Here is a 144,179-nt window from a genome sequence, read left to right as displayed (position 1 = left end):
ACAGAGTATCGTTATATTGAATTTCCACTGCAATAATCTTGAAGGCAAAGCCCTCGAAATTTCTGCCAGCAAAGCAATCCGGCCACAATGCCGTTTAAACCGAATTCATAGATTTGTTTAAGTCACTTGCTGCTAATCTTTTGAAATAAGCACTATGAGCAAGATAGGACATTGAATTGTTGCTTTCAGAAGTTGGTCATTGTTACTTCTATATTAGAGATTATTGCAAATCATCTCCGAAAAATTTCTTCAATGTAAACCTTGTCAAAGTTTTCAATGAGACATGCCGATAAAACAAAGCGCAAAAAGTCACGTTTTCACAACTAATCTGATGATTTTTCGCTTTCGTGCACACACACGTACTGTGGAATTGTATGTAATATTCTCCCCTCACTGCTTGGCCAGGAGGTGACCATAGACGAACTGATGGACCTCCATTGCATACAACAGCAAGAGCTTATATTGAAGGCATCTTTTTCTGAGGAAGAGAGAAATGAGAAGTCCCTCACTTTTCAAATGTGAGAGACATGTGTAAAATGTAGGAATCCGTACAAAATTCTGTAGGAATGTACCAATGAAAAAGCATAGTAAAGCAAGCAATAAATCTGTCCAACGACAATGCAGTTTCCCATCTCCGAGATATTCTGAAAAGGAGGCAAAAAGTAAGGGTCATTGGATACGTTCTTTTTAAAACACACAAAAAAAAATAAGAATGTAAACAACAGTGAGTCCGTAAATCGCCCAACAGGAGATTGTCCTCTTCTCTCTCGTTGTTTAGAGTAAGTTAATTTGTATATATTATCGTATCGCATGTTTGCTTACGGCATTATTACACTCTATGTATACTGTACATATTTCACTTGAAAGCTCTAATTCTTCACCTCACTTTCTGTGTGTGTGGCCCTCGTCAGCCCTTGTCGTGGTTTCCCTTTCCATTTGTGGCTCCTTTCTATATGTGGCCCCCTTTTTAGAGTATCCCAGGGCCATAAACGGGCCACATGACATCAGGTTGCGAACTACTGCAGTATTATATAACATGCAAAGAAAAATCATTTCACTGAAAATGTTCCTGTCCCCTATCGAATAAGACTGTTATAATTTTCCGATTGAAGTTGCTGATGGGCTGGCTTCTGAATAGCGTAATAAAAATTCCCATCATATTAATATTTTAGGAAACAATAATAAACATAAATCTACTAAATTTATTTAAAAAATTTATCAGTTGATATTTGTAGACAGTAATATATACCAGTAAATTTTGTCAAATGCTGTCGTCTTTCTCGGAGATGATAGATTCCTCTAATGAGTCAGCAAAAACGACCTAAACCAGAAGGAAGGACGGCACAACATCGCAGAAATACTGATCTTATTTTACTTTATAGAAATATCAACAGTTAAAATTTTGAAGCAAATTTGATAATTTAATAAATATTATTGTTTACAAAAATATTCTGTTTTACTATATCATTTTTTTCTGACATATAGTTCATCAATCAGAAAATCTTTTGCAAATGTTAATTGAAAAATCATATTAGTTTCATTCGATAGGTGACATCAGATATACCAGATCAATTATTTATGTTACATTGTTAGATTGCAGTTCATTGTTTAGAACATGATATATTGCGGTTCTTAATATGGTGCCATATGGCCCTCTAGCGTCTCTGGGACATTCTGGGAGGGGGCAAGCACAGGTGAAAATCAGATGAAGGGGAACCACGAAGTGCTGAAGAGAGGCCCTCAGAGAGATGTGATAGATTTCAAGTGAATTATGGCGAGAGAAAATGTTAATACTTTCTGAATCCACAGCATAGCATGGAACCGGGACCATCTAAAGCCGCGATCCTATATGGGCAGGACCCCGAGCCCTCATCTCCATTGGGGCACATGATGAGATCTGGTACTACAATTTCTGGATATAATTAATATGTAAGCTATTACTTCTCTCCAGCCAAGTACGGGTGACCCCAGAAGACTTTGTCAGTGCTGCCTAAATACGTGGTCCCACCCTGGAACGGCCCGGGGGCGTCAAGTTTGAAAGGAGTGTTCATGATAACGATATTTGGTCAAAATTTTCGAGAGCTTCAATATGTGAATAGCATACTAGACAGGCATTTCTATCCAAGTACGGGGCCTGAAAAAATTACATAAAGGCCCTTTGGTCCGGGGGTTATCTGATGCGGCCTGCCCTCGTCAAACCTAATTTTGTAAAAATTAACTAACGGCACATTTAAAGATTGCTTAAATGTCCCGTGGTACAATTCCAGAGCATTTAAGCGACGTGTGGCACATTTTCAGATCACTTAAATGACCCGGGACACAGTTCCAGAACCCTTGAGTGACATGTGACGTAGTTTTAGAACACTTAAGTGACCCCCAGTGCGGTTCTACATCACTGAAGTTACCCGCGGAACATTCCCAGATTAATTAAGTGATCCGCGGCATAATTACGAATCACTTGAGTGATACGTGGCACAGTTCCAGAGCACTTGAGCGGCCCGGACACATTTCCAGATCACTTGGATCCGCGAAACATTTAGAGATCACTGTATGACACTTGCAGTTACTTCGGGGGTGTTACTTCAAGTGCCCACAAACTATCGAAAGGGTTTTTCTTGTTTTTGGCGCACCGAGTAAGATGCCATTAAAAATATTTCATATTTTCATAAAGGGTGGTTTATGACGTAAGCATTATCTAAAAACCCCATTCCCCCCCCCCCGTCATCAAAAGTCAGCAAATCAGAACCCCCCTCCCCCCATCGATGCTGACGAAAAACTTGAATAGCCCCCATATGTATTTTAATATTATTTAGTTTTTGAAACTTCTGTGCAAACGACCTCTTTCGATAAGCGAAAGTGTGGAGGAAACTCGACTCTGGGGGATCTTCATAGTCCCCATGAATGTTCACGATTCGAATGTCACATCGCTTGTAGGTTGTGAATATGATGATTAAAGCTCACATTCTATGCACTAAAAAAGTGGCAAAACATGTTCTAAAGATATGCAAATATGCACTTGAAAATGCCAAAATATGGCGATTGAAATGTCGAAATATGCACTTAAAATGTCGAAATATGCAATTAAAATAACGAAATATGCAATTAAAATAACGAAATATGACTTAAAGTAACGAAATATGCAATTAAAATAACAAAATATGACTTAAAATTCCAAAATATGTACTTAAAAATGCTAAAATATGCACTTCAAAATGCTAAAATATACACTAAAAATCATGAAAAAGTTGAAAATTATCGAAAATGAGATAACGTGCATTTAAAAAGCAGATGTGCTTTTAAAATGAGTATTTTCTATTTTCTTAGTGCATATTCATTTACAAAAAATATCCCCGCTCATATATATCTGCATATGCAAACAACTTTTACATATTTTTTATTTAGGCATTTTTAATTTCTAGTTTGTTGTAGGTGCTCAGTAACGAAATACCAGTAACAAAAGAATTTCAGGTTCGGAAAAAAATTTAATGCTTTTGACCACATATCTCTAGAAATAACCTTAATAATAGAATACGCAAAATATTTGGAAAATACGAACATCTTACTAATTCACTGAATTCCGCCTGCGGCAGAAAAACCGATTTCATAAAAAATACAGTGAAACCCCCCTTTTAACGGCTCTTTAACTCCCCTTTTAACCCCCCTCAGATGCGCTCACCCTTCTTTTTCTTCCAAATAATATTTTCCCCCTTGTATAATAGAAGTATGCATTTCAAACCGCGCTGATTAACGGTCACCCCTCTTTTACGAACGAATTTTTTTTTGTCCCGCCGGTGACCTCAAAAGAGAGGTTTTACTGTATTATTAGCAATATTTATTTTTTATTTGAAATATTATAAAAAAAAAAAGTGATTGCACTTAAATAAACACTACTATAACAAAAGTTCACTTATTCTGAAAATTCTTCGACTTTATGCATTCATATGCATTGATGCTAAGAAAGGCAAAAATATGCAAATGCATATGCGCATATGCATTTGCATATAATCCGGGCTCTAATTGTGATCAACGAATGTACGTGCTATGTTTTTGTCGTCGCTGGAAGCACCTGACGATGATCTTTCCGAAGGATTTGAACCAAGTTTTTGTGATTTGGATTTAAAAAAATAATAATAATTCATAATTACAGGGATGTGTGGAATCAGCATCTGTATAAGCAATGGGTTTCTCGTAAATTACACGGTGGGCAAAAAGTCTGTAGAAACTTTAAAAATTCTCGAAAACCGGAAAAATAACCGAAATAAAAAACGGTTTGCGAATCCCGACACGGTCGAAGTTAAAAATTCAATTTCGCCGTACAAGCCGCACTTTCTGTCGGGATTTGCATTTCTCGCGGCGAGGGGGCGTTGGGGCGCCGATAAGAATAATTCATTTTGATCAAATGAATTTTCAAATTTTAATTTTAATTTAATTTTGAATAATAAATTTGATTGAGATTTATTATTCTTTTCGGCGTCCCAACGCCCCTCGCCGCGAGAAATGCAATTCCCGACAGAAATCACGAAGTGCGGCTTATACGGAGAAATCAAAATTTTCAATTTGACCGTGTCGGGATTTTGACCTGTCGGGATTGTGAACGGAACCGAGCGCTGACGTACACAAGTCAAAGAAAAGATACGCAAATAACGAAACAGAATGCCCTCAAATCGTTTATTACAGCAGTATGTGTTAACCCATGACCACCACCACAAGGGATAACACATTGCAGGCGAGTCACAAATCCAACAACGGCAGAGTGCAGTAGGTCCGGATGTGTACATGACAGCTCTCGGCAGATCGCTTCTTTCACTTCCAACAGATCGGATGGACCGCATCGATACACCCAGGACCGTACCGCACGTACGCCTCGTGCGCCGTACCAGCGCCGCCCTATCGGCTCTTTCTTAGAGTTTTTTTTCCCGTCTTAAAAAAATTCCCGTGACCTAGTGATGCTGACCCTACAAATCGTTTTTTATTTCGGTTATTTTTCCGGTTTTTATGAACATTTAAAGTTTCTACGGACTTTTTGCGCACCCTGTATTTTGGAATCCTTGGCGTTCATTGTTTCTAGTAGCATTTTATTTTGCATCAGATGAGTCATTGTTGAAGGTATAATATCATTCTTATTTGCACATTTACCATCAATAAATACTTCACAAATGCTTTGCCTGGGATAGTTTTCATTCTCCTCTGAATTCTCATCATAAGCACCACTCCTTCCGGGTTTATCTCACAGTCTTTGTCAACTTCTGAGAAATTTCCTCTTCGGTGAATCTGCGTCTTTTTGCCATTTCTACAACGCCCATAAGCATGTCGATATTTTTGCTTATAGAACAAACAGTTTATCCGACAAAATAACAAAAGTACTTGACAACAAAAGCTCAGGCTCCTGCTGACCGCCATGTGCAGATAAGAATAAAGGTTAAACAAAAGTCTCACTAATGGGGAATTACATGTATGGGGAATTACCGTATTACATGCGCTATCAGAAGAATTTCGACTTCACAAAATCAATTGTGACAATGTTGGCACAGGAACGTCATTTTGGGGGATCGAGGAAGCCACCCGGCTTTAAAAAATACAATACAAATGGTATATAGGCCTATATATATGCATGCATTGAGTACATGTTCTTTGCCCCCCCCCCCCCGGGAAAAAATTGAAATGAAGGCCCTGCGTTGGTAGTATTACATAGCGAATATGTTCTAAAATATATGGGAGGGTCAGTGTGACCTCCCTTCTTTCTGTCTAGGCATATACATTCTTATCTGCGTTGATAATAAAGATAATGAAAAAAGCTTTGGTGTGCACTAAGAACATGATAATTCAGGAAAAGTCGAGAAATTTTAAAGCTATTGGTTCATGTTTACTTGATATATGGGAGCAGAAAGAGGACTCAGAGTTAAAGCATAAAAGATTGAGAATCGCTGGTATGTAATCTGAATATGCCGTATAATTCACACAGCCAACGATTATAATAATTTCTAAACCACCCGGAAGCTAATATATATATGAGTATATATATATATATATATATATATATATAATATTAGCTTCAAATACAATTAACATTCTGTTTTTTCCCACATTTGCAAAACATTTTTCCTAATAAATAGAAACTGTAATAATCCACAATAGACAATATTATTTTATACAGACTTGACAGTGTGATCGAAGTGCTTGCATCGAAAAAGTTGGATCATTATGATTATAACTTAACACTAGATGGCCAGAGGTCTAGAAAGAATCTTTCTTCGCTTCACGGAACATCTTTAGTCATTTAAAAAAAAAAATAGCATCATCGACTGATATAGGAATAATTAGGGTATTATGAGTCGAGGAGAAGCCGCAGGTTTTTAACGCGATTGTGTTAATTACTAAAACATTGGCGACTTTGAATTTTCTGGAATCCTCGCAACTCGTTTTCGATGTTTCATATAAACAACTTATTATTCGTATATCACAATCTTTTGAGAAAAGGAAAAATTTCGTAACCGACTTCCGTAACACAAAAACGTAACAGATTTCCGTCACCTATTTCCGTTACATAAAATCGTCACTAATTTCGGTTGCTTAGAAACAGGCCCTTTTCGAGTTTGTGATTTTATATTATAGAGTACATGTGTGAGTGTATTCTTTAAGGAGAAGAAATGACACTTTTTGGAGAGCATGGCTAGGGTTTGGGTGGTCTTGACATAATCAATCCGCGGATCAAAAGTGGTTGGCCGGTATTTTACTTTTCTTACCGGTTCCACGGCCGCTCCACCTTGATGGGAGCGTTTCCTGGTTCCGTTTTTCTCGTGAACCAAATAAATTGGCGCTTGCTGTGGTTCAGCTGAATGGCGTTGATGCCACACCAATCTTCAATGGCCTCGAGGATTTCTTGAAGATTGAACGGCATTAACACTATTAACGTTTTTCGTGACGCTCGATTTATCAGACGTTTAGCCACCACTTGAAGTTTGCACAGTAAATGAAAGTATGTACTTAAACAGGGAGCTATAGAGGAAAACCGCAACAAAATAGAGCCTGCCACCTGTCAGTAAAAGAGAGAAATACAAGCGTCTTAATGGCCATGACTAGTGCTCTAGTGGGCAAAATATAAACTTAATTTAATTTGAGGTCATTTCTTTCATTAAGAAATCTTTCCTTTCAATAACTAAGGATTTTCATTAATGACGAAACCTTTTTTTTTTCTATGGATTTATATCGATTCTGGAACCATTTATTTCATCAACAATTGATTTCCATCTATTGTGAGACCACATCTTTCATTAACTACGTATATTTTCATCGATTGCAAAACCATTTCCTCCATTAACTATAGATTTCAGCCGATTCCGAAATCATTTCTTTCATTAACTATGGATCTCTATCGACTCTGAAACCCTTTCTTTTATTAACTATGAATTCCCGTCACTATTGATTTCCCCTGATTCCAAAATCATTCCTTTTTTGTAATTACCAATGAAGTTTAATTGATCCCGAAACCATTTCTTTCATTGCATGTGAAAATTTCATAGATCGATAATTTTTATTTTCCGAATACTTGTGAACATTTTTCTTTCACTAATTCTCAATAACAAAGTTTGATCACAATATTTTTTTTTTCATTCGGAAATTATTTATGATCATTAAAAAAAAAATTCTTATCAATTATGTCAAATATTTTTCATTTTTTTAGACGTCTTTCCACTGAAATTATTTACGAGAATCATTAAACGTGACAGACGTGCAACCCTTCCGCAAATTGCTGCAGATTTCAATGCTGGGCCATCAACAAGTGTCAGCGTGCGAACCATTCAACGAAACATCATCGATATGGGCTTTCGGAGCCGAAGGCCCACTCGTGTACCCTTGATGACTGCACGACACAGAGCCTTACGCCTCGCCTTGGCCCGACAACACCGACATTGGACTGTTGAGGACTGGAAACACGTTGCCTGGTCTGACGAGTCTCTGTTCCAATTGCTTCGAGCCGATGGACGTGTACGGGTATGGAGACAAACTCATGAATCCATGGACCCTACATGTCAACAGTGGACTGTTCAAGCTGGTGGAGGCTCTGTGATGGTATGGGGCGTGTGCAGTTGGCGTGATATGGGGCCCCTGATACGTGTAGATACGACTCTGACAGGTGACAGGTACGTAAGTCATCCTGTCTGATCACCCGCACCCATTCATGCCCATTGTGATATTCGGACGGACTTGGACAATTTCAGCAGGACAATGCGACACCCCACACGTCCAGAATTGCTACAAAGTGGCTCCAGGAACACTCTTCTGACTTTAGACACTTCCTCTGGCCACCTAAATCCCTAGACGTGAACATTATTGAACATATCTGGGATGCCTTGCAACGTGCTGTTCAGAAGAGATCTCCACCCAATCTTACTCCTACGGATTTATGGACAGCCCTGCAGGATTCATGGTGCCAATTATATCCAGCACTACTTCAGACATTAGTCGAGTCCATACCACGTCGTGTTGCGGCACTTCTGCGGGCTCGCGGGGGCCCTACACGATATTAGGCAGGTGGACCAGTTTTTTTGGCTCTTCACTGTATTAATAAATTCTGTATTATATCGCTATTTCATGTTCGTTACATATGATTTATCAGGGGGCTTTATCCCTGAACTCTTTAAGACAGAACTGCTATAGATAATGATAAGAAAAAATTAGAAAAAAATTCTTTAATTTCTATAATTAGTCGTAATTATCATGGGTCTGGTCCACCGAATTCATTACGATGGGCTTTTTAATGTATCGAATGCACAGCATTGGTATGGACTATTGGGAGAGTGTCTCTCTCATTTATGAATACCGCAGTATAGAGTTCAGTGCCCAGCGTTCTTAAAATAGTTTTTTTGTAATTTAAAGTTTTTTTCTAGATATAGTAACCATTTTCTCAAAATGGTCTGCGAGCACCGTCAAAAAAGCTCCGAGGTATTGGTCAGCGAGCCATGGGTTGAAGACTCCTGCTTCAGGTGATGAAAAACTTCTTTTGTAGTTGTTTATAAATTCGGAATTTTTTTCACCCTAATTCGTCTTTTTAATCTGTTTTAATTTTGAATTTAGCCATCTGATAACACGTGGTCGTGCTTTAGAGTTGCACTGAGATGAGTCAGAGGTGCCCCCTAGCTCATTTTGGTAATGCAGTAGCACCCGTGGTTCTATTTTGATTTTTAGACATTTTTAGAAGACAATGATTTGCATTTCGGACGGAATCATCGTGGAATTTAAAACGCGACGTCAACTGCTTGATAATTGAAAGTTTCATCTCATCCCAAGGTTGCTTCGAACGTAAAAAAAGCTTGTAAGACGTAGATCTGAATGGCAATACAGAACTGAATTTCATGCAATCGAATCTGATCGTAGAACAAAAATACGAATCATGTGACAATTCCTTCAGTGACGTTAATGGCCAAGATGAAATCTGTGTGCAAGAGAAAAATTCATTCACAACTTCCTTTCGATTGCATAAACGTATTACGCTATCGGCATGACCTCGACCAATAGAAATCAAAGCCGCTTACGCCACTGTTAGGAAAGTTGCGCCGCGGCTGCTTCTGTTTTCTTGGAAACATCATTATCGAATTGACCCTCGTTTGTCAAGAATATCGATCCATCTGCGAGAATATATATATCATCCTCAATATATACGCATAACCAGATAAATAACAATAATTCAATTGCGCTAAAGGATTTATTTACGATATTGATCACGCTTCCGTGTTGCGATCTGGCGGCGGCGCCTCGAGGCTAATCTTGATCGGATAATTGGAGGATTCGGTAAACAACCAGCGATATTCCCTCAACGCTGCAATTACTTTTTATGTGCTTATAGTCCGGAAGATGCTAAAGGATCTCGAACAAACTCTTTATGAAGCTTCAATGTCCAACCGACTGCGCAGGCAGTGGTTTGTTTTTAGGGGGGAGGGGGTTCTTAGACTTAGTTAGTTCTCTATAGCCTAGGGCGGAAAGATCAGAGGGGGTTAGTAAATTTGAGGAACGAGTGACCAAGAAAATTAGTAGAATGGGAGAAAGGCTGCAAAAGTTGGACAGCTCTGAATAATTCTGCTTGCGCCCAGACAGCTAAGTACTCGGTCAGTGAGGAACCAAAAAAGTGACCTAGAGAGTTGGCAATCACGTGAGAGAGCAAAAGAGTGAGCTAGAGCTTGAGCAAGCATCTGAATGACCAAAATAATGATCTAGAACATGTGCGAACGTGTAAATGATCTAAAGATTGTCCTATGAAAAGCAAGGAACCGTGCCAGTGAGCAACCAAAAAGAGTGATCTAGAGCGTGTGTAATTTCATATTTAAGTATGTGAGTGACCAAAACAGACTTCCAGCATCTGAGTGATGTAGGTGGGGATACACACTAAAATCTGAGGGGGCACGATGATGATTGCTGGGGGGGGGGGGAGATCATGATGATGATGTAAAGTCAATTCATATACATGCATATATATTAGATCAATCAGCAAACTTTGATGATGGGGGAGAGGCATTGCCGCCTTCGTATCTCTGCCCATGGTGAGTGAGAAAAACGGTGTGCAAGCATGTGAATGTCTAAAAGAGTGACGTATAGAGAGTATGTGAGCATGGGAGTGACCAGAAAGCATTCGTTCAATCTGAAATAATTGTAAATAATTCTGTAATTGTTTCGATAATTCCGAAAAGGAAACAAAATGTTTCCCTTCTCAATATGTCTTGAAATAATATCGTTCAATAATTATGCAATTATTTATTTATTGATTGTGAAATAATTTATATCAAAAATTACGAAATTATTTCTCCCATTTATATAAGTTATTTTTTTCTCTAATTCTGAAATTCTAAAATTATTTATTTCAGTAATGAACTTTCATCTGTTCTGGAATTATTTATTTCATTAATTCTGAGTTTTCATCAATTGGTTCCAGAACTATTTCTTTTATTTATCTAATAATCAGAATAATTTCTTTAATTACATCTATAATTAATTTGGTTTTTTTCAATATTTTCAACAATTTTACGAAAATGATCGGCGGGACATGACAAAAACGCTCCGACGGGCCAAATGTGGCCCGCGGACGATATGTTGGAGACCGCTGTTCTAGAGTATTGTTCATACTAGAATGTGCACATGGGCCTTTGCTAAAATATAACATCTGTCCTGCTTGGAAGTAACTTTATCTGCTGGTCAAAGTCATGGAAATTTGTGTGAAGGAAAAATCATATAAAGAGACACAAATGAAGAGGTATCTGTTTTGAAATGCAAAACTTTTTGCAAATCAAGTCATTTTTTGCAAAAATGAAAATCAAGAAAATCAAAGGAAAAAAACTGAAAATTCCGGTAACCTGAAAATAAGGGGGGGGGGAGAAATTTCGAAAACGTATGAAGACACTGGGAATGACATAAAAAATGAGAACGTCTGGTAACCCTACCACAGAAAATCGATTCTGAATATTCCCCTGACTAACTACTTTTTCCTTAGCACGCGATGGTTCGAAGTTAGTTTCATAAAGCAAGGTGAAAGGTGCTTAGTGAAAGGTGTATCCGAGATATTTTCTGGAAATAGCAGATTTCAAAGTCAGTTCATGTTGATTTGAGCCTTGTAGATTTTGCCTAATTTTACATCATGACTTATGACCAGTTACAACAGGGGTTCTTGACTTTTTTTTCAACTGCGATCCAAAACAAACAACGAGATCAAGTTCGCGAACCATGGGACTGTTTAATTTTCGAAACTAGTGGAACCAGTGACACCGGACTAGAAGTAGATCAGTACATTTCATCTAGAAGTCCTTGCAAGTCAAGTGTGGAGCGGAACCCATAGCTCAAAACCCTTCACTGTAAGCAGGTTTGTTTGATCATTCTGGAGAGCCCCTGTGAATCACGTTCGGGTCGCGACGCACAGCTAAAGAATTCCTGGTTGTAAGTGGATTTGTACGACCTATCTCTGAAGTCTCTGTGAATCACGTTTAGGTCGTGAGCCATGCCTCAAGAATATCGCTGTAAGTGTATTTGTTCGATTCTTCTATAGGAAATCCTGATCCCTGCGAATCAAGTTTCGGCCAGAACCCATGGCTCAAAACCTTTGACTGCAAGCGGGATTGTTTGATCCTTCTCGGAAGTCCCTGCGAATCAAGTTTGGGTCGGAACCCATAGCTCGAAACCCTTGATTCTAAGCGTGTTTATTTATTTCTTATCCGGAGCCCTTGCGCGAATCACGTTTGGGTCGTGACCCATGCCTCAAAAATCTCAGAATGTAAGTGGATTTGTTCGATTCATCTAGGAAGTCCCCCGTAAATCAAGTTTGGGTCGGAACCCATAGCTCAAAACCCTTGAATGCAAGAGGGTTTTTGATCATTCTTAGTAGCCCCTGCGAATAACGTTTGGTTCGTGACTCATAGCTGAAGATTTCCTGGCTGTAAGTGGATTTGTACGACCTATCCGGAAGTCCCGGCGAATCAAGTTCCTGTCGTGGCATATAGCTCAAAAACCCTATAAGTGAGTTGGCCCAACACCATCTACAGCAGAATGCCTCCTCGCGAAGCTCGTGACGTCACTGAAGAAGTGCATTTCACAGACGTATTTGTCGTCCAAATTCCGACCCATGCGATATTTTTACCTTTTTTTGCAGTATAACCAGTGTCTATAGGTGGAAATGGACTTCTTCAGTGACGTCACGAGCTTCGCTGGAGGCTTTCTGTTATAGATGGTGTTGGTTGGCCTGACCCAGCGCTGTATAGTAAGGTAGTAAGGTCTGTCTCATCCCTTTGAAGTTGCTCATCCCGCCTTGGCTTAGTGGGCGCCGGTGGCGGATCAGGTGCGTGCCGTCATTGCTCTAATACTTTTTAACTAAAGTGCGACCTTTGAATATCAGAGTGGTCAATGGTAGATAGCCGGTTCTGTCTGACGATGATTTCAGCTGGTACCGACTCCGGTGCGTCACGTGACAGTCCCCATCAGTGTTATCCGAAAATATTGTGCTGGAAAGAGATAAATAGATAGAACCACTCACACAACCCCGAACTTATGCAAAGCAACTTACTTCTGTTACCTCAAAAGAGGCAAGGTTGTATCGGAAAAAGTTAGTAAAGATTTATAGCCCCTTGCCCCCCAAGCTCGCAAGTATCGAATCACTGGCGGCGTTCTCCCTATGCAGACTCCCTATGCTATCAAGGCGATGTAGCGTACAAGACATTCGACTAAAAATGGATAGCTCAACCCAATGACCAGGGAGAAAAATTGCACGTGCGCCCAGTGGCACATAAGGGCTGGAGACCGCAGCTTGAAATTTAGTGCTGGGGATTAGTTTCCCTCCTCCCTAAAAATTTAAGAGGACTATTATAAGGCGAATGGATAACTATAAAAAAATTGCCTAAAATTTGAAGGAGTATTTCCCCTCCATAACGAAACTTACAGAAATGAAATTGAATTTTGATGCGTGTTGGCGAACACTGGCCCTTATATTATATGGTCACGGGTCCGACTCATATAGGAAGCCATTGCGAATTGAGGTCTTTTCGAAACCTATAGCTCAAGAGCCACTGGCTGTTAGTGAATTTGAACGACACATCTCGGAAACTACCGCGACAGAAATTTGGGTCGCGACCCATAGCTTCAGAACTTCTTGGTTCTGGTAACAGATGAATATACGTTATACAGTGGAACTTCGGTTAATGAGCGGTTCGGTTCGCGAGCAATTCACATTACGAGCAAAAAATGTTGCGCTTTGTTTATTTATTGTCACGTTTTCACAACTAAGCTGATGATTTTTCGCTTTCGTGCATACACGTACTGTGGAATTGTAGGTAATATTCTACTCTATATACAGTGTCCGGTCAGCGTGCCTCACTGGAAGAATTGAGTGCAACTATTATACGAAACTACATGTCGCATTGTAATCGCGCGTATGTGCGCGTGTGTTTTATATAAATTCTGCTTGGCCAGGAGTTGACCATAGACGAACTGATGGACCTCCATTGCATGCAACTGCAATAGCTTACATTGAAGGTATCGTTTTCTGAGCAAAAGAGAAGTCCCTCACTTTTCAAATGTGATTAGAGAGATGTATAAAAAGTGGGAATCCGTGCAAAATTCTGTAGTAAACTACCAATGAAATAGAAGCCAGCAAAGCAAGCAACAAATCTGTCCAACGACAAAGCAATTTCCTATCTCCGAGAAATCCTAGAAAGGAGTCAAATAGCAAGTGTCATTGGATACGTTCTTTTCAAAATCACACAAAAAGAATAAGAATGCAAACAACAGAGTGAGCCCGTAAATTGTCCAACACGAGATAATCCTCTTCTCTCTCGTTGTTTCGAGTAAGTTAATTTGTATACATTATCGTACCGCATATTTGTTTATGGAGTTATTACATTATGTATAATGTACTTGAAAGTAACTACCATTCATCACTTGTCGTGCCCCCCCCCCTTTTAGAGTATACCAGGGCCACAAATGGGCCACGTGGCATCAGGTTGCGAACTACTGCAGTATTATAAAGTACGTACACGCACATTCCCGCATGTACCAATTCGTTAGAGGTTCCGTAGAGGAATATTGTAAATAAGTAATTGTAGTAAATTGTCCAACACGAGATAATCCTCTTCTCTCTCGTTGTTTAGAGTAAGTGAATTTGTATACATTATCGTATCGCATGTTTGTTTATGGCATTATTACATTTTATTCATATTTCACTTGAAAGATCTAATTCTTCACCTCTCTTTCTGTGTGTGTGGCCCCCTTTCTATCTGTGTCGCCCGTTTTAGAGTATCCCAGGGCCAGAAACGTGAAACATGGCATCTGCTTGCGAACTACTGCAGTATTATATAACATGGAAAGAAAAATAATTTCACTGGAACTTTTACTGTCACCTATCGCATAAAACTGTTAAAATTTTCCGAGTGAAGTTGCTAACAAGGGCTTATAAATAGTGCAACAAAGTAATAAAAAAATATTGTATCATATTGATAAAATCTTAGGAAACAAAAATATATATTTAAATTATTGAAATTTACTGAAAAAAATTTATTAGTTGATATTTGTGTGCAGTAATATAATATGAATAAATATGGTAAGTACGATCGTCCTTCACTTTATTGAGTAATTGAGACCAAAAAGGACGTAAACAAGAACCGAACAGTGTCCTCACAAGTAAAGGATGGCCCTTTTTTTTGTCTTACTGATGTTATTTTACTTTATAGAAACAGCAACCGTTAAAATTTTTGAGCCAATTTGAGAGTTTAATAAATATTATTATTTATAAAAATATTTTATTGCACTACATTATGTTATTTTTCAATATAATTCACAATGAGAAAACATTTGACCAATGTCAATTGGAAAATTATATTAGGTTTATTCGGTAGATGGCAGCAGATTTTAAAAAGATAAATGATTTATGATATTTAACATGTTACATTGCAGTGCTTCTTAACATGATGCCATATGGCCCTGTAGCGTTTCTGGGATATTCTGGGGGGAGAACAGGTGAAAATCAGATGAAGGGAAACATGCTGAAGAGGGGCCCTCAGGGGGAGAGAGAGGCGGTAGATTTCAAGTGAAAATTATGGTCGGAGAAAATGTTAACACTGAATCTAGCACAGCAATGGGAAAAAGGGCCATCTAAATCCGCGGGTCCATATATGGGATCTCATATTCATAGGGGGCGGGCACATGATGAGATCTGGTGCTACAATTTCTGGATATAATTAATATGTAAGCTATCACTTCTCTCCAGCCAAGTACGGGTGACCCCAGAAGACTTTGTCAGTGCTGTCTTAATAAGTGGGCCCACCCTGGATCGGCCTGGGGGCCTACCGGTTGAAAGTGATGCTCATGATAACGATATTTGGTCAAAATTTTCGAGATCTTCAATATGTGAATAGTATACTAAACAGGCATTTCTATCCAAGTAAGGGCCTTAGAAAAATTACTGTATCCAAGGGGGGAAGCCTATGGGGGCTCTTAAGACGACCTTGCACTTTTCCTGAGGACCCGTGATGTTGAGACGCCCCTCCCTCCCCGCAAGAGAGAAGTTCACTGATTTTTAGCCCAAGATAGGCGCGTACTAAGATCAATATCTCTGCAAATTCATTGGCTCGTCGAATTTATGTATTTTATTGCATTATATATTATTATTATTATATTATTGATTAAATGCCGTTCTTATTAGTCATTTTTATGTAAATGAATAATTGTGGAACGGATTATCCGTGTTTCCATTATTTCTCATTGGGGAGTTTGATTCTAATAACGAACGATTCGCATAACGAGCACGGAGCGACTTAAGCTCGTTAACCGAAGTTCCACTGTATTTTAAGAGAACTTTCATCAAATGAATGATGCTGCCATCTTGACTACAATGAGTAAACTGAAGATTTGCGTGTGATGATTCAGATGGCAGCACCATCAGGGACCATTGGTAATATTTTTTTTTTTAAACGTAAAACAAAAAAAAAAAATTATGAATGAATTTGTTATGAAATTGAACTTTTGATTTTTCGAAACATTACCCTTTTAATATTTTTTTTTTTTTCAATTTCGGGCCTTCAGTCTTCAACGCATGGCTAACGGGGCAACACATTTGGCTCTCGGCAGTGCCGTCCTAACGCATGAGCCCACTCGGGCACGGCCCGGGGGGGGCCTCACAAAAATTATAGTTGAAATTTTCGAAGAGAATGCATGTAAACTTTAATAGTAGGGGCTCAGAAAAAACCTTTGGCCCGTGGACCCCCTCGGTGCTCTAAAGACGGCCCTGATACTTGGAGCTTGAAAGTCTGGAGGAAGGGCACGATGAGGATTGTTGGGGAGGGGGGGCATGATGATGATGATGGCAATTCATATACAATCATATGCATTAAACCAGTCGGCCCCGCCTTTGGCTCTGGTGCGGGGGCATTCCCTCCCCAGTATCTCCGCCCATGCCCTGTTACAAGTTCGGGTACAAATTTAATTCCGACTTAGATGGCGCTCGATTAACTAATTAGCACAAGGGGAGGAGATGGTAAGAATAATTTGTAACAATATATATATATATATATATATATATATATATATATAATCAAGAATAATTTTTAAATTATTGACCTAGACCAGTCTTCCTCCAATCGACGACCCGTAAGAATACATAGGGTAGTAACGGAAGTTCCTAGGCCACATTTTACTTTCGGACCTTTGATCATAGAGCAATAATTCTTGACCTCTTTTTTTCAGCAGCGACCCAAAGTCAACAAAAAGATCCGCTTCGCGACCAATGAAACTGTTCGTTTTTCGAAATCAGTGACTATGTAAGTGCACCTATTATCAAGAACTGTAAGTGTAGGACTCATCTGTAAGCCCCCGCGAATCAAGTTTTGGGTTGTGAGCATGCCCCCTCCTCCACATCCTGCAGCAGGGTCTTTGTTGGGCTGGGATCTTTGAGAAGCCGCAGGTCATTTGCCACTGGCTCTTCCACATTGAATTTATAGTGTGGAAAAAAACAAAATACGTAGGATCATAAATCGTTTTTGGGCTCCAGGGCCGTGAGCTCCGTCAGCTCCATAATTGTTGGGGCCACGGTCGGAATCCAAGGCTGAAAAATCCCCGGCTGTCAGTGCATTTGAACGACTCGTCCAGAAATATCACGCAAAATTTGTCCCACAAAATGACGCTACCCGAATCCTTGATATTAAATATCAAGGATTCGGGTAGCGTCATTGGAGCTCAAAGATCTCTGGCTGTCAGTGGAACTTTGCGATCCACCTCGGAAGTCCCTGAGGACAGGGCCGTCTTAAGAGCATCATGGACCCCCGGGCCAAGTGATTTTTCTGAGGCCCTACCAGGCAAATTCTCCTAAATTTCAACTAAGGATCAAGTTTGGGTTGTGACCCATAGCTCAAGAATCCTTGGCTGTAACTGGATTCGTGCGAACAATCTTCTACGCCCCTGCGACCCAATTTTGGGTCACGACTCATAGGTTAAGAACCCGTCCTAGAAGCATACTTCCAATTAGAAAAAGTATCGAATTAACGTGTAGCAGGCTTACTCAAGATACGTCATTCATGGTGCAAAGGGATGTATAGTTATTAAAATATTAAAAAAAAATCATGTTTCATGCGGACACCCTGTGTTAAAAATTCAGTTAGAAGGGGGGGGGGGGTTGCCCTGTCTCTCCTGAGCCCGAAAAAAAAAATCCAGGTTTCCAAGCGCAATATTCACCGAGATATTCAAATTCAAAAGACCGAGGAAAGTTGGGTGAAAAACAGCGAAAACTAACGGACAGCGTTCCTTTGCCCCCATTTGTCGGCTAAAGTTGGTTTTCTGTAGTTCCCAACTTCTAGACTTGAAGGCGAGTCGATCTCCCCCACTTAAATGTCCCGCCAAAGTGAGCTACAGACTTGCAACGGTGCAAATATATTCAATCATAACTCCTCACTAATTAGATTTAAAAATAAATGGCAGCACTAAAATTCACACACACAGATAAACAACCCAGAATGTTAGGTACACGTGCACACTTCTGACGAAATTCATTCGGTAGTAAATTGCCCATGGTGGCGCTAGACCGGAGCAGTGTTCGGCATGAAAGAAAGAACTGCGCTTTAAGGAGTACCCGGGGAAATCACTACTACGAGGAGCCGCCCTTAGGGGGGTGTGCGGCAGGAACGGTCTCTTCGGGCCCCACATTCTCGATGAATTATCGGAGGCTTTTTCACAAATTCTGAAATTACTTCTTGCATTAATTCATAATTTCCATCAATTCTGGAATTAACACTTCCAGTAATCCTGAATTTTTTCTGTTTTCATCAATTGTGGAGAATTATACCTTCCTTCATAAATTCTGGAATTATCACTCCCATCAGTTTCGGAATAACCACTTGAATCAATTCTGGAATTATCACTTGAATCAATTCTGGAATTATCACTTGAGTCAATTCTGGAATTACCACTTGAATCAATTCTGGAATTATCACTTGAGTCAATTCTGGAATTATCACCTAAATCAATTCTGGAATTATCACTTGAGTCAATTCTGGAATTATCACCTAAATCAATTCTGAAATATCCCTTTCATCAGTTTCAAAATTATCGCTTTCATCAGTTTCAAAATTATCGCTTTCATCAGTTTCGGAATTAGCTGTTTCATCAACTCTGGAATTATCACTTTTATCAATTCTGGAATTACCGCTTGAATCAATTCTGGAATTATCACTTTAGTCAAGTCTAGAATTATCACCTAAATCAATTCTGAAATATCACTTTCAACAGTTTCAAAATTATCGTTTTCATCAGTTTCGGAATTGGCAGTTTCATCAGTTTCGAATTAGCAGTTTCATCAACTCTGGAATTATCGCTTGAGTAAATTCTGGAATTACCACTTGAATCAATTCTGGAATTATCACTTGAGTCAATTCTGGAATTATCACCTAAATCAATTCTGAAATATCCCTTTCATCAGTTTCGGAATTAGCCGTTTCATCAATTCTGGAATTATCACTTTTATCAATTCTGGAATTAGCCGTTTCATCAACTCTGGAATTATCACTTTTATCAATTCTGGAATCATCACCTAAATCAGTTCTGGAATTATTACTTTAATCAATTCTGGAATTATTACTTTAATCAATTCTGGAATTATTACTTTCATCAATTCTGGAATTATTACTTTCATCAATTCTGGAATTATTACTTTCATCACTTCTGGAATTATCACCTAAATCAATTCTGGAATTATTACTTTCATCACTTCTGGAATTATCACCTAAATCATTTCTAGCATCATCACCTAAATTATTCTAGCATCATCACCTAAATCATTCTAATCATTTCTAGAATCATCACCTAAATCAATTCTGGAATCATCACCTAAATCAATTCTGGAATCATCACCTAAATCAATTCTGGAATCATCACCTAAATCAATTCTGGAATCATCACCTAAATCAATTCTGGAATCATCACCAAAATCATTTCTGGAATTATCACCTAAATCATTTCTGGAATTATCACTTTTTTCATCAGTTCTGAAATTATCACTTTTTTTCATCAGTTCTGAAATTATCACTTTCATCAATTCTGGAATTTTTTATTCCGCAAATTATCAATTTTTAATGCTGTTCTAATAATTTCTTTCAATTATTTTTGATCCATCGTCTAAAATTTTCATTAGTTTCGGGGTTTTTTTCCCACCATTACTTTAAAATTGCCTTCAGTGAGGAATTTTCATCAGTTTTTGTGTTAAAACACATCGATGATTCTTTTTTTTTTGTAATTTTCAAAGTGATTTTTGCATTTTTGATGCTCAAAAAAATTGCGTTACAAGCATAAATGTCAGCAAATCTTTATTTTTCGAAATTTTCAATTCTTTTGAAATTTTTCGTGTGAAATAATTCATCACATTCAATTTTTTTCCTGCCAAGGTCATGCAGATTATATTCATCTTCACATACAATTTCTTTTTACAGAATTTTATTGCGAATGATATGTTATGAATCACACTTTTCTAGGGAGCACTTTCTCCTGAAGCCATCGTAAGAACCCCCCGCCCCCTTCCCCGAGAACTTTTAGGTTCAATTTCAAGTGCTGCCATCTAATGTAAATACGAACTTTGGTGATTTTCCATATTTCTATAACTCAAAATTTGCACAATCGTTTATATCATAGTTTCCCAACCTTTTTTGTCCCATCGCCCCCCTTCTTCAGAATTTTTTTTTTCTCTCAGCTCCCCCCCCCCCATCCCCCAAACCCAATCTAACCCATAGAATCCTATGCTGTACACGTAGCTACTACCGGCCCCCAGAGGGGCGTTAACACCCACGTTGGGAATCACTGGTTTATATCAAAGCTCATTTCCCTTAGAACAAAAGGAAAAAATTGTACAGTGAGAAAAAGCGACCAACACATTTATGGCACCAGGGTCTGAAAGGGTTAAAACTGTGTATTATTCAAATGAGATTGCCATGTACATGTAAAAGACAAAAAAACAGAGAGATTTTTACATACAATATTTATTTCATATCACAACCTTATAATGGACAGAAAATATCATACAACATGATTTTGTCATAGCTGTTACTTTCTCGTCAATTTGAATTTTCTAGAAATAAATACTAACTAACAAAGAATATGACATTCATGTGAACGCTTCTGTTAGGAAAATATTTCATGTTTCGATGATGTGGACATTGGCTGATAAACGTTTTTCGCGGACGGTGCCAAGTTGTGTTTGATAATATAATAATCTTAGTGTCATCGGGTTAAGAACATTGTTGTGGACGGATAAATCATGAGAATCTTTCGGTCATGAAAAGCGCATGTGAAACATGTTCCTCAAGTGCTGTTATTACTGGATGTTCAAGGGCCTGCGAAGAGGAAAATACAGAGGTTCGTATACTAAAGGGTCTCGAAACTTTTTCGCGTGCGCGGTTCTAGAAAACCATCAATATCCATCATCAGAGAATAATGGAAAATCCAATATACAGTGTGTCCTGTAAGTGCTAATGCGTCTTTTATCAACAGTCCGTCGTAGAGGTATCATTTCAGTTTGAAAAAAAATTCTCAAAAGTCGTCCAAAAAATACCCTGCACCAGTTTTGACAGTGGAAATACAGTGTAGAAGAGTTGATCAACTTTGCCCAAGAATATTAAGAAGACACCAACGAATAAAGCAAATACACGAAAACAAAAAGTCCTAATGCATTTGAACACCAATAGGTGCCGTCTTCAGAGGAAAATTTAACCACTAGTCACGCTGACCAAGTTTCCCACTTGGGTTGGATACCAAATCAACGCTCGGTTGCTCAGAATGAAGCTGTGAACCTGGTGTCAGCTATTCCGCGAGTGTCAAATCAGGACGCTGCATTGGTATCTCACGCAGGCTCTCAGCTGCATTCTGACCACGACGTTTGAAGTGAACAGGCGTACTTCTTCCGCTGAACAACCGAGCGTTCAGATTTGGTATTCAACCCAAGTGGGAAACTCGGTCAGCGTGACTGGTGGTTAAATTTTTCTCTGAAGACGGCAGCCATTGGTGTTGAAATGCATTAGGACTTTTTATTTTCGTGTATTTGCCTTATTCGTTGGTGTCTTCTTAATAAAAAAATACAGTGTATCGCAAAATAAAATTTAAAAAAATCTAAATTTCTGCATTGTCCACTTCTCTGACTTCCAATTACAAAGTTGTTGTCCCGTGTCTCCCGAGGCCGATAGAAAAAAAATTCCATGTTTCCAAGTACAATATTCACTGAGGTATTTGAATTCAAAAATCGGAGGAAAGTTATGAAAGAACAGCAAACAAAACTAACGGACAACGCTCCTTTCCCTCATTTTTATGCTGTCCTTTAGCAACTGGTACAGGGTGATTTCTGAACACCTTTCGTGTGTGTGTGTATTTTTAAGTTGAAACTATACCTCCACTACGATCAGGTAAAGGTCGCACTAGCACTTACAGGACACCCTGTATGCTAAAACGGAACGTTTATAACCCCCTTCCCCATTCTCCCTCTAATTTAAGCCTCAGGGTGCTCCCGGCAACCAGGGATGGTGAGAGAGCGCGTACAGGCGTGCTCCATTATCCTGAGATGATCTCAAATTTTTTTTCAGAAATTCTTGACATGAAGTTCTTAAAATAACGTACAGATGGCGAACGCATATGTATTCTAGCATTTGTTAAAATCATTTCCCTCTTTTTCCTAACAGGCTTGCTTGTGGTTAGGGATGGTTGTACATCGTTTAGTATAAGGTAGAATTCCTAACCTTTTTTTGCCCGTGGCCCCCCCTTTGAAGCATATTTTTTCCTCGTGGTTCTCGTCTTACCCAGAGTTTTCGACCCTCATCTAGAAGCAAGATCCTTTACACGTTTTGAATTGATTGTTTCAGTGAATTTATACTGAACGAATATATTGCAAATACGATTGGCCTCCAGTCCACCGGCCTCGAATTTATTGAGCTCCCCGCTTGTCCGAGTTCTATTCAGGGCCGTCTCAACATCATGGGTGCCTTAGGCAAAGTGATGCTATGATAGTCCCATACGTTGCTGGAAATAAACGGCCTACGTATTTCCTACTTACTTTCAAAATTTATTGTACTATAGAAAATATCATAAGGTGGGGTCACTTATGGATATGAGACCACCCCCGGACATGACCTCTCACAAGAGCTGCTGAGTAGGGATGCTGCTCAGAGGGATTGACAGAGCTGCATCCCGGGGCCTGATATGGTTTTCATAATTTTTTTGTTTTTCACACTATAAGTTTAATATAGAGGAGGGGTCTGTGAAAAATGTAGCCGGGGGGACTGCTAGAAACCCCATGCTAGGGAACCTGCTGCATAATGTAGGTGGTGAGGCCCGGGTGTGTCCATGCCCTAAGACAGCCTTGGTTTTATGGGTGGTTTTGTTGGATTCTGTAAGTGTATAGCTAATATAAAAGCTTTATTTCTTCACACCTTAATTTTTCTTCTCAGCTCTCTGCAGCCCACCAAACCCCCTGTCATGGCCCCTTTGTCCATTTTCTTCCGTGGCCCAGTACCACTAAGAACCATGATATAACTAAGAACCATGATCTCATAATACCACTATGAGAATCACTGGTATAAGGCAGTGTTTCTTAACCTATTTCAGCTCATGGCCCCCGACGGATCACGTTTTTTTTCTCGTGGCCCCCTGTTCTATCCCCCGCCCCCCTACCTTCATCCAAGAGTGAGATACTTTCTATTTTTTATTGTGAATGAAATTTTAATAAATCGGGCCAATCTCTAGAATCCTGGCTAGGCACGGATTCAAATGATGGATTATCATCTCTCCCATGAGTCAAATTATATGATAAAAATGGGTTTGTGTAAAATACGGGACGATCCAACGAACATGCACAATAAATCGACCCTCCCAACACATCAACCGCTGCTCTGGCGGCCCTTCATACTAAGCTGGTACTAGATTTGGTACTATGATTTTCACATGTAACCTGTTCTTACATATGAAAATCATATAGTACCAGATCCCATATAGTGCAGTCCCTCTCCCTCCATTATAGCCATAAAGACCCTGATCATGTCCCCATAGACCCAAGGGTTAAGATGCCCCTGGTTCTATGGACGGATCTGATGAATTCTGAAAGTAGTATCATTTTTCAACCATATTTCACTTTTAAAGCTTTTCTCTTCGCAGCTCTCTATCACTCCCTCCACCACCTGTCGTGGATTACCTTTCTTCTGATTTCCTCCTGTGGCCCCCCACTAGAATATCCCAGGACCGCAAGGGGGCCATATGGCCCCAGGTTGAGAACCACTGTAAGGTACCCTCGTTCACTACTTCGTTGGTGATTGTGCGTTCAAACCCAGATTCTTTGTACCGCAGCTGTTTTTTAGATTATATTACACAAAGAAACCTGTACGAAACGGAACGTCAAGAGACTGAAATAACATTCCATTTTAGACAGGCAATTTTCTAACGCACACATAAAATAATTAATAAATGAAGGGACTAATTTTTTTATTCCATCGAAGACAGGTTTCCGTCTCATGAAATTTCCGTATCAGATAGGTTTCACTGCACAGGGATACCTCGGCTAACGAACGCTTTGGCTTCCGAAACTTTTCGGCTTTTCCGAACGTGTTTCCATAACAAATTACCTTCGTTAGCCGACGCATCACTGTATTTGCAACGTATAAGTTTGAGTGTCATCTATAATTCACGAAAGACCAGACTGAATTTTTTTTTTCCTCACAGCCGTTTTGGAGAGCAAGTTTTCCCGGACTATTCCCGCAGCCTAGGGATTAAGGTAAATATGGACAAGAGACGGGGATAGACAAAAATTAGAATTATACATTCATATAATGCAAAGAAATATGGGCAAAGAGAATAGGCGCGTGATCACCGCGTGCGCTCAAGCACCTCTCTCAGATTGTCTGGAACCAAAAAATCCCAAGTCTTCAACCATCTTTCATTATGTGTTAAAGTAAGGCGCTTGTGGAGAAGAGTGGACTCGTCATCCGTCTTTGAACAAGGAGCAGCTTTGCCGGTTCGAGTGATGCCTTGGAAATCTTTGAAGAAATAATGGCATATAACAGCCATTTTCTAGAGCTCATTCGAATAAAATCAGCCTGATTCATGTGGCAACTATGGGCAAAAGTGTTGTGACAGCATTACGCTATATACAATCGCTGTTAGACGAACAATTCACTCTGATTTATTGGCGCCTTAGGATTGGCTTCAGCTCGGTGAAAGTTAGTTTTCTGAGGGTTTTCAAACTTCAAGTTGTGAATGCGTACCGGTCTCCCATTTAAGAAAAATCTCTCCGTAGGGCGCAGGCACACCCCTTAACATGATACTTCTTCAACATGAAAATTGCAGCATAATGCTTCTTGAAACCCCAGGGCTGATTAATCTGCCATCTTCAAGCGAATTGTGACGTCTGTATCATCGCTGTAGACAAACGCCGTTCCGTATCCTGCTTTTTTTTTCAAGTTTGAAGTCATTTGGAGCAGCAAAATTGTCTTTGTTTTTTTTGTTTTGCTTCAAACGTGGGGAGGGGGGGGGGGTGGTTAGTCCGCATTCCTTTCTTAACGACTTAGAAGAAAGCAACTGTGTATGTGCGTCGCAACATCAGGGATCGGTACGATGAGAATGTCATTTTTGACAACGCCACTGTTCACCAATTATAGCTGTAGCCACATAAGCAAAACCATTTTTGTTCACACCGTTACAATTCCAGCGCTCTCGGAGAGAAGCTATTGAGCACTGCCCCGAGAGAGGTGTCTTTATAACCGACTTCAACTGTATTCATAATCATTAGAGCCCGGAAGTTTAGGCACTAAAAATGGTCGAAATAGGCAGGCAAAAAAAACACTAAAAATGCCTGAAAAATAGGCAATAAAAAAACATTATTTTTGGAAGGAAGAAAAAACAACTAAATAAAACGATATTAAGGGTTCAAAAACTAGCTTAGAAATTGGTACCACTTAATCACCACCATTGTTTCAATTATAGTCTATAATAACTGCATTGTTATACAAGTTAGATTTATTTCAAGCCCAAGATAAAATGTTAGTAAACCTTGAGGATTAGGTCAATTCCAGGGACTACATTACCAGAGTCGAAGCTGGTAGAGAAAATGTCTGTGGGGCTCCCTCGAGCTGGGCAATAATTATGGTTTATTTTTTGTATTATTTGAAACAATCATTATAAATTTCTATAGTTGAAACATGCGCATCTTGTTGTATTTTTGTAAAACAATTTAACTTCTTTTATATTAAAACATATGCGAGATTCCTTCAAGCGCGGGGCCCCTGTGTAGCCGCATCTGTGACACACTCCTGAGGGCGACTCTGGTCAATTTAATCGATAACTGAATATGTTTAATAAATATCTATGGCTGTTTGCAATGCATTTATGGTGCAAAAAAAAAACCAGATCAAAACAACATGGATCCCCAGAGCCCTGTCTGCTCCAATCCCCCCCTCACACAAGGAGGGGGTTGGAGCAGACAGGGCTCTGGGGGGTCATAACGCCAATTCATGACCTCTTGGGACAATCATCAGTCCACTATACACACACACATGCAATGCAGTCCAATGCTAAGCGTGCCATGTTATGTGAAGCATGTGGAGAAAAAAAAAAAAATCTAATTTTCCTCTGCTTTTCTAACTTGGGCTGCGTTCACGTGAAACAAATTCATTCATGTCCAATGTCATCCGGTCATAAGCATGCCAGCTGAATATCAATTCAGCTGGCCAAATATTCTAGTACAACGGTTCTCAACCTTCACGAGCCCGCGGCCCGGTTTCATTCATTTTTGAGAGTCGAACGCCCGGTCAAATACATGACCAACGGAAAATGAATAAGGGGAAAATGAAACGCTAATCACTCGCGGCCCGGTATGAATGAGGTCAGGGCCACTCTGTTCGGTTGAGAAACACTGTTCTAGTAAGAATATTTGGAAGATTTTGAGTGAAATTTTCTGCAGACACTAAAAAAATAAAGAAAAAAATTGAAAAATAATGAAAAATATCACGTTATGCAACAGATCACAGCTTTATCACGGAAGATAAAATTAAGTTATTATTGGTTGCTAATTAAGTTATTATTTCTTGCCAATTAAGTTATTATTGCTTGCTAATTAAGTTATTATTGCTTGCTAATTAAGTTATTATTGCTTGCTAATTAAGTTATTATTGCTTATTATTGCTTGCTAATTGCAAGCGTAAACAAACGTAAATTACAGTCAACTCGGCTACAGCGACATCGAAGATTCCCCGAAATTTTGTCGTTATAACCAAGATTGAAGTTTTCAATACTTTTTGAGTGCGAAGAATATAATCAGATGCAATCAAATATAGTGTGCATGCGGTTGTAGTTTTATCAAAATTAGGAATGACCATATTTGAGCAGAAAAAATCACGATATTACGAATTCTAGCTAAAAATTGTTGCCAATTGTCGGCCAAATCTCCAGTTATTCAATATAAACAAATCTTGGCAAGAAATGCAGTGCTACAGCAAGTCTGCAGTGATTTATATTATATTTCACGAAAAAAAAAGTTTGAACAAGCGGTAAATATGTGAGAAAAATATTGACACATACATTGTTCTTCTCATGCCAACAATATCAATGTGCAAATTTTCACTTTTGGTTTTATCAGCTGGTTGGATCTCCTTATTTTGCTATCTAAGTTTTGCCAGAAACGCGTATGTTTAAACCTTATTGAAAAGCATGTTACAAAGCATTTTAGGGAAATTACACTGGTAGAGCAACATGGGTTGTATGAACATTCAAATGTCATTTACGACGTTTTGGAAATTTGCACATTCATGCTTCTGGCAAGAGAGAGGGGGCATATAGTAATAATTGCAATAATATAATTTATAAGATATGTAAAAATTAATCAATTTTTAGTAAGGATTATGGATTAATGCATACCTCCTGAAAAGGGGTCGTTTCAAATGAAAAAGTAGTCAAGAAGAGCAAGGTTACGAAATGTTCCGTATAAGCGGCATATTATCACTCTAATTATGGTAAATGATACGGAACAATGACAAAAATACATGCTGTTATATTCGAGGTCAATGCGTTGACGTTATAAGCAAGGTTCTTTAGCTTTATTATTTATGCTAATTAATCAGAACCGCCAATTATTGACGTTATTACCGAGGTGTCTTTATAACCAACTTCAACTGTATTCATAATTATCGTTACTGTTATCGTGGGATTAAGAATCAAATCATCAACTCTCATGAGGATTTTTGTACTTTTGCATGGCTATAACGAATATCAATTCAGTGAGAACGCGTTAAATGTTCTCATGAAATTCTCTCAATTAGTTTATGGTTAGAGTTTACGCCACTGGACTTTCGTGACGCACAAATGATTATTCATCACGAGGTGATTAATGTCTGTGATTCGGTATGGAATACTCTCCATTTATTTCACCCGTTTCCGCCACTGTGACTTTTGAAAATGCCTTGCCAAGATGGAAGAGGCGGGTGAGGAATCTGTGGACTGAATTCCGACGACGAACAATGGGTCTCTGGTGCCTGATGAGGGAATGAAGGGAACCCACACATGGGACGCACGAGCGATCGGCTCGGGAAATCCGGGCACTGTACGACGGCGGTCTTCTCGTCTCCAGCTGTCGTCGTCGTCATCCTCGACGTCGACGGCGGGGACATCGACGACGACGACTTCATCGAAGCCTGCCACCGATCGGGTTCATCGCCGCAGACGGACGCCGCTGTCGACGACGCACCGGGGGACGCTCTCACCACATTCGGGTCCGTCGGATGATGCTGAGGATGGCAGTGGGTTGATGGACTGTGAGACACCATGGACTCTTCGTCGGACTTCACTCGTCCCCGATCGTGACCTTGAAAAAAAGAAAGAAATCGGAATCAGATCAAAACTGATAACGTCTAGCTATATAAGATTTTACATAGAAAATAAATATCATTTGAGGGTTCCCTGTGGTGTTACTTTTCAGTTAGCTCTCATCCAAGTACTCCTTGGTAAAATATTCAAGGTACCCAGGACCCCTTGTGCTGTTTGGTTATCCTTCCATTTTCAGTCTGCTCCGTGTCAGAACACGTATCAAGAACACCAGGGTGCCAAGAACTTGGCGTTTGCAAACTACTGATTCAGACCAGAGTATTTTAATTGGTATTTACTCGTTTTTGACTCTTGGTCGGACACTGAACGGTACCGCGTACAACTGCGCATGTTTGTCCGTCATATCATTATACTACTTCAGTGGTACTACACATAACATTTTCAGTTCCACGGATCCCTTGTACCAAAACGATGAAGGCCAAGTTTTCGGAAAAATATTCAGGGTATGAAAATAATGTAAAAAAGTATTTCGCTGGTTTTTTTTTTTTTTGCCCATGGATTCCATCACGGATCGTATGGAATGTTTCCAAGGACCACTGGTAAAGAACCCTGTTCTAATTTTTGCCTTTTTTTCCCGAAATACATTCAGGAGACCCCCCTGGATTGTTTTTGGAGCACCTTCTAGAAATCATTTCCCTTAATAATGGATATTAACTTATTATCTTAAGAGATTCACAATAGAAAACGGATATTTTCCGGACGATTGTTCAGATCAAGGATCACCTTACTTTTTTTCCAAGGTGATTTTTAGGTGATAGATATCACACTGTGTATCTCTATAATAACTTATACACAGGATGGCTCCATAATTCCCCTGGCGCATTTTACTGGTGAACCGTTGATCCTAGAGACCGACATACTTCCGATTGGATAAAGGGTCCAAATAGCGTTTTGACCTCAGACACACGCCACTCATGTTGCAAGGGTTTGTATAATTATAGCAATATAAAAAATAATTTTTTGCCCTATCTCGCTTGAGGCCAATAAAAATTCCATGTTTCGAAGTGCGACGTTTACTGCGATATTTGAATTCAAAAATCGCAGGCAAGTTGGGACGAATCGGTATAACCAAGGGAAAAATAACCGGTATCGAATAGAATCGGTATAACCAAATCTACAATGTTAGACCGATCGTTGCCAAATTTTGCATATATACCAAACAGGACCTGGAGATTGAACCGTAGGCTACTTTTAAAGTTCATCAGAGCTGGCCAAGTGCCCGAAATGGCCGAAAAACCGTCGGGCAACAATGGTTTCTGTGCCCCAACAGTCACTTCCGGAATGTTTACTTTGGTTACCGTGGTTCCCTAACAATGCGTTTCAGACATGCACATGCCTTTACAATGGTTTGTCCCTTTTTCAATCCTCCTAGCAATTGAAGAAAACCCGAGCATTGCCGGGCATTACGGCTAGTTTTCTAATAAATTTCAAGAGCTAACCAAAACAACGAAAATCCTCTCAAAAGTCCACAATGGCAAAAATTTTGAGCAATACTGATGCATCAAAAATGCAAAAAATGACCTCGGAAATGCGAAAAGAAACACTGATGAGAAGGAAGGGACATTGAGATGAATCTCATAAACATATTTTTGAAAAACACACACATTTCCCTTCTATCTGTAAAATTCAATGCAGGTAAAACATATTTTTCGAAACCAGCCTACCATAAAGACTTATCTAAACATTCAAGAAAGTTACTTGAACGGAACGCTGGACACAATGAGCCATGGCTATAGTATAACATCGCACCTCGTTACAATCAACCGGCTTCGAGTAGGAGTAGTCCAGTGACGCATAAACAACGTTTTGGGTGACATGTTACGCAGCCAGCTTTCGTGTGGGTTCAACGCGAATTTTCATGAATTTTGCATGAGCATAACTTCTCATTCAGAAGATGTAATTAAAATATATATTTTACGTGATTCTACGCGAAATATAATTAGTTTTTTTACGCTCTCATTGACCTAATATTCATGTAGGAATTAAGACTTTTACGACAACGTGATGAAGAGATCGTTGAGGGTCAATGAGTCGTGGTCCAGTGGAATTGGTACTTCCAGTTCCGTCTTCAGTGGTGGTTGCATCGATCGAATTTGGTGTGTCCATGCGCGCGGATCCAGCTCGGGAGATGCGATGGGAGCGATCACCCGTCTCACCAGCCAAAAAATGAGGGGGAAATAATTCCCTTCCCCCCCCCCTAATTTTTTGATATTATTATCAGACAGATTATTATTAGGACATAATTATTATCTGTCCTGTAAATAAGGGACGATTCAATGAATCTAATAGTGCCTTCTTTCACTGCATTCGCAGATGATGGTGTCTGCCTCGGCTTCATTCACAGCTGATGGTGTCAGCTTCCACTCAATTTGAAGCTGAATATGTCCACCTCAGCTCCATTCAGAGCTGGGGATATCTGCGTCTTCTCCATTCGAAGCTGAAGATATCTGCCTTTATTTCATTCGCAACTGATATTGTCTGTTTGACTTCATTTGCAGCTCAAGATATCTGCCTCGGCTACATTCGCAGCTGGATATGTCTTCCTCGACTACATCCGAAACTGAAGAGATAACTGCCTATACTTCAATCTAGGCTGAAGATGACTTCCTTTTACTCCATTCACCGCTAGAGATGTCCGCCTCTGTTTCATTTCCTGTTGGAAATATCGCCTAATTATTCACAGCTGAAGTTGTCTGGCTCGGCTTGTGCCCAGACTCGTGGTTGATAGCCGGGATCGATTGTCTTTATCGAGAAGTTCAGCTGTTTTTTTTTGTTTTTTTTTTGACATCAGCTCCGTTTACATGGGAAATGGAAAAAGCGGGCTTTAAACCCCACTTCAAGAATTTTCACCAATTAGTGTTCTCCATTTCTTTCCTTACGAGGGGAAGAAGTCATCAAGCGGGTGCTAGTACTCCCAAAGCTGCCGCAATATTCATGTAATGAGTGACCTAGTCAGTAAGTGATACAATGAGCTACCTAGGAGTTAGTGACAGAGAGACTGACCCAGTGAGTGAGTGATAGGATGAACTACCTAGTGATTGACTGAGTGACTCAGCGATAGCGAGCTAGCTTTAGTGACATTCCGGTTTCGGCCATTCATTCCCTCACGCTCTCATTCATTGACGCACTCGTTCACTTGCTCACTTGATCTTTCGTTCACTCGTTCACTTGCTAACTAGTTCATGAACTCACTCAATCACTGATTCACTCACTTATGCACTCACTCATTCATTTGCTAACGCGATCATTCACATTCACTCATTCCTTTGCTAACTCGAACATTCATTCACTCATGTCGAACTGAGGTCGGTGAATTTGCCCAGCGATGAATTTTCCATTCGGTGAATTTTCCGGACACGATCCGTTTGAGACGTGAAGTGGGGTGTGTCCGGTCTTTCAATAACTGAACCGAGGATATATTTTTGTTTGAATTGGTGATTTTTTGTCTGTACCGAGAAGTTCGGCTGTTTACAGAAGTTGTCTAAATGGAAGAGCCCAGTTTTCGAATTAAGGAGTTCTTGTTGTCTGAACCGGGGAGATCAGTTATCTGCGGAAGTTGCCTGTGAATTATGGACCTCACTATTTCAAGACAGCCCGAGATCACAGTGTGATTTAGTTTCAGCTTATTAAAGTCACGTCTCTGGGGGCGCTTCCGTAGTTCAAACTCCACTCCAACACGGCTCTTTAGTTAGAAATCACCATTTAATGAGTGTGCTTGGTTGATTATTTGCGCCCGGACGGTTGCCTAAAATGTACCTACCCGAAGTCGAAGCCGCATCAAGTATCGAATCGGAAGGCACCATGTTGCTGCTGGCTTTGGTCGTGTTCTTTGGTTTCCTCTTCCTGGTCTGTATCGCGCTCTTTCTCATCGCCAGTGGACGATTCATCTAAACAAAAATGGAATATATTTCAGTGATAAATTCACATTATGGTGATAAATGGAACCACATGTATTATGGATATGATTGAAAAGAAAAAGCGCGCATGCACTTATTGCTTACGTTGTGCAGTTTGTAGTATAGACCACAGGCGTTGCACACAGGTTCGCCGTGCTTATTTCGTCTCCAGAGCGTAGTGGTCGTCGTGCCACAGTTTGAGCACGACAGGCCTACCCTTCTCGTCGCCGGCTGTGAAAATAAAAACTACGTTCCGTTTAAATGCAACCACATGAGGGAACATTAATTGAAAGAAATTAGTGATAAAACATACGAGTTGATTTGTGTGATAATTAACCATGATAAATGACTGCCTGAGATAAATGCATTATATCAGGGTGGTACTGGGCTTATCAGTCTCTAAAACTGAAAGAAACTCTCCGAAACGGAAAGAAACGGCTCGTACGAGCTGGATGAGTTATCCGCGATGATTTTCCAAAACACACTATTCAAATTATCGTTATCCTAGTGCATAGACATTCGCATAGTGCGTATGATATTTTTAGATCATGGCTCAGCTTTGGACCATCGTTATGCAAGGGGTTTTCAACCTTCTGTGTTGCATTAACATTTTGCGAAAATGAAATGAAGGACTCACTGAGCAAATAAAATGAAGGGTACGGACCTCAAAATAGTACTCGGCATATAAAAATGTAAACAATGAGTTGTTTACACAAGATTCATTGAAATACTGGTTATTTGTGGAGATGAAATGAATCTTACATTAACAAGTGAAGAGAACATTTCTATGTGCATGTGCATCTGGTGGCCTATATCATTCACGAGCTATTAGTCGATTTCTGCCGCCGTCCATGTACAGAGCCTTTCAGCATATATACGCTCCAAGGTTGAAACGTTTTGTTTCCATAGCTTAGGTTGTAGAGCACTCGTCCGGCAAGTGAGAGACCGGGGTTCGAGTCCCCGTAGGGGGCAGTGATAAATTGTCTTCCTTGTAATCTTCATATTCACAAATAACCAGTCTTTTAACGAATCTTCAATTAACACGTGGAGAGAACATTTCTATATGCAATGAGTTGTTTTCTCATCAGAGCTCACGGACCCCCTCAAATCGGACCACTCGTAAAGACCTACTGCTCTATAGCAGTGGTTCCAAAACTGTTTGAAGCGTGACCCACCCCCCCCCCCCTTTTGACAGAAAATATTATCGGTGACCCTCCCTCCAGATATCCCGATTTCCGGGACATTCCTGATTTTTTTTTTTAATAAATGTGCATTAATTGTCGTAATCAATAACAAATATATATATAAAATTTTTTTTTTTGTTAGCAGAACTGTTTTATTGCGAGGTTTCAAAGTACCCACGTGTTTCTTAGCTTTGAATCCTGCGGACGGTGGCATCGAGCATTGCCGCAAGTTAGCACGGAATGCATATCTCTAGCATTGTAATAGTGCTCGTAATTTGATCATTTTTATCGCACCGCGGTCATTTTCTGGACATGAGGTCTAATTAGACCGGAACCTACAATTCACTGTCGATTCCGAACGGTGCGCAGCCTCTTTTTATATACTCACCGAGATATTGGTGCGCTAACCCCTCGGTGTGGGATGCCCTGCGGTAGCAATATTTTCATATGGGTCATGTCGCCGTTTCTGTTGCACCCGTGTCAGGAAGAAGTTTTTGACAAGGATAAACCGGAATCGCGACACCTCTAAATATCCTCTGGTACTTTAGGCGAGTATCTTATCGATCTACACGCATTATCGCAGAATAGATGACTTGGCCACCAAACTCAGGGTAACCATTACCGAACGCAGGGCTCGGTGTGGGAAATATTCTTAGGTGCATTCACCGTATAAATAATTTTAGTTGATTTGTAATGTTATTTTGAATGTTCATAACATTTTCATGGTTGTTACACACACCATTGCTTCATATTATAAGAGTATTATTTTTCAATTACAGTAGTACACTGCATTACAGCGAGTGCCCGGTGCACTCCCACAATATTTTCACTCCCCCCCCCCCTTCTTTCTTCCCAATATTTTCAGTAACTTTACCAAAAGAGCTTCATAAATGACACACTAACGTTATTAATTGTTCATAATCTAAAATGTAGGCATTTTCCCTATATATTATTCACATAATTTCTCATCAGTCTGTGTTTTCAATTCTTAAAAATATTCGTATGAAAATATTTCAAAATCGGATAATTCCCCCAATAAAAAATTTGATCTATTGACAATTGTGCAGGTAGAATTTGACAAAATTGACAATTCTGCTGGTAGAATTTGACAAAAATTGAGAATTGTGCAGGTAGAATTTGGCAAAATTGACAATTCTGCTGGTAGAATTTGACAAAATTACATTTTATAATACATGCATTGTAGTAACTAGCTGAGTTGAGAGGCATTTTTTAGTTTTGACTTGTTCCGAATAATGAATATAAATTTCTAATTTGGGAGGTTTCCGTTTTGAGGATCTCTCGCGACCCCCCCCCCCGCCCACCCCCCCAGGGGACCCACACTTTAGGAACCAGTACTCTATAAGGTGATTCATCACTGTTTTCTCTCCTCCCCCCACCCACACCCTTCGATGATACTATATGTAATTACGCGGCATTGGAGAAGTTGACTTTAATATATTAAAAAAATGTCTCCTTAGGTGCTGTCACAAGGGCGTAGCGGGGGAGGAGGGAACTTGGGAGTCTGGTTCCCCCCTCCCGAAATGTGAGGAAAATAACCGAGAAAAAGGAAAACAGATGGCCAAATCTATTGTTTTATCAGTTTGCCCCCCCCCCCGAATGAAATTTCTGGCTACGCCCCTGTGCTGTCATCTGTCTTTCAAACTAGCAGTGGGTGAATTTGCAGATTACAGTGGAACTTCGGTTAACAACCGGTTCAGTTGACGAACAATTCGCAAAACGAGCAAAGAATTTTGAACCAATTTAGATTCGATTAGTGAGCGATGATTCACATTACGAGCGAAAATGCGCTTTGTTTATTTATTTCCACGTTGTCACAACCGAGCTGATGGTTTTTCGCTTTCACCCACACAGGTATACATACATTATTACAATATTCTAGTATACAATATATAGTATACAATATTCTCCCCTACAGTCTTCAGTCGGCGTGCCCAACTCGAAAAATGAACACCCGTACGAACGTGTCTGTTTACGATAACCTACGAAACTAGATGTAGCAGCATTGTAACCATGCGTAAGTCCACTTCAAGCTTTTTTTTTTCAAATTCTGTTTGGAGAAGCTGATTGCATTATTGAACGTGACTTTGAGGGGCTAGCTCATGAACAAGGGCCACCATTTCTGAAGAGATTGTGCCCTTGGAAAAGACCATGGAACTCGAGGTACATGATTCTGACATTCAAGAACTTGTGGATGAACATGTTCAAATTCACAGATGAACTGATGGATCTCCATTGCGTAACAGCAAAAGCTTATGCGTGGGATCTCATTTGAGGAAGATAAAGATAGAGATGAGAAGTCCCTCACTTCAAATGGGATTAAGAAACGTGAAAAACGTGGGAATCTGCAAAATTTTGCAGAAAAGACCCACCCCAAATAAAGCAGTGCGATTCCCCATTTCCGAAAAAAAAGCGGCAAAAGCAAGTATTACAGATAGGGTTCCCTTTTAAAAGCCACACTCAAAGAATAAGTTTACCGACAGTGTGAGTGCGGTGCGCAAGTCGTCCTAAACCAGAGATCTTGAACATTTGTGCAGTCGCCATCACTGTCTGTACCCATCATCAAAAGGAGAGCACCCTTACGGCAAGTTTGGCATACGATTGCATTAAATCGGGATGATTTCAGTCCTTGAATGTGCAATCTGTACAAAGTGTTTGGTCAGAAAGTTGACCAAGTGCTCACGAACACGAAATCAGTCCCGAGGATCGAGTATTCAGGGAACACCGTGGTGATCGCGAGAACGGGTTGAAGATGCCTGTCCTAAACCATAGTCTTCCTCTCGCTGGTCTCGTTTAGAATTAAGTTAATTTGTAAACACATTATCGTATTATATTTATTTATGGCATATTATTTTTAAATGTTTTATGCATTATTTAATATGTTATTACTGAATAATAATGTGGAACGAATTATCCAAGTTTCCGCTATTTCCTATGAAGAAGTTTGATTCGAATAACGAGTGATTCGGAGAACGAGCATGTTGGCGGAACGAATTTAGTTCGTTAACCGAAGGATTGTGGGATCTTTATTTCATTTGACGTAGAAGCCACCTTTGCACACGCATCATAAACTTCATCATATTACTTATTGGTATTTTAATCCAAGATATTATCGCAGAGTGAATAGGTAGATAGATACAACCGCTCACAACCCCGGACTGATGAAAAGCACCTTACTTCAAAAGAGGCAGAGTTGTGTCGGAAAAGTTAGTAAACATTTATAGTGGTGGCTCCCCTTGCCCCGTGTTCGCAAGTTTCAAATCCCTCGCGTCGTTCTCCCCATAAAGACAGCCAACTCTATGCAACGTACAAGACATTTGACTGAAATGGACAGCGAAACCAATTGACTAGGGAGAAAAATTGCACTTGCGCCCCGTGGTACATAAGGGCCGGAGACCGCAGCCTGGGATTTCGAGAGAAGTGTGGAAACAGAGTGAATATGAAAGTCATTCTGCTCTTGCACTACATACATCCTTGCAACATGAATGTCGGGAGCTCATAGCAAAACGCCCAAACAGGAAGGATTAATGTTGGGAATTGATCTACACTAATTAAACAGGGGAGAAATATAAGAAAAATATTAACGTTTCTATACGGCGTTAGGTCCACAGAATTACAACCCTAGTGGTGCAATAGTAAAAGTGCTTGTCTTCAACTACAAAAGTTACCATTAGGGGTCCAAATCCAGGCGTTCGAATCCAGGAAAAGAACACAGAAAACAAGTTCTTTACCTACCTATTCTGGGACGATCACTGATAGATGGCGCTGTAAATTTCCACTGGTTGGAAATCGCCGTATGGCTATATGACCGGAGTTCGTGCGCGCAGTACAAGAGATCTATCAAAATAGCAGTGCAGCATATTTTCTCTCAATTGGCAAAATATGTGCGTTTAATGAATTACGATGCAGGCGACATGTATGAAAATGGATGAAATATGTACCCTGTATATACTTGCACTACCCGATCAACCTCATTGGGGCATGCGATAATTGTGTGTATATATAGGGTGTTTTAGAACGATACTGGGGGAAACCACCAGACACCCAGGCTCTGTCGCAAAAAGGAATGTAAGCGCTTTAAGACCGCAGGTATCTCTGGCAAAACCCGAATTTATTGATATGATATTATTACATACAGCGCATTGTAATTAAACTTATGTAAAACGCAGAATAAAATGAATCAAGTGGAAGTCGAGTAGCTACGGGAACAAAGCATTGTATGACAAAATAAGCGGAGCTCCCCATTACCCGTTCTGGAACGATACTGCTAAAATGAGAGGGGCGATAGAACTCGTCAAGGCAAACAATTTTTCCAATCGTCACCAGATTCAGAAACTCACTTTCCGGAAATACGTGCATTATCCTAGTATATCCATTCCATCGCCCCCTTCTTCAAAAAGTTTCTCTCATCGCTCCCCCCCCCCCCTAACTCAAGCGAACCCATAAGATGCTATTTGTGACCCTGGGTTTCATTGCAAAAGTAAAAAGTAGGTTTCATTGCGTGGTCGGCTAAAGTTGGTTTTCTGTGGTTCCCAACTTCAAGGCGCAAATGCGAGCCAATCTCCCCGTTAAAAAGTCCGCCACAGAGAGCAACAGTCCTACAACGATAAATCATTCAATCATAACACTTCACTCATATTTAGAAAAACTCGTGGCAGATGGCAGCACTACACATAACAAGCATTACAGAGAAACAAAAAAAACTTCACTTCGGGTTTCACTACACGTACACGCACATTCCCACATGTACCGATTCGTTGGGGGTTCCGCGGGGGGGGGGTGTAGGCGGGGTGCATGTGTGGTGTAGCAGTAGTAGGTAGGGCCTCCAAAAAATGGCTCGGGGATCCATGATGTTCTTAAGTCAGCCACCTCGTTGGGCAATTTGCCTGTTGTGGCGTTGTATTTGTAGTTTGTGTTGACGTGTGCTATCACCACTAATATTTCGGCAGTAGAGTTCTGTACACCCTGTATACATGTGTAATATACTTCAAAGAAAAAAAAACGTTTATAATGATCTGAATCGACACTCGAGGTTACCAGTTTCCTCTGAGGTTTGGAGAGCGGCCTGTTAACACCGTTCATTCTGTGATAGAGTCCACACGCGTTGCACAAGTAATGCCCGGTTCCGTCTCTCCTCCACAACGGCGTAGATACTGCCCCACAGTTGACGCACTCACGTCCTTCACCGTATTGCTGTGAATAGTCCATGTCATCTACATGAAACGAGAAAAAGTATAAAATCTGAGAGCACACCAAGAAAGAATGAATAAGCAATTTTCAAAAGATACAGATATGAGGGACCCATGCGATATCTATCCTTGCAGTGATAATTACCGTAGTACTTGACGGTTTACGGAAATTTTGCACCCCCCCCCCCCGCGACATTTCGCCCTGGACTGGGCCAAATAAGTGGAAGAATGACCGTATGAGTAATCAAGTGAGTGACAGCATCAATGGCCGAGTGAGTATGCGATTAGGCAACCAAGTGAGTGGGTGAGTTACCGACTAAGTTAGCGTATGTATGAAAAACTCACTCGATCGCTCACTTACCTGGTCACTCACCCATAACTTGGTCACGTATACGATCGCTCACTTTACACCCTACATACAGACGGTCACTCACAGTCATACAGACGGTCACTCTATCACTTACCCACCCACTCCGTGACTGATACGATCATTCACCCACTTACACATTATCGCTCACCTAATCGCCCTGTCACCCACTGACTGCCTCTCATTTCACTTATACAAGCAATCACTGATCCACTCACGAAATGTGAATGGAACGAAATGTCAGAGCTTCTCTCCCAGAGGAAAAACTGCGCAAAACTGAAACGGACGATTTCTCCACCATCCACGTCAAGACCTGAAACTAATTACTCGTGGATAAAGGAAGCTGAAACCAGGGATTTGATGTGCAAATTTTTGTTATAAACGGGTACATCCAACTTTAAATTTCGACTCTCTCCTTATGAGCAGGAGACTTCATCGGTGGAATTATTTACTATTAACCAGTGATGGTAACCTCGTCAAGCAAAATTTCCCACAAAAATTTCCCTTTTGACTAAATTTTTCCCACACATTCCGAAAGTTTTGCTGCCATCTATCGGTGGAAATATGCAGTCAATTATTTTACACTAGAAAAGCATTGTTTGGCATTTATATATTTTTTTCAACAGAAATTCTTTTGTTTGACCAAATTTCAAAATTTCCCACAAACGCCAAGAAATTTCCCTTATGGACCAATTTTGGCCAATTTTTCCCACGAATATGGGAAATTTCTCACGAGTTACTATCACTGCTATTAACTATGTTTAAGACTTACTACAGACAGAATTTAATTTTTCTCGTCGCAGCCCAGCCCAAATGGGCTGCCTGGCGACTTACAGACTGCTGTTGCTAGCTACGTTTAAGACTTACTATATTAAACTTTTTTATTAATACAACTTTTTACTTTCATGCCACATTTCGGTTTGGTCTTGTTTTTATACGTTTAATTTTTTAGATACATTTTCCATTTGTCACGGAACTTCAATTACATGACGTTTTTATTCAAACGCAAATCCAAAATTTTTAAGAAAAGTGTCATTTGGCTCTGATTTGAATGCTAATTATTTTTTCTCCCCACAGATGGCGTAAATTTGTAACTCAAACAATTTTTTAATTAATATTTTCAAAATTGATACTTCAAAAGACTGTACAATCAGCCCTTGTCAAAGGGCGTACCAACATCGTCTATAGCAGAATGCTTCCGCGCGAAGCTCGTGACGTCACCGAAGAAGGTAATCTCATCTATCGCCATAGGCTATAGCAGGACGGCGCATGCGCCCTCTTTACCTTTTTATTTGGTATATCCAAAACCCCACCATCCCCATAGGGGCCATTCAAGTATTAAGTACGCTGATTTTTAGCTATTTTTGACCCCCTTTCCCCCCTCCCCGTCAGCAAAAAGTCAGCAAAACACTGACCCCCGCTGCACCCCTTGTCAGCAAAATTTCGTCAGCAGCTTAGAATATTTCATATCTTCAAAAGGGGTGGTTGATGACGTAAGCAATCTTCAAACTACCCCTCCCCCCCTTGTCATCAAACTTCAGCAAATCCGAACCCCCCCCCCCCCGATGCTGACGTAATACTTGAATAACCCCATAGTGGCGGGCTGAAGTTGGTTTTCTGTGGTTCCCAATTTCTAGGCGCTAATGCGAACCGGTATCCCCGATAAAAATACTCGCCACACAGAGCAACAGGCCTACAACGATAAAATCTTCAATCATTACACTTCACTCGTGGTTGGAAAAGTTGTGATGGCGGCACTGCACCAACAAGTATTACACAGAAACAAACTTTACGTTGGGTTCACAACGTGGACACGCACATTCCAACGTGTATCGATTCGTTAGAAATTCCGGAAAAGGAATGTGGACGAGGTGCATTTATGGTTTAGTAGTATATCCAATGGCTACTGGTGAGATTACCTTCTTCATCGACATCACGAGCTTCGCGCGGAGGCGTTCTGGTATAGATGGTGTTGGGCGTACGCAAAGGATCGACCTGTGAAGGGGGGGCACAAAAGACTTTGCATAAAGGCATAACTGTGGATGGTAAGAACTCTGAGCGCTTGTTGCCAAACTTAACGTGACACGTACTGTCCTCGTCTAAAGCATCGCTAAATAGGTAGTTTTTATTGACTGTCATTTCTGCATCTTCGTTTATCTTCCAACTGATCAGGTTGGGGTACCTGGTCATACACTCCCATGTGATTCCGTTTTGTTTTCGACCTCCATCTAAAAGTTTGTTCGTTGAGTTTTGAATCACCCTGCCTGTATAATGACGTGTCCTGACTGATTCATCGTCACCGAGCAGAAACCGCTGAAGTTATGAATATGAAATTTAGTTAGTAGTCTCACTTCATGAAGACCCACTAAGAAATTTTTTTTCTCGAAATTCGACCCCTGGGGGGAGGGGAATACCATAGAAGGTTTCAAAGGTTATGTACAGAAATCAAGCCTAGCCGAAACCGCTGAAACTATATTTATGAAATTCGGCGAGTTGGGGCTTTTTGAAATTCGACTCCTGCGGGGGTCATAAGAGGGTTCAAAGTTTATTTTGAGAAATTTCGCACTCTGAGTCGAAACCACAAGAATTTTATGAAATTGGTCAGAAGATTTGTCTCATAACTTAAAGACTAACTTAGGCGTTTTTCGAAATTCGACCCGGGGGGGGGGGGTCATGAGAGGGTTGAGAGATAACAGAGAAATCACTCCTAGCCGAAACCGCAGAAGCTAATATTCAGGAAATGTATCTGAAGTTTTATTTAATGACGTAGGAACTAACTAATCATTTGATCATTTTTGTTGCACCACGGTCATTTTCTGCACACGAGGATAATTAGACCGGGACCTACAATTGATTTCCGATTCCGAACGGCAGGCTTGTTTTTTTATGCTCATCGAGAGGTTGGTGCGCTATCCCCCCGATAGGGGACTCCCTGCGGTAGCAGTTTTATCTGCGGTCATGTCGCCGTTTCTGTTGTACCCCTGTGTCAGAAAAGTTTTCTGACAAGGATGAACCGGGTATCGAACTCGCGACACCTCTAAACATCCTTTGGTACTTTAGGCGAGTATCTTATCGACCTGGGCTACCGCACCCAGGAACTAACTAAGAGGGGTGTTTTCGAAATTTCACTACTAAGGGGGTTCAAAGGCAGCATTCAAGAAATTTGGTCAGTAGTTTTATTTCGTGACATCGACATTTTATATTCATTGACTAAATATGAAGGAAATTTTCGAAGTTTGGCCTTAAGGGGGTTCAATGGGGGAAGGGGGATGGTGGTCATATGGAAAAATCACGTTGAGCCGAAACCGATGAAGCTATATATATGAAATTTGATCAGTATTTTTGTTATATGTCTATTATAACAAGTTTTCCTTATGAGGAACATCGCGCAAGGGCATTGTAAGTACAAATGGGCTCTCTAAATCGGCAATGGACTGTTTCCATGACATAGCCCCAGCTACGGTCCGTTTTTCTCGTGTATAAAAATTGGTAGAGGTGTATAAGTATATAGGTGTATAGGTAGATCGTGTATAAACCTTATTACCACGCACTTATATGCAAGCATGCGAGAAACAAAAAGAATAATCAAGAATGTGTGCAAGCATGTGAGTGACCAAAATAACGACCAAGAAAATGTGCAATATTTGAGTGACCGGATTAATGACCAAGAAAGTAAGTGGGATAAAGAATGTGAGTGGGATAAAGAATGACCAAGAAAGTGTGAAGTATGCGAGTGACCGAAAGAATGACCAAGAAAGTGCGCATGTATGTGAGTGACCAAAACGATTACTAAGAAAGTATACAAGTATGTGAGTGGGGTGGAGAATAATCAAGAAAGTGTGAAGTATTTGAGTGAATTAAAGAAAAACCAAGAAAGTGTGAAGGTATGTGAGTGACGAAAGGAATGACCAAGATAGTGTGTAAGTATGTGAGTTTCTAAAATAGATTTAGAGACAGGTGCGCATTTTACAAGGGTGGATAGCCTAGGGTGGCAAATTTGAGGAATTTGTGGATCAAGAAAATTATACTAGAATGGGAAAAGGGCGGCAAAACCATAAATCCGCCGCTGGAAACGCCTGTCGGCTTTTGCCAAACTTGCACCTTTAAAGAGAATTCATATCTTGAAATGCAAAATCACCTGAGGTACGCCTCTGAAGATCGGCTTCGGAGCTTCCATTTTCAACAGGCCTCCAAGGTCCTCCCTCGGCAACGTACGAATGTGGATGGTAAGCGCTGAAACCATTGCTCCTGTGGAAGTAAGGGTTCGAGTCCCGGGAATGGACGCCCAGAGGACTCTGTGAATGATTCTGTGAAGAGAAGAGAAAAATAATGATTATTATAATTGCAATATATTTCTAATTATAATTGCAATATATTTCTAATTATAATTGCAATATATTTCTAATTATAATTGCAATATATTTCCAATTATAATTGCAATATATTTCTAATTATAATTGCAATATATTTCTAATTATAATTGCAATATATTTCTAATTATAATTGCAATATATTTCTAATTATAATTGCAATATATTTCTAATTATAATTGCAATATATTTCTAATTATAATTGCAATATATTTCTAATTATAATTGCAATATTTCTTTGCCTATTTGTTTCTAAAAATATAATTTTAGAGCAGTGCTTATACCCGTGTGCGGAAAATTCACGGATTACAATTCACCAAAAGGAAAATTCAAAACTGACAAAAATTCACCGTCATGCAATTCACAGACTCGACACTTCACCAACAAGCAATCCATCGGTAAATGACAGTGAATGAGTTGATGAGCAGGTGTGTCAGCCAGTGAGCAAGTGAATGAGTAAGTGAGCAACTGATCAAGTGAGTCAGGGAGCGAGCGAGTAAGTCACTCCTGTGGTCGATCAGTAACTCACCCATTCCCTTGGTCACTCATATCGTGACTAGCTAGCTCAACTGCTTACTGATTCGATCTTTCGCCCATTCACCGGTTCACTCCTACGTTCACTCGATCGCATACTCACCCACTCACTGGGTCAGTCATAAGGTCAATTACACAATCGATAACTTAGTTGGAAACTCACTCAATGTGGTTACTCATTTACTTGGTCACTTACTCACTCATACGGTTACTCATTTACTTGGTCACTTACTCACTCATACGGTTACTCACTCAATCACTCACTCGATCATTCATACTACTATTACGCGGTAAATATGATGAAGTCATGTATAATATTATACATCATTATGCGTAATCACAGAGCATTTTGGTAAGTTTGGTAAATGTCCCCTAAACTTATCAATTTGTAGACGATTATTCATAGTACCCAAGAGCCGTTGGTAAATTTGATAAGTTTCCCTAAATCAATCACTTTTACTAGCGATTATGCATAGTACCCAAGCATCGCTGCAAAATATGATAAATTTCCCTAAATTTATCAGTTTTACTGCTGATTACGCATAGTATCCAAGTGTCGTTTTTAAATTTAATAAGTGCTAAAAAAATTATCACTTTTACTGGTGATTAGGGGCCATTCAAGTATTACATAAGTAGATTTTCAGCCATTTTTGACCCCTCCTTGTCAGCAAAAGTCAGCAAAACACTGACCCCCCTCCCCCCTTGTCAGCAAAATTTCGTCAGCAGCTTAGAATATTTCATATCTTCAAAAAGGGGAGGTTGATGGCGTAAGAACATACCTCCCCTCCCTCAAACCCCCCCCCTCCTGTCATCAAAAGTCAGCAAATCCGAAACCCCTCTCCTCCTCGATGCTGACGTATTACTTGAATGACCCCTAATGCATAATACCCAAGGGCTCGTCGTTGGTATAAACGTGATAAATCGCGTACTATGAATTACATACTATACATGTGCTATATCATTATATCGGGTTCCGACTGTATTCATCACACATACTACAATCATTTCGAATTTCTTCCCTATTTATCTTATCAAATTCACCAATTGCACTAGGATATTATGCATAATCACACACAAAGGCGGTAAATTTCAAGTACCGTATATACTCATTTATAAGCCGACCCCCACCCCAACTTCATGACCACCAAAACCGCAATAAATTGAAAACCCTTGTATAAGCAGCACCTCCTAGATATAGAAGACCTTCGCAGTCTGGTTGTGGCACCAGTAAGTAGTTCATTTTCCCTCAGAATATTCAGGGAAAAAAATTCCCCTGCTCGTGCCAGTATATCGTTGTGAGGGGAAAAGAAATGATCGGGCTCAGAATTGGCGATTTCTAAGTCCCACGTCCAATCACTATGCGGTATTTGTGAGCCAATCAGGAAGATTCTACGCCAAAATAAGAAGAAACGAAATAGGATGCTGTGCTTCAAAATGTGGCGAACTTGCTAGGTAGTCTGAATGACGTTTATGGCAAACACAGCAGAGACCTTCTATCTCTAGGAGGTACTCGTATAAGCCAACCCTAAAACACCGTGCATTTCAGAGGGGAAAAAATCGTATATTTTTTCCATGCAAAATGAATAGCTTGCGGAAATTTACAATAGCAAACGATTCAAACTTTTTAATCTATTTCATCTGAGTCTCCAAGCTCATCGTAAACCATCAGATCATCATGGGGGGGGGGGGGTGCGGCATCTTCGTTTTTATCCTCACCATCGCCATTGCCGCCACTTTCAAAAAGGATATCATCTTCAGTTCCGTCCATCGCATTGCTGATGGAACACATTTTGAAGGCTCGGTGGATAATTTCGGTGGAAACAGAATTCCACGCCTCATGTACCCATTGGCACACTAGGCCACTGTTAGGTTTCTTCAAGGCACCACTTTTTGTAGTTTCTTTATCATCGCAACTCATCCGTTCGATCCACAAATTTCTCGAATAATCTCTGAGAGGCTTTGTCGATGCTCACATCTAAAGGCTGTGCAATCGACGTTAGCCCACCTGGTATTAAAACCAATGATGGTTTTCGATTTCTTTGCCTCGGATTTGACTTTATCAGTTCTTGGGGGGTTTGAACATAATATCCCATACCAATAATGCTGGTTTCTCAAACACGGCTACAAAAATGACTACTGATTGTGGGGGTCGATATTCTCTCATCAAAAACTGACCCGAGTATATGCCAAACATGGCCCTCGCTCTGTCCCTTGCGGGATATAAGCGGAACCCGAGTATAAGCCGACCCCACACTTGGGGAACGAATTTTTCCACACACAAAAAAAAACTCGGCTTATACACGAGTATGTACGGTATTTATCAAATTTGCCAACGAACAACACTTGGTTAAATTATGCATATTCGCCGGTAAACGTGATAAATTTATCAAACTTTCAAGAGTATGGTGTGCGTGTTTATGTGTGGGCATGCGTGTTTGTGTGTGTATGTATGTATGCATAATAACTGATTTATCCCATTTACCGTAACAAGACGATCACTCACTTGGTCATTGATATGGTCACCAACTTTTCCACTAGCTCGTATACCAACACATTCTGTCCCTCACTTACTCTATTACTCAGTCACTCGCTCACTGATGACGAACAGTTGTCGGTGAATATCCCATCCCTATCGGTAAATTGCGTGGCGATGAATATTGTTGTCAGTGAATTTTACATAAATTGCTTATTTTCAATTATACTGTTAGATTTCGTTTTTGAAAATTTCAATATCAAAGATACTGAGTATGAAAATCCTCGTTTTGAATTTCAAACATCAATTAATTCAATTAAGTTCAACCATACAAAAATAGCAGCTAGTTTGACAAGAAAAAGTTTTTGAACCAAATTTATTTTGCGTAATGCAAGAAAACAGTGATTGCATGGAAAATGCATTTTATTCCGAATGCGACACTTGTTGAAGTGAGGGTTATGCTGAAATATTTAACACATTGCGATTGGATTGGATTTACGCATTGCGATAATTATTGCTGTCGACGCTCATTATAATAACGCCATCTTTCCATTTAAAATGGGACGTTATATTGGGTGATTGCTATATCGAAATTCCGAAGAAAAATAAAATGTAGCTTCTGCAAATTCCATATTCGGGCGGAATACAAAATTATTACATTCATTGTTTCGGTTGCACTAAAAAAATTATTTAGTATCAGTGTAATAGGATTATATTTTTGACAAGAAACATATTAGTTAATCCTCTATCGCATGGGTTTCCAACTGGTGTTCCGCGGAACCCCTGGGTTCTACTAATGTCACGGAACCCTTAAATATCCCGGATAAGACAACTTTCTTGTTGCTGATATTCGCAAAGCTGATCTTTGTTTTGAATTTTAACGAGATAGCGCAGGGACATCATTTCAACATTTTCCGGGGGTGGGGGGACTCCCTCCTGACCCCCCCCCCCCACCAAATGACGGGCCTGAGATGGTGTCGCATTTAAAAAAAAAAATCCCGACCAACTGAATGACTAACATAGAGAAATGTGGAAGCATGTGAGTGACCAAAACAGTGCGCAAGTATGTGAGTCACCAAATGAATAACCTGGTGAACGAGGGGCGAAAAATAGTGTCCTAGAGGGTCTGAAAGCATGGAAACGACCGAAAGATAGTGACACGCAGACATTTACGGTATGGGGGGGGGGGGGGCTAACCAGTCTATAGTCCGGGGTGGCTAATCTAGGGAATGAGTAGTCAAGAAAACTAGACTAGAATGCATGAATGAATAGCGGCAAAATCTTTATAGTCCACAGGTGACCAAACGATACATCCGCAATCGGGGGAGGGCCCTCATCGGAGGGGATAAAATTATGTGGTTCGAGTAAATAGCTCTTTAAAATGAGGCTGAAAAATTATGCTGAGCTGAATATTTTTTCCCCTTATTTCGGTGGTACCAAGGATCTTTTTTTAATTTTCAAGACAGTGGGCACATTCCCTTTAATTTCACCTGCAGAGACCGGTTGTTTCTCTGCGCACAGAATTTCGATATCTACGAGGAATGGAAAAAATATACTACTTCATATAATATAGGAAATTTTTTCTGCACAGCAAGAAATTCTTCGTACACGGAAGCACTATCATTGTTATATTCATTCTCAGGCTTTAAATGCCTATATTTTGTAAACCTATCACTTTTACATGATAAAATTATGTCTTTCTTAGTTACATACCAACATCAACATAAAACATTTCTTAATTCATAATCAACAAACGGATAAAAAGAAAATTGTATCATCCAAAATATGCCTTTTAGAAAATACCTATGCAGTAGAGTATGAATTACATTAGGAAATATCACCTAACAGAGACCCTTTCTGCCATCTATGAAATAAAATCACAACTGTTGATGATTCATAAAAAATAGAATTAGTGAAGAATACCATATGCATAAAAATACAATAGAATATGATATATTGATAAACATTAAATAATAATCTAGTTTAAAGTAATAAGTTTGCTGCAAAATTTTAGCAGTTGATATTTAAATACGTAATAAAATGACATCAGTAACCTGTGATTTAAAATTGTAACATTGTCGATGCAAGTCGGTAAATTGAGTCGAGCCTTCGATTAAATTTGGCATGAAGGTCTGTTTTTCATAGCGGTAAAAAGGGGCTACTCCTCAATCGCGATCAAATTTTTGAGTTCATATTTACCTTTTCGGACCTGACCTTGCAGGTCAAGATAAACGACTCCTTTTCAGGAAAAAGACGTATAACCGCAGGAATTAACCCAAGGTACACAATATTTTCATGGAGCGTACCAAAGGGCATCCTGGGTTTATACGCTGACGATGTTATATTGATTTCAACCGACAAGAAGCATCTCCTCCTAGAGATAGAAGGCCTCTGCAGTGTTTGCCATAAACGTCATTCAGACTACCTAACAAGTTTGCCACACAGCATCGTATTTCGTTTCTTCTTATTTTGGCGTCGAATCTTCCTGATTGCCTCACAAAAGCCGCATAGTGATTGGATGTGGGACATAGAAACCGCCAATTCTGAGCTCGATCGTTTCTTTTCCTCACAACATTGATACTGGCACGAGCAGGGAATTTTTTCCCCCTGAATATTCTGAGGAAAACTAGACTTCTTACTGACGTCACAGGCGGAGGCATTCTATCTCTAGGAGGTGATGCAGGAAGCCCTTGAAAGCGGTTCAAAGTAACCTCTTGAAAGTAACCTCCAGGAGCTAATCACAAATGTCGAAAGATGGAACGCATACAACAAAGGTAGTTGAATGTGAACAAATGTGTGATGATATGGTTCATCATAGAGCGACAAGATATCGTTCCATCGACTCAAACTAAGCACCTGGGTGCTACCCTGGATGAACGACTCAACTTCGGGAGCCATACCAGGAACAAAATCAAAAAGGCTCAGATGCTCTTTGAAGAATCTATTGAGATTCTGCTATCCCAAGTCAAAACTCAGTTTGAGGAACATAGTTTTGATGTAAGAACAAATCATTCGCCAAATGTTTAGCATATGGTGCCGCAGCTTGGGCTTTTCGCATCTAAGAGCAACATGTACAAACTACAACGATTCCAGAATCGCGTCCTCAGGCACTTCCCTGGAGCACCAAACTTTTTCCGCCTCAACAAATCTGCACAAAGATTTGAAGGTGTCGTCCATGTATTCCCACATCAAGGAACTATCTCGAAACTACTTCGAAAAACAAGGAAGTTCGTGTCACCAACATTGTAAGATTTCCAATTATGATGCTCGCGAGTTTGTGAAAAATCTAAGGCCTAAAAAATATCCTCCATGCAAATTATGTATCCGAATTTTGAAAATTGCTTGTATATATATTATTGCAAAAATATATTCAAACATTCAATAGTTCCTCTCTTAAGGCAATGTTTAAGACAGTCTCATGAATGAAGACATCGAATGTGTGACAAGCTGGTGGTTAAGACAATTTTCCACAACAAAATGTTTCTTTTCTTTCCCACTTCAAATACAGTCGAATCCCGTTATAGCGAGCTCCAAGTGACTGGAGAAATCACTTCTTTATAACGAAATTTCGTTATAAAGGAATTACAAGTTTTAGTATTGTTCCTATGTAAAATTATCGGGAGGATTAGAAAAGTGTTCGATAAAACGAGATTTTCGCTACAACGGTATTCGTTAAGACGGGATTCGACTGTATTATCATTTTACGTCTTATTTTATACCAATGTAATATTGTGTTTTAGTCCATGATGAAGGAGAATGGGGCTCTGTATAACGTTCAACGGTCACGGAGAAAGTTTTTTTTTTTCCTTGTTTTACATGCTCTTTGCACACACACACAATTGCAATAAAACTTTAACTTATTTCGTCTCTAGCCGCACTAAACAAGTGGGCCAATGTGGAGGCCTGAGTTAACACATGAAACTAATAATTTTCGCGTGTTACTCATGTTATTCTACTTCTGTTAATATTTTAAAATAGACTTGAAAATTTAATTAATATTATTGATTAAAAAATATATACAGGGTGGGCAAAGATTCGTAGAAACTTTTAAAATTCATAAAAACCGGAAAAAATAACCGAAATAAAAAACGGTTTGCAGTGTTAGCATCGCTAATAAAAATTAATTATAGGTCACGAGAATATTTTTTGACAGGAAAAAATAACAGCCGATAGGTGGCGCTAACATACAAAAGTGAAAGAAAAGATACGCAAATAACGAACAGAATGCCTCCAAATTGTTTGTTACAGGAGTATGGTGTGGTGTTGGTCATGTTGTTCCACATGACTAACATCACACATTGCAGGCGAGTCACAAATCCAGCAGCGGCATTCAGCATCCTTGTTCACATACTCGGTTTACAACGGTGAACTGGCTGTGGATTAGGAGAGCAAGTTCTTATAACCGTCTCATTTGCATATTTCCACCGAAGTCGCACGTACTAGTGCCACCTATCGGCTATTTTTTGAGTTATTTATTCCCGCTGTCTTTTCTTTTCTTTTCTTGCCCTGCAAACCGTTTTCAATTCCGGAAATTTTTCCGGTTTTTATTCATTTTTAAAGGGTCTACGGACGTTTTGCCCACCCTGTATAATATTATCATATTGTATTGTTTTTTCATACGCTCGTTATTCTTCATTAATTCTATTTCGAAGGATCATTAAATAGTTGCGTTTTTTATGTGATAGTTGGCATAACGTGTTCCAGTTTAATGATGTTTCTCAATATAATACATCCTGTACTGTATAGTTGTTTTCTGAAAGCCATATTTTGTGTCTGATGGGATTTGAATTTTTACCCGTTTTTGTCGGTTATGGACAAAAGTTACTAAGAATGGCATCATTTTTCCATCTTTATAAACTAACAAAATATGGGCGTTTAGAGTCTGGGAGTGACTATAAATGCGAATGCTTCCTTGTACATAAGTAGAGATTTTTTGCTGCGCAGAAAGAAATTTCCCTATATTGTATAAGGTAACATGTTAGTTTGAAATTCTGTACAAACATCGACAAATTTATGCGCGGAGAAACAGGTCACTGCAGGCGAAATAAAAGACAATATGTCCCCATCAGGTAGAAAACAAACTTAGAGGGCACATTTCCATGTAGGAATAAAATTTGTCCTTTCCCTATGATTATTGCTGTGCTCATCATGGCCTCCCCCCACCCCCAGACTCAATATTGAGAAGGCCCCACTTAAGATCTGAGTTTATAGTTAAAACCGACAACTCAGATAAATACCCTATGATTCAATGATTAGCATCATGATTATTTCAAGCATTTTCGTGATTATTCAAAGCACTGGATCTCTGATGATGGTTATAATTGTTGTTTATTCGTGAATATGCGTCCAGTATATATAGGATGACAGGGCTCTGAACTCTTGTGTGCCAACCATGAGTTCAAGCGGGCACGGCGCGGAGACCGAAATTTACAATTGAATTGGTGATTTTGATGACTTTCACACTTTTACCAGCAATTATGCTTAATGACCAAGTGTCGTTGGTAAATTTGATAAATACTTGAAGTTTCTCGCCTTTATCTGTGATTATGCATGATATCCTAGTTTAATTGGTGAATTTGATAAGTATGAAAAAAAAAATTACAAAATGCTTGATGAGCAGTCAAACCCCGATATAATGATAACAAATTTTACGTTACGTTTTTACTTCTACATCGGTCAAGTTCCCCGCTGCACATTTCCGGATTACTTAAGTGATCCGTCGCATATTTAGGGATCACTTGTGTGACGCGCGCCGCAGTTCTAGAGCACTTGAGCGGCCCGCGACATATTTTCAAATCACTTAAAGGATCCGCGGAACGTGTAGAGATCACTAAAGTGGCTCTATAGAAGACTTATCAATGGGAAGAATATCAGTTAAGGTGCCCACAAACTAGCGAAAGCTGGTTTTTCTCATTTTTGGCGCACCGAGTCATTAAGAAATATTCCATATTTTTATAAATGGCGGTTGATGACGTAAGCATCATTCAAACCCCGATTGTCATAAAAAGTCAGCAAACCAGAAACCCAATTCCCTCCATCGATGCTGACGTAATACTGGAATATGGCCACATATTGGAAATAAAATTCAAGATAAAAACCAGTTCAGCTTTACGAATCAAGATTTTATCTGTTTGAGAATAACATTTAAAACTAATCATACGCTTTGACTTTTGGAATGGCTGATTCTCAAAGCGAATCGCCTTGCAAACTACTTACAGACTATGAAAAAGTGGCTCAATGGCTACCTACTGACAAGGGACTTTTGCAATCTCTCGCACATACCTGGGACCAGTACAGAGCCAAACGACTTGTCTCATGGTCAGCGTACTTCAAGAACCCCAACCGCTACATTGTCGACGACAAACAACTCTTGGTTCAAGACATATCTCTACAAACTGTCTATAGGCACTCCAATCCTGCCATGCACATGCTATGGGACAAGGACGGCGTCGTACCTAAAGCTTCAGTACAATACAACGACGAAGAAGGAATGTTCTCGAAGTGGCAACTCAACTCTAAAAAACCATTCAAGTACCATCACCGTATCCTTATAATCACATTGGATTAATGACTCTCTTACTGATCTCAAGACTGGCAGCACATGTATTGATGACATCGTTGGCACACCTAAACACTTACCTATGCCTAACGCGGACAAGCTGAAACACCAGAGACTGATCCTACATGGCATACATGGCGTACCCTAAATGGTTCTTCTTGCCGGGCATGATAGCTCCTATGGTCACTATAACTGACAAATGACTCAAAAAAAAAACTAAATGTACTTAATTAACTATTTTAGCTAATTAAAAAATCCGCTCCCAATACTTACATTGCTGTGTTGATATGTTGTTTCAATCAAAAACATGTTAGCACCGCCAATTTTCATCCGTTTTTATAAAAGCAAATTTTTTAACCTATACAGCAGTGATTCCCAACGTGGGCGTTAGCGCCTCCTTGGGGGCGATGGAATGTTCCAGTGGGGCGGTAGAAGCTACGGGTATAACATAGGATCCTATGGACTAGATTGAGTTGGGGGGCGGTTGGAGAAAAAAATTTCTGAAGAAGGGGACGATGGGACAAAAAAAGTTGGGAAATTATGCTATAGAGCAGTGTTTCCCAAAGTGGGAATATCGCCCCCTGGTGGGCGATGGAATGGTCCGGGGGGGGGCGATAGAAGCTACGGATTTAACATAGGATTCCATGGGTTCACTTGAGTTGGGGCGCGATGAGAGAAAAATATTTCTGCAGAAGGGGGCGATGGAATGAAAAGTTTGGAAAACTATGCTATAGAGGGTTAACAAAGCCGCTCCTGGATGGAAATGGCATGCAATATTTGAAGCAGGCTTATGCACATCAGGCCGTTAATACAAAATATTGATGCAGCGGCAGCCTAAATTGCATAATCTAATGCAATGATTACTGCTTATAACGTTTTTTTCAAAAAACCGTCACAAGGAAACGTTGTAAGCGGAAAAACGCGTTAAACGGGAAATTTTATTGAGAATTACGGTACTTAGAGCTCAGACCACGAAAATAAGTCGTACTAAGCGGAAAAGGTTATAAGTGAGAAAGGTATAAGCGGGATCAACTGTATTGCACGTCTGCGTCACCTATTATATAGACGTTTTTCCAGCTTTCATTTTTTCCCTTCGAATTTGAAATATAATTCTGCTTATTTTTTCTCATTCTCTTTACTTGTTACTACCAAAGCCCGCAATTGACAAATTCGCAAAGGCGCCGGCCACTCCGCGAATTGGCCTATTTCGTTAAATATTGACAAGGGCAGTGTCCGAATTGCCGACCAGTTCACGAAGTGGCCGGTGGTCCCTGGCCAAAGTTCGAAACAAAGGACATGATTCGGGATCATTGTCAAGTTGGCGTATTTTTTCGTGATAATTATGGCCACGTTAGTTACGGCAACCCGTCAAACCGCTGTCACGATGCGGTAATCATTTTTTCCTCTTAAAAATTTGGCAGGAAAACTATATTTATATAATTACTTTTATACTTTTCTCCCCTAAAATTGAATTTTTTTTCTCTCGTTACACGGATATAGTCCAATACAGCTACTATATGTAGACATATATCACATGTTGGCGATTTTAAAAAAATGTATTTGGCTTCTACCGGGTCGTCTTACATCAGCACATCGAGCTTTGGCCAGGGATCTCCGGGCACTTCGCGAAATGGCCGGTCAAAGTCCGAATCATTTCTGCAATTTGGACATTGGCCAAAACTCTTAGCCAATCCGCGAGGTGGCTGACCCCGTCACGGATTTGCCGCACTTCGGGTTTCGACAGTAACATATACACCAGAATATTTTTCATAATTTGTTCCTTTTTTGTCAGTTTTCAAAGTTTTACCAAACTTTTGACGTGTTTTAAAGATGATAAATTATGTATATAAAAAATATTCATCATATAATACCAACCGCAAACTCTTCTGAACATGTATGAAAGGATGCAGAGGTTGCACATCCTCTCGTTAGACGTTCACCATAACAAAGTCATGGTACAGTAAGTGCCGCTTATTAGAATCACGTTAATAGTATTGTTCTAGTATTGTTATCACTTTTGCCAAATACACCTTATCATAACATAGGAATTCATAGTTATTAATATTCGGTTCATATCATTTATAGTTATCAATATTTCGGTTCATATCGTTTATAGTTATCAATATTTCGGTTTATATCATCGATTTTTTGACGTCCAACTTTTTTGCATATTTCGAAGTATGATAAGGCAGAGTTAATTGGATGCTGCAGCAGGACTGGAAAAAAAAAAATGGGCCTGTCCCTTTTTCTGAGGAAAACGGAAGGTATATGGTCATAATCTTTGCTTTCTGTGTTCTTTCGGATACAGTTATCAATCAGTTTATTGTTACCAAAAGCCTCGAGTCTTGCTTTGATCATATTAAGCGACGTGCAATGTATAAAGATGATCACTTCCGTCCACATACATAAATGGAAGGTAAATGAAGAACTAATTATAACCAACCACATCATTATTCATTACGCATGAGAGACGATGTCTTCTTGATGACTTATAAAAGTGTTCAAAGATCAACGACATAAATATCTCAAATTACCGACAGGACGGCGTTGTATCCACATCCCAGATAAGAATCTTCTCCTTTTAACGAGAAACTGAGCTTTCACAGAAAACAGGTTCGGTTCAGAAGCTGCGATGGAAACGAAGAAAACAACTCGCACACACACACACACACGAGCCAGTCCCCTTTCCGAAACTATTAACCCCTCGATAGTGAGGTTAAGCAAAGATGAGCTACAATTAGACCCTCCTCCGGCCCTGATAACTTCCATCCACCTAATAATAACCAGAAGAAGCAAAAGATAAGCTGCTTGCTACCTTTCCGCCGTCAAATGAACGGAATGGGCGAGCCTGATAACGAGCCGAAATAACTTAATAACCTTTTTCCAACCATCAAAGAACCTGATAACCTGCGAGTCCCGTCCATTCGCGCTTCAATCCATTACAGGATTCCTCAATCACTTTTTTTTTCTTAGTAAATGTACGTGTGTGTGTATATGAGCCATAGTATCAGACGCGCCCAATATATTCAAGCTTAAATTGCCAGTCTAAATTTTGTTTCTTGGCTCCAAAAGAAAGTAAACATGATTGGTATACTATGGAGGAGTCGCCATTAATAGCACCGCCGCGTCTATTAAGCGGGTTATGAATGAACACCGCAAATTATCATTACTGTTTTCTCATTTAGATGGAAATTTCGCCGATACCAATTTTATTTCTCTGTAATTGATATTATTGGATTGGCGAAATTCCTAGTTTTCTCCGACAGAGCCGGCGTTCTTTTTTGTTTTTTTTTTGGAGAATAAACACACCTGCGTGTTTCATTACGGTAGACTCTCAACTAATCCGGCACATATCAGACCAGGGTGGGCCAGATTATCGAAATTACGGGATTAATGGAAGCCGATATTGAAAAATTCCATTTTAAGGGCCGTATTCACCGACATGGTTTGAACTATAGTCACAATTTTTTGATAAGAGATCGACACGGATTGGTTAAATTCGAGTTTTTAACCAATCTATGTTGATTTCTTATCCAAAAATTGTGACTACAGTTTAAACCGTGTCGGTGAATACGGCCCTAAGTGATGTAAACTTCTGCGCGCTCAAACATACATAGACACGTTTACCCAATACCTCCTAGATAGCTTAGTTAGAAGTAGTATCTAGGAGGTATTGGTTTACCTCTTCTATGCTCAAAGAAAAGCCTAAGAAACGTCGGATTACTGGATGGGTAGGATTAACGAACGACCGGATTATCGAGAGTCTACCGCAGTGTTTCCCAAAGTGGACAATATTGCCTCCTGGGGGCGATGGAAAGGTCCAGGGAGGCGGTAGAAGTTTTGGGTTCAGTATGGGAAGGTTGGCTTGAGTTGTGGGGGAGGGGGGGGGCGATGAGAAGGAATTTTTTTTTTTTTAGTTCAGTATAGGTTTTGGTTTGATTTTAAGCAAGAACCTGAATGCATGGTATTCACAAACCCAGGCCAACCCAAACCACAAACCCATTCACAATTCTGCCCAGATATTCTCAAACATTAAATCCGAGGTATCCTCAAAGTATCTGGCAACATTTAAAATTCATTCATGGAGGAAAAAAGAGAGAAAATATCGGTTTTCTTTTCTTCATTTTTTCAGGAAAATACTATTTCTTTTGATTCCAAAACAGATCTTGTTTCGTTCACATATGATGCTTAGAATAGAAGTTAAGCCCACTTTAGCATATTTACGTACAATTGAGAGAGAAGCTTATTTTCATAAGGGGAAATCTCCACTTTTTTCCGAAATGCACTTTTTAACGGTTTATGAATCTTTGGGATAAGCTGTGATACATTATGCGACCGGGATTACTCAAACGGGAATATTTTTGGTAGAAATTACAATGTAAATTTAGCCGTTTCTATCAAAAGGGAACTTATCCACCTTTTTCATACGCTTCGATATCTTTAATCTCTTGATAGCGGTCCTCTCGATAACGGACACCAGTGGGATCGAAAGTTTTGTCCGCCAACGCAGAGTGTCCGTTAATGGATAGTAAAATATATTGATTCGTGTCGATGTAATTCAAAATTGTGTCTGTTAGTGGAGGGGGGGTGGTCCCTTAATGGGAATGTCCCGTTATGGGAGGATCCACGGTAGAATGATCATGTTTTTTATGTTAATGGCGGGAGGGCAGTAAGGATAAATTTCTAGGCTATTCAAAACCTTCTGAAATGAACACGTGACGTAGAAATTTCACATACCACCTGTTGACTATTTTATACTTTTGAAAAGCAAACTTTTGCAAACAATTTACTTCTACTGTAAATTTAGCAAAAGTGGAAATGCTCCCTTTGTGAAAATAAGTTCCGTAAGTAATTTGGAGGGGAAAAAACTTTAAATGTGTTTCACGAAGAATGCTATTTTTTGATATTTTACTCGAGTTTGAAACATGATTTTTGAAGATCTATCGATTGTATCATTACAAAATTTAAACACGATATTCTCCTATATAATTGTTATATGAGTGAATATCACATCTGAAGAATATCATGTTGAGGGTTAGGAATCAAAATCTAAGATCTATGGCATGTATTTGTCTGATTACAGTGTTTTATAAACGATATGTGGAATGAAATTTCCAAAACATTCACACGTACATCAACTGCTTTGGGTGCAACTTATGAACATATCATACAACCCTTGAAATTTTCGTTCGTAACCTGCATCATGACTAACTGAATGCACTGTGAAAATAGCGAAACCTTTACATTCGAATGATTTTTTGTAATCTTGTTTCGAATCACCATTTTGAGGCTCTTTATGTCAGCAAATGTTTTTTAAGTTCACTTCGGCACCAGTTTATTGCAGACTTTTATTTATTTTTAAATTATTGCTTTCGTTGAAAATTATTATTTTTTTCCGATTCCGCAGTCATTTCTTTTTGAAAATATTTATCTTATTTATTCTAGAAATATTTCTCTCATTAAATCTGAAAATATTTCTCTCATTAAATCTGAAAATATTTCTCTCATTTTTTGGAAAATATTTCTCTTATTTATTCCGAAAATATTTCTCTCATTTATTCTGAAAATATTTCTCTCATTTATTCTAAAAACATTTCTCTCATTCATTCTGAAAATATTATTTTCATTCATTCTGAAAATATTTCATTCATTTATTCCGAAAATATTTCATTCATTTATTCTGAAAATATTTCATTCATTAATTCCGAAAATATTTCTCAATTATTCAGAAATTCTTTTCAAAAATTGCATGAAAAGTTATTTTCTTTCATCAAGTAATTTTTTTCAGAATTTCCATAAATTCCATTTGATTTTTTCGAAATAGTTGGTAGGTATGCCACAGGCGAGAGAACCAAAGGTTACAAGAGGGACTTCGTTGATATGAAAATAAAACAACAAATATTGTAAATATCGAACTCTGAAGAGATTGCGTCTCATTTTGCATCATTTTCTGTGTCACATTTTCGTATAATTTTTCGTGTCACATTTTCGTATAATTTTTCGTGTCACATTTTGTATCACTTTTGTGTGTAACATTTTTGCATCATTTTTTGTGTGTAACATTTTTGCATCATTTTTTGTGTGTAACATTTTTGCATCATTTTTTGTGTGTAACATTTTTGCATCACTTTTTGTGTCCCATGTTTGCATCATTTTTTGTGTGTAACATTTTTGCTTCATTTTTTGTGTGACGTTTTTGCTTCATTTTTTGTGTGTCCCATTTTTGCATCATTTTTTGTGTGTAACATTTTTGCATCATTTTTTGTGTGTCCCATTTTTGCATAATTTTTTGTGTGTCCCATTTTTGCATCATTTTTTGTGTGTAACATTTTTGCATCATTTTTTGTGTGTACCATTTTTGCATCATTTTTTGTGTGTCCCATTTCTGCATCATTTTTTTGTGTGTAACATTTCTGCATCATTTTTTTGTGTGTAACATTTTTGCTTCATTTTTTGTGTGACGTTTTTGCATCATTTTTTGTGCGCAACATTTTTGCATCATTTTTTGTGTCGCATTTTTGCATCATTTTTTTGTGTGTAACATTTCTTCATCATTTTTTTGTGTGTCGCATTTTTGCATCATTTTTTTGTGTGTAACATTTCTGCATCATTTTTTTGTGTGTCCCATTTTTGCATCATTTTTTGTGTGTAACATTTTTGCATCATTTTTTGTGCGCAACATTTTTGCATCATTTTTTGTGCGCAACATTTTTGCATCATTTTTTGTGTCGCATTTTTGCATCATTTTTTGTGTCCCATTTCTGCATCATTTTTTTGTGTGTAACATTTTTGCATCATTTTTTGTGCGCAACATTTTTGCATCATTTTTTGTGTCCCATTTTTGCATCATTTTTTGTGTGTAACATTTTTGCATCATTTTTTGTGCGCAACATTTTTGCATCATGTTTTGTGTCCCATTTCTGCATCATTTTTTTGTGTGTAACATTTTTGCATCATTTTTTGTGCGCAACATTTTTGCATCATTTTTTGTGTCGCATTTTTGCATCATTTTTTTGTGTGTAACATTTCTGCATCATTTTTTTGTGTGTCCCATTTTTGCATCATTTTTTGTGTGTAACATTTTTGCATCATTTTTTGTGCGCAACATTTTTGCATCATTTTTTGTGTCGCATTTTTGCATCATTTTTTGTGTCCCATTTCTGCATCATTTTTTTGTGTGTAACATTTCTGCATCATTTTTTTGTGTCCCATTTTTGCATCATTTTTTGTGTGTAACATTTTTGCATCATTTTTTGTGTCACGTTTTTGCTTCATTTTTTGTGTGACGTTTTTTCTTCATTTTTTGTGTCACGTTTTTGCTTCATTTTTTGTGTGACGTTTTTTCTTCATTTTTTGTGTCACGTTTCTGCTTCATTTTTTGTGTTTTGTGTGTCCCATTTTTGCGTCATTTTTTTGTGTGTAATATTTCTGCATCATTTTTTTGTGTGTAACATTTCTGCATCATTTTTTTGTGTCCCATTTTTGCATCATTTTTTGTGTCCCATTTCTGCATCATTTTTTTGTGTGTAACATTTTTGCATCATTTTTTGTGTCCCATTTTTGCATCATTTTTTGTGTGTAACATTTTTGCATCATTTTTTGTGTGTCCCATTTTTGCCTCATTTTTGTGTTTCCCATTTTTGCATCATTTTTTGTGTCACGTTTTTGCTTCATTTTTTGTGTGACGTTTTTTCTTCATTTTTTGTGTCACGTTTTTGCTTCATTTTTTGTGTGACGTTTTTTCTTCATTTTTTGTGTCACGTTTCTGCTTCATTTTTTGTGTTTTGTGTGTCCCATTTTTGCGTCATTTTTTTGTGTGTAACATTTCTGCATCATTTTTTTGTGTGTAACATTTCTGCATCATTTTTTTGTGTCCCATTTTTGCATCATTTTTTGTGTGTCCCATTTTTGCCTCATTTTTGTGTTTCCCATTTTTGCATCATTTTTTGTGTGTCCCATTTTTGCGTCATTTTTTGTGTGTCCCATTTTTGCGTCATTTTTTGTGTGTCCCACTTTTGCATCATTTTTTGTGTGTCCCACTTTTGCATCATTTTTTGTGTGTCCCATTTTTGCATCATTTTTTGTGTCACATTTTTGCATCATTTTTTGTGTGTCATATTTTGTATCGATTTTTTTATCCAACTCTATACGCCATCTATAAATGTATCGAAAAATGAAAAATTCTACAAATCGTTTTTCAAAATATTCATTTCTAAGAAAAATGCGGATAATACGAAGTGGTATATTATCTCTACTAAGAAATATCGGTGTTTTTTCAACGTTAAATCTTCGGATTATGCAAACAAAAGTAAGGTAAAATAAATGAGTAATTTCTCCCACTATCTACGATTTTGCTATTGAGATTCCGCCATCAAAAATAATGAAGATGAATTGACTATCGATCATCAACTGTTCAAAAAAATGCATCTGGAATTGTACCAAGAACATCTAAAATGTTCTACAAAACGTCGCGGGCCGCTTGAATGAACTGTAAATATTCCGCGGGTCGCTCAAGCGAATTGTAAGTGTACTACTGAGAGCCACTTAAATTATCTGGAAGCGTGTTGCCGGCCGCTCGAGTGACCTGGAAACGTGCCGCCAGCCACCTAAGTAACCTGCAAATGTATCGCGAGCCACACATGAGAACTGGAAGTGTGCGACTGGTCACTCAAGTATGACTTAAAATGTGCTTCTGGTCACTTTAGTGATCTGTGTATGTGGTGTTGGCAGCTTAAACGGTCTGGATATGTGTCGCGAGCCAATGAAGTAATCTGAAAATGGGCCAAGGGCAACAAAAGTGATTTGATAATCTTTCGTGGGCCACTTGTGTAGTTTGGTTATTGTCATAAAGCCACATTTGTGACCTGCGGGCCATGGGTCGAGCATGTATGATTTGAGTAGTGGTGATCCAAAAAATCTATTCACATCAAAATCTACGGAATTGTGCGAACATTGCCTGACTTCCATATTCAGAACTCCATTTAAATTCTACTTAGGCCGAGATTACACTACAAAAGTTTTAAAAAAGTTCCTTTATAAAACTTGAAAAATTCAACCAATGAGCACATCTTTTACATTCGAGTGAATATAACCGATACGTATATTGGTCGTTTTTTTTAAAAGTTAAATCAAACAGCTTTTACAAAACTTTTATAATGAAATCTTATCCTTAAACCTTGAAGATCGATCAAGTATCGATACGTAATTGAAGATCGATACGTATTCAAGATAATGGAAGGGATATTAGAATTTACGAAAAAAAGTCTTTGGCAGCGCCCGGATTATCATGAATGACGTAATATATCTACTTTATGCAAAGGTATTCATGTATTTACTGCATAATTTAAGAGCTCGTTAGTATACGATGTACTCAGTGCTCTCGATGTAACGGGTTATCGTTGGCGATGGCTCGTTAAGCACGGGGGGCCACTTTCTCTTATTTACTATTATCTATTCTCCCATGACAGGCTCTCTCCGAGATGCCCGGACCCCAGTCACGCGTTCAGCGTACAATAAATAGCGTATAGAGCGTATTCTCATTTTGATTTGGTTTTCCCAAAACAACAACGTCGTCTTTGACGCTAATATTACTTTCAAATAAGTAGAGAGCCATAATCAGGCGGATCAGAATGTGTACACAAGTGCGCTTCGTGTGTTTTTACTTCTTCATCATGCGTGTAAATCTAGATGGATGGGACAGCGCGATACACCCCTGTGAGTGTTGCCGATGGTATGTTAAGCACCTCGAGTATGTATTAAGTATTCGTGTACAGTGTGTCCGGAAAATATGCGGTCTTTTTGGAGCAAATAGCCTATTTTATGTACTCTGTGTGGCATTATTTTGCGTATAGAACAGTGTTTTCCAAACTCAGCAATATCGCCCCCGGTGGGTAATGGTCCAGAGGGCAATTGAAGTTATGGATTTAACATAGAATCCTATGGGTTCACTTGAGTTAGGGGGGGGGGGGGCGATGAGAGGGAAAACAATTTCTGAAGAAGGGGGCGATGAAATGGAAAATTTGGGAAACAATGGTATAGAAGAATACCGATGGATGGCTGCTCTAAGGCAGGGGATTTATAATTGAGAGTCCTCCTATGGGTCCCTGGGGAAATTTTAGGGGGAGGGCCTAACTTGGATGAAAAGCAATTTAGTTGTTTTTTCATAATTTTGTACGTAGGGACTATATCGGAGGGTCTTAACCTATGGGCCGTGACCCAAAATCATGTCGCGGGGCTTCCGAGATGGGTCGTTCGATTCCATTAACAGCCATGGGCTCTTGAGGTATGGATCACGACCAAACCTGATTCGCAGGGACGTTCGAGATGGTCGTAAAAATCCTCTTACAGTTAGGGATTCTTGAGCTTTACGTATCAAACCGAGCTTGATTCGCAGGGCTTCCAAAATGGATCGTAGAAATCCTCGTACAGCTACGGATTCTTGAGCTATGGTTCACAACCCGAGCTTGATCTGTAGGGCTTCTTAGATGGATCGTTGAAATCCTTTTACAGCTGGGGACTCTTCAGCTATTGTTCACAACCGGAGCTTTATTCGCAGGATTTCTTAGATAGGTCGTTAGAGTTTTTTGAGCTATGGGTCGCATACCGAGCTTGATTTGCAGGGTCTTCCAAGATGAGTAGTTCAAATTTACTTACAACCCTGTTATAAATGCATCTATTGCGTCACTGGTTTCCTCTAATTTCGCTAAAAACAAACTGTTCTATTCTATCACGAAGTTGATCCTGTTGATTTGGCCGCGGCTAAAAAAGAGTTAAGAATCCCCCCTGGACTATATGAATATCATTCTGCAAAGATTCCGTGCCTTTTATCTGATTGGCTAAAAGGGGTCCGGGGAACACAAAATTAAAAAAAAAAAACTTTCTGAACTAGGGAGTATATAGTGTTTTGGGGTAGAAACAGTCATGTTAGACGAGAACTCATTCATGAGTGATGGCTCAGCTAATATGCCTTGCATGATTTCTTTGCTCTTCTTAGGCGCGCCTATGAAACTGAGAATCACAAATTTTCTTTAAAAATCAATACCGTAATTAGTAAAAAATATGATTTTTCTCATAGTCCAGGGATGCGCAACCTTTTCAGTCCTCGGGCCGGATATGAGGTATTTCATTCGCTCACCGCCAAGAAACTTGTATGTTTAGGTGACCATATGACCCGTATTTTACGGGACATTTCCCCAATTTTGGACGTTCTAACTTTTCAATAAAATTTTCCGTTCTCTCTTATTTTCAACGAGGCTTAAACTTTTAAAACCCAAGATATTAAATTTTTTTCATGGCTGTCATAATGAAAATAAACTATGGCGGGCCGTAGTTTGGGGACCCCTGTTATAGTGTATCGACTGATTTTCAATACCTAATGGGAGACAAAAAGTACGCATAAAGAGCTTAATACGATGCGTTGGACCACGTATTATAAGAGGAGAAATAGAATTGGTGAGAGAGAAATAATTTCAGAATTATTGGGAAATTATTTTTAGAATGAAAAAGATGTTACGAATGGAAAAAAAATATATATCAATCATTCGGCGGCCGTTGGCCAATTCTTCTTCATCTTCTTAACCAGATCTTGGTCCATCACTTTTTCTGAGCGAAGAGATACAAGCAAATGGTCGATGAAGACCTGGGCGATGCTGTGTTGTATCAGTATGTGTGCGATGTTTGTGATTGAAATTTTCAAACATTTTTTCGTTCACCAAAAAAAAAACAATTTCTACGCGTTTATGAGCATGATAATGCAAATTTCACTTCATTTTACATCAGTTGGGTGATTTTTTTTTTCGAATTTCTACAATATGTCATTGATAGGGATACGTAAATTTAGTATTTACGAAATAACCGCGATAAATGCGAAATTTGCCAGTTTTGACGAATAAATGCTGAAATTTGATTTTTTACTATTTTTTAGGGAAATCTAGGTAATTTACACTTTTTCAAATGAGAAAGTCGTAATTTTAGTCAGTACTTGTGAATGTGCTTGAAAGGGAAGCCACAAGCGTCACTTCCTTTCACCTCTGACATTGTGTTAGATGTGAATACAGTCGAGTTCGGCTATGAGGGTATAACATAGCCCCTAGGTGATTTTTCCACGGTTTTTGCAGCAGCATGTTATATCCGGATTATTTTCTTGGTTAAGACCATTCTTTTGGTTTGTTATAACCGCAGTGTATGCTTTAAACAGGGTACGTTATAACAGAGGTAAAAACATATGCACGTGAAATTGGCTAAATTTTAAGAATTCCACATCCGTATTTTATATCCACGGTTTGTTACACCCGGGTTATGTTATGAGTGTAAGTAGTAGTGAATTGCGCGTTTCTGGGCCATAGAAGCTCCTATGGGCTACACACAATTCACTACTATTAGTGTATTCAACTGTATGTGCGACTTTTTTGAATTTCGGGAAGGATGCTATGAAAGCATTTAAAAATTAAGGTTAAATTAGGAGAAAGTACAGAGATATATTACTACATAGATTTCAACTAAGTACTCTAGACATTGACTTTTCGTCCACCCTGTATTAATGAGGCAGATGTAATGAAGCATAGATATTGTTTGAAGTCATCCGATAAAACATTTTCCTCGCACATCGTCCGTAAGAAATTCTACCATAACGAAATCTTACAAAATATGTAAGTATCAACCGATTATGACTCAAAACAATTCGATTCTGTATTCTCTCATTTGATTTTCACTCATTTTTTGAGGTGATTTAACATTCCTTATAAACTGTAGAACTCTACCGAAATAACTGTGATTCAATGTCTAAGAAAAGCAGTCATGGATAGATCTACAGTCTTGATACAGGCACGAGTTTGGGAAAGCAGTCCACACAACGGATTCAGAATATTTCAATAAACGCTGTCCTATTTTCAGCCATGCCAATGTCCCGCTATTTATCTCAAGGAAATATAGTCACGCTAGGGTCAAAGCTAACGGGTCAAACACGTGCCAAAGTCTGTGTTCGGCTCACTAAGATGTATGCGCCGTTATTCAATGTCTGGTCGGTTTCAGCTCTCATGCGATTGACCGCAACTGAAAACAGGAGTTAGAGAGATGGCCTCACTAACCTCATGAATATTTCAGGCAGACACTGCATCTAAAACTATCTGGCAACCACAATTTATTCCTCCAGATTTTGATCAGAGGTTACTGACCATAATGACCAAATATCCATTTTACCCATTACATTTGCTGCAGCTATTTCAAGCACAACTCTTCAACCGGCATAGTTAGAATCACTAAAACCCTTTGTAAAATGCCATATCTTTCTTTATACGGTATTCTATGGAGTAGGCCTTCGATTTTCTTTCGCTCTCTCTCAGCACGTCGAAAGTAAGGAGGAGTAGAACAATATTTTCCAGTGGGAAATCAATTTTACAAAATATCTGGATTTGTCGGTGGCGTCGGAGCCAGGGATGTTGTGGGCGCCCGAGCAGCAGAGGTATTTTATGGCATGGGTCCGAGTACCCACTGGATTGATTCAGAAGTTCAAATTTCTTACCTAAGGTCAAGACGAGCACTCATAAGTTCCAAATACATCCGACTTCCCTGGGTATTGCTAATACAGCCTCTCAATGCCAAAATAAAATGTTTCTAAGAAAGAGAGATATATCACGTCAATGCCAGTGAGGGTAAACAGAAATCGATCTATCAAAATAATAAATGACTTTATGATGAGAACTTTCATCTTTCTGAATGCTTAGAGAAGACGTCTCCAACCCCTTTTCTAGTCGCGAGCGCTGACTGTACCCATCATCAAGAAAAAGAGCACTCTTTTCGGCAAGTTCGACATACGAATGCATGAAATCAGGATGATTTCAATCCTAGAGCGCAATTTGTACAAAGTATTTGATTGGAACGTTGATCAAACGCTCACGAGCACGAAATCGGACATGAACATCGAGTACTCTGGGTGCTTCAGAGGAGTCCGTGGTGCTCGCGAGAATGATGTTAATAATAACAAAGATGACACATGAAATGATGACATTCACAAATGGACACATACGAAAACGTCTTTTGGGCACCCCCCTTCCCCTCCGGCATATAGGCCGCACTATAGTAAAACAGATTTGTATACACATTTTGGTGGAACATAACTCAATCAATTTAGCCGACAAACTGCCACTGTGTCGTCGTGTGGTCATAGTGACGGATTAGAACCCCACCGGCGACACAGTGGCGGTCGGCTAAAGTTTGTTTTCTGTGGCTCCCAATATCGAGACGTGCATCATGCGAAGTCGATCTCCCAGTAAAAAAAAATATCTCGCCATAGACATCAATGGACCTACAACTCTGTGCAAATATTCAATCCTTTCACTTCAGTTATAGTTTGAAAAATAGATGGCAGTACTAAAATTCAACGGGGAAACCACTTTCTTTCCCCATTCCGACTGTCAGCAATAGATAGGCTGACCATATTTCCTCGAGAGAAATACGGGAAATTGGTATTCCAAATACGGGACATCGCCAATTATCGCTAAGAACAACGCTAAAAGAGCACAAAGTTGCCAAATATTTTTAAAAAATTACGGAAAAATCACAACGGCGGGAAACGAAGCGTTACTGCCAATTGCAGTGGATTGAAATGAATTCCACGAAGTAAAACGTTCAACAAAACAAATGTGAGAGATTAATTTTCTTATTTATAGTTGTAATTATCATAATATAATTTATGAGTTGAAAAATAATTTCAATCTTTGACTTCAATAAAGAATAAAAAATCCAAGTAGTCGTCATGTAAAAAACGGGAAAAACCGGGACGCTTTTGCTAAAAAGTCGGGACGGCAGGATAAAGAAAGTAAACCGGGACTGTCCCGGAAAATACGGGACGTATGATCACCCAAGCAATAGAACGACGGAAATTTTGAACTACCTAGAATAGGGTGGCCAGATGAGGTATCTGAGAAACCGGAACGAATCCCGGAATTCATTATTAAAAACCGGGACAAAACACAGAATCCATTGACAAAAACCGGGACAAAACACGGAATCCATTGACAAAAACCGGAACAAAACACGGAATCCATTGACAAAAACCGGGACAAAACACGGAATCCATTGATAAAAACCGGGACATTTTGGTAACTCCTGTTTTGGGAGACATTTCAGTATAAAATTTGAAACGTACAATGTGTGTGGCAGTGCCGTCTTAAGGTATGGGCCCACTCATGGGGCCTCAAGAGAAAAGGGGGCCTCACAAAAAATGGGATCTGTTTGAGATTTTCGAAAATTTGCCTGGTAGGGCCTCAGAAAAATCATTTGGCCCGGGGGCCCATGTCCATGATGCTCTTAAGACGGCCCTGGTGTGTGTGTGTAAGAAAATACCATCATACTGCTTGTATACAAAGGTGCCAAAATGAGTAAACCATCAGGATAGGTCTATGAATGTCGGACGTCCCGTACATACGGAATTGAAAGACGTACATCACGAAGAAGGGAGGCATTTTTTTCCTTTTCGAATCCTTTCTTTTCGTGATCATTTTCAAAATCTTAAGATATTTCATGAAACTATGACATTTGTACAGATTTTTTACTTTTATTTAAAAATGTTAGCGCCCTGTATTGCATCTACAGACAGAACAAAAATAAAATAAAGTGCTATAAAGTGCAGTACAGTCGAGTCCCGTTACAACGAGCTTCCAGAGACCAGAGAAATCACTTCGTTTTAACGAAATTTCGTTATGAAGGAATTCCAAGTTTTTGCATTGTTCCTGTGTAAACTTATCTATGGGGATTACAAAAGTGTTCGTTATATAAAAAGAGATTTTCGCTATATAACGGTATTCGTTATAACGGGATTCGACTGTGATTAAATGTACGATCTGAAGACAGCTTGGATACCTAAAGCTCCCTAATTCTAGATTTTTTTATTACTCTTAACTGGCAATATATTTGTCGTAATTTTCAAAAATGTTTTACCAAAAACAAAAAATCATGTAGTATATACATAGTGCTTAATACACATTAACAGTTACCATGTGAATCGTAATACAGTTGAATCCCATTATAACGAATACCGTTACAGCGAAAAAAACTCGTTTTATCGAAAAAATTTTCTAATCCTTCAGATCAGTTTACATCGGAACTACGCAAAAACCTTTATAACGAAAATTATTTTTCCGGTCTCTTAGAGTTCGTTACAACGGGATTCGACTGTATTCGATAAGCGGAAGACGACTTTCCTGGATAAATTTTGGTTGCAGAACATTATATCCATTACCCCAGTGGTCGGCAATCTCATTAGTCAACAGAGCCAAATATCAACAGTAGAACGATTGAAATTTCTTTTGAGAGCCAAATTTTTCAAACTTAAACTATATAGGTAGGTACATTGTTATTAACTTGATTAAGGTACTCCTCAGCTGACCTTTGCTAAAAATGTCCTCGATCTGATTGAGGTACGTTCGCTGAGGTCGACCCCTTCCAACTCTCCCATCCACACTCGTCTTGTATGCTTGTTTCGTCTATCTCTTTTCGTTCAACCTCTCTGTATGTCCAAACCATCTCAACATACCTTTTTCAATCCACGGCACTACATCTTCTTTCACTCCACAACGCTCCCTAAAATTAACTTAATAAACTTTATTTAAAGGTTATTAAGTTATTATTTTACATGTTGTCTTATGGATATCTGGCTCCCTTCTCTGGAAAATGTGTGGAAGACGGGTTCACTGTAAGCTCGTCCGACGAGATGTTAGCCGGAGGACGTCGTCGATGAAAGCCCAAGCCCAAGGTGAGCCGTCTTGTGGGGAAGAGGCCCCAGGAACATCGTCTTCTGGTGGATTGCTTCAGCAGCGTTGACCGATGTTGGATGGAGAGAGGAGGCCTCGAAAGAGCCGTCATGAGAGTGGTGGTGGCCCCCCATGTCCTGAGAGGAGACTTGTCTTTCGCGTCTATCTACCCCGAGTACCTAAAAAAGCTTCGTTTTATATAACTTTTACTCGAACTTACCAGTTGCGATCCAAAGCCCAGTTTTCATTGGTCGCGGAAAATGTCGCGTGATAGCAGCGTCAGGCTTTCACTTTTTTTTCGGCAAAAGCCTAAAACTTCATTAAGACTTTCAAGCGGCTTTGAGGGGAGGGGCGGGAATAGATAGATAGATAGATAGAACCGCTCACAGCCCCGGACTGATGCAAAGCACCTTACTTCCGTTACCTCAAAAGAGGCAGAGTTGTATCGGAAAAGTTAGCAAAGATTTATAGTGGTGCCTCCCCTTGCCCCGTGCTCGCAAGTTTCGAATTACTCGCGTCGTTCTCCCCATGAAGACAGCCATCAACTCGATGCAACGTACAAGCCATTTGACAAAAATGGGTTACTGAATCCAATGACTAGGGAGAAAAATTGCACGTGCGCCCAGTGGCACATAAGGGCCGGAGACCGCAGCCTGGGATTTCAAAAGAAGGGTGGAAAAAAATTGTGGACAAGAAAGAAGAAAAAGAAGCTGGCATGTTGAAGTGGGAGAGATTTGAGAATGCTCTAAATACACAATGCATACAAATTACATGGAGGGGAGGGGAAGGGAGAACAAAATAGCCAAAATGCGTGTCTAAACATGATTTTGCAAAAATCTGGAATTTTTGTGCTCCCGCACGTGGTATTTTGTGGAAGAGCCACACTCAAGAGGCCAAAGAGCCGCATGTGACTCGCGAGCCGCGGTTTGCCGACCCCTGCCTTTTACCCAATTTAGCGAAACTGCTTGAAAACGATTCGGTTTCGTTCGATCTTTGATAGCGCAAAGGCAAACCGGGATATAATAGGCGTCCCGAAAGCCTTTTTCGGGACAGTGAATTCAATAGGGAAAACCCGGGACATCTGGCCCTCGTAGCCCAGAACGACGATAGCGGTTCCTTAGGTGAAAAAATTAAAAATTATTTTCCTTCGCCAAAAACTTCTTAAAACAGTTTCTCCCCGACTCGTTTTTGCAATAAAAGCCCTTGTTCGTGTGCCAATTTTTTTTTTTTTTTTTTTTTTTGGATTTTGGACAAAAGGGCTTGTTATGTCAAAGACTAATCCCGTGTTTTATTATATTAAAAATAGATTTGTGACTATGATTGTTTTTAGCTCTCTCTCGTAATTCATGGCTCCATTTTTCACTTAACAGTCCACTGACAAGGTTTTAAGAAAAAACGAGCTTGAATAGCCACCAAATCCTGAGCAAGTTACACATGTAAGACGTCTTTGCCGTTCGCATTGTGCACTGAATGAAAATGCAGTCGAATACCGTTATAGCGAAAATCTCGTTTTAACGAACACTTTTCTTATACCCCAGAGAAGTTTACATAGGAAACATGAAAAAAGAAACTGGAATTCCTTTGAGTTCTCTGGTCTCTTGGAGTTCATTATAACTGAATCCGACTGTAATTTCGTCGAAGACAAAGTAAACTGATTACAGAGGAACCTCCCCTAACGGAACTTTTCTAAACCCCGGTCCCGTGAAATAGGGCTTTAAAGTATTTCACTGCCCGTTAGCTGACAGTAAAATCAGGCACAAACTCCAATTTTTTCTCTAAACATCTCATTTCCCCCCCCCCCAAGCTCTAATTTATTAATTTTTGGTCATAAACGAGGGAATTCGTAATACAGTCGCATCTCGTTTTAACGAATACTGTTATAGCGAAATTCTCGTTTTTTAACGTACACTCTTGTAATTCCTCAGATAAGTTTACATAAGAACAATGCAAAAACGTGGAATTCCTTTATAACGAAATTTCATTTTAACGAAGTGATTTCTCCGGTCTCTTGGAGTTCGCTGTAACGGGATTCGACTGTATTCAACTAAGGCCGGGATTACAGCATAAAAGTTTGATAAAAGTAATTTTATAAAACTTGTAAAATGCCACCAATAAGATTATCAGTTTCATTTGCTCGAATGTAACCTATGAACTTTATTGGTTGAATTTTTTGAATTTTATACAAGGGATTTTATCAAACTTTTATAGTGTAATACCGGCCTAAGGTATGTTTAATCCCAAGTTCGTGTTGGTAAATATGATAAATCGCCAATTAACTCAACATAACTGGATGATGAATTAGGAGGGTAATGTAGGTTTTGTTTGTTGATACGTGTAAAGAAACCCAGTGCAGTCGGATTCCGTTATAAAGAACTGCAAGAAACCAGAGAAATCACTTCGTTGTAACGAAATTTCGTTATAAAGGAATTCCAGGTTTTTACATTGTTCTTACGCAAACATATCTGGGGATTCAAAAAGTTTTCGTTAAACGAGATTTTCGCTATAATGGTATTCGTTAGAACACTGGGTAACTTAGGTTACAACTTAGGTAACTTAGGCAACTTACAACACTGGGTATAATGTTACTATGAACGTTTTTATCTTCTTCACTCTTATTTCAATTTAATATAATTCAATTTTTGTTGCAAAATGTGTGTAATGCCCGTGTCATGTACAGACAAAACTAAATAATTGGTTCAATGAAGAGAAGAAAGGCTGTAATTTTTTTTTTCTATATTTGGGAATTATGCATAATCGTCGGTAAAAGTGATAAACGTAGTTTCATTATTGAGACGATTGGAAATTATGCATAACCACCAGTGCATCACTTTTTACGTACACACACAATGGCATATACATTTTAAAATTAAAATGCACAGGAACCAATTGCGACGGAAGCCTAACGTCGTATAAATGTGAAAGTCGTTTAAACGAGGTTCCGCTGTATATCGTACCACCCCATTAGCGGACAAAATTTTTGGCCCCATGAATGTCCGTTATCGAGAGGTTCTACTGTAGTAGAGTAATACAACTGCATAATTTTTCTGACAGAAGTTTTCTTTGTACGCGATTTCAATTTTGTGCATGCATCGTACTTGAGACCTAGATGTTCCCTGCTTACCAACTGTAGAATTATTTTCTCATCAGTCGAAAGTATGATATTTTGTAAAATAATGGCTCCCTACATCATCCAACAGGGCCCCAAGGCTGGAAAATTTGGTGGGGGCCCACCCGAGAGACCTGCTCTTATAGTGAATTTATAGTGTATGGAAATATATATATATAATCATAATCGTCTCGGCCCTGGAGCCCAACTTATGAATAGTCGCCGAATCATCATGAAAAATTAAGATTTCTTTCGTTTTGCGACATTGTACCAGCCAATGAAATGCATAAAGACATCAAGATCCATTGAAATGATATATAAAATCGAATAACTTACGAGACGAGCTTCTTCGAAAGTATACGTCGGACGGTACAATACGGGTACTGGAAAAAACCAAAACGCCACGAAAAAGAACATGTGTTCTCTCGTTATTAATATTCTGCATAACAAGACTGTTCATTTCAGCATGTTTTGTTATCATATTAGTGTCCACTGGCTCTCGCACGCTGCCCGTGGTAGTGTTATGTGCATACACCGGCAATAACTTTTCAGTTTATGGTCTAGGATGTCGTTCGGTAGGGAAGAGTAGTCCTAGTCGGGATCTAGCCATTGTCTGAAGATATGTCCCTCTCCACCATTCATATGAAGGTTTTAATAGCTGGTTGATGCGAAGATGAATTTACGAAAGAAAATCCAACTGCCTCCGCTGGGAGTCGTACCACCGTAAGTCGTACCTCTTATGCCGGGTGAGAGGGCTAGGCCACTACGCTACAGAAGCCACGAACTTCGTCCCTTAGAGTTTGTAAACGCTAAACGGGACCAACGCGGGCAGTCAGACCTAACTCAGCTTTTAGCTCACGTGAGCTGTTAAAACTGTTAAAAAAGATGTCGAAAATCCAACTGCTAAAACCTTTGTATCTTGCCATTGGTCATACCATCGACGATTATCGTAAAATGCCAATTTTCCGACACATTTCTTTTACCCAGTTTCAAAAACTAGCGAAAAGAAATGACAAACTTTTAGTCGGCACTTTGTGTTATTAGTGACGGAATTATCAAAATCCGACTTTTACCAAACGCCAGGAAATTTGAAAATCGACGGCCCAAGTCTTTTTGCAGCTTTACGTAGGGCTGACCACAATAGTGACCACAATTATTCGTCATTGATGTCTGGTACGCCCATTGTTCCCGTTACTCAGTTCTCAGGGTATGGATTGAAATCAATACAACTTGGTAGCGTCATCTAGTGAGTACTGTGCTTATGAATACGCAAAATACAATGCCAACAAATTTGTTACTTTTCCTCCTTTACTTCTGCTAGTTACCTTTGGATCTTCGTTTTGTTGTAAGTTAGTCTCATAATAATTAATCAGTATGATATTCAATCAATTGTTGAAAAAAATTTGAGTTATTGTTTAAATAAATGTTATTTTCATTCAAATATTGTACCATACGATTAGGGCAAATCTCGCTATATACGCTTAATAATCCGAGTGTATGCGTTCCTGCATTGGGGGGTAGTGTTAGAATTGCCGCAGTGAAATCACCAGCTTTTTCAAAAAAAAAAATTATCAATGGTTTTTCCCTACCAATAAGAAAATAGGAGTATATATAATAATAAAAAAAAAAATAATACAAAACCACGTCCGAAGGGAGAGAAGAAAAACATCGACTCTCTTCCCGTTTCTAACATCAGACTGAACACTATCTGACTCCGCCCACTGGGAATTTATTGGCGGGAAGGAAAGGAAAACATTAATTAATAATAATAATGGTAAAACATTATGTTTTACCATTATTATTATTAACATTAAATTAAACATTAATTATCAAGAGAAAATTTTTTTAAAAGGGTATGAAGGCTCGGGGTTGCCGTTTCGAGGGAGTTTCTAGAACCCGAGATATCTAGGGATTTCTGTTTTGAAAGGGTTTTAAGAACCCGAGATTTCTTGGAGTTGCCGTTGTAAGGCGGCAACACGTATATGGCGCCCTGCAAGAGCGGCCCCGGAGTCGCCTCTGTTGGGATGGGTGTTGATCTCCTCAATGAGAGTCCATTTCTAACTGATCGGTTTCCACTCAACATTCTACAATTTCTGATTCTTAGGATGCCGAAGGTCTTTCGGGGCAGGCAGAGGTATAGGCAACTATAAAGAGTAAATTCCTCGTAGGAGTAAAACCACCGTCCCTCATAAAACTGCATGCAGATTTTCCTATGAGGTCAACGGCAGCAACGAAACAATTCGCAATAGTTTTGCCTTGACTCTATCCCATGTACACGTTATAGTTACATAAATTAAATTGGGAAATTTTAAATGGGAATTGTATTTCCACACGTGCGGAAGGGTATTGAGCAATATCTCCATGCTTGTTTTTGTATGCGTATATGTGTGCAGAACAATAGTTAGGTCACGTAAAAGACAATTGGAACATTTCCTCTGACCGAAAGCTGACCCTTCATGAAGGATGGAAGAATACACGTGGTTTTTTATTGAAGGGACAAATCAACATGAAGTCTACATGAAGTATCTGATTATTTCAGAGGAGTTTTATATAAGTGAAATGGAAGAATATTGGGATAAGCGGAACTGAAGGATACATGCATGCAGGAACGGGCTCAAGTATTTAGCAGCCCGGTGCAAAAACAGCTTTCCGGCCTTCTAAAATGGGGTTTCCAAATCCCCCGGTGTCCATGAAAAAGCCTTGTGCACGCCAGTTTTACAATGGCACCCGAGAATGAATATCAAACTGATATTTTATGGTCATAATAAAAAAAAACCCATTCGGATATATGTGTGGGTGACAGTAACCGCTGCTCAGCTAAACAAATTGGAATTGCGCCCCTAGGAACGGGGGGGGGGAATGTCGGGGCTAGAGAAACAATTATCGGCCCAGGACCGCAAATAGATACTGTTCCAAGCGGGCAAGCTATATAGTGTAATTATGACTCCCTTGTGTAATTTTAAATATAATTTTAGAAGAAGAATTTAGCCCCCCCCCCTCTTCTGGTCCGGGGAACTATATCAACCTGGATTATACTCCTTGCTTGGATGGGGGGGGGGGGGTCTGTGGGAACCCTAGGCCAGAGGGTTGGATTATCCTGCAGCAGAGCTGCTAGGATAGGATCTTTCTCGCGGTCCACACCGTAGTGAACTTACAGTATGAAAAAACAAAAGGTGATAAGAATCGACCCGGGCTGTAGCCCTGTCAGTCCAACCCTTGTGGGGGCAATGGGTCTTGGACAAAATTTTAAGCTATTTACGGCACGTTCCCGATGAGGACATACCCTTCGCACTTGCCCAAGTCCGACTTTGCATACAGGGTGATTTTTATAGAAGCGGCTCAATGATACAAATACTACGCAAAATGCCCAACGAGGTTGCTGAGAAAAAGATGCTCATAACAATAATAATAACCACTAATAATTCCGTAGTTGATTCATGTAACTAGTAAACATTAGAACATATCAATCTCTCATTTTTGTAGAGTGGAACAGTCAAATAATTTGCGCAAACAAGTGGTAGCACGTACGGTGCTAAATTCAAAGGCACATGAGCCACTAAGATCCAATGACGTCAGAAGCCTTGATTTATTTTTATAGGGTATTTTCTTAAAAACAGCGTGTTTACATTGAAGGACCGGAGACACTCTGCTTCACATCTGAGAGAGGTATCGAAACGTTCCCGAAGAATGGGTGTATAAAAAGAGTGTACACATGTGCAAACCTCACACTAGCATATTACAAAATTTGAGGAATAACATTCCTGCTGGGATCAGGAATCTTCACCAAAGGAACACCGCAGCATATCATTGAGAATCTGAAATATCGATTGCCTGCGTCCCTTCAAGAAAACGGCACCCACTTTCAACACCTGCTCTAATCACATTGTATGACACTCCAACGTATAATACACAACCTAATAATGCCGATTATATATCAAGCACAAGTTAGACAGTATAAACACCAATAAAAAAATTATGAACACCTTACCTGGAAGCCGAATCTCACAGACGCGAGTGACGAATGCCTCGACTGGTGGTGATGAGCGTGATGATGATGAGAATAAGACTCTCCGAGAGCCATCCCTCCTGCCGGACTCCTGCTCGATTCCTCCTCGGGTTGTACCGAAGTCCACGCGTGTCCGGGACTCGGACCCTGCGGTCGACCTTGGAAAGCCATGACTGCTCTACCACCCGGTAGAAACATGTGACTCGGATGCAAGTATCCTTCTTGATATGGCGATAACGACATCGGCGATATATTCTGGAACATCTTGAGAGCGGAATGTTCAACGTATGGCACAGCAGGCTGATCCAGAGTCATCCAGAGATCGAAGTATAAATAAAAATAGAAGAAAAATATCACGACGCGTACACGGGTATGACTCTCAAATCCTAGTATTCAGCCGTTGAATCAAAGACAGGCTGGACGAATTCCACAATAGGTCACCAGGGGCTCTTGAAATTCCAAGAGCACTATGAAGTCTAGCGAAGCACCAATATAACTGACGCCAATTCGTTCGGAAATCGACCCAAGTCCTCGCCAGGGTAAGCCGAACTAAACAAGGTCATGAAAGATGGCAATGTCAGACGGAATCGAGATTAAAATGAACCACAGCATCTGCACATGAGAGAAGACAAGGGTTGCCGAATCGAGTTTTATCGGTTCCCACGATACACAATATCCATTGTATGTATTATATAGCGTTCAATCTCGTTATACCGACCGGCGTAAGGGGTTAATATTAATTCGCGTTTGGTTATGCAACGTTAGTTCCGTCATCGTCCCACAGTACCGCACGCATCGAGGTATGATGTAAGACTGGTAGCTAGCTAGCTACCTGATGGAGAAAAACACCGTCATATCAAGATTATGCAATGTGACAATCCCCCTTTCGTTCTTCTTCTGTCATCGGCGATGGTGGAACGAGGTGGTTGGGTGCAGGCCATCGGAGACATGGGCCACAAGAATTATCCTCTCTCTTGCTCCTTGTCTCTAGACTTTTATGAATCCACATCACGTTGAGAGAATCGAGCCATGGATGAGTAGCTTTCGCTCGAGTGCAAAGGATGCCGTCGTCGTCTCCATCATCATCCCCTTTCTTGTTTGCTTGCTGTTGTCAATGGGAAAAGCTCGCAGAAAGAGTCGGATGTGTCGTCTCTTATTGGCTAATAGTTTTCTTTCTTAGCTGCATTTGTTCGTGCTCGTACAGAGCGAGGCTCGCGTAGGGCCATGAATAAAATAGAGTTGACCGAGTACGACGAGTGTTTCCTGAGAGCCGACCTGAGAGGAGAAAATTGAGAGTGATTATAATATGAGACTCAAAAGGAAACAATGTGTGCATGGTTTCCTTATATATACACAATACACAAATGGGGGATCATATAGTAATTTACAACATATTTATTACCATTAACAATTTGGAAAATCACCACTAAGACCTGAAATCTCTATACAAATACAGTCAAACTCGGCTATAAGGACTTCGGTTGTAGTGTCACGTCGGTTATGATGTAAGTAATGGCACCCAGGCAAATTTCCATAGTGAATAATGTTAATGGACCTTGCTTATAAAGCCGATGAAAACATAATGAGCTCGTGTTACAGCCAAAGCCCGAAATTGACCGATTCACGAAAGTAACATATATTCGACGACACATATTTTGTCGCTTTTGCTGTTTAATTGTTGCTGTTTTGCTGTTTTTTGTTGTTTAATTAAACGTGACATTGAAAGTGAGATTAGTTACACGTTTGAAACTCCGACTTGCTAATTGATATGACCCACATAAACCGGACATTCCCGTATTTTCCCGTGATTCTGCACTTTCCAACTTTTCTCAAAATCAAAATGTTCCGCTTTTTTCAGCTAAAAGCTAATTTTAGTTCGTAATCTTTACTAAAAACAGTGGAATGAAGATGATTCACATATTTTATAAATTTTATTATAATAAAATAAATTGCTTAATTTTGCATTTTCAAGTGCTTAATTTTGCATTTTCAAGTGCATATTTGTGCATTTTCAAGTGCATATTTGTGCATTTTCAAGTGCATATTTGTGCATTTTCAAGTGCATATTTGTGCATTTTCAAGTGCATATTTGTGCATTTTTAAGAGCATATTTGCATATGTGCATATTTTGCCACTTTTTTAGTGCATATTATCCGGGCTCTAGTCATTACAAACGGTTGGCCTCACTAAAGACAGGTCAATAACTTTCCAATAGGGCTTTTGAGGACGGGGGGTGTCCGTATAAAAAAATAAATGTTTATATTTCAATAATCTTTCCAACATGAATGACGTACATGTACCCGTTATTTGGACAACTTTTTTAATTGGAAGTATGCGTTTATTATCAACGATTCTCGCCTATAAAATGCGGCAAGGGGAATAGTCGCCCTGAAATCCGTGTTGGGCCCTAAGGGAGAACGTCCTTCCAGGCAGCTCTACGAATTGAGTTGTTATACAGGCGAATCACGTTATAACGAACGCCAAGAGGCCGGAGAAATCATTTCGTTAAAACGAAATTTCGTTACAAAGAAATTCCAGGTCTTTGCATTGTTCCTATATAAACTTACCTGGGGTGGGGGGGGGGGGATTGGAAAAGTGTTCGTTAAAACGAGATTTTCGCTACAACGATATTCGTTAAAACGGGATTCGACTGCATTTTTAGTAGCAAGCATATTTGATCGGCACGAACTTTTGCCACTTTTTAGTTGGATCAGCCTTATCAGCAACTCGTCTCTGGTCTAAGACACGAGTTCCAGTTTCTCTCAACTGCCTAGCCGTGGCCCAGTACCGGACCCTAACATTAGTCACACCGGGCCTTCAGTGATTCCGAGTTTCATTTTCCCCATTAATTTCTCGTTAGTTGTGTATGACGACCAGGCTTTTCTGCTACCAGACTGTTGCTACCATTTATTGATTTTCTTCCGGTCCGCAAACTGTTGCTACTATCTATTGATTTTTGGCCGGTGCGCAAACTGTTGCTACCATTTATTCATTTTTGGCCGGTCCGCAAACTTTTGCTACCATTTATTGATTTTCGTCCGGTCCGCAAAGTGCTGCTACCATTTATTGATTTTCGACCGGTCCGCAAACTGTTGCTACCATTTATTGATTTTCGTCCGGTCCGCAAAGTGCTGCTACCATTTATTAATTTCCGACCGGTCCGCAAACTGTTGCTACTATCTATTGATTTTTGACCGGTCCGCAAAGTGCTGTTACCATTTATTAATTTTCGACCGGTCCGCAAAGTGCTGCTACCATTTATTAATTTCCGACCGGTCCGCAAACTGTTGCTACTATCTATTGATTTTTGGCCGGTGCGCAAGCTGTTGCTACCATTTATAGATTTTTTGCCGGTCCGCAAATTATTGCTACCATTTATTGATTTTCGTCCGGTCCGCAAAGTGTTGCTACCATTTATTGATTTTCGTTCGGTCCGCAAACTGTTTCTATCATCCGTTTTTTGACCTGCCCGCAAATAACGTCTGACACTTTTGCCGGTCCGCAGCAGTAAAAAGATTGGGAAAACATTGGTCCAAGCAACTGCGAAAGACATTGATTCTGATTGGTGTTTTCGGACCAATTCGAGCTCGTCTTCTTTCACGTAGATGTATAAGAGCGAATGAACGCGCATGCGCATTCAGGACTGCCTGATGCACTACGAATATTTTTTTTGCTGTAGAGCTCTAGGCTGTCACATCTTCAATAGTTTGTGGGATGTGCGACGTGAATATTATCGATATAGTTGTTCGCCGTGCCGTTTTCTCAATGATTAGCCGTCATTTCAAACAGAAAACACTGGTTTTGCCATTCCAAGATGGAGGATTTTCAAATACAATTTTCAAATACTGTAAAATTTCCAGCTTCCAAAATATGTCGAGATTACGTTCTACTTACACAGAAGAAATTTACCTTGCCAACGGGCTACCAAGGATTGAGAACCACTGGTCTAAGCTCCTGATAAAGCACGGTGTATTGAATTATTAGCTTATTTGTACCTGCAAAAAAGTCTTGAAACTTTTTGTCTCTCTCTCAACGGCAAAGTATTACATACTTTAAAAAGAGAATTTCTTATCAAAATGGTTCAGAGAAATTTTACGGCACAATGTAGGGGTAAATTTCAGTAATTTTTTTTAAAAAGCGGCATGTTGTTCAAGTAAAAATACGAGGAAAAAAAAATAACCCACAATTAAAATCCTAAATGTTCTCGTTATACTATAAAATACTCGTTATACTAAAATACCTATGGAATTTTATAATATAAATTAGTGCCTATATAAAATAGAAAATTTTTGAAATGTTTTTAAAGAAAGATTTTTTTTCCCATAGGAAAGCTAAGATCTTGAGCAGACCACCTTAAGCAGTTTTCCACATTCATAGCAATATTCCATTTGAGCCTATGGTCATCCTAATTCATTTCTGACTGATTTCGCGTTTGTCCAACCGCAGCGATTCTCAACCTTTTTTTGACTGGCGGAGCCCTTTTTAGTAGAAAAATTCTAGGGCGGAGCCCCCGTAGGTGAATTTTTTAATTATTCATAAACGTTATTGATTTATTTTTACCATTTAAAAAATATTTATAATGATTTTTTAAAATTTTAATGCTTTTTTAATTTTCCTCGAACGGCCGCGGAACCCCTGGAAAGTGCACAAGGAGCCCCATGGGATCCGCGGAGCACCGGTTGAGAACCGCTGGTCCAGCGATTTGTTTACTTCCCCCCCCCCCTCTCCAAGTACATTTTCATACAAACTTTTGTGTGAAATGAATATTTTTGGGAATTGAAAAATTTTAATGAGTGTCATAAAGACTTGTTTTTCACAACTAACAATTATTTTTATTAAATCAAGTAATTTTATTGTATTAATTGATGGTTTATTAATTGTAAAGTTATAGGGTGGAAAGCGACGTATAATGCGATGCTTGCCTTATATATGAGGTACCCCTTTATCTCTTTTGTACAGTGGTAGTTAGATACACGCACTATTAGCTCAACGGTAGATGGAGCGGCCAACAACATAACCTTACTCATTTGCATGCGGCTTCAGCTTCGGGAGCCTATTTTAACTGCGCAGCCTGCACAAGAGTTTCACAAATCATTTTTCGACGGGTTTTTGCAACGCACAATGCAAGTCATTTTTAAACATTTCGTTATTAGTACATACTCAGCATTACACGTAGCTTCATATTCATGTATCGATTTCTCAATTCTTTTACTTATTTCTTGATTTATTCGGTGATGCTTCTTAAACATTGGTTGTGCCCAGTATGAGATACAAGTCCCTAATATGGGATATCTCTCCTAATATTGGGACATCATTTTGTGGACAACGCCCAAAGTGCCACTTCTTTCTAAGGGAAATAGAAACTTACCTTAGAAAAACAATCCTGGATAAGTAGTTACGGGAAGTCTCGTTATGAGACTAGTGTTTGCAGTAGCCTACATAAAAGGCGCGACAGTGGAAAATTCAGTGAACGCCTTCAGAAAGGCTCTTCATCTTCTAATTTGGCAGCCAACCCTGGACCTTTGGTGCCATGTTTTTTTTTAATGTACAAACTTTTCATAGAACCCTTGGAAAATTCTCTCGGAAAAAGAAATTTGAATCTAGTCAACTGAAAGAAACTGATCAAGAACTAAGAAGGAAAAAGGCTATCTTTTCATCGTACATTTGACTTTGCTATAGGATCGCAGCTAATACTTCGGACTGATTACGACAATGCTTATTAACAAAAGAAGGGGGGGGGGCCGAAACAACAGCTTCTAGCCTCCTAAAGAGTCTTGTGGCGTGATAACAATAACTTACGGGGAAAATGATAACTTCGGTTATACCTTAGCTTCTCGAAATTCGTAGAAAATACTTTCGATAGGAAAAAAAAGATTGCATTATCCGAAGAAGTGTCCTGAGTGTTTGCGTGGCCCTAAAACATCAGGGGCCCCGCATACACTCAGAACGGGATCCGGAAATTTCGCCCCCGACATTTCGAAAACGAATTACTAGAGCTCAATCAATCATTTTCAAGTCCCCCCCCCCCCCCACTTTTTACAATAACATACCACGGGATTAGTCTTTATCACAACGAGCTCTTTCGTCCGAAATTCCAAAAGCAATTGGCACTTGGACAAAGGTTTATTGCAAAAATAAGTCAAAGAGAGACTAGATTCGTAACTAGATACTGTTTCAAGAAGTTTCGCTAAAGAAATATTAAACCTTTTTTCTGATTTTTACCTGTAGTGGTCATTTCCTGAAGTCTACTGTCGTTCCAATGTAGTTCATTCAAAATTCCCGTCGTTCTAGCGTAGTGTTTCTAGAAAGTGGGATATCGCCTTCCACCCCCCCCCCCACCCCGGTGGGAGATGGAAAGGTCCGGGGGGGGGGGCATAGTAGTTGCGGGATCCATATAACATGGGATCCTATGGGTACGCTTGAGCTTGGAGATGAAAGAAAAATTTCTCTGTAGAAGGGAGTGATGGAACAAAATGTTTGGGAAACTATGCTCTAGCTCAGTGATTCCCAACGTGGGCGTTAACGCCCCCTGGGGGGGCGATGAAATGTTCCAGGGGGCGGTAGAAGCTACGGGTATAACATAAGATCCTATGGGCTAGATTGTGTTTTGGGCGATCGGAGAAAAAAATTTTTTAAAGGGGGCGATATGGGACAAAAAAAAGTTTGGGAAACTATGCTCTAGCACAATGATTCCCAACGTGGGCTATGGAATATTCCAGGGGGCGGTAGAAACTACGGGTATAACATAGGCTCCTATGGGTTGGATTGCGATGGGAGAAAACATTTTTTGAAGGAGGGGGCGATGGTACAAAAAAGGTTGGGAAACTATGCTCTAGCAGAATCAAAAATGATTCCAATTTATGATAAACGCAAAGAGGGAAGCAAAGAAATACCATGTCAAAACAGCCAATAAAAGAACAGAGTTCGTCTGTTACAAAAGTATTTCGGGGGGGCGATGGGTGCGGCAGACACGTTTCAACAAAGCAAGAGCGACCAAAGGTCATCTTGTGGAAATCAATCATCAATTGGGAAACTACTTTCTAGTAGAGTGTTAATCAATTTCGATACTCTATCTGTTTATAAGATCCTATAACTTTTATTTACATTTTGGCGAATAGCTGCGTTGGAATGAGTAAAATATGTAATTTTATACCATCAATTAACATTATATTTCTACGAAAAGATTCGATTCAAACATTTTGATTGAGTTTGAAAATTTTAACCGAGTCCCAGCGCTGGTTACAGCAACAAAATTTCAAGAAATCTCGTCGGCGTCGTCGTAAGCGAGTTCGACTGTATATTGAAAACACCTCGAAAGAAGAATAGATGAGAATATGTGGAAGATCCCCCTCCCGAGCACCATTCGTATTCCAGTGGCGTGTAAGTGGTTCATCAGGCGGTGATAATGATCCTCTTATAACAAAAACGCACACGACTGCTGCCCGTTACAGTGGTGAATCGGAGACACTATCTCCCAGGTAAGAAAAGAAAACTCGAAAGTAATTTATATATTACTTACTTACAAGACTTTTTCTTTCAATGATTTATGGTGTTTATGTCTTCGCAAGTAGTATACAATGGGCTTTTAAAGAAGAAAAAAAAAAGACAATCATCGTCGTCATGGGCAGTGGAGTATGCAAAGGAGAAGAGACATTTCCTCTCTTGAGTATGGACTCTTTATGATACCAACGGTCTATTCCTGATGCTATTCAATATATGTCGGGCCGAAGCATGTGAATTAAGATACACACATGAAATGTTTTAACATTCCATCCATTCATTCTTCTTCGCGAAGAATTTTAAGAATTTCGATTGCATTCGGTGTGACAATTACATTCTATTTTTTATTCGAGTTGGTGTATAATATGTAATACATTGTAAACATATCGATGTTTGAGTAATTTTTTTTTAAATACAGGTTGTGGAGGTCCAAGAAGCATTTTTGAAATTAAACCATTTTCAACCAATTGACATAAAAAAGATGTGGTTTTCACTGAAATACTTATCATGGACGAAAGCAGAGGAGATCAAACTGAGTGTCGCGCAGATCCAGGAAGATGTGAAGGAAGGGACGAATTGTGTAAGTTCGTTTGGTCGTCCCGTATTTTACGGAACAAATTTTTCCTTTTTTTGTCGGTCGTTCCCATCGCCCCCTCTGAATCCGCGCCTGAGCGGAGGCAGATATCTTCAGCTGCGTATGAAGCTGAGGCAGTCGTCTCCATCTGAGAATGAAGCGGTGACAGGCATCTTCAACTGCGTATGAAGCTGGGGCAGATATGTTCAGCTGCGTATGAAGCTGAGGCAGTCATCTCCATCTGAGAATGGAGCGTCGGCAGACATCTTCAGCTGCGAATGGAGCTGTGACAGTAATCTCCATCGGAGAATGGAGCGGTAACAAGCATCTTCAGCTGCGAATGAAGCTGAAGCAGTTATCTTCAGCTGCGAATGGAGCGAAAACAGTCATCTGCATCTGGGAATGGAGCGGTGACAGGCATCTTCAACTGCGAATAAAGTCATCTCTATCGGAAAATGGAGCGGTGACAGGCATCTTCAACTGCGAATAAAGTCATCTCAATCGGAAAATGGAGCGGTGACAGGCATCTTCAACTGCTAGTGGCACGGTGACAAGCATCTTCAGTTGCTAATGGAACGGAGGCAGATATATTCAGCTGCGAATGAAGCCGAGGTACCGATCTTCAGCAGAGAATATACAGTATATCGGCCCAGTGTGTTCCCGGATGTTTTGTGTAGGTGTATCGGATCATCCCGTATTTTACGGGGCAGACAAATTTCCCCCCATATTATTCTGCTCTTGGGAAGGGTGATCGTCCTCCTCAGGATCCATGCTTGACGCCTCGGAGAGGCGATTCTGAACGATTCTTTGTTGGACTACTTTGGTGGAGCCGCGGATAAGCATTGATTAGGGGAAGGAAGCCGCTGAAAAAATCTGACAACTCCTGGTCTAGTGTGTAGGTGCTCAAGTCATAGCAAGGGTGGGAATTTGAGTCATCGTGTGTTTTCCACAATTTAAGACCGAATCTACTAAAAATGAACCAAGTGGCATGTTTTACGATTACTTATCCGGACCCGCAGAACATTTATAGATCACTTAAGTGAGCCACGGCATATCTACATATCAGTTAAGTGAGCCACGGCATATCTACATATCACTTAAGTGAGCCACGGCATATCTACATATCACTTTAATAACCCGCGTCACAGTTTCAGATCACTCAAGTGGCCCGCAGCCCTTCTGCAGATCATCCAAGTGGCACGCGTCAAGTTTTTAAACCAATGGTATGGCCCACTTTCGCCTAGAAATTGAGCACCCTTGTGTGATCTACATTTTTTTTTTTAAATTGAAATAAAAGTTTAAATTTCACTCACAGGTGAAGCTGTAAAACGAAAAACTCGGCATAAGGCCGGGACTACACTATAAAAGTTGAATAAAGGATCTTTTACAAAAATTGAATAAAACATTCAATAAAACTACTGGTTACATTTGCTCGAATGTAACAGATTCGCTTATTGGTTGAATTTTTCAAGTTTTATAAATGAACTTTTATGTAACATTTATAGTGTAATCCTGGCCTAACACATAATATACAGCAACTCTCCGGATATAGGCCGGAGAGTCCGGACTTTTTGCCATTTTTCCTTCTCTCCGGATTTATTAAAAGTTCCTCCTGATTTTAGCAGAAAATCAGATTTGGGAAAAAAAAATTTCGATGTCATTTTTAGATAGGAATATTTTTAGATTTTCCCTGAGCTTTCAGGATGTAATGACATCAATGACTTCCGTATGCCCAAGATTATCCATCACTAATAGCATCCAAGATGATTATATTCTGCTCAGGGGCTGCGCCAGACCTGCCTAGGGAGGAGGGGGACCCCCAGGCGAATCTCTGGATTCCAAAAGTTGGCACGTCTGATCATATTTAATGTAATTCTAGTTCAATACCTAATGTAATGAGTTCTAGAATGAATATTTTATACCCATGAGCATTTCAAACATGCAAAAGTGCATATTTTACTGCGATAAGTTGCACATTGGCATTTCGCTACTTTGAGAACAAAAAAAAAAAAAAAAATGTCCTGCAATCTACACGAGTAAGTTTTGTTCCCCCTTTAATGAAATTTGAAGAAGTGTTTGTGATTTTCCCAGAAAAAATGTTGCATCCGTGCACAGTCTGCTGCCTTATAAAAATATACATATTTTATTAATTTTTTTACATTTTATTCTTCTTTGTCCGACTTGTACTCCGCAGACTATGCGCAGGATATTACGGTATGCTTGCAGGACTTTTGCAGGAAATTGCAGGACTTTTCCTGATAAAATTTACAGGACTTTTGCGTTTTCAAGGTCGGCAGTCCTGACAGCATAAACAATGTATAATTAATGTACTTTATATGGCAATTACCGATTGATAAAACCCCCATACTTCAACATGAGCTGTTTCACGTGTAATGTTTTTACATTCACAAAGCAATTCATTCTTCTTCATGAAGAATTTTAAGAAATCAGATATTTGTTCGAGATCTCAGCAATACTTATTTGCTTATCTCATTGTTGGAATATAATATCATATATATATAATACTTTTTAATGATATCGATGTTTCAGTAAAAATTTAAAAATACAGATTTTTAAAATTAATAATAATATATATATATATTATATATTATTAAATTAATAATAAATTAACCACAATTGACATCAAAAAGGGCACTCAGTTTGCACTAAAATACTTACCATGGCCTAGAATTGTTTTTTATTATTATCATTATATACTGTATATATTGAAAGAAAATTCAATTTCACACTCGCAGGTGGCAGTGTAAAACGAAGCGTTCGATATAACACACGAAATGCAACTCAAACAGTGTATGCTTGATGTTTAGGACAATAGGATCCGGATTTTTTACGACAATGCATAAGTGCATGTGCAATTGAATATTTCAGCACTTTTCACAGCTAGTTACATGTAAATGCATAAAATGACTGATATTTTATAATAAGTGCATATTTTTAGCATTTTTTCTGTGAGTCGCATCGTTTTTACGAAACTATTTATATATTTTTATTTTTCACATTTCTTGAAGATGATAAATCACACTTTATCGTTTATTTTAGGGAATATTTTTAGAAATTTTTAAATGCATATTTTGCCTCTTCCCTAAATGCAAGTTTTCTTCATTTTCTTGCGTATATTAAAAAAAAAATTATTATAAAATTTTTGAATCCATACCCAATGTACAGGGTGGTTCAAAAAGAATCATCCGATTTAAAAAAAATCTTAACTATTCAGGTTTTAATCCGTTTTGATTGAATAATGTATAGGTAGAAAGAGAGAAATCTCGAGTTTCACGCAGTTGCCGACAGGTAGCGCTAACGCTTTTCCTTCGGGCGCCAGTTTTTGTCAAGATGACGACTGCACAACAGAAATCGTTTTGTGTTCTAAGCATCGCGAAGTGTGAGTCCGTAACAACTGCTCATCGCGCTTTTCGTAGACAATGCCCTGGTGTTAAACTTCCTACCGCTCAGACCTCAGAGCGTTAGGCGATGGTATAAACAATTCCGAGACACAGGTTGCCTGTGTAGAGGGCCGTCCCCGCATCATGCGACAGAGTTTCGCACGTAGTCCACGGAAATCCACTCGCAGTGGACGCAAACATGCTCGCAAAAGTTTGGGATGAATTTGACTACCGTATAGACATATGCCATGCATCCCAAAGTGGACATATTGAGCACCTTTAACTAGGTTTATAAAAGAACTTTATGATTAGCCATGTAATATAAAATTAATCTTAAGTGTGTCTATGTTCAATATTTTTCGTAATATACGCATTGCAAATCGGGTGATTCTTTCTGAAACACCTTGTATATGCTAATGTTTTCCATTAAAATGCTCTTTTCACCAAACTGAATTTTCTGTCTGATAAGGGATAAGTTTTCGATCACCACTTGTTCAAATGTCTTAAAACTTGATTCTTTTTGAAGCACCCTGTATATATATTTTTTCCAATTCTTTGGAAGTTTTTAATTTTTCTGCACTTTTTTTTCATTTCTGCGTATTTCCTTTTTGGTGGCGCACTTCGGCACTTCCAATTAGATGTGGATTTGTTTTCATTTTTCACACATATTTTTGATTTTATAGCAAATCTGCATTTTTCAAATGCACGGACATATCTTTCATTTTAGTTCATGTTTCAGCGTTTCTTAGCGCATATTTTTCCACTTATTTTAGCGCATATAATCTGGGCTCTATTTAGAACAATTTGCGTTATACATATAAAACTACCATATTTCAACACGAGCACCCTTTCGCCCCTTTAGATGTAGGCCAAACCTTAATTTTTATATATAATCTAAGTTCAAATAAATTCTCATTCTTGAAGTAATATTTAATAGCAATTTTTCAGCCGAAAAGCTACAAGAGAGAATACTACTTTTATTCGTCAAAATGACCTTATATCGTTCCTATACGTAATTTCCACGATTTTGCATAGATAAATGATATAACTTAATTTAAATTAATCAAATTTTTATGAAAGAACTTCTTTGATCGAAAAAAATTTGGTTTTCTCGTGCATGAACGGGAGGGGGGAAATGGCAATAGCCTGGCTTACTGTATTCAGCGGGTCACTCCTCAGGGTCAAAATAGTAACCCCATAAGAAAAATCAGTAAATAAACAAGAGATTTACATGAAAATTTGCTAAAAAAAGCATAAATTTATATCAAATCGAATTTTATCCGGGTACAAATAGGTTAACTTATGATTACAATAAATACGTCAAATATAATCGATTACAGTTGATGTCTCTTTCCTCGGTCTTGGACAATTTGCTATTCACCTAAAAATCACTAATAAATCTTACCTAATAATCTATATTTCCAATAAACTCCAATGAAGTATTTATATTGCACTTTATTAACCAAGTAATCAATTGAAACCTTACAGCGGAAGATTAGCGTGGGGAAAAAGCATGGTATCTTGTTTTGACCCCTTTTCTCTCTTGTCCTCCCCGTCTTAGTTCCAAAAAAATACGTAGTTTATTATTAATATATGTGTGCTATACAAACTTTATTTGAATTCTATTCATTCCAATGGTTCTCAACCTGCGGTCGCAGAGCCGCTCCCATCCATGCCCCTGAGACATTCGGGGGGGGGGGGGCGTCGCCGTGGCACGAACAGAAGCCAAATTTAAAAAAAAGCATGATAAGATGTTCATTTAATTTTTGACAGGGGTGTTGCTACCTTCGGACGAGAGAAAGCACAGACGAAATATGGTCAAAACGGGAGACAGTCAGAAGTGTCTTGAAAGTACTGTAGGCCTCCTCGGGCAAAGTGATATTCAGGCCATTATGACTGTCTGTGGAACTCTACCAGCATTCCGATTCACATACTTACTCAAGAAAATCATAATAGGGGTACCCGGAGCACAACGAGGTACCGGAGCGGAATGAAGTTCGACGTTCGGTGGCAAGAAGGTGCTGCCAGTAGATCTAGACCAACCTGTTACTGCGCAACTACGGCTGCCATGTTAATCTGGTTTTCTTGAGCGTTGGCGCATGAGGTTTCCGTTGTGTGATTTATCGCTTCTGTATTGTAACTTCTGATGATTTTGTAAACACGATAAGGTATACATACTTGCTCACATTATAACTATATTAGTACATTCTTGAAGTACGTTTAATTTTCTTTATTTTCTTGTAGTTGAACGTTTGTTTACGTATCTTTCTCGAGTGTCCTTACCTCCCTAACCTGAATAGTGTCCCTGAGGCGGAATGGGGAAGTACCCATTCCACCAAACTGTAACCTGTCTTATTTGTGTGTCGGCAAGCGGAATTTACATGCCCCAATGCTCATTTTACCCCGAAAGAAGAAGCAAAAAGAATTTGAGTTAGGATTGCCACCAGGAGGTTGGGCTGAGACGCACAACACTGGATGGGTGACTGCTGAGTCATTTCTTGTATGGTTTCGAAAATTTGTGGAATTTTCTAAGGCCTCAAAAGACTTTTCCGGTTTTTGTTATATTAAATGCCACTCAACGCATACCAAGAACCTTGAGGTTAGAGACTACGCGAGGGAGTCGCGTTTCGTTGGTATGTCTACCACCACATTGCTCTCACAGACTTCAGCCACTTGATGTTTCTTTTATGACGTCTTTAAGTCTTCGATTAGCTTCAAAAATGGCTGCGAAACAACACAGGGGAAGTCGTAACTCAATTTCGAATTTCAACGCGCTTTGGATCAGCTTTTATCCAAAGCGCAACAATGAAAACTGCTTTTGATGGTTTCCAAGCTATAGGACTATGGACAACTGACCTATCCATATTCACCGACGCCGATTTTCTCCCAGCAGACACAACTAACATCGGACTTTGTAGGTCTTCAAGTGAATAGGTGATCATATCTGGAGCTGAACAATTGGAATTGCCTTCGCCTAGCACACCAGTTAAAAAAAGACATGCTTATCAGGTTGGATGATAAAGCTGGCGGGGTTTCAGCCAGCTCTAATGATGACACGCCAGATAATAAGGCCCGATTTAATGAGGCCAGTTGTGCCACTCCTGGGTGCTCTTGGATGACAACTGACAACAGGACCTCTTCATTTCATGTTTCACCGGAAAAATGCCTATTCCAAAAGTTAAGGAAAGCGCGAAAAGGACGAATCGGAAGAAAATAATGGGAAAACCCAAAACACTAACGATTCTGAGGATTGTTCTGACTGTGAATGTTTATATTGCGATGAATTTTACTTAAAGTCAGTTGAGAGAGAGAGAGACAGAGAGAAGGGATTTGGTCACTTGTTCCATGTGCACAAAATAGGCACTCAATTCCTTGCGGGAATAGACAGCGAAGATGATGAGGCTGTCCCTAGTGTTTTGCGAATAGGCTTAAGAAACGGACACAATCAATGAAAACTGTAGTTAAACCTTTATACATATAGAAACGTCCTCTCCACTTGTCTATATGAATATGGCCATCTGGTTGGCCTTTGTCATCCACGAGCTATTAGTTGATTGTTGACACCGTCCATGTGCGGTGCCTTTTAACATTTATATACGCTCCAAGGTTGAAATATTCTATCTGCTTCCATAGCTTAGATGGTAGAGCACTCGTCCGGCAAGCGAGAGACCGGGGTTCGAGTCCCCGTGGGGGCAGTGATGAATTTTCTTCCTTGTAATCTTCGACTCCACAAATAACCGGTCTTTCGATGAATCTTGTAAACCTTTATAATCACTTAGAAATTAAATAAATATAGAAGAAAACTTAATTTTCCTGCATTTAAACTAGTTTTATATACTTTTATAATTACTTGTCTTTACCACCCCTTTCTGCCTCGGACATGGAGCAGAATTGGGTGGAAGCCCATGGACTGTAAGTTGAGCATGCATGGTATACAGAGTGAATGTAGAAATTTCTTTTTTACACCGCTGTTTCAATGAATTCATGAGCCCGGTCGGACAGAGAATTTTCGGAGCTCCTTGAGCTCCATCGTAGTGCCATCTTTTGAAAATAACTGTTTTCAATCAAGAATGAATAAGAGTGGCTTATATTTAGCCAAATAATTATTCTAAATTTGAAATTTCGTTATCAAAACTAACTGTTTGAAATTTGAATTCAATTTTCTGCAACCATGTTTTCTAAATTGGTTGACACATTTGATAGCTTAAAATAAAAATAGATATAACGTTGCATCTTCAAAAAATGGAGGCTAGTCACAGTGAGTACAGCCCATAAGCTTTCATGTGATCACGAATTATTTCCAATGAAAACTCTTATATTTACCGTGTTACAGTCAGGGTCACAAACTCGCGTCTCAGGGCTGAACCTATAGTCATTCTCAAATATTTGGCGGTGCAAAGAAGCAGCATTGGCCGGCTGCACACTGGCCCAGCTTGTCCCTGTATTCCTCGGTGAATATTTGACAAGAACAGAAGCGGTTTTTTGAGAACACTCTTTTCGTGTTGCGTCTGTCGGCGTTCTTCGACCAATGTGCAACCAGACGCATTCGAAGATAGGAAAGGAAGACGGCACCTTTTGACTTCTGTTGGAAGGTGCTCGTCGTTCTGTTCGACCAACCTTCCAGCCTCCAACATTTGACGATTGTTTCTAACTGTGGAGCGGCCACACTACTTTGCCATGGAACATATTGGGCTAGCCATCACACCAGTGTGGCCATGGCTTGGGGGAGCAGGGCCGTCTTAAGAGCATCGGGGGCCCCCGGGCCAAGTGGTTTTTCTGCATTTTTAAAAATGCAGAAATTTATCTTTATTTTCTGTGAATATTTCAGTGCTTTTAAGAGCATATTTGCTAATTATTATTTTTTTTAGCGCGCGTATAATCCGGGCTCTAGTAATTACGATGCAGTCAAACATTTCACAAATAAAAAATATAATAAATTGCAATTGAACTTCTCATTATTACGATTAAAATTCTTCCGTGACGTATACGTTGGTTGTGGAATCCCAGCTCAACTCCGACCCGAATTCACAACAGTGAAGAGGACCGAGACATCTAAACACCCATCCCTAGATAATATTCATGAAATGTATACGAGCCCGATAAGATATTCAAATACATAAGATCCTACGGTTTGCCCTCACGACATGAATGATACCAGCAATAATCTGAACGATTGTATTATCCGTACGAGTTGTACATTTTCCCAATGCGCGTATACTTTCACTTCAAATCCCTTTCTCTGTCTGAATTGCATTATTTATTTATTTATTTATTTGATCTCTCTCTACTTTTTTTTTTGTTTTGCGTGCAATTACACGCTCCACGGTGCGTGTACCATTCATTGATCACATTAAGTACGCGAGCGAATCCTCTTTTCTGGTGAGATTTCGTGGTACGTTTTAACAATCTTAAACAAGATGCAATCTCCCTCTATGGATGATTTATGCGTTTATCAACTTACTCTTCCAGGACAGAGAGGATAAGGTCATTAGTTTTCCACTATCTGTCTCGGGTTTTCGACGGACAAGGATTTAATGCACTTTTATGATTTCATTATACGTTTTCCCCTCCTTATATTGATTGATACATGTGAACATGTCGAGCAAAAGGTTTTCTATCGTGTATTACATGCTTTCAAATGATCGGCACGTTAAAAGAAAACGAATTGTCTTTTCTTGTGAAGAACTAGGGGTGTCGGATTGGTGTCTTTTTTGTAGTTGAGGGGGTATGTTTCTCCGAATTGAGGTAATATTCACAGCCATGTCATAACTTGACACATTATTTTTTCAAACTTTATTTTCTCAGTTTATATTTTTACCGTAAAATTTCACTAAATTAAGTTTTTAGTATTTGTATACTGTATGACACATCTCTCTTCGCGTTCTCCTAAAGTCATTCTTCCGCTTTTTCGAGGCTTAGTTGGTCCTGGACTGGAGTATGCTGTAAGGTTTTGGAGACCATACCTACAGAGGGACAGAGACTTGGTTGAAGGGGTGCAGAGAAGAGATACGCGTGTCCTTATTGACATACAGGGCTTGAGTTATGAAGAGAGACTTCATTTTTTGAATATGTTTACATTGGATGAACGTAGGTGTCGAGGAGATATGATCGAAGTGTTCAAAATTTTCAATGGGATGGATAGAATGGACCATGAACTTTTAGTACACCGCCAATCGACTGCTTTTACAAGGGGACACCAGTATCGATTGGTGAGGGACAATGCGAGGTTATGGTGTCGCGGGGAATTTTTCTCTAATAGGGTTGTTAATAAATGGAATAGCTTACCCCCGGAGGTAGTAAATTGTAACACAATTGACACGTTTAAAAAGAAATACGATAAACATGTTGGGGTAAATCGAGAAGCTATCCATTCTTAGAATAAGACAACCATAAGTATTCTTTATGGGCATTGTATAATATTTTATCATGTGTAGCTATATATTGTTTATAATTTGTGTTATTTTTAATTGGGTTGCTGTATTTTTGAAATATATGACATCCATATTTTTATGGGCATCTTTTTATCAGCCACCTCGTTGGGCATTTTGTCTGTTGTGGCGTTGTATTTGTATTTGTATATGTAAAATTTAAATTACCTTTCTTTCTTACTTTAACCATGAAATATGAATTTTTGAAAAGGCAAACATGTTCCAAAGTACAACAAGTAGTCTTGAAAGTCAAGTAACCTTGAAAATATTTGAACATTTCTTCCGTAAAATTTCCATTTTGTGACATGAGCATCTTCACCTTCAGCATAGAGGTTCATGAACCTCGTTGCGCTTCCCTTCGATTTCAATTACAATTTTTTTTTTATTCGGTTTCTTTTTTTTTTAAATTATTAATTTATTAGAAAATTGTGTTAATTACAAATTTTTTGATAACTTGTGGTCTGCCCACCTGAGAGATGATTGTGAGGAAAACGGTCTACGATCCGATTGAATTCGACACCTCTGTTCTAAGCCGGGGGAGGGAGTGACACAACATAAAGCACTATTAATTCAATCGGAGCTGTAAGGTGTGTGTTAGATTTCTATATAAACCATGTTTAACCTCAAAGAAAAGTGAGTATTCAGCTTATCCCAATTCTGTCAAAACACAGCTCGGATCATTTCCAGAATTTAGCATAATATCGACAGGTGAGATTGAATCACGGTGGCTTAATCCATTGAGTCTGTAATTCAATATTACGTTAGGGAGACATATTTGCTCCCTGAATGATCATTTATTTTATTTCGTAATTTTGTGCTTTAAATGGCAAAATGTAATAAGTCACTTTTCCCAAAAAAAATCGAGTTGTTCGCATTCCGGAGTCTCGTTCGTCAAAATTTTGGAAGATGGCAAAATTTCTTTCTATTTATGAGGAAACAATAGAAGGAAATTGTAGTAAATCAAAAAGCCACAGCATCGCATTTCGGAAAAATATTGTTTCCAAATCTGCCATTGTGAAATTTCAAAAAATTGACGTAATATTTTGCCATCTGAGCAGAGAATTATTTGTTAATTTCTCTTACGTTTCCCTGAAGTTATTTGAAAATGCATTACTCGGGGTGCGACCCAATTGTGACTGACGTTGACTGACATTTGCGCAACGCTTTGTTTAAAAAAACAAATTTCATTTTTATTCACATTTTTGTATGGAATTAATATTTTTGGAAATTAAAAGAACCATTGAGTGCCATTGTGTTTCTTAAAATTTGTTTACAAATAAATTTAACTTTTTAAAGGCTTTTCAGAAGTGAATTTTTTGGAAATTTTATCCTGATTTTCGATCTGGAACTTTTTTCTCATGATCATGAAGAGAAATATTATTTTTTTTAAAAATAGACCACATGATACATGAGATATTCGGATTCATTCATATTTGCCACATGATACATGAGATATTCGGATTCATTCATATTTGCCACATGATACATGAGATAATCGGATTCATTCATATTTGCCACATGATACATGAGATATTCGGATTCATTCATATTTGCCACATGATACATGAGATATTCGGATTCATTCATATTTGCCACATGATACATGAGATATTCGGATTCATTCATATTTGCCACATGATACATGAGATATTCGGATTCATTCATATTTGCCACATGATACATGAGGTTTTCTAATATCATTATCACTAATTATTTTAATCAAATCAAGCTAATTAATTTACATTGATTAAAATGTTTAATAATTGTAAATTTCCATTAATTACAAAGAAAAACCATAATAAATTGATATCCAATTTTTTTAAACTTTTCAGATATGTTATTTAAGCAACTAGTTATCATATATAAAAATTGTGCAATTTTGTCACGAATTTGAGGATCGGTTAAAAATGGGTTTTAAGAGCTTCATATAGGCCCTTCCCCCCGGGCCGGAAGATTTTTTTCTGAAGTCCTCTGATTCAGAAATATCTCCTTAGAAGTACCTACTACTAAACCAGACATGCACCTCGTCCATATTCCTCTGCAGAACCTCCAACGAATTGGTACACGTTGGAATGTGCGTGTAGTGAGACCTGGTGTGAAGTTTGTTTCTGTGTAATGCTTGCTATGTGTAGTGCTGCCATCTGCCACCAGTTTTTCTAAATATGAGTGAAGTGTAATGATTGAATGATTTATCGTTGCTCTCTGTGGAGAGACTTTTTTAATGGGGAGATCGGCTCTCATTTGCGCCTCGGAGTTGGGAACTACAGGAAACCAACTTCAGCCGACCACCGCTGTGGGGTTCGAATACGGATCCTCGCGATGCGAGTCCGTCACTACGGTCAATCGACCACCACAGCGGCCCTTGAAATTACCTGCCTACCAATTTACAAACTTGCTGTCAACAATTGCAAAATCTCGTTCACATGTGACATCCCCCCCCCCTTCTGCACTTGAGGCCCACGAGCCGTGTCAAGGTAAGCCCATGCGTTAGACACGGCACCGGCGGCATAACTCGGCGTCATTTCAACGAAACTAGCCAGCACACGGCTTTGATAATATCACGGATGCACATGGCTAAAACCTCAATCCTTTACATCTCCGACTATGTATCATAATTTGATAATTTACCGCGATGAATAAACGATTGACTGATCGATTGGGCAAAATTTATCATGGAATTAAAACGTTCACATATAGTCTCGTCTTGTGTTGCCCAAACAGACAAGCTCCAAACTCTACTAAAAAAGTAACATTTCCGAGCAGATGTTGCGCGATGGCCGAAATATCTCCATCCGTATCCGAGAAGAGATCTATCTGCACGTCAACAAGCCAGAAAGGCTCGTGCCTCAAAGGCATCAAAAGCTATTCATTAAGCAGAGATAGACAGTAGAGATTTTTTTTGTTCCCCCGGTTACAAACTTATAAATCTCGACAACATCCAGAGATAAACTTCTCTTCCTTTTATCTCTTCTTCGACCAGACAGCGTCTACGTGATGGTGTTGTTTAATTTCGGTCAGCTTTCACCCCCCCCCCCCCAAGAAAAAAGTAGACTTCCCTATCACACAAGGCTATGGCATCCGTGACTCATCAGAAGTAATTAGCAATTAAAAGCAAATAAACATGTCGTGAGCGTACGATAAAAGGAAAAAGTATCAGCTCGCGCATACTTTAACGTATATCGGTTTTAACGTATCTCGGTACATTTCAGCACAGGTTTGTTTGTTGTTTGCGATGAAATAAATGGTGGAGCGATAGTGTGTTAATTACTCATGAATATTTAATAATTTTATTAAATGTTCCATTCACGTTCATCTTGGTTGTTGGTAGATGGCGTTTCAAGAAATCGATAATTAAAACTGTAGATTTGAATGATGTGAGGGGCATTAAATTTGATTACCATTAAGTACTTCTTTGTTATTTTTAGAACTAAATGAATAGAGTGTTTAAAAAATTAAAAATAAAGGAGTAATTTCCTTAAAAAGCGTTTACATATATATATATAATGAGGAATGAGCAATTTGTGAGCTGTGAGAGAAATAAGTCATGAAAATAAGTATGACTAATGATCCTCAACGGCAAAGAAAGACGAAATTAAGAGAAATTGATGGAAAAAAATTAATGAAATAAATATTATATTCATTTTTTTTAATTTTAAGACTCGGAAGCAATTGCTGGAGGCATCTTTAATCGATTAATTGAATTTATAATCCGTAAATTTTTTTTAAATTTCAGCCGTTTTAACAAAACTTGAAACTGAAATTTATTAACACACGCACATACACAATACATGCATACAATAAATGCACAAAGCAATTACAACGCGGCACATACGGTCCACTTCTGTTATGCAAAATAGATCAGTGCGATCCGCGCAAGGCGAATTGTATAGAATATCTATATTGGTGGCCAAACACGCATTAGAGCAGAGTGAATAGCGTAGCCTTAAACATGGTTTTCAGAATCAATCTAATCACTAGCCAAGACCAGTTTTACTATAATTTTAAAATGGTTTCCGAAAATATAATTATTTTTCACTTAAAGTACAAATTTTGTGTTATTGGTTATTTATACTGCATAGTTGATGATGGATTTGCCAAAAGTGTTTAAATTTTTATCTTATTTTAAATCGCGGTTTAAGTCATTGTTGTTTCTGGGAGCGAGATGAAGAAACTGCATTTGGAAAATAGTTTTCTTGGGTTTGTTAATGTGACAGTGCATAGTTTCCCAACCTTTTTTGTCCCACATCGCTCCCTTCTTCAGATTTTTTTTTCTCCCAGCGCCCCCCCCCCCCACCAACGTAATCTCACCCATAGAATCCTATGCTATACCCGTAGCTTCTACCGCCCCCCCCCCTTCCGGAACATGCCATCGCCCACGTTGGGAATCACTGAGATAGTAATAGGAATCGAGAGACACCCTGGATCTGTGATATAAGCACATTGTCCCTGGGAATTCGGGTGCCTCTGGGGGATCTAACCATTTACTCAACTTGAAAGTTAATCTGATAGGATGTCCGTCCGCTTTCCGGGTTTGGTCCAGTTTCGATTTCAAACCATGAGGGATTTCTCTGTATTTATTTATTTTATTTATTTTATCACACAACCCAGTAGACAGATTGCACTTACACTGGTAAGATTCAAAACTGGAAACATAAAAGAACATAAATCAAATAGAAAAACACTTCATAAAAGGAGTAAAGTTAAAATCGTCCAAGGAAGAGACGAATCCATCATATGGGACGGAAACGAGGTCACGAGGCAGGTTGTTCCACAGTCTAGCTGAACGGCATCTGAAGCCATAGAAGTAGCGGTCGCCTCTGGCCACAGGAATTTTCAGTTGAAGACCGTGTCTACGGAGGTTAGGTCGTCTATCCAAGATTTCGAAAAAAGGGTTATTGGAAGGTAAATATACCATATTATGAACCAGTTTATAGCAAATAATTAGGTCAGATCGAACCCTCCTCTATTCCAAGGAGTGAAGGACAAGTATCTCGAGTCTCTCTTGGTATAATCTTCCACCAATACCTGGAAGTCGTTTAGTAAAAGCCCTTTTGGGACTCTCGATGAGTAATATGTCTTTAATTTTGTATGGACACCATACCTGCGAGCAGTATTCGAGAATCGGTCTGGACATATGTGCAAAAAGCGAAAGTCAGGGTATGCATATCGCACTTGCTGTACGCCGTACGTATCCTATATGCGACTCTATTGGCCCTGCACACCATATTACGATAATGATCAGTGAAGTCGAGAGATCCTGATAACGAAATACCCAGATCGGAGCATATGGTCAAGTGTTGTAAAACGTCAGGACCCATCTGATAGCAGACAGGGTCGGTGGGTCTGCCTAGATGCATAGAGCCACTCTTGACGATAGAAATAGGAAGATTGCTCTGGCTACTCCAACGGAAGAGGCGAAAGCAGGCAGTCTCGAGGCCCATTATGTTGAATAGCTTTATATCATCTGCATATTGTAGAATGGGAATGGGAATGGGATATAAACATCAATATTTTTTTAACCATATGTAATTTTACGAGATTGAAGCGAAAATCATTTTAATAACGAGCCCGATTTTGAATGGAACATAGTACGTAATATTTTATTTAAAGAAATATTGATCGGATTTAAGTTTGATTCATACTCGCTCTCCGCAGGCACAGATAAAGTAGAATCAGGGTCATCACAGATAAACTGATCGGCCATTCAAGTATTACGTAAGCAGATTTTCAGCCCCCCCCCCCCCCCCGTCAGTGAAATTTCGTCAGCAGCTTAGAATATTTCATATCTTCAAAAAGGGGGTGGTTGATGACGTAAGCAACTTTCAAACCCCCCTCCCCCCTCTTGTCATCAAAAGTCAGTAAATCCGAAACCCCCTCCCCTCGATGCTGACGTAATACTTGAACGACCCCTCAGGGAAAGTAGCCAGGCATATATAATAAATTGCAAGAAGGAAAACGCAATACAAACTATATTTTTGAACCAAAAATTCGAACATTTAATGTAATTTAGAACTATTACAGATCGTCAGAGAGAGCATGGGTCTTTCATTTTTAAATTTTTATTTATAGTTATATACACCAAGTTATTTGATTTCTTCAGTTTTCATGGATTATGGGACAGGAACAGTTCACTTGTAATTGTGTTGTACTGTATTAGTAGCTATAAAAATAGCTAACAGTACAAAAATTGTATTTATTCCTATTACGCACTTATCAATTTAAACACATGCAGGAGCGGAGAAAATTAACTAATTTCATCAGATGGAAACAAGAAATGCGCTTGTCCATTTGTCAAGTTCTTTTGTTTTTGTTTGGACTTAGTCGTTTCATTCTACGACAGCCAAAACTGTGAAAAGCTTTCTTGACGTCATAAACCCAATCTCCGATTACATACGTCAAAGTAGATATGCGTGGTAAAATTTCATTCGCATAATCTCGAGTACTGCAGTATCTAGAACAGGGGTCTCCAACCTTTCAGAAACGGCGAGCCAAATTGAAACTTCCCACGAAGCCCGCGGGCCACCAACTCAGTGATATCCTGATTGATGGGGCCAATGCCCCCCCCCCCCCATGAGTTAAACAGGGCCAAAAAATATAATTGAAGATTTTTCATTTTGTTATGAAATTATTTCATTTATTGATTATGAATTTTGATTAGTTCTAAAATATTTTTTTTCACTAAATCTGAAGACGTTTTCGGTTAATTTACTGATTGAATTATTTCTGAGATTAATTTTATTCTGAAATCACTTTTAAATGATTCTGAAGTTATTTATTTCGGTAATTCTAAAAAATTATTTCCGTCCTCAATATATATATCTTAATATACATATAATTTATCAGAAATTACGAAATTATTTCTCCTATTGATTTATAAGTAATTTTTTTTCATTACTTTTAAAATTATTTCTTGCAGTTATTTGGAAATTTTACCAATTGTAGAATTATTTCTTGCAGTTATGCATTAATTTGTCCCAGAATTATTTCTTTCGTCAATTCTAGAATTAATCGTTTTTCAATGTGGTGGGAAAAAAAAAGCACAATATATTGTCTTTCGATATAACGATAATCCCTCTACAACAATATTTTCTCTTGGTCGACCCAGTATAGTTCTATCGAGATTTCGCTGTATTGCAAATCGGGCACGTAAGTTTCTTTTTTCTTTTAGATTTGTTCAGCCCTAACCGCTACTACTTAACCGCACATGCACCTCATACTTATTTTTTCTTAATAATGTGATCATCACATATTCCCAAGAAATCTTACAATCTGCCTATTTGTTAGGGTTAGTAGACATCAATGCCGGAACTGGGATTCAAACCCAAGATCCGCACAGTGAAAAATTATCTTCCTAACCACTCGACTGTCAGGCGGCAATGTTATTCCCCTGTTCAGTCCTGACTGGTTGCCACAACATCAAGTTTCCGAATTCTCTAAGACGGATTATACTATAAAAGTTTGATCATAGATCTTTTACAAAACTTGAAGGAAAAAAAAACCAGTAAGCATATTGCATACATTTGCTCGAATGTATAACCGAGACGCTTATTGGTTACATTTTCCAAGTTTTATGAAAGAACTATTATAAAAGTTTATAGGACAATCCGGGATTAAGAGTTACTCCATTGAAATATAGACAAGGTATTACAATGGCTCATTTTTTTCTCATCGAAACATTCATGAGAAAATTATTCAAATTTTTTCTCATTATCATTACTTCATCAATATTCATTATGAATGATAAATAGAGAACATGACTGCCATAATATCGAATTCCGATGTAAAATACTCATGAAGTAGGCTCGTACAGCTTTTGGGAACACAACGGGTCCCTATTTCATGGACTCCAAATAAAACAGGGCTTCCAAATTATTGAATTTTCAAATGCATACATGAGATTCTTAATGAATTTACTGAGCTAAAAAAGGGCCTCTTAAAATGTATTGAACTCGTTAAGACTGGACTGTAAATAGAACCAGGGCCATCTTAAGAGAAACATGTCCCCCCCCCCGGGTCAAATTATTTTTCTGAGGCTCTACCAGAGACAAATTTTCATGCATACTTCTAAAAAAATTCCAACTATTTCTCATTTTTGTGTGGCCCCCAGGTCGTGCAAGAGTGGGCCCATGCGTCAAGATGGCACTGCGTAGAACATGCTGTAGCATATGATGTTTTGTAAAAACACATATATAAGATTTAATGGATAAATTTTGCTCAAAGAACCCCCCCCCCCCCGCAAATTCCACCGAACTCGTTAATAGCACGCACGATGTAACAAAATCAGTGTAATGAAAAAAAAGATATATTTCAAATGTTGTTTGCATGAACTTAATACAAGTCCATTATCATATACCCGGCATCTTCAACCCATTGCTCGCGAGCACCACGGTGCTCCCAGAAGCGCCCACAGTATTCGATGCTCGTGTCCGATTTCGTGCTCCGATCAACGTTACAATTAAACCCCCTTGTACAAATTGCATTCAAGGATTAAAATCATCCTGATTTCATGCATTCGCATGTAAAATTTGCCGTTAGGGTGCTGTTCTTTTTATGTTGGGCATTGCTCGCGACTAAGAAAAGGTTGAACACCTCTGCCGTATATATACGGAGACATCGAACCATGGAATTTTCAATTTTAGTTCTCAAATATCTGCAGTTTTATAAGAACACGTGCAAAAAACAGGATCCTCGATGATTAAATTGGACTTTAGGGGGAAGGGGGAAATTTTTTCGCCCCCTAAGATGTAATTTATATAGTACGTGCACATGATGTAACATAGAATCAATATAACGACGAAAAATCAAAGTTCTGTATTATCAAGGTAGTATCCATGTAATTAATAGTGTGAGAGAAAATCCCTATTCCAGGGATTCGAGTGGAATGGGTTCTTGGATTATTGAGAGTATGTTACATAAAAGCGCATATTTTAAGAAATAAACTGGCCTTAAGGGGGACCCAAGAATGGCACCTAACTTTCTAATGAACAGGGCCGCAACTGGGGGGGGGCAGGTGCGTCTCGTGCCTTGGGTGCTGAATTCCCCCCTTAACTGCATCTTCTACATGGCAAGGGGGCACCAGAATGTCGGTTTGCCTCGGGAAACAAACTGTCTAGTTGCGGCCCTGCTAATGAATGCACATAATGTTATGTAGAATCATTTAAATACCAAATATAGAAATATATCTCGATGCATGTAAAATAGACAGGATCTCCGTTTAAGGGTCCCTGGGGCGAAAATATAGTCTTCAAGCGATTGGAGGTTTCTCACGGAAATACAAATGTAATGATTAAGAACTGGACTTGAAGCCCCCCCCCCCCCAATTGCAACGAGTCAAAATTTTGAAATTATACCAATACGCACAGGGCCGCAACTAGGGGGGGGGCGGGTCTCGTGCCCCGGGCTCTGGACCAGAGGGGGGTGCAAATTTCATTCTGAAACCTGTCCTTGAACATTACAAGGGAGGCGTCAAAATGCGTGCTTGCCCCGGGTGACCAAGCATTTAGTTGCGGCCCTGAATACGCATGAATCATACATAGAATCAGCGCAATGCCAAAAAAAAAATCACAATTAAATACAGTAATTACCAGTATGAAAAAATTAAATAATGATTCCAAATTTTGAATACCATGCAAAATTAATTAATTATGATAAATATTTTATAGAATCATAATTACAGAGTTGTTTCTTACCATAACTTCCGGAGAGCAAATGACGTCCTTTTGATGTAAAACTCACTGCTTCAAATAATATCCTTCACTACTGAGTATATCCATGAAGTCCATAGTACATCAAAATACTGAATGTAACGTGACTTAAAGGGGAAGAGACCACACAACCAATGAGCAAAGCCGAAATGTTTTTCCACCACAAAATCAAAAATCACCGGAAAAAAACTCATTCTTTTTAATGTTTTTCTTTAATATCTCGTTTGATTAATTGAACTTATTGCAGCGTATAATGATTGATGTCCCCCCTCCCTTGGAAAAATATTTATTTTTTCTAATTTATATATAATATACCTTTCAACATACGCCATGTTGACTTGATCGGTTACTTTTTCCAGGCGTGTCTCATTATCCTCTCCTTTTCTTTCTTGACTTGACTGACAAATTTTCCCTGATTGAAGATGATGATGACAAATTTAGCGGTTACTGGGAGAGATTGTCTTCGCTATTATTATTATTATTATTATTATTATGAGGAAGCCCCTCCCTATTTGTCGGTTGTATTTGGACAATGTGGGCGGGGCTAAAGGAGGGGGGAAGAAAAACTAATATGCTTTTGTTCGTCGATTACGTGGTGGGCGGGGACTGGAAGCCAACGAAGCGTGAACGTGACTTGTTTATGCAATGATGATGGTGACGAGACGACTCTGGTATAAGCCGAAAGTATATATATCCCTCCACTTATTGCGGGAATAACGTTTATTTGTTTTCAGAAATACAGTCGGATCCCGTTATAACGAACACTCAGCGATGACTGAGAAATTACGGTAATTTCTCAGTATATATAAAGGGGTTGCAGGTTCTTGTATTGTTCCCATGCAAACTTATCTGCGGGGGGGGGGGGATTAGAAAAGTGTTCTTTGAAACGAGATGTTCACTACAACGGTATTCGTTAAAACGGGATTCAACTTTATTTCGTTCTTAGTGGTAGCCTTTTTTTTTTGTGTCGACCTGACTGAAATACGTATTGATTTTTATAGCTTTTTAGTATTATTTCTAATCACGAGAGCTTTATAATAATTAGAGGCCGGAAGTTCAGGTAAAATGCCATATAATATATAATATAATAAATTCCTTTTTTTGCCTATTTTCAAACTTTTTTGGTTAAAATGCCTTTTGTGACATTTTTGTGCCATAAATGCCTATTTTTACATAGTTTCAAGTTTATTAGTGAATGTCAGAGACCATAATCTGCAAAACTTGGATACTTTGAGCATTGAGAACTTCAAAAGAATTTTTCTTTTTAAAACTTTCCAACTCTCAGTATTAATTAAAATCAGAAAGCCCAATCCTCCCCCCCCCCCCTTCCAGCCCCATTTCAAACGCAAATACGTGATCTGAGAGATTGGTGTTGCCATGCATTAACTTCGCTTTGACCGGATGGTGTTAGACGAGAATTATTTTTGAATGATCAGATGAACGCAGCCCACATGTTAGAAAAGCAGATGAAAACTAGAAATTTTTGTTCGCAACAGGTTTCACATAACATGTCTCGCTCAGACATTGGACAGCGTTGTACATGTATATCGGACCGATGATTTTCCCAAGACGTCTCGAATTGACGTCATGGCTCATACAAGGCCGGGTAAGAGGAGCAGACAAGGCTCTAGAACCCATGTTGTTTTGATTTTATTTTTTTTGCACCATAAATGCACTGCAAACAACCATGGCTATTTATTATATAAATATACACATCTGGTATTCAATTGAAGCGGTGTGTGACAGATGCGGCTACACAGGGCCCCGCGTTTGAAGGAGTCCCACATATGTAGTAATATTAAAAAAAGGGTTTTTTTTGGAAAAGTAGAACAAAATAGCAATGCTTCAACTATAGAAATGATAATGGTTATTCCAAATAATACAGCAAATAAACGAGAACTATTCGCAACTCGAAGGAGCCCCCACAGATCACCTTCCCTACAGGCTCCGCGTCTGGTAATGGTGGTCTTGGAATTGGCCTAATCCTGAGGATCTACTAACATTTTATTTGCACGTGAAAACAATTTAACTTGGATATCATAAGCTATAATGAAAACAATAGATGGCTCAAATGCAATCGATTGTCCAGCTAGTTTTTGGACGCTTACTACCGTTGTTTTTAGTTACTTTTTCTTCCTTCCATATGTGCCTATTTTAGGCATTTTTAGTGCCTTTTTGCCTGCCTATTTCGATCGTTTTTAGTGCCTAAACGTCCGGGTTCTAATAATAATATTAGTGAAGAAATAAGGGGATTTATACTTCTTTTTCTGACAAATTCAACCAATTTTTTTTTGGGTGTTTTCGGAATTTAGTCGAGCTCTGTGACACATACTAGCGTTTCTCTCCAGGGATCGCACGCCTAAAATGCAACAGGAAATTTCCCGGGATACCGGAAGAGGAATAGGGTTGAAGCAGGTGTCATTTCTGTTTTTAATTAGACATATCTAAGAAGTTTCATCTTTAAAAGCATGCGTTTTAGAATCGGCATTATATGAATTTTGAATGAAATTATTCATGTTAATAGGTAAATGATCAAATTAATGAATTACACTCAGTATTTTTAACCATCCCAGTGGCACTGACGAGATATCTCGCCCATCTCTTGCATCTAATTTTAGCATTGTCAGTCGGAGTTATTTTGGAAAGTTGATTTCTCAGTGGTACACTTTTTCCTATTTTTCTCAGTTTGCACCTGCTGAAAATCGGGAGAAGGTCTGCTTCATTGAAAAAGGATATGACATTTTTTACACGGGTTTTAAATATTTCTGCTGTGCCGCTTAACCACTTTACGATCATCGACGTAATACTGCGTCCGAACGTCAGTGGAATAAATTCAAACAAGGGTATCTCAGTTTTTTTTTTCCTCTCTCTTCATCAACGCGAAGATTTGTTGTAAGCCTATATATTTTTTTTTCTTCATCGTTTTTTCCACACCCTGAGAGTGATTTCTTTCCTCCACGTGCGATGTATCTTTCTACTATACAGGGTGATTCAGAAAAGATGGGAAAAACTTCAACAGGTGGTAGTACACGCAAAAACAAACAATTTTCATCAAAGAATGCATGGTCTAAAATGAAATGTAAACATACTGGAGAACTGGAGAAACCGCCAGACACCCAGGCTCTGTCGCAAGAAGCAACGTAAGCACTTCGGCCCCCCCCCCCCGAGGGGGGGAACAGGGCATCTCCGGTAAAACCAAAATTTATTGATATACGTACAAAACATCATACGCCCGACCCATCCATTAGGATATACGGTCACTGTAGATCAGACGTCGAGAGAGCAATCCTTAGCAGATTAACTGAGCGAATGGAATCAATAAAATTCCTTTTTTTTTTTTCCTTTTCTTTTTTTTTTCGGCTCCCAGATTGGTAAAACGTGTTAGTGCGGGGTGATATTCCCCAAGCGCCAAGCCACCAATCAGCCAACACTGGTGCTTAATCGCCTATAAACAACATATCTCAATAGGCAATAAATAAACATCGTCCCAGAGAACCAACTCATCAGTGGGACTATGTTAAAACAGTGATACAATCATTTTCACTATCAAAAATTATGATTGGTTCCAAGTTGATAAAATTCCCTGTTAATTCTAGGTTAGACTTATGTAACCCATAAAATCGTTACTATTTATGATCAACAATTGGAATCTAACCTGGTTGGCAATGTTCTATTATCATGTATTAGAATGTCTCTCCAAACAATTAAGAACAAGGTGTTACAAACAATCCAACACAACCACACATTCTCAGACAAGTTGCGGGACGGTTAATTATACTAAGGATCTCCACATACCAGATATATGATCGATCTATCAAAGACCTTGCATCAGTTTGTAGGGTCAGAATAGGGCAAAAACCCATTTTCTTTCCCAAAGACTACCCATAAAGGGCAACAAGGTATTAGTGGTTATTTATACCATTTCACCAGCGATCCCTTTAAAGGTCTTTACATGTTATGAACATATCCTGTGTTATACATATTTGCATATTATATCATACAGACACAATTCTCAAAGACAATGATGACATGGTCGCAACAAATCCATTCAGTATTCAAATATGTAGTCGCAATAGTTGTTTTACAATCATTGCTATCTAAACATTCTTTTGTTAGATGTTAAAAGCACAAATATTATTTACCCTATATAGTTCACATATTAAATTTATAAATACAATCATCCGTTAGTTTCTATCTGTGTGCATTAAAAATATCCATTAATCATCTTCCGACATTCATCTACTAGCGGTTCTACCATTCCTTGTTACCTTAGTAATCTTTTACCAATCAATCATGTTTCTTACCAAAGAAATACAAGTTATTGTCAATGCTCACAAAATGTTTTACATATATTACATCCTTCAAAACACACACATTTTCTTTCCCAGAAAGTCGTTACCACAATACCTAAGCCATTTAAATAACGATTCCATCAGTTCAATTATCATTTTACAGTAATTACTGCTAAATATTATTCATATTCAAATTATTGAAATTATAAAATTCTACAAAATTATAAAATGTAAAAAAATTATTATCGAGAGAACAATTGTCAATCACATTATTATTCACAGACATTTGTCACAGAGCAAACAGACATCTTGATCCTCTATATATACCATCCATACTGTCCCACCCCTCTCCCTCTTCCTTACTCGAGCTGCTCCTGAATCCTCCATGATCGTGTCCAGTCACTTTTATTATTTGCGAATCGATCACACAAGTGGCGCTGGTGTGAATTCACTGCCAGTACTCACAATATATGATCATTGATTCTTTAATGATTCTGGTCAGTAATTCTTTTATTCTTCTGTTTTTCAACAAAATTTTCAGTTCCAGGTCTCTCATGTTTCTAGGAATTGTCTTCTCTCTCTCCTCTTTCCAGTATTGACACTCGTAAATAAAGTGTCTTCTTCGTGTATTTGTGTCTCCACAAAATACACATAAGCTACTTCTCCCATGGAGCCAACCTTGGTAATAACCAAGTGCACCGTGTTCTGTTAAGAGTTGATTAATGTAAAAGTCACCTAGTGTTCTTTTCGTTCCAACCCCTGGATAAATTGCATATACAGAGCGTCCTTTTGTTGTTGTGTCCCATTTCCTTTGCCATTCCCTGATGTTTTCCTTCTTCAGTTTAGTCTTGATCTGTGCTTTACTATATTTGGTTGCAAGATCAATTTGGCTATGTAGTGTTCCAGATTTTGCCAATTTGTCCACATATTCGTTATGTTTGTTACCCGTGTGGGCCTTGACCCAATGCAAATTTACTACCCTTTGGAGACATATCTCTTTAATTATTTTAGTTTCTTCTTCATACCTGTCTGGTCTTTTCAACGTATTCAGACACGACATGGAGTCGGTATAAAGGTCTACTTCTTCGATTCTCATCGATTCTATTCTTTCCAAAGCCATTTTAATCGCTAATAATTCAGCTCTATACACCGTGGTGTTATCTGATAGTCGTTTTACTTCTTCCTCAAATATTATTCCATCTTTAAGGATTACAAATGATATATCAAAGATTACATACAGTGCAAGGAAATCAAAAATTATGTAAATCGAAGAATCAAATTAATCAAGTTAAAATCAAAGTGCAACGGACACGGATAATAAATAATCATAGAAAGTTGTATAAAATCATATCGCAAAAGGCGCAATCAGAAATTTGATTGATCAAGGATTGTATGACGGAAGAGCAGACCACCCCATTGCACTCGCGCAGTTCAATACACTCAGTCTAATTCGCTTTTGATCACTGTTGTGAAGATCTTTAAAATTTCTCCGGGACTTCATTAATTAGGTTTGGGATTCATCCTGCTCCTCGCTTGCAAACAGTGCCACCAGCGCACTATCAGCGTGAAGACGCGGTGATCTTCTTAACAGCGCTGGTACCGGAGTTACAGGAGCTGGAGGAGACGGATCCCTTATCTCCTCAGGATGTTCCTCTCTCAAGGAAAATTTCACCATTTTTCTTATCTTTTCTTTTGATTCCTCTCGACATAGTATGCCAAGCATCTACAGGGCGCAGCATTGCGCCATTATCCCGTACGTCACAACTGTTAGAACGGTGTGTTTCGCACGCTGCAATAACTTCACGAAGCTGGCGTCTGCGCCTTTCATTCACTGTGACGCAGATTTGCATACGGTTTCCCCAGGTTACATTTGCGTTCATATGGTGTTCTTTCTTCTCCCGATAAATTTCAACAGGAATGCCGTTTTAACGTTTGCGGAGCGGCCGTTTCGAAACGCGTTTGCGTTTCGCGTCAGACTATGCATTCTTTGATGATAATTGTTTGCAATGGAGTGCACTATCACATCTTAAAGTTTTTCCCCATCTTTTCTGAGTCACCCTGTATACATATAAGAGTGAAAGGCTATTAGGTCAAAATTTATCTTTAAGAAATTCGCTGTGACCCACGCTTTAAGCCATACATGGTAAACACTCGATCCGTGTACCAAATGTGGGCTGAAGGTTATCTGATGTGGCTTGCCCCCTCAAACCCAATTTTTTAAAAATGAACTGAGTTGCACATTTGCGCTTAAGTGTCCCGTGGTACAGAGCATTTACGCCGCCCGTGGCACATTTTCAGGTCACTGAAGTAGGCCTCAAAGATCGATCTTTATGATCACTTTCACATTCAAAGATCACTTAAGTAACCCGCGACACAGTTCCGGAACACTTAAACGATCCGTGGCACATTTGGAGATCCCTTGAGTGACATGTGACACAGTTTTAGAGCACTTAAGCGGACCCGCCCAGTGCGGTTCTACATCACTCAAGTTACCCGCGAAACATTACCAGATTACTTAACTTATCCGTCGCATAATTAAAGATCACTTGAGTGATGCGTGGCACAGTTCCAGAGCACTTAAGTGGCACGGAAACATTTCCATAGCATTTAAGCTGCCCGGACACAATTTCCGAGCACTTGAAGGATCCGTGAAACATTTAGAGATCGCTGAAGTAGCTCAGTTAGGGATTTTTCATCAGGGAGAATGTTAGTTCAGGTGCCCACAAACTACCGAAAGATATTTCTCGTATTTGGAGCACCGAGTAAGATGCCATTAAGAATATTTCATATTTTCATAAAGGGTGGTTGATGACGTAAGCAACATCCAAATCCCTTCCCCCCTTGTCATAAAAAGTCAGCAAATCGCGACACCCCCCCCCCCCATCAATGCTGACGTAATACTTGAATGACCCCTCTTCAATTTTTTCCCCTTTTCCTTTTCTAACGTGCGTTTAAGTTTGGACAAAGTTACCAAAGTTATCGCCGATTCGTCAAATAGAGATCACCCGAATTTGTTGGCAATCGCTTGTAAGCGAATGAGTTGAAGGTTTAACTAGTTTACCACTGAAAGGTTGCTATATAAATGCAAAACGTAAAGCATTTTTTGCAACTGGGGAAATTTTCTTTGTTTTCAAAATAACTCAATGAAATTACTCCGGAAAGTGAAAATTTTTCCAAAGAAATTCTTTATAGAACTACATTCTTTCCAACAATATTGAATAGTTTACGTTGTGATAATTCTAATCAATGAGAATATTAGTTTCGTATAGTTTAATTATGATAAAATATCAACCGCACCTGCATCACTAAATAACATTAGTTATTCAAATTGTACTTATTTAAAATGCATTAGTTATTCAAATTTTCTGTAATAACAAATTAATTGAGCACATAATTATTAATAATGTTGGTTGACAAACTTTAAACACAATTTTTTCAATATTAATTATTTTTATCTGTTATTAAACGCCTTTAAAATCCCTTAAATTGCTCATACGTTTATTATAACTCAATCCGGGAAAAATTTCTTTGCTCTTTAGTTCCCGCTCTCCCGGCATTGAGCAAACAGGGCCGTCATTGGAGGGATAGGCAACTCTGCCCCGGGCGGAAAAATATAGGGGGTTGCAGTTTTAGGTTGGAACAAAGAACAGCATTACAAAATTATCTAATTTTAATTAGTTCTGTGAGGGCGGCAAAAATCCTAGTTACGTCCCTGTGAGTAAGATCCGGTAAACGTTAATCCCTAGTTCATACGCCATTTTGAAATTCGAAAGACACACTTTATCCGAATCATTGATCAATTTGCCAAACCGATGTCAGTGAAATTATCTAGCCTTTTTTATTCAGAACTAGCTGATACCCGGCAACGTTGCCCGCCCCGTAAAAAATTTATATATGTATAGATTATTAATTATTTCTTACTCAAAAAAATTTCTGCATCAAGTAAGAAAAAATTACTTTTATTATTAAAAACTTCAAGCAATCGCTTGTGAATACACAATATTTTTTCTTTTCCCATCTGGTGTGTAGATGTACAAATTTTTGCTATTACCAGCACGTGAACAGGTGACGAAAAGGTGTGAAAAACAGGGCTCAAGTAAGTTGATACCTGCCACTGCTAACGACTGGCCTTGCGCTTTGTTGATTGTCATGGCAAAAGCTAATGAATCGGGAACTGTGATCGCTTGAAAGTGAATGACATTTCTTCAGTGATAATTCGGATACGTGAAACGAAGACGTCTTCTCTCCTTTGGCACATCCAGTTAGAATCGTCGCTTCAATGATGCAATTGTGCAATTTCTTCACGCAGAGTCTGGTGCCATTGCAGTCTCGGTGTGTCCAAATTTCTTAAAAGCATTATAGGTGCTCCGACTTTGAGGGTCAAATTGTGTGGCAGCACATCCGGAATATCCAAAGGAGTTCAGAAATTCTGCAGGATACAGAACTAAATGTCTGCGCTGTGTCTGTGAAGTGTCAACCGATTTGTAAGATGTGGAGTCTCCTGGAATAATTTTTAGGATTTTTTCGTTGATCTTTTTCGGTGCCAGAATCGCTCTCAGAAAGCCACTCATGGTTTTGGTCATTTTGTTGAATTCTTGGGAAGACTTTGTCTGCAAGTTCTTGAACTGAGTTTAACAACTGGCAAAATCCATTTGGGAACGTAATCGGACCAGTGCTTGGGTCAACTGATGTGAAAATGATAGCAGTGCTGAGTCATTTTGCAGTTGAACTCGCATGTTGGTGGATAATGATAATTTTTTAGCTTCGTGCCAGAGTGTTGATGATTTGAGGCAAGCATTGAGTTCATCAGTTAGCGTTGAACATTTTTATTCCTAGTTTTGTCAGCGTAGTTGTTGTTCTCTGTTGTTAGCGACGTCATACGTCCAGCTTGTGCAGCGAATATTATTCAAACGCCTTTTACGCATTTTTTATATTGAAACTATACCTATACGATGGGCGGTTGATGAGATAAAGGCCGCATTATCACTTACAGGATTACAGGACAACCTGTATATAGGCTAGCAGAAATACCCGGCGCTTTCCGGGTTTTCTGCAATTAAATTGGAAAAGTGACAAACCGTTATAAATGAATAAACTGTTATAATAACAGAATCAAAGGTGTGACAAACCATTGTAAAGGCATATATTTAAGTCTGAAACGCATTGTTGGAAACCACGGTAACCAAAGTAAACGTTCGGAAAGTGATTGTTGAGGCCCCAAAACTATTGTTGCCCGACAGTTTTTCGTCCATTTCGGGCATTTGCCCAGCTCTGACGAACTTTTGAAGTAGCTTACGGTTCAATCCCGGACCTGTTTGGTATATATGCAAAATCTGGCGACGATCGGTCTAAAACTGTAGATTTGTATAAAGAGCATACATACATACTTTCACATTTATATATAAGATGTGTGGGTTGCTTTTTTCTCACTGTGGAAATGTTTTTTTAACCGCAGGGAGTTAAGCCCTCGCTTAAAAGGATTGTTTAAGTTTCGAGTAAGAAATATGTTGAATATTTACTTTGGGGGCTTTCATCAGAGGGCAGCACTCAAAGTTAAACTTTCAGGGGTTTCTGAGATGGTTTTCACTAGAGAAAGAGTCTTCGGAAAAAGTGATATGTTATATAAAATTTTTCAATAAAATTCTGAAAAACATTATGTATGAAGATGAATAAACCCTGCACCATCTTGGCTGAAAACAATTGAACGACGTGAATTATTTACTAACAAAAAAAAATTTCCGAAAAAAATAAGATTTGCTGGCATTTATGTTTTTAATGCATTTTATAAGTACCAAAAATGCAATAACATCTTGAAAATTCCAAAAAAAAAAAGAAAGATCGGGTCTTAAAAGGCTAAAAGATCTGATTTAGCACTTGAATGAAGAAATTTTTTACTCTGATCTAGATCTCGTAACTTTCCATAGAATGGGAAAAGACTTTAAGGGGATTCGGTAACCCTAGACCAGCGTTCCCAACCTATGGTCTTTGAAATTAATGCAGGTGATCTGCAGGCAGATTTGGAAACTTTATTCAGCGATGAGACGAAAATTATTCCACGGTATGCAACTATTAGCAATGATACATATTCACATAACATAAACGAACAATAGAGTAGACCAAAGCAGGCCAATCTGTATTTAAATAATAATTCACCAGATTGTTTCAGAAATATTAGTACTCCTTGGGTTCAGAAAGGTTAAGAAACGCTGATCTAGAGGAGTATTCTCTGGGCCGGACTTGGTCATTTAGCGGCCCGGAGTAAGAACAGTTTTACGTATATATACAAATATACCATTTTTTTCAACAGCCGGGGGGGGGGGATTATTTTCAAAAGCCAGGGAGGCACTTGACCAAAAGCCTTGACCAGCCAAATGACAGCCCTGTTGATGCCGCGGATTCATTAGCATATGTGCGTGTGCCTGTTAATGAATCGGCATATTTTCCATCAATAGAATTTCAAGTTCAGGGCTTTCTAAAGCAGTTGTCATAAAATTTTGTACGTTATGAATGCAATGAAATGCAGTTTTACGGCCGCTAATATTTTACGGGCCGGTGCGATCACACCTTTCGCACCTGTCCGGCCGTGCGTGATCTTCGAACTTATTGCTGCTACGGACCGGTGAAAGTAGTTGAACAATTTCGTAGACCAGCAGAAATAATTTGCGGACCGGCAAAATGAATAGGAGAAATAATTAGCGGACTGAAAAATAAATGAATAGGACTCAAGAAATAAAATTAGGATAGGAGAATTGAGGACCGACAAAAAATTTTGAAAAATAAATAAATATGATTATAATTTACGGACGGGAAAATAATTTGTGCATCGCCAAAAAAAAAAAGAATAAATGGGTGAAATTCTTTGAGGATTGGCAAAAAAATGCGGATGCACGATCTTGGCTTCCCATGCTTTCCTATGTGAAAAATCTGCGTCCATTGAAGGACATATAAAATTTTTCTATTCACTTTTAGGCACTCAATTTTTTTCCCCGAATACTATGGATATTTTTGTACAAATTGACGAGAGCATTTGGGGTTTTAATGGTTAGTTATTTTTTTCTCGAATTTTAACTTCAACAACATGCAACTTTTTCGAAAAAAATCACTGAAATTTACTTCTACTTTGTGCCGTATAATTTCTCTAAATTATTTAGGGACCATTCAAGTATTACACAAGCAGATTTTCAGCCATTTTTGATTCCCCCCCCCCCCCTGTCAGCAAAAGTCAGCAAAACACTGAACCCCCCCCCCCCGTCAGCAAAATTTCGTCAGCAGCTTAGAATATTTCATATCTTCAAAAAGGGGGGGGTTGATGACGTAAGCAACCTTCAAACCCCCCCCGTCATCAAAAGTCAGCAAATACGAACCCCCCCCCCATCGAAGCCGACGTAATACTTGAATGACCCCTTAATAACAAATCATCTCGTTAAAGTATTTAACACCTTAGTGTCGAGAGACACGAAGTTTCAAGACATTTGAACAAGTGGTGGTCGAAAAATTATCCCTTATGAAACAGAAAATTCAGTTTTGAGAAAAAGACTATTTTAATAGAAAACATTGGCATATACAGGGTGTTTCAAAAAGAATCACCCGATTTGAAATGCGTATATTACGAAAAAATATCGAACACTTAAGATTTATATTACATGGCTAATCATAAATTTTTTTGCAAATCAAGTTAAAGATGCTCAATACGTGCACCTTGGGATTCACGGTTTGTCTATACGGTAGTCAAATTCGTCCCAAACTTTTGCGAACATGTTTGCATGAACTGCGAGTGGATTTCCGTGGACTACGTGCGAAACTCTGTCGGATGCACTCCGCATTTTCGTGTGACGTGTGGGGACAGTCAGGGGATTTCCCTTTACACAGACAACCCGTGTCTCGGAATTGTTTATACAAAAGCCTAATGCTCTAAGCCAGCGGTTCTCAACTTTTTTGACTCGAGGAGCCCTTTTCAGTATATAATTTCTATGGCGGAGCCCTGTTTGACTCGAGGAGCCCTTTCTTGTACATAATTTTTATGGAAGAACCTTGTAGGCCTCTCTTATTTATTAACCTATCAAATTTACTAATTCATTTTATTTTCTGCGAGTCGCCGCGGAGCCCGTGGGAGGTGCACACGGAGCCCTTGGGGCCACCGGTTTAGAGCCGCTGCTCTGAGCAGTAGGAAGTTCAACACCAGTATTGTCACTGTTCATCGTGCTTTTCGAGACACGGGTTGTCTGTATAAAGGGAAATCCCCGTCAGACGAAAATGCGGAGCGCATCCGACAGAGTTTCGCACGTAGTCCACGGAAATCCACTCGCAGTGGATGCAAACATGCTCGCAAAAGTTTGAGACGAATTTGACTACCGTATAGGCAAACCGTGAATCCCAAGGTGCACGTATTGAGCACCTTTAACTTGCTAGACTCACACTTCGTGAAATTAGAACACAGAACGATTTCTGTTGCGCAGTCGCCCTATTGACAAAAACTGCCGTGGTGGCCGAAGGAAGAGCGTTAGCGCTACCAGTCGGCAACTTCGTGAAACTCGAGATCTCCTTCTTTCTACCTACACATCATTCGATCAAAACGGATTAAAAGCTGAGTTGTTATGATTAATTTTTAAATCGGATGATTATTTTCGGAACACCCTGTATTTATATTGAAAATATGTAAAAAAATACTTCTAGAGCAGGTATAACAAAAACTCGAACACAGTTGGAAGCAGAAAATTTTAATATTTGAAAATTGAAATAAAATTCGACATTTTTACAAAATTTACGTACACCCCCCCCTCCAAACCCCATTTAGGCTTCCAAAGTGAAGCTCTACTATTTGGCCATAAGAGCATAGGGTGACCGTTAAGAGGGGTTTCAGTGCATTTATAGGACGAAAAACAAAATATAAAATATCAGGTCCATCATATCAGAAATCTCGAGATATCTCGTTGAAGCAAAACAAGAAAGGGAGAAAAAAATCGCAGCTGGACCAAAAAAGAACTACAAACGAAAGGAAAAAAAATAATAATAAAATGATTTTATATAAAAAAAAAAAAAGAACATCTAAACACGAGAATCATTTAATTACGAAAATTGTCTGTGGCAACAGCGACCATCAATCGCCATCTCCTCCTGGAAACGATATAATCGTCACAATTAACGACGGAAGCTTAAACCAAATCACGTCTCGAAATGATTTATCTCGCGATCATTAAATGTGAACACGGAGCAGAGAGATGTGGTACATGATGATGGAACATGCTCATGTACAAACACACACACACATATATATATATATATATATTTGTCTTGTTTTCCATTAGAAAAAAAAGAAGAAGAGAGCTTATTTTAACATTTACGAAAAAGATTGTTAATCAAATGGACGGACAACGAATTAACCAGGACCGTTGCCAACCTTAAGCCAATTTCGTAGTAAAAGCATTGACGTAAGAATCCACACTTACAGGGTGTCCCATAAATTCGTATATATATACACAAAAATCGAAGGAATCGGTATATTTTTGAATGCTGCTTGCAAAAACAATTACTCTCGTGAAGGAGGATTACATTTGGTAAGGGAAAAATTTACCATTTTTGTGGTTAGAGGGTGCGACAGAGATGTAAATCACTGGAAATATGCAAATCAGAGACCAAAAGAATGCAGGGTGTAAGATAAATAGTTCATTTATGAGTTTTCCTGTTATGCGCTTACATGAGGTTTTCATTGTGATGTTGACATTAGTGGTTGAGACTATTGGAAGTGTTGTTCAACACCAGCCTTGAATCGCCGGCTGAAACATTACTCACGCTTTTGACATAGAGCAGATTGAAGAAAAGCTCGGGTCCGATCAATCCCGCCGCACTTTCGTGCAGTGTTACCTATTGTGACGGGATTTTAAACTCAATTTTTTTTTTGCTATGCCAAAAAGAAAATTTCCCCTTACGTCCTGAGAATAACTTTTCCGCAAACCACATTCAAAAATAGCAATTCTTTTAGATTCTTTCAAATTGTTCAACTACTTTCATCGGTCCGTAGAAACAAAAAGTTCGAAGAACACTCACGGCAGCCGTACAGGTGAGATCACACCGGCCCGTAAAATATTTGCTGCCGTAAAACTGCGTTTTATTGCATTCGCAACGTAGAAAATTTTACGACAACTGCTTTACAAATCCTGAACTTGAAATGCTATTGATGGAAAATATGCCAATTTATTAACAGACACACACACACACACGCACATATGGTAGTGAATCCGCGGCCCCAATGTCCTTAAAGGGGTGTGTGTTTGATTTTTTACAGGACTCATAGCTGGCTTCTTATATGTATTTTGAAGGAAATTTATATTTTCAAATATTTAAAGAATATAAGACCGATACCTGAGGTCTCCGTATTTCCAAATGAAGGGGGCCATACACTTAACATCACCATGAGCCCTTTGAAAAGATATTCTCAGGGTACCTACAGACCAGTCACGACCCAGGCTCTGTCCCTCCCGGGATATAAGCCTTTTACCCTTGCGGGTTGGGTCACGCTGGGGAGAGTCAGGGGCACCGGGCCAAGACGCCCTCCAGAGAATATCCAAAAGGCGTCCCCCCCCCCGGTGCCCCCGACCCGGGTACCGTCATCCTATCTGACTTTAAGTTGCAGTAACACCGATTCAAAATCTTATTCCAGTGCATCAGGCATTATATTGTTCTGCATATGTCTCGTTAACGTGAGACTCCTTATTGACCTACGCCACTTTTTTGTTCCATCGCCCCCTTTTTCGGAGGAAAATGTTTTCCATCGTCGTCGCCCCCCCCCCCCCCCGGAATATCCTATCGCCCACCAAGGAGTGATATTGCCCACTTCCGGAAACACTGACCTACGCTATCAAGTACGCCTATGCGTTAAAATGCGGCCCTGCTTTCTGGAACCTAATTGGAAAGGATTTTTTGACTGATCCGAATCATAAGACTTTTATCGAGCTCCCTAAATGGAATTTCACGGTGGATGTATTAAGAATGAGTTAATCTCTGGGCTTAACCCTTATCACGTTATCTCTCGTAATATCGAAAAGGGACGCAAAACTGATCTCATTCCTGGCCGCTAAATGACCGGCCCTGAGAATACTCCTCTAGAGCAGCGTTTCTTAACCTTTCTGAACACAAGGAGTACTGATATTTCTGAAACAATCTGGTGAATTATTATTTAAATACAGATTGGCCCGCTTTGTTCTACTCTATTGTTCATTTACGTTATGTGAATATGTATCATTGCTAATAGTTACATACCGTGGAATAATTTTCGTCTCATCACTGAATCAAGCTTCCAAATCTGCATGTAAATCAACTGCATTAATTTCAAAGTCCACATCTGGTCCGTGGATCATATGTTGGGAAACGCTGGTCTAGGGTTACAAAATCCCTTTTCATATAATTTTGTCGGGTAAGATCCAAATTGCCCCAAGATCAAGGATAATTTGATAAGAAGGAAGGAGAAGAGGATTGTTAAAGGCATTCCGATTCCATGGAAAGAATGTTACGAGATCTAGATCAGAGTAAAATCTGTTCATTCAAGTGCGAAATCAGATCTTTTAGCTTTTTCAGACTCGGTCTTTTTCTTTGGAATTTTCAAGATTTAATTGCATTTTTATAGTTGAAAAAATACATTAAAAACATAAATGCCAGCAAATCTTAATTTTTTCGCTTTTTTTTTGTGAATAAATAATTCACCTCTTCCAAATTATCTCAGCCAAGGTGGTGCAGGGTTTATTCATCTTCAAACACAATTTTTTTTCAAAATTTTATTGCAAAATTTTATATAACAGATCACTTTTTCCGAAGACTCTCCTGTGGAAGCCATCTCAAAAACCCCTGAAAGTTCAACTTTGAGTGCTGCCCTCTGATGAAAGCTCTCCAAAGTTAATATTTGCAATATTTGTTACTCAAAACTTGCAATTACTGCAATTTCTATGAACTTTTAAAATATTAGAGTTCATGCGACAGTCTGTATATCCACGGTTATCATATATATCAAAAAAACTTATTACAAATATTAAACTCCACAAAATTTCATTAAAAAAAAAACTTTAACCGTTAAATTACTTTTGAAACATATTTTTATGTATTTATTATTTTTTAAACTTTTATGTTATGGCGCTCACATCAACACAGAAATCAGTGCCATCCCCTGTCACGGTAGGGGCCGGTTGTGTTTCCTTTCGCTCCAACTTTGCCGGGGCCTCACTGACTAGCTGAACCGGACGAAGAGGGTCACTGCTTCCTCCACCGCATATCACTAACAGAAAGCGCCCTTCAATCTAGTCAGCCCGGCCGACCCAGGACTTCTCAACGTGTGCCTGCCCGCATGGTCAAGACTTCGGAAAAATTCCACTCAACAGGACAGAAAAGGGACATCGGTTTAGCTTGGAACCTACAAAAGATGAAGGAATCGTGGTGCTCGCTCGTTCCAGAGCGTACGGAATCCACGAAACCCGACCAAGACTCTCTTTCCAGGTCCCAGACTGACATCCAGCTAGCTGATTCTTTTCCAAAAGAAATGGACTTTTCTCAAACTTCTTTTTTCAGGTCCGAGAACGAGAAAATAGCAGAAAATCTGGAAAATAACTTTTCCGAGGTAGTCGCAGTTCAACCGATTGAACAAGCTGAATCGATAATATCGATTACAGAGAACATCGCTCCCAGCCGAATCGATTCTACAACAACGAATCCTATTGGCCGAGAGACTCCATCCGTCCAATCAGAGGGAGGGTTGGAAAAACTGTCACTTAAGATAGCCATTAATGGCAACTGGTTCCCCACATAGACGACCAACTCTCTCGCCTCTGCTCAGATCATTTTCACGCTGAACTTCAAGGGCGAGCGACTGAAATCTCTTTCCAGTCCAGAGCTGATCTCTACACTGCGAGAGAATGGTCTGGTCTGGGAGAGAATGGCTGCAAGACGAGAAGCTAATACAAGAGTCAAAAATCAAGAAAAACAGTTTTTCTCTGTGCTCTACTGAGAGGTCTTGACAAGAAAACTCCCAATGATCACATTCAACAAGCTCTAGAAAAGCTGGGATTTTCTATCAAAAAAGTCGAACTTTTTCGGAAAGCAAGCTCCCAGGACTTCAAAACTTGGAGACTTAGAGCTTCTCAAAAACGACTTCAACTTCCAAATGCTTAAGCTCGACCAACTTCATCATCTAAAGATTTCGGTCGAGAAATTCGTACGGAATTTTCACGCCTTCCAATGCCGTCGCTGTCTTCGATTCGCGCACTTTGATCAATCCTGCGTCAATCCATATAGATGCATCGAATATACGGACAACCATGAGCCCGGAAAATGCAGCAAGGTGCGCGGAAAGGACACTCCGGCATGCGTTCTGTGCCTAGGACCCACATTCACAGCGAAGTTTGAAAAATGTCCGGAGTACATCAAAATTCTCAAAGGGAACTCCAAAGAGGTCTCCGGTTATCAGCCAAAAAAGACTATTTCCATCAAGTCCCAAATTTATGATCCCGAACAGAACTCTTCGGTGACATCTTTTCTCCCTAGATCCGTCGCCATAAAGTTCCAACAGTTACTTTACCTCAACTTCGTGACGACATCAGTTATTCAAAATTTATCTCATACCGGCCATTTTTTTTAAATTTCAAAAAAACCTGCAAAAATGTGTTAAAAGTCAAAGCGGATTTTCCCAACCAATGTCGGTCCATGAGGTTTTCTCCTCATGGTTTTTCATTAGCCAGCCTGGCCCTTTTGTAAGCCGTTGATATTGCCCTGAGGGCAGGACTCGGCGAAAAATTCCTCGCATTCCGCATTAGTTACATGTATTATTGTTGATCAAATAATTTACTTCGAGCGGGTCATGTATTATGATGCAGGGCCACTTAAACGTTGTCTTTGGCTTCCAATTCGCATAATTGCAGTGGAATCTCGTTAATACGTCGCTCGGTTACATGAATTTCACATTTCTACGCGACGTTCTCAAATTCTGTGGGCGTATTAATTTATACATACTAACAAGAATCACTGAAATTTACCCTAATTTTGCGCCATAAAATTTACTCAAATGATTTCAATAAGAAATCCTCTCGCTAAAGTAACACCTTAAAGTTGAGAGACTTTCAAGAAATTTGAACAAAAGCGGTGTTTGAAAAAAATGTTCCTTATCTACAAAAAAAACTTAGTTTTGAGAAAAAGGCATTTCAATGGAAAAAATTTCCATACACAAGGTGTCCTGTAAGTGCTAATGTAGCTAATGTGATGTCATAGTTAGTTCACCGTAAAGGTATAGTTTCAGTTTGAAAAATGCTCAGAGAGCGTTAAAATATTACTCTGTACCATTTTTGCGGGTACAGTGTTTCACAAATACGTACAAATACAACAGGCAAACTGCCCAACGAGGTGGCTGACTTAAGAGCATCATGGATCCCCGAGCCATTTTTTGGAGGCCCTACCTACCACTTCTACACCCCACATTCACACCCCTCCCCCGCGGAACCCCCAACGAATCGGTACATGCGGGAATGTGCGGGTAGTGAAACCTGACGTGAAGTTTTTTTTGTTTCTCTGTAATGCTTGTTATGTGTAGTGCTGCCATCTGCCACCAGTTTTTCTAACTATGAGTGAAGTGTTATGATTTAATGATTTATCGTTGTAGGACTGTTGCTCTCTGTGGCGAGACTTTTTAACGGGGAGATCGGCTCGCATTTGCGCCTTGAAGTTGGGAACCACAGAAAACCAACTTCAGCCGACCACCACTGTGGGGTTCGAACCCGGATCCTCGCATCGCGAGTCCGTCACTATAACCACTCGACCACTACAGCGGCAAGATAAGAAAAAATCTAAATTTTTACACGGTCCCTTGTCCTCTAATTTCCAATTAGAAAGTTGTTGCCTTGTTTCTTCTGAGAATAATATGAAAGAAATTCCATATTTCTAAGCATAATATTCGCTAAGATAATCTCTTAGAAAATCTGTGAAAAGTTGGGAAAGGACAGCGTAAATGAGAGAAAGGAGCGTTGTCCGTTAGTTTTTTCTGCCCTTCCCAATTTTTCCTCCGATTTTTGAATTCAAATATCTCAGCGAGTGCTGCATTTAGAAATATGGATTTTGGTTTTTTTTTGGCTTCGGAACAGCGCTGCAACTCTCTTATTGGAAAAAAAAAAAGAGGTTCGTGTGAAAATTTAGCTTTTTTATTTTGCGACAAACCGTGTTTTCACTCGAAAAACTAGTGCAGGGTAATTTTCGATCGCCTTTTGAGCATTTTTTAAACCGGAATCATACCTCTACGACGGACGGTTGATGATATAAATGTAGCATTAGCACTTGCAGGACACCCTGTATAACGCCTGCTAGCTGTTTATATTAAAATATGTTTAAAATACTTCTGGTGCAGGGTACAACAAAAACTTACACACGGTCATAGACGCAAAATATTTCATAGCATTTTAAAATTGAGAAATTCAGAGAGAGAAAATTTGGTTTTTAGAAAATTTGCGCTCACCAGCCCCGCTTAAGAGTTATTCCCAGAGAGTGGGAATGCGTCCATCGTAAACATTTGGAGGGTTCAGGTCTGCCCATAAGGAGGCATATACCAAACACAATATTATATGAGTTCTTTAGATCAGCACGAGTGGAATTTTTCTGTTGTGGAGATACGTTTGCTGGAATTGTCAAATTCTCTGTTCGTAAATTTTGAGAAAACGGAGAAGGTGCTTCTTGTAAGCGATAAACTGGGAATTTTTTTATTTATTTATTTATTGAGAATTCGACAAGAATTTCAGATTAGGAAGAGGGTATTACGGGCTTAAACTTGGAAAAAGAGTCAGACAGGGTGATGCTCTCTCACCAAAACTACACTGCTGGCCACCCAAATTGCAACACCAAGAAAGACAAGAGATATCGCAACAATATTTATTTTGTAGATAACATGTTGACCAAGCATCAAATGATTAAATTTATAGACTTCTGTGAAGTGTGGCTCCTGCCAAAATCAGTAGCCAGAGTAGCCGCCATTGTTGGAGATCACCGCTGCCACACGCCTCGGCATTGATTCAAAGAGACTTTGGATGCGTTCTTGGGGTACAGCAGACCAAGCAGCTTCCACGCGTTGCCAAAGTTGATCTGGTGTGGCAGCTGGGGATGTAATCTGGGTCAATCGTTGAGCAACCATGGACCACATGTTTTCTATCGGCGAAAGATCAGGAGAGCGAGCTGGCCAGGGAAGCAATTCAATCTGGCGATTGACGAAGAACCTTTGGACAAGAACCACGAGTGGTCGCGCATTATCCTGTTGAAATATGGCTGTGGGCAAGCCCTGAAGGTAAGGAAGGACAACTGGCTCCAACACCTCGGAGATGTAGCGCTGGCTTTTTAAAGTACCAGCAATGCGTACTAGAGGAGTGCGAGAGTGATATCCAATACCGCCCCATACCATAATACCCGGTGCAGGACCAGTGTGGCGGTGCATAACGCAGCTGTTCAGCATCCTCTCTCCACGGTGTCTCCAGACTCGAATCCGACCATCGTGGTGTTGCAGACAGAAGCGTGACTCGTCATTAAAGACAATTTCATTCCATTGTGCCGTCCACATCCTTCTTTCATCGCACCATTGGCGGCGGAGACGTCTGTGGTTCTGCGTCAAGGGTAGACGAAGCAATGGACGTCTTGCGGACAGACCACTCTGCTGTAAACGGCGTCGAATGGTACGCGCAGACACTGGATGATGCGGTACAGACTGAATGTGCTGTGCTATGGTTCGTGATGTGGCTGAGCGATCCGTCACTGCCATACGCACAATACGCCTGTCATCACGTGAAGTGGTGCACTGAGGTGGATGCGATCGAACACGTCGGTCCGTCGTACCCTCCTGCATCCAACGATCACATATCCGCATTACAGTTGTTTGGTTTCGTCCAACACGACTACCGATTTCCCTGAAAGATAATCCACAATCTCGGTAGGCCACTATCCTTCCTCTGTCGAACTCGGATACTTGATCAAAAGATGATCGCTGTTTTCTACGAGGCATAATTGATCGTTTTTTTGAAAAAACCACAAGAAAAACACAATTGCCGTACTTCAAATCGTCGAAATCTCCGAGCCTTAAATAGCGCTTTGAAGTGGTGCCACAGGCGCGCGTGATGTGCGTCTGCGCTGAAATTCTAATCATTTGCATATCTCACCTCCGCTAATGCATGTTGTAAATTTCATATTATTTGCATGCTTCCTTCAGGGTGTTGCATTTACGGTGGCCAGCAGTGTATTTACCGCTGTTTTAGAAGAAGTATTCAGAAAACTGGATTGGGATAAGAAAAGGAATTAAAATAAATTGAGAATTTCTCAACCATTTGCGTTTTGCAGACGACATTGTTGTTGTCAACAGTAATCCAGACGAACTAGAAGAAATGCTACAAGAACTGGCGGAGGCAAGTATTCAGGTGGGCATGAAAATGAATCTGCAAAATACTAACGCTATGCTGAACCCCTTTGCGTTCAAGAGGACAATCTTGCTCAACAACACAGAGATAGGAAAAAGTAGAAAGCTATGTATACCTGGGACAAGAAATTACTGTGGGCAACGGAATCATTAATGAAATAAACAGAAGGATCAGGATTGGGTGGAGCACTTTTGGCAAAAACTGCGTAATTCTGAAGAGTCACGTGCCATTATGTCTGAAAAGAAAAGTTTTTAACCAGTGAGTGCTACCAGCACTGACTTATGGAGCTGAAACATGGACACTCACAAGCAAGACGATACACAGGCTACAGACAACGCAAAGGAGCATGGGAAGATGTACGTTAGGCATCACAAGAAGAGACAGAAAACGAATCACTTGGATAAGGAACCACACAAAGGTATATGATATCATGGAAAGAATTAAACGTCTGAAATGGAAAAATGGGCTGGACATATTGCAAGAAGACGGGACAACATATGGACCACAAGTATTCTAGAGTGGTACCCCCGTGGTGTTAAACGTCCGAGAAGGCGTCCCCACACAAGATGGATCGACGAGATCAGGAAAGTGGCAGGAGTCAACTGGATGGCTAAAGCATCAGACAGAGCATAATGGAAGAATTTAGAGGAAACCTTCATCCAGAGGTGGATTGAAAATGGTTGTTGATGATGATAATGATTATTGCGGGTTTTGCCTAGTTTTGATGACAAGAGGAGAGGGGCATTTGAATGATACTTACGTCATCAACCGCCCTTTATAGCAATATGAAATACAGTCGAATATCCCGTTATAATGAACTCCAAGAAACCAGAAAAACTACTTCGTAATAACGAAATTTCGTCATAAAAGAATTCCAGAGATTTTTACATTGTTCCTATGTAAACTTAATTGGAGGATTTGAAAAGGTTTCGTTAAAACGAGATGTTCGTTAAAACGGAATCGACTGCATTTTTAATGACATCTTACTCGGTGTACCGAAAACGAGAAAAGTCTTTCCCTAGTTTGTGAGCGCCTGAACTAACATTCTTCCTATTGATAAGTCCTCTGTAGAGCCACTCTCCAGTAATTTTAATGTTCCGCAGGATCCCTTAAGTGATCTGAAAATGTCTCCGGGCTCTAAAGTGTTCTAGAAATGTGTTGAGGGGGCCACATAAGTGCTCTGGAACTATGCCGCACGTCACCCAAGTGATCAGTATTATGCCGCGGTTCACTTAAGTAATCTGGGAATTGGCCGCGGGTAACTTGAGAGCCACACTGGGTGCCGCTTAAGTGTTTTAAGACTGTGCCACACGTCACATAAGGAATCTCTAAATCTGCCACGGACCACTTAAGTGGTCTAGAACTGTGTCGTGGATCACTTAAGCGACCTGTAAATGTGCCGCTTAATTCATTTTAACAAAATTAGATTTCAGGTGGCGGGCCACATCAGATAACCACGAAGGCCGCATTTCACCGGCGGGCTATTGGCTTTGCACATGTCTTGGAGGCTGGGTCGCAATGAATTTCTTTAAATTTCATGTCCTTAGCCTTCAAATAGCATAGAAGCGTGCATCTCTGATCGGGGGGGGGGGGGCATAGCTGACGAAATTTTGCTGACAAGCAGGGGGGAGGGGTCAGAGTTTTGCTGGCTTTTGCTGAAGGGGGGGGGGTTTAAAAAATGGTTAAAAACGCTGCTGGCGTAATACTTGAACGGCCCCTTACTGACAGATGTTGATGTTGCAAAACAATTTCAAATATCCCTGTGCGATATAAGTAGTTCTTATAAAATAAGTAGATTAACGATTATAAGTAGATTTTATAAAATATAGAAATAAGATCAAAGATAATTGCTGGTGTTACGCAAATCATATGCTGCCAAAAATAAAGCATGAGAGTGCAAGATGGGAAATTTTGCCAGCAAAGCTAATGTTCTGCCAATTTTATGTCTTTAAATGATTTGAAATGCCATTTTCAGATTCGTGCATTTTTCCTCAAGTATCACTGAAATGATTGTTTCAAGTAATATTTTTGCGGACCGGCAAAAAATGGATGAATGCAGGTATAAAAATAGCGGAAAGGCAAATAAATAAATAAGTGAAAAAAGAAATAAGAGAAATAGTTTCTGGGCGGACAAAAACAAATAAACGGGACAAATAATTTGCGGACCGAACAAACGAAAGAGATAATTTTCGGAACGGACGAATGTGGGAGAAATAATTTGACAAGATTGTAATTGTACGTAACAAACGAAAGAAAGGTTTTGCGGACCGGCAAAAAAATGAAGAAATGATAGATATGAATATCAGAAGAGGGGGGGGGGGCAAAATGAATAGGAGAATTAATTGCAAAAAATTGCCCAAAAAATAATAATTAAGTAACAAATAATTTACAGACCGACAAAAACTAAATAAATTGGAAGGGCAAATCCGAAATTATGCAGCGGGATGTATGAATTTTGCGAATTGCTTCGCACGCCGGCAAGAAATTCTCACGAATCGGCACTGGTCCGCGGACCAGGGTTTGAAGAAACCTGTATTAGCCAATACGCTACTGACAAGTTTGTGACCAATTTAATTAGTCGGTGACAACGTCAGAAACCTCACTCAAACAAATTTTCAAAATAAGTGAATGACTATGTCAAATTTTTTGAAAAACCTTTGCGGGCAACGGTCGATTTCTTTGATATACGGAACGTCCTGGCAACGCCGCAACTGGGGGATCAGGTAGGTCTAGTCAGCACCTCCTAGAGATAGAAGGCCTCTGCACTGTTTGCCATAAACGTCATTGAGACTACCTGGCAAGTTTGCCACATTTTGAAACACAGCATCCTATTTCGTTTCTTCTTATTTTGGCGTAGAATCTTCCTGATTGGCTCACAAATGCCGCATAGTGATTGGATGTGGAGCATGTAAATCACCAATTCTGAGACCGATCTTTTTTTTTCCCCCTCACAACGACATGATACTGGCACGAGCAGGGAATTTTTTTCCCCTGAATATTCTGAGGGAAAATGGACTTCTTACTCACGTCACAAGCAGCGTGCGGTGGACTGATTCATCGTCCAAAATGACTGGTTTACCGCTGCAAGTGACGTCAAATCGTTTAATGAAGAGCAATTGTCATATTAATGAAGAGCAATTGTCATATTAATGAAGAGCAATTGATAGGAAAAAAGCAATTGTCTGTAGCAGTAATGCTAACGTCACAATATAATGCTGTATGAGTCAGCCTCGTGTTTCAAGGAGCTCTAGGTTCTCACCTAGCCCATTTTGCTGACGTAACTCCAAGCGTCTTTTGTTACAGAATGCAAGGAACCAATCATCTAGGGCCGGTAGTAGAGCAATTAAATACGGTATAAACAAATTTCGAGGGAGACCAATGGTTTGCGTGTTACACAAACACAGTTTATCCTAATGAGCAGATTAATTGTAGAAGTAGAACATGAATCAGTCTGATACCGATAACATAATTAAACTGACCTTATTCAGCGTAATTACACTGACGCTACTCCGACCTTCATAGGTAACGGTCCAATGTGGTAGGTGCATTTCATTGAAACGTGGTATATAGGCCTACGTTATTTTTTACCATGGGGGAAAAGATAACTGCGATGAAAAAGACTTTTTCATCCGGTGGTCAGAAATTTAATCTTTTTTTTTATAGAATCTTTTTCGCGCATGGTCATTATGTCCGCTATGCCAAGTTCCATCAAAATTCCTCCATTAGAATTGGCGTTACATACGTCTACGTGGTGTCAGGTTATTTATAACCACCTCGTGCAACCAACTTATCACTCACGCGAATGTTAGACTTTATTTGAGACGATTACGTCCTCCAGAACGGGCGGCTACATAGATCGGAGTAGTGTCAGTATACTGAAAATACTGAAGCCTATGTAGCGCTTGTTCTGGTAGAAGTAATCCATTGAAACTTGGCATATACGCTATATGGTCCATGGGAAAACAAAAAAATACAATAAAAGAAGCGCCACTTTTCTCCTGGTGGTTGAAAATTGAACTTTGTTTTATTTTATTTCATTAAGATATCCTAAAAATTTGGCTGCATTCGAGCCAAATTTAACGATAAGAAGTTTTTGAGGAAAAACTACCCAGAGTACGGGAACTTTAGTCATAATCATCCTCCCACATTATAACTGAGGTTGGCATTTTTTGCAAGACTTTTTTTTTTCGAAAAATAAATTAAGATGCAAAAAAATACTGTGTACGAAGTTGCGTTTTCGTTGTGATTATGATGACCGCATTTGATCGAGAAAAATTCGTGAAATATATATGGGAACGATGAATACGTCGGCATAACGATGAATGGACGTCGCCAAAATATTGTCAACTGTCAGCAAAATTGCCAAACATTGCTTATAAATAACCTTTGGTAAGGTTAACAAAGGAAATATGTGAGACTAGTACTTAATTTACGAACATATTCATAAAGCACAATTTATAAATTATACAAATTACCTTCACTCCACGATTCTAGTAAAAATGATCAATTAAAGCAGACTTCGTTATAAAAATGAAAATTTTTATAAAAAAACGAGAAAAAACATTCGTGTATTTAATAATTACTTTAAAACATGGAATGTCTCGTTTACGGGACAGAGCTGTAACTACGATTTTTTGAGGATGGGGTAAACATGATTTTGCCGCCTTCACCACTGTAGGATTGGGTTATATTATACCAGTATTTCTGATTCCAGCTAAAATTTGTCACCCTCTTAATTTTTCTGCTAGGGCCTTTGTCCTGCTCTAGTTCTAGCCCTGTTTTCAGCTTATATCGGTGAGCATGTTGAAACGTTAAAAATGTAATAATTATTCTTCAAGCGGCAAACATTGCCACAATGTGATGGAGCTTTTCAGATATTACTTAAAAGGCCGGGGTTACGCTATAATATTTTGATAAAAGTTATTTTATATAACTTAAAAAAATGCAACCAATAAGCCAATCTGGTATATCTGAGCGAATGCAACAAATGAGCTTAACATTTTTTTTTTCGTCAAAATTTGCAAAAGATCTTTTATCAAACTTCGATAGTGTAATCCCGGCCTAAGAAAAAACCGTAAAAGCAGAAGCAAAAGTGACGAAAATGTGCCGTTATAACCAGACATCGTAACGTTTTATTGACATTTTGAGCAAAGAGTTCATTACCATTATTCTCTATGAGAGTCTCTCGGCTGAGCCAATAATTGACATCATAGCAGAAGTGCCGTTATAACCGAGTGTGACTGAATGCCTTTCACCCTATCAATCCCTTATTTCCTACACCTTTAACAATCACAAATATTATTGCCAAAATTTTCCGATCGAACGCCATCAAGGTCTACTTGATTATAGCCATCGTCTCCTAAACCATAATTAGATCGCAATCAGATCTTCAAACTTGTTAACCAAATCGATTATCAACGCAGGATCCATTAATACGAGATCGAGATATTGAGTAGATGGTATGCCATTTCAAGTCTGCGTGGGACCAGTTCTTATAGGCGTATACACACATTCGATAGCTTCTCCCCCCCCCCCCCACTACAGATAAATCGATGATATTTTCTTCGACACGATAATTACGGTATCCTGAGGTCTTATACAATTAACGATAATATGATCTTGATTTATATAAGCTTTCTGATCATTTTGAATAATGATTGTGTGGTAAACATTCCGAACGGAGGTTTGATGATGATTATTCATCCGTTTAAAAGAAAGACCCGCCTCTTTGGACCCTCCGGAATCGATTTCCAAGAATTTTGGCCCTACATTCGACTCGTGTACTGGCTGTGGTTCCTTGAAGATCAGCAGCAAAAATACACGCATCCTTACCACACAGAATGTTCTACTTCATTCCAATAATTTCGGTCAATTAACCATAACCGCTGATTAAAGAAATGGTTGTCAGCATGCGCAAAAACGTATCTCTAATTCAAATACAAAAACTAGAGGCCATAACTACTTTACCGCACACCAACTCCGGCCATATATCGCCATACGGCAATTTCCACAACCAGTGGAGTTGGGTGGGAAATGAAGGGACACCCATCCATTTGTGGTCACCCCAGGCTCGGTACGTAAAGACCTTGCTTCTGACGTTCTAGCCCGGATTCGAATCCATGGACTTTGATGATAACGTTCATAGTGGAAGACGAGAATCTTACCACTGCGCTACTCGGGCGTGGTGGTCATAAATGACAAAAGCCCCAACAAGTTGGCTGGGGCAAAAATATAAAGTTGGAAAAATATATAGAAAGAAAAGTAAAATCGTTATAAAACTAAACAATATACAGCTCCATAAAAGTATGGTTCTCATAGTTTAAATACAGCAACCAAAAAAAAATCACTGTCATTCGTTTAAATATGGACAGCTGCTCGATTATACTCCTACCCGACATATCATATTTCTTCTTGAAGGTGCTTATCGTGGGGTGGGGGGGGGGGAATTCACAAAAACTGGTGGTAAATAATTCCACGCATTTATTATTACCTACTATAAAACCTGGAATTTATCACTAATTAACTGAAATTGGTGTCCCTCAGTCGAATGAAGGCTTCATGATCCATCATATATTGATCCCACTGAAATACTGAAATAACTTCAACCATGGCTTCACATTGTTCCAATGTGAAATAACTTCAACATTATGGCTTCATATTGTTCCAAAGAGAACATCCAAGGATGGTCTCCCTCTCCGCTGTCAATACGAAGGATGTAGATTCAATTCCCTTCAAGAACAGTTAGATTTTTTTTTTCTTTCCTAAACTCACCCAGCTGTTAAAATCTTCGTATAAATAGCGGAGAGTGACATCACACGCAGCCTTTGATAAGTTATCAGTGTCAGCAGCTGTGAGCTTCGGCAAGATTTTGGTCCGTTCAGTGCACATGAGCTCTAAGGAAAGATTGAGAGTAGTTGCCTTTGTAGTCTAGTGATCTAGCGCACCATCCGGCAAATTAGAAGACATAGGTTCGACTACCCGCGAGGGCAGTTGCATTTCCTTTCTTTCCTGAATTCATCTTCACATCACCAAGCTGTTAAAACTTTCGCAAAGAAACGTATCCAGCGAATCAAGTCTCTCTTCACAGCTTAAGCCTTGCATACCCAGTAGTGTTCTAAAGACCTTCTTTGCACCCATCAAACCAACTCTATGTCCTACTATAGATATGGTCTCCAAAACCGTACGACATACTTTAGGCCAAGACGAATTAAGCCTCGGTAAAGTGGAAGGATTCTTCTGGGAGCACGCGAAGATACTTTAAGTGTAAAACCGAGCATTCTATTTTGCTTTTTCGATCACCGCGGATCAAAATGTTCAGAAAATCTGAGCCGCTTGGCAGTGAGAAATCCCAAATCGGTGAGACCAGTTGCATTCGGAATAGGTTTACCATTCAGCTCGTTAGTGAAATGTGGGTTGTTTGAACCAAAATGAGTGGCTTGACACTTGACCACGCTGAAAGCCAATGCTGCAATCTTATTCAAGTTGGTCTGGAGAAACTCCTTACCGTTTTCATTTCCGACTACACACATTAGTTTCATGTCATCTGCGAATTTACCAATGATTGTAGAAATTCCCAGATCGAGTTTGTCAATAGAAAGCGAAAAGAGTATGAGATTAAGGGCTCTTCCTTGAATGATTCCACTATAGTTACACCGATGCAATCAGAAAATTCGTTTACCATAATCCGCTGCGGTCTATCTTGCAACCACGATTCTTTCCAACTCAAAAGGTTGCGTCAATCCCAAATCATGTAAACACTTCAAGTTCATACCATGTGCAAGCCCGATCGAATGCCTTCTTCAAATCAAGATAAACAATGTCGACGCTTTTGCCCTTTTCCAAAGTCTTAGTCATGTGATTATGAAACCAAAAAGATTGGCTATTTGTAAATTCATTTTCTGAACCGCCGTCATGCATGGGTTCAGCAATTTTCCGCCAAGATCTTCCAATATCCTCCATCCACTTCACAAGTTGTATTTTAATGATAATTTCCAGTATTTTAGAGAGGTTAAAATTATTCATTCATTACACTTCACTCACTATGAGTTGAGAAAAAAGTCTTGGTTTAAAAAAAATTAATTGCAGATGGCAGCACTACACATAACAAGCATTACACAGAAACAAACTTCACGGAAGGTTTACTATTCATACACACACATTCCAACATGTATCAATTCGTTAGAAGTTCTGCTGAGGAATATGGACGAGGTGCATGCCTGGTTTAGTGGTAGTAGTATTTTAGAGAGGAAATAATCAAACTCAACGGCTGATGGTTAATAATCAAACTGAACGGGCAGAGTACGGGCCAATCCCCTCGTATCTTCACCGATTTGGAAAGTGTGACCAGAGTACCTGTAAATGCGGAGGTGAAGGCAATGTTGCACATTACGCCACGGAGTTCAAATTTAGCAAAAAATTTCAATTTGGGAAATTCTCTGAGGCAAACAAAACTCTGTGGAGACAACATCTTCTTCAGAAGAAGTCCTGCTGTCAGCAAATTGCGAAACTAGTTCGTTTCATTGAAGGCAATCATGACTCCATAATTCCCAAACATCATCTGAGGGGTCAACTGACAGATCAGGATGCTGACTCCTCGTCAAATTCTGATGAAGATTTCTTGCCATAAACAGTCGGTACCCACACGGACACTGGCATTCGGCCGATTTCCATCGCTACGTGCTCTATACTTGTGCGATTTGTCATGAACACTGGGAACTCTCTTCTTGGTCCCATACCCTTTCTCGTTCAAATATGTAATTTCTGAATTGTCAACCGAATCTTCTGCACAGAGTTTTTGTCCCACATTTACGTTTTTTTCGATCTTTCAAACGTTCTGCGAAATGATTCTTGTTCTGAACATCTTTCGATACATTAATTTGCAAACATTCCGTTGCGTCAGTTTTCTGTTGTTGTATCACGAATAAACTTTGTCAAAGTTTTATTGGAAAGTGATTTGAATGTGATCATGTAGCAAGTGTAATTCTCAAATAGACGACCCTTATTACGTGAACAGACAAATCACTTTTCTTTCCAAGTAATCGTTTTGGCATAACATCCAGAAAATTGAATTTTTCAAGATATTTTGAGCAAAAATGTGAGCCGATCTCCTCGTTTAAAAAGCCTTGCCCTAGAGAACAACACGCCTACAACGGTATACTATTCAATCATTACATTGCATAGTTAGAAAAATTGGTGGCAGACGGCAGCACTGCACATAACAAGCATTACACAGAAACAGACTTCACGGAAAATTCATCACACACATACACAAATTCCAACATATACCAATTCGTTAGAAGTTCCACCCAGGAATATGGACGAGGTGCATGTCTCTAGGTTTGTAGTAAAAGTACTAGTAGAATATTTTGGGCCGAAAAAAACATCTCTTAATACAAAACGCCAACTGGGGTGAAAATTGCTGTAGTTAAGGAAGCCTTCAATGTCTCTACTCGGCGGTTCACGTTAATAATGCGTGTTATAAGGAATTGAAACGTGTGTCTCTGGTGTATTGGTACTTGTATTGCACTGGCCCCCGGTATGCAAGGGGACAAATCACTTTTCTTTCCAAATGTTCGTTTCGTCATAACATCGGGAAAATTCAATTTCGCAATTTACTTACTGTTTGTATATACTATTATTAGCTGTTGACCATTATTCCGTTAACGGATCGTGGCCTTCATCTTATTGGCGAATGAGGTCCCTGGTGTTCGTCTTAATGACACAAGGGTCCGTGGAATATAAGAACCCCTTTCTCTAGATCCACTCACACATACACACCATTGAGCCCCCATGCTGGAACCAGAATGCTAAACTACTACTACTATCAAACTACCTTGGTCATGATTTTGGTTCTTTGTGGTTCTCTAAATATGTCGTCATACTAGAATTCACAGCTGTTTCGTCTCATTGCGCACATGCCAACTAGAGAATCAATGATAATTATTATGTACCATCCGTTGATAATTTCTTTTATATTTCATTGATAACATCAATATCAAAATAATTTAATTGCAAATATAACGACGGTGTGATTCTTACAAATTCTCCACATCAGGGCCGTTCAACTCCCTCAAAGTAGTAAAATACAATAACCAGGTACAAACAGTTTCATAATCACCAACAGATTAAGCTAAACATCATTATTGGGGGAACAAAATTGTTTTGTTTAATTCGAATAATTAAAATTCAGTGTAAAGCAATACCCTTAACCTGAATAAGATCCATGGGGGTGGGGGGGTTGGTATGAGTGGAATGAGACCTTTTTTTTTTTATTGATATTATGTCGCGGTGAACTCGGGAAGAAAAGTCATCTGGTCTTTTCCGGGACTCGAGCCTAGGTCCTCCTGCAAACTGGGAAAGCATTCTAAAAATAAGAAAGTGCGTGGAATAAGAGCGGGATGGTCGTGTCCCCAGTGGTGTATATAGTAGCATGCTTGTCCAGTTTAAAAGAGAACCTGGTTCGAGTCTCGGAGGAGATCAGGTGACCTTTTCTTTCCAGGTTCATCTCTGCATAATATTTAGGAAAAAAAGTCGATATTTCCCTGATGTAGTTTTTGGCTGAGGAAAAGTCGCCTCATTGAAATAAGAATTGTTTACGAAATTGAATTGTTGGAAGATTGAAGCCAGCATTGCGACATATACGTATAAGGGTGGGGCTCCAGGGACAATTACCATCATTTTTTTTTTTTGTTTCCTGTGGTATAAATTCACTCTAGAAGGGACCCATGGAAAGTGTGGCTTGGATCCCGTGAAAGATACGAGTCTACGGGGCCCCGCTCCTGGATGTGGGGGCATCGGAGGGCAGGGTTCGATCCCAGTGAACACGGGTTGTAGTACTCAGCAGAAAATGTGTATTTGCCTGTTTTCCTAATTTCACCGCCCCTCACATTTATATTGTTTTTTACTTAGCGTCCGCAGTGAAAAGGCACCTTATTATTTTTTTTTACCGGTCTGCAAATTATTTTTCCTATCCCTTTTCCTTATTTTTAGCCGGTCTGCAAATTATTTTTCCTATACCTTTTTATTCTTTTTTGTCGGTCTACAAATTATTTTTCCTATCTCTTTTCATTCTTTTTCGCCGGTCTGCAAATTATTTTTCCTATCCCTTTCCATTATTTTTGGCCGTTCTGCAAATTATTTTTCCTATTCCTTTTCATTATTTTTGACCGGTGTGCAAATTATTTTTCCTTTTTTCATCTTTTTTGCCGGTCTGCAAATTATTTTTCCTATCCCTTTTCATTATTTTGGCCGTTCTACAAATTATTTTTCCTATCTCTTTTCATTCTTTTTGCGCCGGTCTGCAAATTGTTTTTTCCTATCCCTTTTCATTATTTGTGGCCGGTCTGCAAATTATTTTCCTATCCCTTTTCATTCTTTTTTGCCGTTCTGCAAATTATTTTTACTACCCCTTTTCATTCTTTTTGGCCGGTCTGCAAATTATTCTTCCTATCCCTTTTCATTATTTTTGACCGGTGTGCGAATTATTTTTCCTTTTTTCATCTTTTTTGCCGGTCTGCAAATTATTTTTCTTATCCCTTTTCATTCTTTTTGGCCGGTCTGCAAATTATTCTTCCTATCCCTTTTCATTATTTGTGGCCGGTCTGCAAATTATTTTCCTATCCCTTTTCATTCTTTTTTGCCGTTCTGCAAATTATTTTTACTACCCCTTTTCATTCTTTTTGGCCGGTCTGCAAATTATTCTTCCTATCCCTTTTCATTATTTTTGACCGGTGTGCGAATTATTTTTCCTTTTTTCATCTTTTTTGCCGGTCTGCAAATTATTTTTCTTATCCCTTTTCATTCTTTTTGGCCGGTCTGCAAATTGTTTTCCTATCCTTTTTTTATTATTTCTAACTGGTCTGAAAGTTTTTTCTCCTATCCCTATTTATTTATTTTTGCCCATCCACAAATTACTTGCTTTGCTCTGTGTGGAGTTCTCTCTCTATTTCAACCGGTCCACAGGTGTGAAAAAATTGAAGAATGCTGGTGTAGGATTTAAATGGAGAATGGATATCCATTATCCTACAGGGTAGAATTCGTCATATAATACCTAAGCTCTACGAATGATTTCAAATCGCATGCATTTCCCCGTTGAAAGAAGCTGAATACATTCACAACAGCAATTATACAATCCCTACAAATTAAATAATTTATTTATATATTTATGACGATAATTCAAGTATTATCATTATAATCATTATAATACATTAAAATTTAAATTTATTTCCTATTTTTTCTTCCCATAATATATTCTTTCGACGTGGCACTGAATGACCATATTTATTGTCTCATTGTGTTACGGACATTATTACGGTCATGCTAAATCCAGTGTAAACACCTCAAAAACCATCATTGTTTCAAGAACTAGGAAAAATACGAGTTATGTATTTTTCTATTATTCAGTCTCATTTAGATATACGTTGAGATTATACAATGCAACCATATGTGAATATTTTGAAGTATATATAATTATATTTTTAGCATTTTTTTGTTGTTGTTATCCATCGTACATTGAAATACATTATTCACGGAAGCAATGCACGTACCTTCGATATCCATTCCAGTCGCATTTATCCGAAACTGTTATTATTTTACGCATATTTATTGCTGTTTTTCTGAGTGGGAATAGACATCGGCACACGTGGCTGCTGTGACATCGGTGTCACAAACTCGGATCGACATCGTTGAGGTTAGAGAGGAAAAGGATCCAACAGAACCTGACCTTTTCTTCCCCGGGGGTGTTGTTGTTGTGTGTAGATTTCATTATTACCGCCAACAATGTAAGTTTTTTTTTTTTATTTGTGTGTTCCCAACGCCAAGTGCGTTTAGACGATGGAAGTTGGCACCCTTTCGCCCCCCTCCCCGAAAATGCCGCATCCTTTGTGCATAAATTTTGATCTCGTACGCAGATTATATCTGTGACTGCGGCCAATTAGGCATAAAAACAGGCCTGTATCTCGGTCGACGTGACACGCATGCCAAAGACGACATGTTTGTTTTTTGAAGAATGTATTTACGTACTGAGGGGGAGTAAAGTGGAGAGGGACATAAGATAAGGTTTGTGTGTGTGTGTGGGGGGGGGGGGGAATGGGCCCCCCCCCCCCTCTGACATACACGCGTGAAGACACCACCTGAATGCGAATTTAGATTTCTGTGGGACGCGATTTCCTTTTTCAATCTCCCTTTACGCACAGTAAAATACACTTCCAATTCGGCGTTCATTAAAAGCTTTTACGTCAATTGTATCTTAAACACTGGATTGCCCGGATGTTGATGACGTCATCACATCTGAGTTGGATCAGACATTTTTTGGGAGACTGTGGCGATGAATTGATTTCGGAATTGTCGCGCTTCTGGTAGCGGTCTCAAGGAGGTTGGCTAAAGTAGTACCAACTGTATTTTGAAATAAATTCGACGCCGCTTATTATAATGATGGATAATGTTATCATTTGAGTATTGTTATCATTTTCGCAATGGACAGAATGAACGAGTAAAATAATTAGGGATATGTAAATTTCGAAAGAAAAAAAAATTGGAAATTTCGCAAAAAATTTCGCAGTCGGGTACACTTATAACATAACCGGTGGATAAAAAATACGGTTTTGAAATCCTTAAAATTTGGCCCATCCACGCGTCTTATACATTTTTAATCTCTATTATAACATACCCTGCTTAAAACATACACTGTGGATATAACAAAACAAAAAAAACGGGCTTAACCAATAAAATAACCCAGTTATAACACTGCAAAAAGAAAAAAAAAACAAAGGAAAATATAGTCAAAAACAGCCTTTTATGGACAACATTCCTTGTATATATATGTACAGTCGAATCCCGTTTTGACGAATACCGTTATAGCGAAAATCTTGTTTTAAAAAACGAACACTTTTCTAATACCTCAAATAAGTTAACATAGGAACAATGCAAACAAACTGAAATTCCTTTATAACGAAATTTCGTTATAACGAAGTGATTTCTCCGGTCTCTTGGAGTTCGTTATAACGGGATTCGACTGTATACACGGGTGATATCTTAGACCAAAATTTTTTCAATAAACGCAAAAATACATGGATGGAATAGTTACACTTCCTAATCAACAGGTAGCACTGAATATAATAATTAACAAAGTTTAGCGCTACCTGTCGATAATAAATCTAACTATTTTGGAAATAAAATTTTTGACATTTAATAAAATCCTGTCTTGCTTGTGCAACTAGGGTCACCGATTTGGGAATTCTCATTGACGAACGGCTTAGGTTTTCTGAACATTGTTCAGCGGTGGTCAAAAAATCGAATAGAATGCTTGGTCTCATTTTCAAAAAGGTCTCTTCGCGTTCTCCTAAAGTCATTCTTCCGCTTTTTCGAGGCTTAGTTCGTCCTGGACTGGAGTATGCTGTAAGGTTTTGGAGACCATACCTACAGAGGGACATAGACTTCGTTGAAGGGGTGCAGAGAAGAGCTACGCGTGTCCTTATTGGCACACAGGGCTTGAGTTATGAAGAGAGACTTCGTTTTTTGAATATGTTTGCATTGGATGAACGCAGGTGTCGAGGAGATATAATCGAAGTGTTCAAAAATTTCAATGGGATGGATAGGATGGACCATGAACTTTCAGTACACCGCCAATCGACTGCTTTTACAAGGGAACACCAGTACCGATTGGTAAGGGACAATGCAAGATTATGGTGTCGCAGGGAGTTTTTCCCTAATAGGGTTGTTAATAAATGGAATAGCTTACCTCCGGAGGTAGTAAATTGTAACACAATTGACACGTTTAAAAAGAAATACGATAAACATGTTGGGGTAAATCGAGAAGCTATCCATTCTTAGAATAAGACAACCATAAGTATTCTTTATGGGCATTGTATAATATTTTATCATGTGTATATATTGTTTGTAATTTGTGTTATTTTTAATTGGGTTGCTGTATTTTTGAAATATATGACAACCATATTTTTATGGGCATCTTTTTCTCAGCCACCTCGTTGGGCATTTTGCCGGTTGTGGCGTTGTATTTGTATTTGTGCAGAACTGTATCGTCTTATGCTTTTCGAATTATGGAATTTTTACTTTTTTTTATAACTTTTTGTGATCTTTTTATTGGTGGTCTCAATTCAAGTGGGATTCATTACACAACGGAGAAAATTTTGATGGAATAGTGACAAGACGCAGATAAAGCATCAACTTGTGTCACGCTGCGAGGTCAACAAAGAAGATTACTCGTCATTACCACAAACGATTATTTTTTCTGTATTTCTTGATCGCAAAATACCGTCAGCTTCAAAGGGAAAAACCATTAGCATAAACTCAAAAAAATCTCTCTCTCTCTCTCTCAATAGCATTTCAAAAAATATCTGCATGTTGTTGTGTAATATTTCTTATCTCGTTTTCTAAATAAATTCCCAAAATTTCCAGATACCAATCAAAAACTATATACTATATATATTCATGCTACATTATATTTCAATTATGTGAGGCACAGGCTTATTTTCTCCAAGACAATCTCAATAATGCATATTTGTCATTGCTACGTAATCTAATTTCAACACCTCCCTTATAACATACACGTCGGTTATTACATCCGAATCACCTAGGGGTTATGTATAACCGAACTCGACTGTATTTACATCTAACACAACATTAAAGGGGGAAAAAGTGATGCTTGTGGTTTCCCTTTCAAGCACGCTCACAACTACTGAGCAAAATTATGACTTTCCACTTCGAAAAGTGTAAATTACCTAGATTTCGCGAAAAAGTAGTAAAAAAATCAAATTTCAGCATTTATTAGTCAAAAAGTTGGTAAATTTCGCATTTATCGCATTTATATCGTAACTACGAAATTTACGTATCCCTAACCATAATAAAATTAAAAAAAAATCGTTTTCAGTTATCAGGACTTCGGTTTATGTTATCAATTTATTTTTCGTCCTTAGTTTATTCAGCGCAAATTGAAGCTCTCGCATTGAGTGAGAGAGAGAGAGAAAATATCAGGCCTATCCTTTTCCCTATATTTTTTTCAATCTGCAAGACTAAGTTCGTCTTCGAACTTTTTTCCAGAAGCGAGCACTGCCTGTACCCATCATCAAAGGAAGAGCACCTTTACAGCAAGTTTGACGTACGAATACATAAAATTAGGATGATTTCGACCCTTGAATGCAATTTTTGTGCAAAATGTTTAATTGGAACGTTGATCAAGTGTTCGTGAGCACGAAATCAGACACGAGCATTTGAGCATTCTGGGTACTTCAGGGAGAACTGTAGTGCTCGTGTGAGCAAACGGGTTGAAGACACCTGATGTTGGAGGTCAAAAGGTTCCCTTATTGACAAAAATTTCCGTACTCGGTTCACAATGTCTTAAACGGGTCGTAATAGCCGCTATGAGCCGTGTACGTGTACCGCTGCTTTTGCAATGGCTTCCTTATAAGTAAAGACATGTGTAAGGTAAAAAAAAAATCCCATTCTTCAGTTCTTGGTCAGTTTCTTTCAATTGAAAATATTCAAAGTTCCTCGGCCGCAAGATTTTAATAAGTGATCTATGGAACGTACCGTACATTATCAAAAGTATCGTAACATATGTAATACATATTAGCAGTGCCGTAACTAGCCATTCCTGTGCCCTGTGCAAGAATTTGCGTTTAGGCCCCTTCCGAGCCATTCTTGGGACCAGAATGGCCCATTCTGGGGGGGGGGGGGGCTTCCAAGTGGGTGTACCTGTTGCACCTGCTTAGTTACGGCACTGCATATTAGACAGTAGTTGGATACATATTTCATAGTTTCTTTCCAACTCTCCTCACAATTATTTTACAATTAACAAAAAGGATTTTAGCTGAAGGAAAAACGTCCCGTTTTGAACAATTTGAAAAGAGAAGAAAAACGTACGATATATAACATTTTGAAACCAGTAATGTGGAAATAAAACAGAAATAACAAAAAATTGCAAGATATGGGCAAGAGAGAATCCGTTCCAAATGCCACCCACCATTGCCTCTTCATTCTCCGAAGATCACTGTGTGGTGCGGGTTTACGGCAGGGTTTATCGTTGGCCCTTTCTTTTTCGAGGAGATAGGTCCTTCGGGTCCTGTAACCTATACCGTCAATGGGACACGGTATGAATCTCTTGCGCAACCAGCTCATTCCAGCACTGCAACAGCGCGGATATGTGGATAGCACAATTTTCATGCATGATGGGGCTCCGCATATTGCAACACCAGTGAAGCAACTGTTGAATCTACATTTTGGTAATGACAGAGTTATCAGTCGTCATTTTCCAACAGTTTGGCAACTACGATCACCTAACACGAACCCTTGTGACTTCTGGCTGTGGGATCATCTAAAAAAATGTTGTATATAGTGGTCCGATTGCGATCTTAGCTGAGTTTAAAAAACGCATTACGCAACACATTCACAACATCATCCCTGTACACTTCGATCTGTTGTACGCTTTTAATAAGAGAAAACGGTGGACAGCATATTGGACATTTCTTGAGTAGCAGCTAATTTACCACATCCATTTCCTGATGGTTTCATCACTATTTGCTTTCTACGATGTTTCTGGCAATTAGCATC

At 39.1% G+C, this 144,179-nt stretch overlaps 1 protein-coding gene and 1 non-coding gene across 2 annotated transcripts; one reads left to right on the top strand and one right to left on the bottom strand.

The window, feature by feature from the left end:
- Nucleotides 1–24,300: 24,300 nt before the first annotated feature.
- Nucleotides 24,301–105,157, bottom strand: LOC149081462 (uncharacterized). Its single transcript, XM_089238388.1, has 7 exons — nucleotides 104,894–105,157; nucleotides 77,284–78,576; nucleotides 43,644–43,812; nucleotides 38,987–39,162; nucleotides 32,853–32,978; nucleotides 32,612–32,738; nucleotides 24,301–28,831 (listed from the first exon to the last, which is right to left on the bottom strand). Exons 2-7 carry the CDS (start codon nucleotides 77,614–77,616, stop codon nucleotides 28,395–28,397), a joined length of 1,368 nt encoding a protein of 455 aa, XP_089094514.1. The 5' UTR covers nucleotides 77,617–78,576; nucleotides 104,894–105,157; the 3' UTR covers nucleotides 24,301–28,394.
- TRNAA-GGC (transfer RNA alanine (anticodon GGC)) lies at nucleotides 92,400–92,471 on the top strand. Its single transcript has one exon. It is a non-coding gene; the product is annotated as a tRNA-Ala (tRNA).
- Nucleotides 105,158–144,179: the final 39,022 nt, after the last annotated feature.

This window comes from Pholcus phalangioides, unplaced genomic scaffold (genome assembly GCF_987345545.1).
Source record: "Pholcus phalangioides strain wild (caught in Gottingen) unplaced genomic scaffold, Ppha-v1.0 ptg000010l_1, whole genome shotgun sequence".
NCBI lineage: Eukaryota > Metazoa > Arthropoda > Arachnida > Araneae > Pholcidae > Pholcus > Pholcus phalangioides.
Note: the sequence above shows the minus strand (reverse complement) of the source record. Positions and strands in the feature narration are given on the sequence as shown.

What these genes read in the sequence shown, in the direction of transcription:
- LOC149081462 (XM_089238388.1), bottom strand. Translation starts at nt 77,616, where the DNA reads ATGACTCTGGATCAGCCTGCTGTGCCATACGTTGAACATTCCGCTCTC. An exon ending in CTGTGAGATTCGGCTTCCAG is followed by an intron (nt 43,813 to 77,283) that starts GTAAGGTGTTCA and finishes TTCTCTTCACAG; the next exon opens with AATCATTCACAGAGTCCTCT. An exon ending in TCTTCAGAGGCGTACCTCAG is followed by an intron (nt 39,163 to 43,643) that starts GTGATTTTGCAT and finishes CGTTTCATGTAG; the next exon opens with ATGACATGGACTATTCACAG.